The sequence below is a fragment of the Oncorhynchus nerka genome, linkage group LG14 (assembly GCF_034236695.1).
Source record: "Oncorhynchus nerka isolate Pitt River linkage group LG14, Oner_Uvic_2.0, whole genome shotgun sequence".
Classification (NCBI taxonomy): domain Eukaryota; kingdom Metazoa; phylum Chordata; class Actinopteri; order Salmoniformes; family Salmonidae; genus Oncorhynchus; species Oncorhynchus nerka.
The window spans coordinates 59,822,098-59,943,993 of record NC_088409.1 but is presented as its reverse complement, the minus strand read 5'-3'; the positions used below and the strand labels follow the sequence as shown (position 1 = coordinate 59,943,993).

The following is a 121,896-nucleotide window of genomic DNA, read 5'->3' as shown; positions in this document are numbered from 1 at the left end:
CCCCCATAGAGACTGCCGGAGGTCCTGACAACAGGCCCTCCGATTTGACACACTGATCTCTATCTGAGAAGTAGTTAGTGAACCAGGCGAGGCAGTCATTAGAGAAACCAAGGCTCTTGAGTCTGCCGATAAGAATACGGTGATTGACAGAGTCGAAATAATTGGCCTGGTCGATGAAGACGGCTGCACAGGTCTTTTATCGATGACGGTTATGATATCGTTTAGGAGCGTGGCTGAGGACCAACAGTGACCAGCTCGGAAACCAGATTGCATAGCGGAGAAGGTATGGTGGGATTCGAAATGGTCGGTGATCTGTTTGTTCACTTGGCTTTCGAAGACTTTGGAGAGGCAGGGCAGGATGGATGTAGGTCATATATAATCAAGATGGCGCCGATAGATAGAGCAGTCTTGCTTCTAGCTCCTAAGCATCTTTGCAGTTTTTTGTTTTTATGTGTTATTGGATAATAAAGTTGACGAGCTCAGGTGAGTATCTCCTTCCAGAGACACATCAGGGATTGTAACATACTCTGTTTCACGGAAACATGGCTCTCTCGGGATATACTGTCTGAGTACATACAGCCAGTTGGGTTCTCAGTTCATAGCGCAGAATTGAATAAAGATTTCTCTGGGAAGAAGAAGGGCGGGGGTGTATGTTTCATGATTAACTACTCAGTGTGATTGTGATAACATACAGAAACTCATGTCCTTTTGTAAACCCATCTAGAAGAAAAAGAAACGCACACCTATTAAGACGAGGTGCTGGCTAGCGGAGTAGAAACTTGAAAATAAAAGAGAGCCGCACACTCTTGGAGCTCAGATGCAAAAATGTAATACCAACGTTTCGACAGCCAAGCTGTCTTCATCAGGGTATAATCACAAACACTGCGGGATGACTCGTTTATATAGTGTCAAAAGACACAGGTGTCTGTAATCATGGCCATGAGTGGCCTAATATCATTGGTTAATAATCAAATATTAAAATGTCATACAAAGAACAGCATTCACACAAATGGATAGCATACGATCATAGATTAATTTGACTATACAAGTTTACACACAATTACAATGGCAAAGTCACAATAATCACAAGAATGGCTTCAGATCAAAGTCTACGTTGAGACCGAAGGGCGCAAGGGTCTTTAAATTAAAGATCCAGGCAGCCTCTCGTTTTAACAATAAATTATCAAGGTCACCCCCTCTCCTAGGGAGGGTGACATGTTCGATGCCAATATAACGCAGAGACGAAATCCAGTGGCCTGCCTCCAAGAAGTGGGCCGCAACTGGATAAGTAAAGTTTTTACACCTAATGGTACTACGATGCTCTGAGATACGTACTTTTAATTCGCGCTTTGTTTTACCTACATAATTTTTACCACAAGGACAAGTTATACGATAAATAACTGCCTTAGTGGAGCACGTAATAACACCTTTTATTGGGATCGATTTCCCTGTTTGTGGGTGTTTGAAGGATCTACATTTATAAGTGCCATTGCATTGAGCACAGCCATTACATTTGTAATTTCCATCCAGTAGGGGCGCAAATAGACGTTGTTCAGGAATATCTTGGGGTGGTAAATCAGAGTTTACCAATTGGTCTCTGAGATTTCTGCCCCGCGAGAATACGACCAAGGGAAGGTCCGAAAACACATTACCGAGACTATCATCGGATTTTAGAATGTGCCAATGTTTGTGAACAATTCCCTTAATTTGTTCAGAGCACTTTGAATAGCGGGTAGTTAGAACGCAAGAATGCGAGGCTGACCTTGAAAAAGGTCATGTCTGGTTTTGTTTTGAATTTTCTCAATGGCAATATTAATCTGATCATTCTTGTAGCCCCTCTCCTCGAACTTTCTTTGCATCTCAGCCATATTTCTGTCGAAATCGGACTGTGTTTTGCAAATTCTTTTGATTCGACAGAATTGGCTGTAGGGCAAACTATTTTTTAAGGGAAGTGGGTGACAACTATCAGCCCTCAACAAACTGTTACGATCAGTAGGTTTCCTGTAAAGGTCAGTGTATAGAACATTATCTTCACACAAGATCAGAAGATCAAGAAAACTGATTAGACGTGTATCAAGATTGCATGGTAAATGTCAGATGCTCAGAACAGGAGTTAAGAAAAGCATGGAACGCCTGGAGCTGTTTTGCATCACCCCTCCATAGAACAAAAATATCATCAATATACCGTTTCCAAATAATGATGTGAGGCAAGAAAACATTTTTGAGAGGATTGAAAATAGACTGTTTCTCCATGTAACCCACATACAAATTAGCATAGTTAGGAGTCATGGGGATCCCATAGCAGTCCCTTTTGTAAACCCAATCTAGAATACCTCATAATCAAATGCTGACCGTATTACCTCCCAAGAGAATTCTCTTCCGTTATAGTCACAACCGTGTATATTCCCCCTCAAGCCGATACTACGACAGCCCTCAAATAACTCCACTGGACTCTATGCAAACTGAAAACCACATATCCTGAAGCAGCATTTATTGTTGCCGAGGATTTTAACTTGCTAAACTAATCTGAGGAAAACACTACCAAAGTTCTACCAACACATTGATTGTAGCAAATCTGATCGTGACTCCATTTTCTCCTCCCTTCCTATATGCAGAAACTCAAACAGGAAGTACCCGTGCTATGGACTATTCAATGCTGGTCTGACCAATCGGAATCCATGCCTCAAGATTGTTTTGATCACGCGGACTGGGATATGTTCCAGGTAGCCTCTGAGAATAATATAGGTGAACACATAGATACGGTGACTGAGTTTATCAGGAAATGTATAGGAGATGTTGTACCCACTGTGACTATTAAAACCTACCCAAACCAGAAACCGTGGCTAGATAGCAGCAAACGCGCAAAACTGAAAGCGTGAACCACCACATTTAACCATGGCAAGGTAACTGGGAATATGGCAGAATATAGACAATGTAGCTATTCCCTCCTTAAAGGTAATCAAAAAGGGAAAACCTCAGTACAGAGACAAAGTGGAATCGCAATTCAATGGCTCAGACACGAGACGTATGTGGCAGGGTCTACAGACAATCACGGACTACAAAGGGAAAACCAGCCACCGCAGACAGTGACCTCTTTCTTTCGGATAAGCTAAACACCTTTTTCGCCCTCTTTGTTGATAACACAGTGCCACCAACATAGCCAGCTACCACAGACTGTGGGCTCTCCTTCTCCGTGGTCGATGTGAGTAAGACATTTAAGCGTGTTAACCCTCGCAAGGCTGCTGGCCCAGATGACATCCCTAGCCATGTCCTCAAGGTATGCACATACCAGCTGGCTGGAGTGTTTAGAGACATATTCAATCTATCTCAGTCTGCGCTCCCCACATGCTTCAAGATGTCCACCATTGTTCCTGTCTCCAAGAAAGCATAGGTAACTGAACTAAATGACTATCGCCCCGTAGCACTCACTTCTGTCATCATAAAGTGCTTTGAGAGACCAGTCAAGAATCATATGACCTCTACCTTGCCTGACACCATAGACCCACTTCAATTTGACCCAATAGATCCACAGACGATGCTATCGCCATCGCACTGCACAATGCCGTATTCCATCTGGACAAGAGGAATACCTATGTAAGAATGCTGTTCATTAACTATAGCACAGCATTCAACACCATAGTACCCTCCAAGCTCATCATTAAGCTCGGGGCCCTGGGTCTGAACCCTGCCCTGTGCAACTGGGTACTGGACTTCCTGACGGGCTGCCCCCAGGTGGTGAAGGTAGGAAACAACACCTCCACTTCGCTGATCTTCAATGTGCATGCTCAGCCCCCTGGTCTACTCCCCGTTCACCCATGACTACGTGGCCACGCACGCCTCCAATTCAATCATCAAGTTTTCTGACAACACAACAGTAGTAAGCCAACAATGACGAGACAGCCTACAGGGAGGAGGAGAGGGCCCTGGGAGTGTGGTGCTTCAGGAAACTGCAGAGAGAGCACCCCCCTATCCACATCGACGGGACCGCAGTGGAGAAGGTGGAAAGTTTCATGTTCCTCTGAGCACACATCACTGACAAACTGAAATGGTCCACCCACACAGAGAGTGTGGTGAAGAAGGTGCAACAGCGCTTCTTCAACCTCAGGAGGCTGAATAAATTTGGCTTGGCACCTAAAACCCTCACAAAAGTTTTACAGATGCACAATTGGGAACATCCTGTCGGACTGTATCACTTCCTGGTACGGCAACTGCACCACCCGTAACCACAGGGGTCTCCAGAGGGTAGTGCGGTCTGCCCAACCCATCACCGGGGGTAAACTACCTGCCCTCCAGGACACCTACAGCACCCAATGTCACAGGAAGGCCAAAAATAGATAATCAAGGACAACAATCACCCCAGCCACTACCTGTTCACCCCGCTATCATCCAGGAAGCGAGGTCAGTACAGGTGCATCAAAGCTTGGAACCAGACAGAAAAACAGCTTCTATCTGTAGTCCATCAGACTGTTAAATAGCACCTTAGAGGCTCCTGCCCTCTATATATATATATAGACTTGAAATCCCCGGCCACTTTAAAAATGGAACACTTGTCACTTTAATCATGTTTACATATTTTGCATTACTCACCTCATATGTATATACTGTATTCTATTCTACTGTATTTAGTCTATGCCGCTCCGACATTGTTCGTCCAAATATTTATATATTCTTAATTCCATTCTTTTACTTTAGATTTGTGTGTATTGTTTGTATTTGTCACGCCCTGACCTTAGAGATCCTTTTTATGTCTCTATTTTGGTTTGGTCAGGGCGTGAGTTGGGGTGGGCATTCTATGTTTTGTGTTTCTATGATTTTCTATTTCTATGTTTTGGACGGGTATGGTTCTCAATCAGGGACAGCTGTCTGAGTTTTTATCTGTATTTTTCGTAGCTGTTTACATACCACCACAGTCAGAGGCTGGTACAAAGACAGCATTGAATGAGCTATATTCCGCCATAAGCAATCAAGAAAACAGCGCTCCTCATAGCCAGGGACTTTAATGCAGGGAAACTTAAATCCGTTTGACCAAATTTATATCAGCATGTTAAATGTGCAACCAGAGTAAAAACAAACTCTGGACCAACTTCACTCCACACACAGAGACGTATACAAAGCTCTCCCTCGTCCTCCATTTGGCAAATCTGACCACAATTCTATCCTGATTCCTGCTTACAAGCAAAAATTTAAGCAGGAAGCACCAGTGACTAGATCAATAAAAAAGTGGTCAGATAAACAAATGCTAAGCTACAGGACTGTTTTGCTACCACAGACTGGAATATGTTCCAGGATTCTTCCGAAGGCATTTAGGAGTACACCACATCAGTCATTGGCTTCATCAATAAGTTCATCGATGACGTCGTCCCCACAGTGACAGTACGTACATACCCCAACCAGAAACCATGGATTACAGGCAACATCCGCACTGAGCTAAAGGCTAGAGATAACACTTTCAAGGAGTGGGACTCTAACCAGGAAGCTTATAAGAAATCCCGCTATGCCCTCCGACGAACCATCAAACAGGCAAAGTGTCAATACAGGACTAAGATCGAATCGTACTACACCAGCGCTGACGCACGTCAAATGTGGCAGGGCTTGCAAACCATTACAGACTACAAAGGGAAGCACACCCGAGAGCTACAGAGTGACACGAGCCTACCAGATGATCTAAACTACTTCTATGCTCGCTTCGAGGTAAATAACACTGAAACATGCATGAGAGCACCAGCTGTTCCGGAAGACTGTGTGATCACACTCTCCGCAGCCGATGTGAGTTAGACCTTTAAACAGGTCAACATTCACGAGGCCACAGGACCAGACAGATTACCAGGATGTGTACTGCGAGCATGCGCTGGCCAACTGGCAAGTGTCTTCACTGACATTTTCAACCTCTCCCTGTCCGAGTCTGTAACACCAACATGTTTTAAGCAGACCACCATAGTGCATGTGCCCAAGAACAACACCAAGGTAACCTGCCTAAATGACTACCGACCCGTAGCACTCACGTCTGTAGCCATGAAGTGCTTTGAAAGAATGGCCATGGCTCACATCAACACCATTATCCCAGAAACCCTAGACCAACAATTTGCATACCGCCCCAACAGAGCCACAGATGATGCAATCTCTATTTCCCTCGACATGGCCCTTTCCCACCTGGACAAAAGGAACACCTATGTGAGAATGCTATTCATTGACTACAGCTTAGAGTTCAACACCATAGTGCCCTCAAAGCTCATCAATAAGCGAAGGACCCTGGGACTAAACACCTCCATCTGCAACTGGATCCTGGACTTCCTAACGGGCCGCCTCCAGGTGGTAAGGGTAGGTAACAACACATCCACCATGCCGATCCTCAACACAGAGGCCCCTCAGGGGTGCATGCTCAGTCCCCTCCTGTACTCCCTATTCACTCATGACTGCATGGCCAGGCACAACTCCAACACCATCATTAAGTTTGCAGATGGCACAGCAGTGGTAGGCCTGATCACCGACAACAACGAGACAGCCTATAGGGGGGGATTTAGAGACCTGGCTGTATGGTGCCAGGACAACAACCTCTCCCTCCACGTGATCAAGACAAAGCAGATGATTGTGGACTACAGGAAAAATAGGACCGAGCACGCTTCCATTCTCATCGACGGGGCTGTAGTGGAGCAGGTTGAGAGCTTCAAGTTCCTTGGTGTCCACATCACCAACAAACTAACATGGTCCAAGCACACCAAGACAGTCGTGAAGAGGGCACAACAAAACATATTCCCTCCAAGGGGACTGAAAAGATTTGGCATGGGTTCTCAGATCCTCAAAACAGCTGCACCATCAAGAGCATCCTAACTGGGTGCATCACTGCCTGGTATGACAACTGCTCGGCCTCCGACCACAAGGCACTTCAGAGGGTAGTGTGAACGGCCCAGTACATCACTGGGGCCAAGCTTCCTACCATCCAGGACCTCTATACCAGGCCGAGTCAGAGGAAGGCCCAAAGACTCCAGCCACACTTGTCATAGACTGTTCTCTCTGCTACCGCACGGCAAATGGTACTGGAGTGCCAATTCTAGGTCCAAGAGGCTTCTAAACAGCTTCTATCCCCAAGCCATAAGACTCCTGAACACCTAATCAAATGGCTATCCAGACTATTTGCATTGCCCCCCCCCCTCTTTTACACTGCTGCTACTCTCTGTTGTTATCATCTATCCATAGTCACTTGAATAACTCTACCTTCATGTGCACATTACCTCAACTAACCGGCTCTGTACAGGTTCCCCCCCTATATGTAGTTGTGCAATTGTTATTTTACTGCTGCTCTTCAATTACTGGTTTCTTTTATGTATTTTTCTTATCCAATTTTCTTTACTGCATTGTTGGTTAGGGGCTCCTAAGTAAGCATTTCACTGTCAGGCCTACACCTGTTGTATTCGGTGCATGTGACTAATAAAATGTGTTTTAATTTGAATACAATTTGATTTGATTTGTTTATAACATTATTGTTGGCGTACTGCCAATTGCTTGCTAGTGATAATGTGGATGTATGAATCATTTCAAATTTCTTACCAGACGACACAATTTTGTTATCATATGTTTGTTTTTTTACGGCTAGCCAGGGGCGCATTCCAACGCTCAGATATTATTTCCATACAAAGCTTTTGTGTTTAGCGAGTCCACCAGATCAGAGGCAGTAGAGATGACCAGGGATGTTCAATTGATAAGTGCGTGAATTGGACCATTTTCCTTTGCTGCTAAGCATAAAAAATGTAACAAGTACTTTTGGATGTAAGGGAAAAAATATGGAGTAAAAAGTACATTTTTTCTTCAGGAATGTAAGTACTTCACATCACTGATGAAGAATAATGATGGAAGTTTGGCTGTTTTTACTGAGCCGGATCGTTTCGACTCGTTCAGTCAAAAGAACGAATCTTCGACTAATTTCATTCATTTGAGTCAGTATTGACAAGAGCACGAATGAACACTTATCTTTCGCGAACAGTAGCACCCCAAACGATTCGTTTTCGAATTTGTTAATCAGAGGTTCTGGAGGCCTATGTTTTGTTTCTTTTTCTTCTCTATGACCTAATTTGCCTGCGCGCATATATGACAGACAGTTGTTGGTCTGGGCACGTCTCCAGAGTCACCGGAGATGCCCGTTTTAATCCTGATCAATCAGACAAATGAATCATGACTCTCGATTCAGTAAGAGTTGTTCAAAAATAACAAATCGTCCGCAAACTGCACATCTCTAATAAATAATTGAGGTTGTGATTGCTCTGAACATGTGACATTTCAGAATTTTGTTGCGGCAGCAACAAATATTATACATTTTTGCTAAACACATTGAACTTCAACTGTGGAGTTTAAAAAGTGTTCTACGTCTGCTTCTTAACGGAATTACTTTTGTTTTCACTTTGTACCTACCTACGATGCAAACTTCAAAAGTCGCTCAAGCTGATTTACCATGCCATGGGTAAGTTTTTGCTATGTGTATTAACCAATAGCCTACTGTAATAGAGAATCATTTTGTATTTCTTGAGAGTACCTACCCCAAATGCCCCTGAAAAAATGAACTATCTTCTTTGCATAAATCACTCTGTGACTCAGTTTTACAGTAGACTAGGCTGTATGAGATTATCATTTCCCATACAGTAGCATTCATGAATCATGTGGTGTTTAGGATCAGCTACCTGTTGCGCACTGCTTTAAATTGAATGTTCGAAGTGCAGTAATGACCAATAAATTGCACGGATGGCAATTGCTTACATATCTATCCTATTGGATTCTAAGATATTGGGTGATCTCAGAAAATCGATGTTCTTCTATTCTACCATTTAGGAACGATTTTCTTGATTTTAGGCTCAAAAGAAGTGCGAAATCCTCTCCCATGGTAGTGTCCACTTTATATTCCGCTGTGTTTTGTATGTTTGTTTATTTTCCCTGTTTTTATTTGTTACATTTATTTCCCTTTATAGTTTATTCGCCTAAGCATGACCTTCAACCACATACCATATTTTTCTCCGAACGTTGCTTTTTTGTGTCACCAATTAGACATAGCTCTTGCTGACACCGGTCAACAGGGGTTGTGCGTTCGTAAATTCATCAGTTATTCTGCGCTCTGGCACACTCAGACGAAAGTGCGCTGAACTCGGAGTAGATACCCAGAGTGAATTTACGAACGCACCCTAGATAAAAACACGGGTCCGGCTATGGCCAGACACTTCTTTCCCAGTCCGCAGAAGGAAAAGAGCCACTAGGACGGTGAGGTACAAGTGGAGAGATAACAGGAGAAGACCATAGGTCCTTTACTAACCATCAGCTAACTACCCTCACTAACCATCATTTGGGCTGCAAAGCTCACTGGGCAAAAGTGTTATAAATTAAAAAAAGAGTTTAAAAAAAACTAACTTTGACGACTAGATGGATATTTGTTTATTTTCTAAGCTGACATATGGAGTTGTTTTAAGATGGTAATACTATGGTCCATTTAGCTATTTGATTTGGTGTTTTAGGACCCTTTTAGGTATAAAAAAATAAATACATATTTGATCAAATATTGAATTTGGTCTTTACTACTATAGCCCAGAGAAACACATTGAATAACACATTCATAAATGTAAAAAAAGACAGTCAAAAAATGATTCATAAGAAACAAGGATTTGAAGAGATATAAGAAAAGCTCATGGGCAGGTTTTCATCAAGGATCTCTCTGTCCTTTGCTCAGTTAATCTTTTCCTTGATCCTGACTAGTCTCCCTGTCCCTGCCGCTGAAAAACATCCCCACTGTAATGACCGACGCTGGAGATGTGAAGCATGTACAAGGAGTCAAACATTTAATCAGGAACAGACAGGTAACAAAACAGGAACAGCGTCAGCACACTGGTAAACAACAAACGACAATTAATACTGAAGCAGGGAACAAACCGGGGAACCAGACATATATAGGGAAGGTAATTGACAGAGCAGATTGAGTCCAGGTGAGTCCAATAATCACTGATGCGCGTGACGGGGGGAAGGCAGGTGTGCGTAATGATGGTGGCAGGAGTGCGTAATGCTGGGGAGCCTGGCACCTTCGAGCGACAGGGCGGGGGAGCAGGAGCAGGCGTGACACCCACAGCACAGTGCTGGAACCACCACGCTTCACCGTAGGGATGGTGCCAGGTTTCCTCCAGACGTGACGCTTAGCATTCAGGCCAAGTAATTCTAACTTTGTATCATCAGACCAGAGAATCTTGTTTCTCATGTTCTGAGAGTCTTTAGTTCCTTTTGGCAAACTCCAAACGGGCTGTCATGTGCCTTTTACTGAGGAGTGGCTTCCGTCTGGCCACTCTACAATAAAGGCCTGATTGGTGGAGTTTGTCGTGGAATATTGACTCAGAAATATACCACTCTTACTAGAACTTGTGAATTCAATATAGACTTTATTACAGACGTAACATAGCCAAGCCCTTCCATGGAAGGACCCTATTACACACGTAACAGAGCCGAGCCCTTCCATGAAAAATACTAAATTCTCATATTACAGAGTCCTGCCTTTATAGGATTCTGTCTTTACATAAGGTATGGAGTCCCCTCCCTCTATATATATATAGCTTTCCTTGACCTTTCTCCATTATTATCTTTCCATCTCAGTTCTTGCTTGTTAAGGTTTTAATGGTAGCAGGGCCCTGGTCATATATGTTCCATTCCTTTATATGGCTATTCTGTCTCTGCTCTTCAAAGTGGACAGCCTAAATGCTGCTAATAATGGAAATGTAATCATAGTCATGAGTTTTGCTCCCACAAGTGCTGCAGAGATGGTTGTCCTTCTGGAAAGTTCTCCCATCTCCACAGAGAAGCTCTGTCAGAGTGACCATCGGGTTCTTGGTCACCTCCCTGACCAATGCCCTTCTCCCCCGATTGCTCAGTTCAGTCGGGCGGCCAGCTGTAGGAAGAGTCTTGGTGGTTCCAAACTTCTTCCATTTTAAAATGATGGAGGCCCCTGTGTTCTTGGGGACCTTCAATGATGAAGACATTTTTTGGTACCCTTCCCCAGATTTGTGTTTTGACACAATTCTGTCTCGGAGCTCTACGGACAATTCCTTCGACCTCATGGCTTGGCTTTTGCTCTGACATGCACTGTCAACTGTGGGACCTTATATAGAGAGGTGTGTGCCTTTCCAAATCATGTCCAATCAATTGAATTTACCACAGGTGGACTCTAAGTTGTAGAAACATCTCAAGGATGATCAATGGAAACAGGATACACCTGAGCTCAATTTCGAGTCTCATAGCAAAGGGTCTGAATACTTATGTAAATAAGGATTACCTGTTTTCTATTTTTAATAAATATGCAAATATTTCTAAAAACCTGTTTTCGCTTTGTCATTATGGGCTAAATATATATATATTTTGTTCACATATTTAACCCCTTTTTCTGGCTAGGCACAAAACTACCTTCATACTTCCATTAATTTTTTCCCCCTGGTACCGGTTAACTTCAGATGAGCCCCCTGACACTTGTGGGGGTCGTAGAGCCGTGTTTCGTTAGAGTTTCCCCTATCCATAGAGTGGTCATAGTTTGTTGGCTAGACGTTTTCGTGAGAAGACCGGTTTTCGGGATGTCTCATGGTCTGACAAACATTGTTGTAGCTCGGCCACCTTTCACCACAGATGCAGAAGTGCGACATCGGCAGATGCAGTGGTTTGAAGTAGCCTATATAATGAGTCTAATAAGCACTAGGGCTAAAACATAGGCAACAAATGTGAGTTGGTAGACACAATGGAGAGGTGGAAATTACTACACTTCCACGGTTGGATGTGGTCGCATCCGTGCGAGATACAAATTCTAGCTGGTCCTTCACTCAACTTTCTAGTTTTGGGGGCAGCTAAAACCATCATTTGGTCAGTGGAGTCTTGATTCCTGCATTAAAGTGTTTGCCCTGTCCCCGTTTCTCCCTGTGCACTCCGAGTATACGGAGAGAACATTTCACAAATACAGTAGGCTACAGTTGTCGTTTTGGTTTCAAGTTTCCCTTTCCTCAGTGATTAGCCACAAGTGAATTAGCCTCTGCGACAGCCTATTGGTACACAAAATATGTAAGTATATTAATCTCTGTTGAACAAAATAAATGTGCAATTCTGGAGCCCTATTTTGACAGCAACAAATGCATGCCAATCACTGGTTTAGCTATTGCACAACAAAATATCTGTATCGTGCATTCCTGCTTGGACATGTTAGATGAAGTGTTTTTAGATGAATACGTTTTCTTTAAATATATGGATAACATGGGTTGATGGTAGGCCGACACTGAATTGTATAGTCCTATTCCAGTCTCCTTTTCACCTCATTTAAGACCTGATTTACTTAACCAAAGTGATATCTCAATAGGTGGTCCAGGTCAGACGTCATGGCACAAGTGGGGGGGATGGATGTGCCTTTGCTCTATTCTTTCTCAAGCAAGGGGGAGGCTAATGACATCACATTTGACCATCAGACCAAATCCTTGAATGCTCTACACCTTGAAGCTTGCAGTTGTGTAAAAAAAAAAAAACATATTTCTTTACACTTTAGTGTATGTACTTTATCGTATTTTATACTTGGGCCATTGCTTTTCAATAGGAAAAGTAAAAAGAATCAGGATTATGTTCCATGATCCCAAGGGAAATAAGCCTATGGGAGTTTTTGAAATTCTCCTGAATTGAGAATATTGGTTTATCCAACAAGCAGCAAATCATCTCCAGACCTGCATAGATGAAATCGAGAAATGGTCCAACAAGTGGAGAACACACCTAAACCCCATAAAAACCCAATTTGTACTCTCAATGTGTCGGAAGTAACAACAAAATTAAAACATGTATGGACAAAACCAAGTTTCTGGGGGTGACATTCCGGCAAGATATGAAATATACAACACACATTCAAAACCTTGAAACGGGAGGAAAAAATATATAATTACACCCCCGCCCCCTCCACACTGTGTGGGAGGAGTGCCGGAGCAGTGCCAACTAGGCTACAGTTCTGAAAGTGTACAAGAGCTACAAATCAAATCACATTTTATTTGTCACGTGCGCCGAATACAACAGGTAGACCTTACAGTGAAGTGCTTACTTACAAGCCCTTAACTGCATTGTTGGTTTAGATTTTTTTTTTTTATATTACAAATAATTACGGAGCAACAATAAAATAACAGTAGCGAGGCTATATACAGGGCTTCCGGTACAGAGTCAGTGTGCGGGGGAACCAGTTAGTTGAGGTAATATGTCCATGTGGGTAGAGGTAAAGTGACTATGCATGGATAATAAACAGAGAGTAGCAGCAGTGTAGAAATGGGGTGTGGGGTGGGGACAATGCAAATTGTCCGGGTAGCCATTTAATTAACTGTTCAAGAGTCTTATGGCTTGGGGGTAGAAGCTATTAAGAAGCTTTTTTGACCTAGACTTGGCGATCCGGTGCCACCTGCCGTGCGGTATCAGAGAGAACAGTCTATGACTAGAATGGCTGGAGTCTTTGACAATTTTTTGGGCCTTCCTCTGACCCTGCCTGGTATAGAGGTCCGGGATGGCAGGAAGCTTGGCCCCAGTGATGTACTGGGCCGTTCGCACTACCCTCTGAAGTGCCTTGTGGTTGGAGGCCGAGCAGTTGCCATACCAGGCGGTGATGCAACCAGTCAGGATGCTCTCAATATAATTTTTTGAGGATCTGAGAACCCATGCCAAATCTTTTCAGTCTCCTGAGGGGAAATAGGCATTGTCGTGCCCTCTTCACGACTGTCTTGGTGTGTTTGGACCATGATAGTTTGTTGGTGATGTGGACACCAAGGAACTTGAAGCTCTCAACCTGCTCCACTACAGCCTCGTTGATGAGAATGGGGGCGTGCTCAGTCCTCCTTTTTCTGTAGTCCACAATCTCCATTATCTTGATCACATTGAGAGAGAGGTTGTTATCTTGGCACAACACTGCCAGGGTTGGCACAACACTACCAGGGCTCTGACGTCCTCCCTATAGACTGTCTCATAGTTGTCAGTGATCAGGCCCACCATTGTTGTGTCGTCGGCAAACTTAATGATGGTGTTGGAGTCGTGCTTGGCCATGCAGTCATGTGTGAACAGGGAGTACAGGAGGGGACTGAGCACGCACCCCTGAGGGGCCCCTGTGTTGAGGATCAGCATGGCAGATATGTTGTTACCTACCCATACCAACTGGGGTGGCCTGTCAGGATTTCCAGGATCCAGTTGCAGAGGGAGGTGTTTAGTCCCAGGGTCCTTAGCTTAGTGATAGTGTTGAACGCTGAGCTGTAATCAATGAATAGCATTCTCACGTAGGTGTTCCTTTTGTCCAGGTGGGAAAGGGCAGTGTGGAGTGCAATAGAGATTGCATCATCTGTGGATCTGTTGGGGTGGTGTGCAAATTGGAGTAGGTCTAGGGTTTCTGGGATAATGGTGTTGATGTGAGCCATGACCAGCCTTCATGGCTACATACATGAGTGCTACAGGTCGTTAGTCATTTAGGCAGGTTACCTTGGTGTTCTTGGGCAGAGGGACTATGGTGGTATGCTTGAAACATGTTGGTATTACAGACTCAATCAGGGACAGGTTGAAAATGTCAGTCAAGACACTTCTCAGTTGGTCAACCATTGCTCGGAGTACACATCCTGGTAATCCGTCTGGCCCTGCGGCCTTGTGAATGTTGACCTGTTTAACTCACATTGGCTTACTCACATCGTCTACGGAGAGCGTGATCACACAGTCGTCCGGCACAGCTGATGCTCTCATGCATGCTTCAGTGTTGCTTGCCTCAAAGCGAACATAGAAGTTATTTCGTTAGTCTGGTAGGCTCGTGTCACTGGGCAGCTCGCGTGTCTTCCAGGACTCCTCGCCTGGACTCAAAAACAAACTACCAGTCATACAGAACACAACAATAGAAGCAGTCTAGCTTCTCCCAAAATATATGTGGACACCCCTTCAAATTAGTGGATTCGGCAATTTCAGCCACACCCATTGTTGACAGGTGTATAAAATCGAGCACAGAGCCAAGCAATCTCTATAGACAAACATTGGCAATAGATTGGCCTTACAGAAGAGCTCAGTGACTTTCACCGAAACAGTCATAGGATGATGCCACCTTTCAAACAAGTTATTTAGTAATATTTCTGCCCTGCTAGAGCTGCCCCGGTCGGTCAACTGTAAGTGCTGTTATTGTGAAGTGAAGTGGTAGGCCACACAAGCTCACAGAACAGGAACACTGAGTTCTGAAGCATGTAGCACTTAAAAATGGACTGTCCTCCGTTGCAACACTCACTCCAAACTGTCTCTGGAAGCAAAGTCAGCACAAGAACTGTTCTCGGGAGCTTCATGAAATGGGTTTCGGCTGGAGTGGTGTAAAGCTCGCCTCCATTAGACTCTGGCGCAAGTTGAAACTTGTTCTCTGGAGTGATGAATCACTTCACCACCTGGCAGTCCGACGGACAAATCTGGGTTTGGCGGATGCCACAAGAATGCTACCTGCCGCAATGCATAGGGACAACTGTAAAGTTTGGTGGAGGAGGAATAATGGTCTGGGGCTGTTTTTCGTGGTTTGGGCTAGGCCACTTAGTTCCAGTGAAGGGCAATCTTAACACTACAGCATACAATGACGTTCTAGACGATTCTGTGCTTTCAACTGTAAGGTTCTGAACGAACAGAGTAAAACTCAGGACAACTAGTAAAGCTCAAACCAAGTTCACCCAATGGGTCAAACAGCTGAAAAGATGTTTCCACCAGCACAAGTATTTATACCCTCAATTTTGGTGGAGACAACTCCTTGCACATCTTGACAGCCAATACATCTCTGTTGCTAGGCGGGAACTTAAGCGGTGTGTGTAATAAAACTGTATCTGACCTGACCTCAGCCCAAGTTCCTCACTCATCCCTAATCCACGGCTATTCAACTTTATGAGTGACTGCAACCAAGTGTTTGCAGTTTTCCTCTCTCAGTAACTTTCCATATACCTAGTTCTTTTTCACTCTCCATATACATTCCTTGTACATGTAATCATTAACTTCTAGAATAGCAAGTATTTCAAGCTAGAATCAAACAACATTGTGGCAACAGTTTGGGGAAGGCCCTTTCCTGTTTCAGCAGGACAATGCCCCTTTGCACAAAGCGATGTCCATGCACAAATGGTTCGTCGAGATCGCTGTTGAAGAACTTGACTGGCCTGCACAGAGCCCTGACCTCAACCTCATCGAACACCTTTGGGATGAAATGGAACGCCGACCATGAGCCAGGCCTTATCGCCAAACATCAGTGCCCGACCTCACTAATGCTCTTGTGGCTGAATGGAAGCAAGTCCCAGCAGTTATGTTCCAACATCTAAAGGAAAGCCTTCCCAGAACAGTGGAGGCTGTTATAGCAGCGAAGGCGGGACCAACTCCATATTAATGTCCATGATTTTGGAATGAGATGTTCGACAAGCGAGTGTCCACATACTTTTAGACATGTCGTGTAGTTTCCAATATTTGCAAAAGTAGTGAATCCTAGGAGTCTATTCCTAACAGAATCGAAACTTGACACCCAGAAATGGGACTCCCCCCACTTATGCACAAGTTTGAAAATTATTTTAGAATGCCCTGTTTTTGTTTCGTCACACACAACTGCAAGCTAATTTTTTTAACCTCTTTTTCTCTCCAATTTCGTGGTATCCAATTGTTTTTAGCTACAACTCCCATACGGGCTCGGGAGAGACCAAGGTTGAAAGTCATGCGTCCTCCGATACACAACCCAACCAAGTTGAACTGCTTCTTAAGACAGCGTGCATCCAACCCGGAAGCCAGCCGCACCAATGTGTCGGAGGAAACACCGTGCACCTGGCAACCTTGGTTGGCGCGCACTGCGCCCGGCCCGCCACAGGAGTCGCTGGTGTGCGACGAGACAAGTATATCCCTATCGGTCAAACCCTCCCTAACCCAGACGACGCTAGGCCAATTGTGCGTCGCCCCACGGACTTCCCGGTCGCGGCCGGTTACGACAGAGCCTGGGCGCGAACCCAGAGTCTCTGGTGGCACAGCTGGCGCTGCAGTACAGCGCCCTTAACCACTGCGCCACCCGGGAGGCACCAGCAAGCTATTTTAGCTCACCATTAACTTGTAAATAATGATCTTGTTGTAAGTTTATTTTCATGTAATAATAATTAAAAAGTTGTCGTCAGCTATGATATGGTCATTATTTGAACTGGCTAGCTAGCTAACAAGCTAGAAAATAACTAAAACATTATTTAGATAGTTGCTTTTAGTTGCCTGGTTTGCTAGATTGACAAACTTAATTCATTTTTAAAAGTCCCATAGGGCGGCGCACAATTGGCCCAGCGTCGTCCGGGTTTGGCCGGGGAAGGTCGTCATTGTAAATAAGAATTTTATTTTTAATTGACTTGCCTAGTTAAATAATATATATTATAGCCTTATTATTAGAGAAGTATTACGCATAGTGAATAATGTTATTCATATAAAACAAACATTCAAATTTCCATGCCAGCCTTGTTCTCCTTTGAAATGTTTTTTTTTTCAAGTAGATAACATGGATAACAATGTAAATGTTGTTCCTTTTATAATCAGTGATAAATTATGTATGACATCTCTTTCATAAATGTCAGCAATATTCTCTTCATAAGCATTGTTCACTTAAACAGTTACTCTCTCTCTCTATCAACAGTGAGGAGTCTAGCCAAGAAAAAGGAGGCAGATGCTGAAGACGTGCCTAATTTATTCTGCTGCTTTCCAGGACACACCAGAAAGAGGCTGCATAGTAAGTCACCAGGAAGATAGAACGTTTTACCCTTCTTCCAAAAGTGTGGAGTCTACTGGCTAAGAAAGGAGGCACATAGCTGGAGTCTTGACTCATCTCCACTTCTGCTTCCCAGGACACACAGGGGATATACTGTGTCACAAAGAAGGCTGCAGATGACATGGACAAGAGGCTGAACCCCAAAACAATGGAGGATTTTAAACTAATTCTCCTAATTTAAGCTATTTTCCCACTGATCTGAAGCTCCTGCGACAGAGTGGGCCCATGCCATGTTGAGGAGACAGAGAACTGGCTCTCTTCTGAACGCTTTGCTGTGGTTTCTCTTCTTCGTTGCCATGACAATGAAACAGGCTTATGGACAATCCATTAGCAGTTCAGAAATTCACCAAATTGTGCAAACATTTATTAAGGAGGAAGTTCACAAGATGGTATCAAGATGTTTTCAGTATATAAAAAAAAATCATATTAACTCATGAAATATACGCTGAGTGTACGAAATATTAGGAACACCTTCCTAATCTTGAGTGGGGCCATTTTCTGCCCTCAGAACAGCCTCAATTTGTCTGTGCATGGACTCTACAAGGTGTCGAAAGTGTTCCACAGGGATGCTGGCCCATGTTGACTCCAATGCTTCCCACAGTTGTGTCAAGTTGGCTGGATGTCCTTTGGGTGGTGGACCATTCTTGATACACGTGGGAAACTGTTGAGCGTGAAAAACCCGACCTCGTTGCAAGTTGACACACTCAAACCGGTGCGGCTGGAGCCTACTACACTGATTGAAGTGTATTTAACAAGTGACATCAATAAGGGATCATAGCTTTCACCTGGATTCACAGAGTCATGGAAAGAGCAGGTGTTCCTAATGTTATGTACACTCAGTGTATGATGGAATACATTGAAGTGACTGTACAATCAACAGCTATCTGTTACAGCACTCATTTTCAATACTTTTTGACTGTTTGTTTTTATGTTTACATTATCTGTGTTGTAGCCTGTTATTTTCTGTCATACCAGGAATCATTTGATTGCAGACTGTACACCCCAACTTTAGCTGATTATAAGGTATGTGGTTTCTTTTCATGTGTTATTTCTGCATACCTAATAGTCGCTAGTGAAAGCCTTACACACCCCTTGCACAGTCTTCACATTTTTTTTTCTTAAGGTATTCAACTGGCTTTTTTTCCTACAGATTTACACAACCTACTCCACATTTTCAAAGTGTAAGAAAATTATAGAAAATTTCCCAAATGAATTAATCATTTAAAAAAAATGTTTTATTGATTGCATATGTCTTCACATCCCAGAGTTAATAATTGGTGGAAGCACCATTGGCAGCCATTACAGCATTGAATAATTTTGAATAAAATTCAACTAACCATGCACAACTCTTAGGGCAACATATCTCCATTGTTTTTGTCCAAATAACTCAAGATAATATAAATACATTTGGTTGGGAATTGTTGACGGACAGCTGTACTCAAACCTTTTCTCAGATTTTCAAGAAAATTTAAGCCAGGTCTGAGACTAAACCAATCATAAACACTCAACACCTATTGGCGTGTCTTTGGTATAAACAATCATGCCCATACCACGATGCTGCCACCACAATACTTCAAAATACAGAGGATCAACAATATTGCATTCACTTAACATTACTGGCCTGTATGATACACTGAAAAGGAGGAAGCCTGTGTTAAAAAATACACTCAAAATCATCCATTCTGGTTTGCAACAAGGTCGTTAGGTAACACTGCAAGACAACTGTCGTGGAAATTCCATACAGAGAGAGACTTGGTCATTTCTTCAAACAATCATCTTTATTTAATATTGATTCATTATTGCAGTAATGACGCCGTCAATCCAACAGTCTTGACTGTCAGACTGAGTGCTTAACTTTTACAGAAATGCAGAGTTGTATATATAGTAGACCTAAAAATGCATTCATGGCTTCACCGTTCCCATGCAGACTAAGGGCCATCATAAGCCACTCTGGGTTCATCTCCTGGTCATCTGACTCTGGTGTTATTATTAACCTCACCTTGTCTTAGTTTCCCAGATGCCAGGATAATTAGGAATACTGAGGCCTTTGTTCTGCTCCTCCAGGCTCTCTCTATCTCGGCTAAACATACACCATATCTTTTCTTAATCGGCTTAATCAGACCAGAGACATATGTCTCACATGCACCACTAATCCTAGAATGAAATGTAGCTGTTTGGTTTTATATCACAGAGACATCAATCAATTGTCAGCTTCAAGCTATCTCTAGTAAAACCCATGTCCTCGAGGACCAGACTAGCTGCAGGAAGCTAGAGTGGACACCATAAAACTCAGCTTTAGCAGGCCAGTCTTTACTATTAGTTAAACATATAATTGTTAGCTATTAATATCAAACAAAATCAGGTAAGTATGTAATTGTTCTATCCCACAACACAGAAAATAACTTTTGGGCCTGAGTTAAAAATGATAGTTTTGGGTCAAATCCAATACAACACAACAAAGAGTGAACCCTATGTATTGTAGTGGCATCATCATGTTATTGGTATGCTTATCACCGGCAAGGACTGGGGAGTTTGTCAGGATCAAAATAAATATGAATGAATCAAAGACCAGGTAAAAAGTTCAAGGAAAAGCCCGCCGCAGATGTCTGAATACCTAACCCTGGGATAGTTTCATTTTTCAGTGGGTCAATTACTCAAATTGTCAGCATCAAGTAATTGTCTCTGGCCCCTTTAGGGGGAGTGATGAGCTCTACAGCAGAGTCTCACAACTCAATCTCTGGTTGAAAACAGTTTTCTGCCCCTCCCGAAAGATAGAATTTGTAGATAAGTGGCCCTCTTCCTGGTCTGCTGATGAGTGACGGACTCCATCCTAGCTGGAGGGGTGCTCTCATCTTATCTATCAACATAGACAGGGCTCTAAGCTTAGTGGAGTCAGCCACTAGCACAGTCAGTGTAGTCAGCTCAGTTATCTCCTTTGAGACTGTCTGTGCCTCGATCTAGGTTGAGCAAAATTAAACATAGCGGTGTTTGCTTTAGCAAACTCACTGGAATAAAGACCTCCTTCATTCCTGTCATTATTAAAAGAGATTGTTTTTATTTTATTTATTTAATGATGTAGGCTAGTTGAGAACAAGTTCTCATTTACAAATGCGACCTGGTCAAGATAAAGCAAATCAGTTCGACACATACAACAACAGAGTTAAACATGGAATAAACAAACATACAGTCAATAATACAGTAGAAAATTATATATACAGTGTGTGCAAATGAGGTAGGATAAGGAAGGTAAAGGCAATAAATAGGCCATGGTGGCGAAGTAATTACAATATAGCAATTAAACACTGGAATGGTAGATGTGCAGAAGATGAGCATGCAAGTAGAGATACTGGGGTGCAAAGGAGCAAGATAAATACATAAATACAGTATGAGGATGAGGTAGTTGGATGGGCTATTTACAGATGGGCTATGTACAGGTGCAGTGATCTGTGAGCTGCTCTGACAGCTGGTGCTTAAAGCTTGCGAGGGAGATATGAGTCTCCAGCTTCAGTGATTTTTGCAGTTCATTCCAGTCAGTGGCAGCAGAGAACTGGAAGGAAAGGCGGCCAAAGGAAGAATTGGCTTTGGGGGTGACCAGTGAGATATACCTGCTGGAGCGCATGCTACGGGTGGGGGCTGCTATGTGACCAGTGAGCTGAGATAAGGCGGGGCTTTACCTAGCAGAGACTTGTAGATGACCTGGAGCCAGTGGGTTAGGCAGCGAGTATGAACGGAGGGCCAGCCAACGAGAGCATACAGGTCGCAGTGGTGGGTAGTATATGGGTCTTTGGTGACAAACTGATGGCACTGTGATAGCCTGCATCCAAATTGTTGAGTAGAGTGTTGGAGGCTATTTTGTAAATGACATCGCCGAAGTTGAGGATGGGTAGGATGGTCAGTTTTACGAGGGTATGTTTGGCAGCATGAGTGAAGGATGCTTTGTTGTGAAATAGGAAGCCAATTCTAGATTTAATTTTGGATTGGAGATGCTTAATGTGAGTCTGGAAGGAGAGTTTACAGTCTAACCAGACATTTAGGTATTTGTAGAGTAGTGATGCTGGATGGCGGGCAGGTGCGGGCAGCGATCGGTTGAAGCATGCATTTAGTTTTACTTGCAATTAAGAGCAATTGGAGGCCACGGAATGAGAGTTGTATGGCATTGAAGCTTGTCTGGAGGTTAGTTAATAACACAGTGTCCAAAGAAGGGCCAGAGGTATACAGAATGGTGTCATCTGCGTAGAGGTGGATCAGAGAATCAACAGCAGCAAGAACGACATCATTGATGTATACAGAGAAGAGAGTCGGCCCGACAATTGGACCCTGTGGTACCCCCATAGAGACTGCCAGAGGTCCGGAACACAGGCCCGCCGATTTGACACACTGATCTTTATCAGAGAAGTAGTTGGTGAACCAGGCGAGGCAATCGTTTGAGAAACCAAGGCTGTTGAGTCTGCCGATAAGAATGTGGTGATTGACAGAGTCGAAAGCCTTGGCTAGGTTGATGAATACGACTGCACAGTAATGTCTCTTATCGATGGCGGTTATGATATCATTTAGGACCTTGAGTGTGGCTGAGGTGCACCCATGACCAGCTCCGAAATCAGATTGCATAGGTACGGTGGATTCAAAATGGTCGGTAATCTGTTTGTTAACTTGGCTTTCGAAGACCTTAGAAAGGCAGGGTAGGATAGATATAGGTCTGTCAGTTTGGGTCTAGACTGTCTCCCCCTTTGAAGAGGGGATGAGCATGGCAGCTTTCCAATCTTTGGGAATCTCAGACCATATGAAAGAGAGGTTGAACAGGCTAGAAATAGGGGTTGCAACAATTTCGGCAGATAATTTTAGAAAGAGAGGGTCCAGATTGTCTAGCCCGGCTGATTTGTAGGGGTCCAGATTTTGCCACTCTTTCAGAACATCAGCTATCTGGGTTTGGGTGAAGGAGAAATGGGGGAGACTTGGGAGAGTTGCTGTGAGGGGTGTAGGGCTGTTGATCGGGGTAGGAGTAGCCAGGTGGAAAGCATGGCCAGCCGTAGAAAAACGCTTATTGAAATTCTCAATTATAGTGAATTTAAATTGGTGGTGACAGTGTTTCCTAGCCTCAGTGCAGTTGGCAGCTGGGAGGAGGTCCTCTTACTCTCCATGGACTTTACAGTGTCCCAGAACGTTTTGAGGTTGTGCTACAGGATGCACATTTCTGCTTGAAAAAAGCTAGCATTAACTTCCTAACTGCCTGTGTATATTGGTTCCTTATGTCCCTGAAAAGTTGCATATCACAGGGGCTAATCGATGCTAATGCAGAACGCCACAGGGTTTTTTTGTGCTGGTCAAGGGCAGTCAGGTCTGGAGAGAACCAAGGGCTATATCTGTTCCTGGTTCTACATTTTTTGAATGGGGCATGCTTATTTAAGCTGGTGAGGAAGGCACTTTTAAAGAATAACCAGGCATCCTCTACTGACGGGATGAGGTCAATATCATTCCTGGATACCCGGACCAGGTCGATTAGAAAGGCCTGCTCGCTGAAGTGTTTTAGGGAGCGTTTGACAGTGATGGGGGTGGTCGTTTGACCACAGACCCATTACGGATGCAGGCAATGAGGCAGTGATTGCTGAGATCTTGGTTGAAAACAGCATAGCTGTATTTGGAGGGCAAGTTGGTTCGGATGATATCTATGGCGCCTGTGTTTACGAATTTGGGGTTGTAACTGGTGGGTTCATTGATAATTTGTGTGAGATTGAGGGCATCAAGCTTAGATTGTAGGATGGCCAGGGTGTTAAGCATGTCCTAGTTTAGGTCACCTAGCAGCACAAGCTCTGAAGATTGATGGGGGGCAATCAATTCACATATGGTGTCCAGGGCACAGTTGGGGACAGACGGTGGTCTATAGCAAGCGCCAAAGGTGAGAGACTTGTTTCTGGAAAGGTGGATTTTTCAAAGTAGAAGCTCGAATTGTTTGGGTACAGACCTGGATAGTAAGCCTGCAGAGTTCTGTCTATCTCTGCAGTAGATTGCAACACCGCCCCCTTTGGCAGTTCTATCTTGTCGGAAAATGTTATAGTTAGGGATGGAAATTTCAGGGTGGTCTTTTGGTGGTCTTCCTAAGCCAGGATTCAAATACGGCTAGGACATCCGGGTTGGCAGAGTGTGCTAAAGCAGTGAATAAAACAAACTTAGGGCGGAGGCTTCTAATGTTAACATGCATGAAACCATTGTGATATCTCACATCTCAAAATAGGGCTACTTAATGTTTAGACACCTCACGTACAAGGCAGTCTTAGTCAATGAACTAATCACTGATCATAATCTTGATGTGATTGGTCTGACTGAAACGTGGCTCAAGCCAGATTAATTTACTGTGTTAAATGAGGCCTCTCCAGGTTATACTAGTGACCATATCCCCCTGTGCATCCCGCAAAGGTAGAGGTGTTGCTAACATTTACGACAGCAAATTGCAATAATAAAAAAAGACTGCATTTTCATCTTTTGAGCTTTTATGCACCCTACTCAATTATTTTTTATATCTACTGTTTACAGGCCTCCTGGGCCTTATACAGTGTTCCTCACTGAGTTCCTATCAGACCTGGTAGTCATGGCAGATAATATTCACATTTTAGATGACTTTAATATTCACATGGAAAAGTCCACAGACCCACTCCAAAAGGCTTTCGGAGACATCATCAACTTAGTGGGTCTCCGGACCTACTCATTGCCACAGTCATACCCTGGATCTAGTTTTGTCCCATGAAATAAATATTTTAGATCTAAATGTTTTTCCTCATAATCCTGGACTATCAGACCGCCATCTTATTACGTTTGCAATCGCAGCAAATAATCTGCTCAAACCCCAACTAAGTATCATCAAAAGCCGTGCTATAAATTCTTGGAAAACTCAAAGATTCATTGATGACATTCCAGACTCCCTCCACCTACCCAAGGACATTGGAGTACAAAAACCACCTAACTGAGGATCTAAATCTAACCTTGCGTGATACCCTAAATGCAGTCACAACCCTATAAACAAAAAATATTTGTCACAAGAAATGTTATCCCTGGTATACAGAAAACATCCGAGCCCTAAAGCAAGCTTCCAGAAAATTGGAACGGAAATGGAGCTCCACCAAACTGGAAGTCTTCCGATTAGCTTGGAAAGACAGTACCGTGCAATATCAAAGAGCCCTCACTTGTGCTTGATCATCCTATTTTTCCAACCTACTTGAGGAGAATAAGAACAATCCCACATTTATTTTTGATACTGTCGCAAAGCTAACTAAAAAGCAGCATTCCCCAAGAGAGGATGGCTTTCACTTCAGCAGTGATGAATTAATTAACTTCTTCGAAGAAAAGATCATGATCATTAGAAAGCAAATTACGGACTCCTTTTTTAATTTGCATATTTCTCCAAAACTCACTAAAAGTGGCAGTCATAAAGCCTCTCTTGAAAAAGCCAAACCTTGACCCGGAAAATGTAAAAAACAATCGGCCTATATCGAATCTCCTATTCCTCTCAAACATTTTAGAAGAAAATTTGCATAGCAACTCACTGCATTCCTGAAGACAAATAATGTATACGAGACGCTTCAGTCTGGTTTTAGACCCCAACATAGCACTGAGACTGCACTCGTGAAGGTGATAAATTACCTTTTTAATGGCATCAGACCAAGGCTCTACATCTGTCCCCGTGCTCCTGGACCTTCTTTCTTCAGGAAAGATTGGAAACCCTAATCTTGCCTGGTTTAGATCTTATCTGTCGGGAAAGATATCAGTTCGTCTCTGTAGAGGGTTTGTCCTCTGACAAATCAATTGCATGTTTCGGCATATCTCAAGGTTCCGTTTTAGGACCACTATTGTTTTCACAATATATTCTACCTCTTGGTGACGTCATTTGGAAACACAATGTCAACTTTCACTGCTGTGCGGACAACACACATTTAGATGAAACATGGTGAAGCTCCAAAATGGCCTACCCTGGAAGCCTGTTTCAGACCACCAAATGTGCAAGTTCTCCCACTTAAAAAGATGAGTGGCCTCCCTGGTGGCGCAGTGGTTAAGGGCGCTGTACTGCAGCGCCAGCTGTGCCATCAGAGACTCTGGGTTCATGCCCAGGCTTTGTCGTAACCGGTCACGACCAGGAGGTCCGTGGGGTGACGCACAATTGGCCTAGCGTCGTCCGGGTTAGGGAGGGCTTGGCCGGTAGGGATGTCCTTGTCTCATCGCACACCAGCGACTCCTGTGGCGGGCCGGGCGCAGTGCGCGCTAACCAAGGTTGCCAGGTGCACTGTGTTTCCTCCGACACATTGGTGCGACTGGCATCCGGGTTGGATGCGCGCTGTGTAAAGAAGCAGTGCGGCTTGGTTGGGTTGTGTATCGGAGGACGCATGACTTTCAACTTTCGTCTCTCCCGAGCCCGTACAGGAGTTGTAGCGATGAGACAAGAAAGTAGCTACTAAAAAAAATTGGGGAGAAAAAGGGGTAAAAAATAATAATAAAGATGAGAGAGGCCTGTAATTTTCATCATAGGTATACTTCAACTATGACAGACAAAATTAGGATTTTTAATGAATTTATTTGCAAATTATGGTGGAAAATAAGTATTTGGTCAATAACAAAAGTTTATCTCAATACTTTGTTTTCTACCCTTTGTTGGCAATGACAGAGGTCAAACGTTTTCTGTAAGTCTTCACAAGGTTTTCACAAACTGTTGCTGGTATTTTGGCCCATTCCTCCATGCATATCTCCTCTAGAGCAGTGATGTTTTACATTTACATTTAAGTCATTTGGGGCTGTTGCTGGGCAACACGGACTTTCAACTCCCTCCAAAGATTTTCTATGGGGTTGAGATCTAGAGACTGGCTAGGCCACTCCAGGACCTTGAAATGCTTCTTACGAAGCCATTCCTTCGTTGCCCGGGTGGTGTGTTTGGGATCATTGTCATGCTGAAAGATCCAGCCACGTTTCATCTTCAATGCCCTTGCTGATGGAAGGAGGTTTTCACTCAACATATCACGATACATGGCCCCATTCATTCTTTCCTTGACGCGGATCAGTCGTCCTGGTCCCTTTGCAGAAAAACAGACCCAAAGCATGATGTTTCCACCCCCATGCTTCACAGTAGGTATGGTGTTTTATGGATGCAACTCAGCATTCTTTGTCCTCCAAACACGATGAGTTGAGTTTTTACCAAAAAGTTATATTTTGGTTTCATCTGACCATATGACATTCTCCCAATCTTCTTCTGGATCATCCAAATGCTCTCTAGCAACCTTCAGACGGGCCTGGACATGTACTGGCTTAAGCAGGGGGACACGTCTGGCACTGCAGGATATGAGTCCCTGGCGGCGTAGTGTGTTACTGATGGTAGGCTTTGTTACTTTGGTCCCAGCTCTCTGCAGGTCATTTACTAGGTCCCCCAGTGTGGTTCTGGGATTTTTGCTCACCGTTCTTGTGATCATTTTGATCATTTTGACCCCACGATCGAGGGAGATTATCAGTGTTCTTGAATGTCTTCCATTTCCTAATAATTGCTCCCACAGTTGATTTCTTCAAACCAAGCTGCTTACCTATTGCAGATTCACTCTTCCCAGCCTGGTGCAGGTCTACAATTTTGTTTCTGGTGTCCTTTGACTGCTCTTTGGTCTTGGCCATAGTGGAGTTTGGAGTGTGACTGTTTGAGGGTGTGTCTTTTATACTGATAACAAGTTCAAACAGGTGCCATTAATACAGGTAACGAGTGGAGGACAGAGGAGCCTCTTAAAGAATAAGTTACAGGTCTGTGAGAGCCAGAAATCTTGCTTGTTTGTAGGTGACCAAATACTTATTTTCCATCATAATTTGCAAATAAATTCATAAAAATGTGATTTTCTGGATTTTTTTTCTGATTTTGTCTGTCATAGTTGAAGTGTACCTATGATGAAAATTACAGGCCTCGCATCTTTTTAAGTGGGAGAACTTGCACAATTGGTGGCTGACTAAATACTTTTTTGCCCCACTGTAAAGAAGTGTGTGTATACTGTATTTTATGCCATCTATTGCATCTTGCCTGTGCCGCTCTGTCATTGCCCATCCATACAGTCATGCAATAAAATGCAAATTAATTACTTAAAAATCATCCAATGTGATTTTCTAGATTTTTGTTTTAGATTCCGTCTCTCACAGTTGAAGTGTACCTATGATAAAATAATTACAGACCTCTACATGCTTTGTAAGTTGGAAAACCTGCAAAATCGGCAGTGTATCGAATACTTGTTCTCCCCACTGTATATATTCTTATTCCATTCCTTTATTAGATTTGTGTGTATTAGGTAGTTGTCGTGGAATTATTAGATTACATGTTAGATATTGCTGCTCTTTCGGAACTAGAAGCATTTCGCTACACTCGCAACATCTGCTAACGATGTGTACGTGACCAATACAATTTGATTTGGAATGCAGGCTCCATCAGACCTGAGACATACAGTTGAAGTTGGAAAAAATTCCCTGTCTTAGGTCAGTTAGGATGTCAGAATAATAGAGAGAATTATTTATTTCAGCTTTTATTTCTTTCATCACATTCCCAGTGAGTCAGAAGTTTACATACACTCAATTAGTATTTGGTAGCATTGCCTTTAAATTGTTTAACTTGGGTCAAATGTTTTGGGTAGCCTTCCACAAGATTCCCACAATAAGTTGGGTGAATTTTGGCCCATTCCTCCTGGCAGAGCAGGTGTAACTAAAATCAGGTTTGTAGGCCTCCTTGCTCGCACATGCTTTTTCAGTTCCGCCCACAAATGTTCTATAGGATTGAGGTCAGGGCTTTGTGATGGCCACTCCAATACCTTGACTTTGTTGTCGGGGGGTTGAATATTTACCTAATCAAGATATGTTTTATTTTTCATATTTCTTTACAAATGTTACAATTTCTCTTCCACTTTGACATTAGAGTATTTTGTGTAGATTGTTGACAAAAAAAAGACAAATCCATTTGAATCCCACTTTGTAACACAACAAAATGTGGAGAAGGTCACGAGGTGTGTCACGTTGGTATAAAGGGATCGGGAGACAGGCGCAGGGTTTTCATTTCTCTAAGTTACAGAGTGCCATGTAAAGGCACGGGGATGAACACCAAACAAACATGTATACAAAACACAGGGTTGAGCCCCAAACAAAAGAGCGAGGAGTACCTTGAATAAATACACAAGCGCAAAATAATACCACACGGGAAGAGACCTGCAATCATCTGCCGCAATACACGTGGCACAAAAGCCAAGCCAAAACAACACAGCACAGGTACTCACATGACCAACAGACATTGGAACAATAATCGACAGCCCAATGGAGAAGCAAAGGGCACGTTTATACAAACACAATCAGTGAGGAATTGAAACCAGGTGTGCATAATGACACAGTTCAGTGCAGGCTAGAAGGCCGGCCACCGGTGGTGAACAGAATGAGCAGCAGTGCCAGTCCATGACAGGGTGTGAATACTTTCTGAAGGCACTGTATGTTGCCCCATCAGCTGTACAAAGCTGGTAGAATCTTATTCAGAATTATTCACGGCTGTAGTGGCTGCCAAAGTTGCTTCCACCAAGTATTAACTCTGGGGTGTAAAAGACATACACAATCAAGACATCTTCGTTTAAAAAAAATGATGAATTAATTTGGGAAATGTTCTATAATTTTCTTTCACTTTGAAAATGTGGAGTAGTTTGTGTAAATCTGTAGGGGAAAAATCCAGTTGAATTTTAAGGCAGCACAATGTGAAGACTGTGCAAGGGGTGTGAAGGCTTTCACAATGGCACTGTATAGGACAAAGTCATGGAGATATGATACTCACTGCGCTGAAGGTTAGACAGTTAGACACAATATTGAATTATAATTGTTGGAATCTATCATCCTGGGTTAGTTAACTGAACTGTTTTGTCCATGCACATACCTAATTATTTTCTTTCATTTTACATAATGGGCTTATAACTCAAAGCGTTTTACATTACATGAAGGTAACTCTCGTCTCTCACCACCAAAGAAAGATACATATTTGGATCTGTTAAATCTCATCTGGATTCTTTCAGATGTTTTACATCCATTGTTTGAGTTTCATGTTATCTCCCCATCTCCTCAGCAGAAATGTCCCAGGTCCACACTCACATGCTTTACGACAGAAGTAAAAGTCCTGATGTTAGAATATGGGAAACGTTCTTCATCCTTACACCAGAAAAGACTCACCAAACGACTGACTAAATTGATGTCCTTGATAAAACAGGTGAGCCAATCAGTGTGAGGGAGACACAGGCCAGCTGCATTTGAGGTGCATTGGGATGTTTTTGATTCTACCTTTGGCTGTCCGAGTATAGTTTAATTCCAGCTACAGAGCATATTGTCGTCTAGGTGAAAATGATGGAGAGAGTCTGAATAGCTGATTTGTTACTGTTTGCTTATACTACTGTTATTCTCAGACAGTTCTCACACATTTGTTTAACATTTTCCACCTGTGTTTATAAGAGCAACATAAGCCTCATGTCACCATTGACTAATAGCATGGTTATTTTAAAATAAAAAACTATATCAATGGAATAGTTTAGAAATTCCAGCGCTAATAAGGCTGCGTTTACACAGGCAGCCCAATTCTGATCTTTTTCCCATTATTGGCAAAATAGCTGGTCGGATTGTTCAAAAGACCAATTAGCACTGGGATTCGAACCGACAAGCCTCCGGTTGTAGGCCCCTTTCTCTAATAAATATACTAATCAACTGAAATTCCAAACTTTGAACAAGCATACAGTGCATTCGGAAAGTATAAAGACCCATTGACTTTTTCCATATTTTTGTTACATTACAGCCTTATTCTAAAATGGATTAAAGAAAAGTTTTTCTATGCCCCGTAATGACAAAGCGAAAACAGATTATTTTTTAAATGTATGCCAATTTATTAAAGGTAAAATGTGTATTTTTATACATAAGTATTCAGACCCTTTTCTATGAGACTCAAAATTGAGCTCAGATGCATTCTGTTTCCATTTATCATCATTGATCATGTTTCTACAACTTTAATGGGGTCCACCTGTGGTAAATTTAATTGATTTGACAGTGCATGGCAGGGCAAAAACTAAGCCATGAGGTCAAATGAATTGTCCATAGAGCTTCGAGATAGGATTGTGTCGAGGCACACATCTGGGGAACGATACCAAAACATTTCTGCAGCATTGAAGGTCCCGAAGAACACAATGGACTCCATCATTCTTAAATGGAAGAAGTTTGGAACCTCCAAGAGTCTTCCTACAGCTGGCCGCCCGGCCAAACTGAGCAATTGGGAGAATGGCCTTGGTCAGGGAGGTGACCAAGAACCCGATGGTCACTCTGACAGAGCTCCACAGTTCGTCTGTGGAGATGGGAGAACCTTCCAGAAGGACAACCATCTTTGCAGCACTCCAGCAATCAGGCCTTTATGGTAGAGTGGCCAGACGGAAGCCACTCCTCAGTAAAAGGCTTATGACAGCCCGCTTGGAGTTTGCCAAAAGGCACCTAAAGGCTCACAGACCATGAGAAACAAGAAGAATCGAGGCTTTAGTCGCTGCCAAAGGTTCTTCAACAAAGTACTGAGTAAAGGGTCTGAATACATGTACATTTGACTATTCACTTTTGTATTTTATATAAATGTGCACATACACATACTGTTTTTGCTTTGTCATTTACGTATTGTGTTTAGATTGATGAGGAGAAACAAAACAATTTAATAAATTTTAGAATAAGGCTGTAACGTAACAAAATGTGGAAAAAGTCAAGGGGTCTGAACACTTTCCGAATGCACTGTATACCCTGTCCCGTTTGATCTACTGTCATGGCATTTTAATTTTGTACATATATGCAGCCCCTCATGAGCAACAAGTTTCCCACGGGGACCTATGCCTATGAAATTTTCCACAAATTATACTTTTTGTCCCACATCAAACTTTGAACAAGCATATCTCCTGCCCGTTTGATCTGCAGCCCATGTAATTTTGTATATACAGTACCAGTCAAAAGTTTGGACACACCTAATCATTCCAGGGTTTTTATTTATTTGTACAATTTTTTTACATTGTAGAATTTTTTTATTTTTTAAATCTTTTTTTTAACCTTTATTTAACCAGGCAAGTCAGTTAAGAACAAATTCTTATTTTCAATGACGGGCTAGGAACAGTGGGTTAACTGCCTGTTCAGTGGCAGAACGACAGATTTGTACCTTGCCAGCTCGGGGGTTTGAACTTGCAACCTTCCGGTTACTAGTCCAACGCTCTAACCACTAGAGTACCCTGCCGCCCCAGTGGAGACATCAAAACTATGAAATAACACATATGGAATCATATAATCATATAGTAATATGGAATCCATGTAGCAACCCTTTGCCTTGATGACAGCTTTGCACACTCTTGGCATTCTCTCAACCAGCTTCTCCTGGAATGCTTTTCTTGAAGGAGTTCCCACATATGCTAAGTACTTGTTGGCTGCTTTTGCTTTGAAAAATCTAAAATATATTTTAATATTTAATATATTTGTTTAACACTTTTTTGGTTACTACATGATTCCATATGTGTTATTTCATAGTTTTGATATCTTCACTATTATTCTACAATGTATAAAGTTGAACAAATAAAGAAGAACCCTTGAATGAGTAGGTGTGTCCAAACTTTTGACTGGTACTGTACCTGGATGTTTGTTTCCCATATTTGTTACCAGAAATGCCTATTAGACTCTGCCTATTAGATTTTCCGCAAATTATACTTTTTTTTCAATACAATACAATTTTTGTCATAAAATGCTGCTGCTCTTCCTTCCTATATGATTTGATGACACTACATAACCGTCTGATCTTTTGTCACCAAACTTTGCGCAATGATTGACCACATGGCGGCTTAAATGTGGCTATGGTGTTCTTGACCCATGGAATTGCTGCTTGTAGCTATATTTTTTCATAACTGATATTCAGATTTAGACCAAAAAAGTTAAGCATAACACCACTTCACAAAAAGCTTTGATGACATATCTGCCTGTTCAATAAACTAAGTTCAAATAGTACTTAAAATAGTAGCATTATTGCATTATTATAATATTAAAATAAGGATTTCTCTGTCTTTCTGTCTTTCTCTCACTTGCTGTATCATAGAGCCTCTCTTTTTTTGACTATGTATACCTATGTTGTGAGTGTTTTCCTCTTTGTATTGCAGAAGGATGGTGCCAACTGTCCACACTGTGAGGTCCACAGAGAACAGGCAGCAAATGATTTCTTAACAACATTACTAGGGATTCTGGAGTGGATGAACAATCAGGGGTCTCAGTTGCCAGACAGCCACTGAGATGTACACACCCATAGCCAGGGACATCCAAGGACTCACATAAGAGCAGAAAGCTACTTGAACATTTTCTAGATGTAGCAAAATACTATATACACTACCAAGTTTGGGGTCACTTAGAAATATCCTTGTTTTTGAAAGAAAAACACTTTTTTTTGTCCATTAAAATAACATCAAATTGGTCAGAAATACAGTGTAGACATTGTTAATGTTAATGTGCATATTTGTAAACAACAGCTGGTGCACGAAATCTAAGGAAGTCTCTAGATTTTACTTGCCTGAAGTAGAGTATCTTATGATAAACTGCAGACCACACTATTTGCCAAGAGAGTTTTCATCTTTACTTGTCGTGGTTGTTTATTTACCACCACAGATGGATGCTGGCACGAAGACTGCACTCAGTCAGCTGTATCAGGAAATAAGCAAACAGGAAACCGCTCACCCAGAGGTGGCACTCCTAGTGGCCGGAACCTTTATTGCAGGGAAACTTAAATCAGTTCTACCTCATTTCTGTCAGCATGTTAAATGTGCAACCAGAGGGAAAGAAATTCTAGTTCACCTGTACTCCACAGACAGAGTCGCGTACAAAGCTCTCCCTCGCCATCCATTTGGTAAATCTGGCCACAATTCTATCCTCCTGATTCCTGCTTACAAGAAAAAATTAAAGCAGGAAGCACCAGTGACTCAGTCTATAAAAGAAGTGGTCAGATGAATAATATGCTAAACTACAGGACTGTTTTGCTATCGCAGACTGGAACATGTTCCTGGGATTACAGCTCAGCGTTCAACACCATAGTACCCTCAAAGCTCATCACTGAGCTAAGGATCCTGGGACTAAACACCTCCCTCTGCAACTGGATCCTGGACTTCCTGACAGGCCGCCCCCAGGTGGTGAGGGTAGGTAGCAACACATCTGCCACGCAGATCCTCAACACAGAAGCGAGAGGGGTGCGTTCTCAGTCCCCTCCTGTACTCCTGTTCATCCGCGACTGCGTGGCCAGTCACGACTCCAACACCATCATGAAGTTTGCAGACGACAGAACAGTGGACAGACAGAACACCAACAACGACGAGACAGCCTATAGGGAGAAGGTCAGATACCTGGCCGGGTGGTGCCAGAATAACAACCTATCCCTCAATGTCACCAAGACTAAGGAGATGATTGTGGACTACAGGAAATGGAGGACTGAGCACACCCCCATTCTCATCGACGGGGCTGTAGTGGAGCAGGTTGAGAGCTTCAAGTTCCTTGGTGTCCACATCACCAACAAACTAGAATGGTCCAAACACACCAAGACAGTCGTGAAGAGGGCACGACAAAGCATATTCCCCCTCAGGAAACTAAAAAGATTTGTCATGGGTCCTCAAATCCTCAAAATGTTCTACAGCTGCGACATTGAGAGCATCCTGACTGGTTGCATCACTGCCTGGTACGGCAACTGCTCGGCCTCCGACCGCAAGGCACTACAGAGGGTAGTGCATATGGCCCAGTACATCACTGGGGCTAAGCTGCCTGACTAAAAATGGTCAAAAACCCCAGCCACCCCTGTGGTCTCTGGTCTCTCTGCTACCAAATCAAATCCAATCAAATCAAAGTTATTTATATAGCCCTTCGTACATCAGCTGATATCTCAAAGTGCTGTACAGAAACCCAGCCTAAAACCCCAAACAGCAAGCAATGCAGGTGTAGAAGCACGGTGGCTAGGAAAAACTCCCTAGAAAGGCCAAAACCTAGGAAGAAACCTAGAGAGGAACCAGGCTATGTGGGGTGGCCAGTCCTCTTCTGGCTGTGCCGGGTGGAGATTATAACAGAACATGGCCAAGATGTTCAAATGTTCATAAATGACCAGCATGGTCCAATAACAATAAGGCAGAATAGTTGAAACTGGAGCAGCAGCACGGCCATGTGGACTGGGGACAGCAAGGAGTCATCATGTCAGGTAGTCCTGAGGCATGGTCCTAGGGCTCCGAGAGAGAGAAAGAAAGAGAGAAAGAGAGAATTAGAGAGAGCACACTTAAATTCACACAGGACACCGAATAGGACAGGAGAAGTACTCCAGATATAACAAACTGACCCTAGCCCCCCGACACATAAACTACTGCAGCATAAATACTGGAGGCTGAGACAGGAGGGGTCAGGAGACACTGTGGCCCCATCCGCGGACACCCCTGTTCAGGGCCAAACAGGAAGGATATAACCCCACCCACTTTGCCAAAGCACTTTGCCATGCTACCGTATGGCAAGCGGTACCGGAGAACCAAGTCTAGGATCAAAAGGCTTCTCGACAGTTTTTATCCCCAAGCCATAAGACTCCTGAACAGGTAATCACAAATGGCTACTCGGACCATTTGCTTTGTGTGCCCCACACCCCAAACCCCTCTTTTATGCTACTGCTACTCTCTGTTTATCATATATGCATACTCACTTTAACCATTCCTACATGTACATACTACCTCTATCAGCCCGACTAACCGGTGCCTGTATATAGCCTCGCTACTGTATATAGCCTCGCTACTGTTATTTTTCACTGTCTTTTTACTGTTGTTTTTATTTCTTTACTTATCTATTGCTCACCTAATACCTTTTTTTTACATACTATTTGCACTGTTGGTTAGAGCCTGTAAGTAAGCAGTTCACTGTAAGGTCTACACCTGTTGTATTCGGCTCACGTGACAAATAAACTTTCATTTGATTTGAGTTTGCACTGTTTTGTAACGAGTAGTACACAGCGTTGTACGAGATCTTCAGTTTCTTGGCAATTTCTCGCATGGAATATCCTTCATTTCCCAGAAGAAGAATAGACTGACGCGTTTCAGAAGAAAGTTCTTTGTTTCTAGCCATTTTGAACCTGTAATCGAAGCCACAAATGCTTATTCTCTAGAGTCTAGATACTCAACTAGTCTAAAGACAGACAGTTTTATTGCTTCTTTAATCAGATACAACAGTTTTCAGCTGTGCTAAAATAATTGCAAAAGGGTTTTCGAATGATCAATTAGCCTTTTAAAATGATAAACTTGGATTAGGTAACACAACTTGCCATTGGAACACAGGAGTGATGGTTGCTGATAATGGGCCTCTGTACGCCTATGTAGATATTCCATTTAAAAAATCAGCCATTTCCAGCTACAATGGTCATTTACAACATTAACAATGTCTACACTGTATTTCTGATCAATTTGATGTTATTTTAATGGACGACAAATGTGCTTTTCCTTAAAAAACAAGGACATTTCTAACCGACCCCAAACTTTTGAACGGTAGTGTATGAATTGTAATGTACCAGATCACCGATACCTTTCTTTCGGGGTAGCTGATGATCGGCTGGGGACAGAAGGTGCAGTCCTTGGAATTGGCAGAGGATGGCATCATCTCCTTCACTTAATAGTCTGTCTGATACATTTTGTACATTGATGCACAAGGTACACACCAGTGTTTAAATACAGTGTATCACATGTTGTGTATATTGCTCGAGACAAAGGTCTTTATTTGTATATTTTTATTTGATTTTGAATTTTAGAACCCTTTAATAAAAACCCAGAATTGAATAACACGTTCATAAATGGCAAAAGAAATACAGGTTTAGAATTGTTTATCTTATATCTACACATATGTAAGCCCTTACTCTTGTTGGCACAGAACTATCTCTATACTTCCATTCATTTGTATGGGTTACCTTCAGACGAGTCCCGTGAGACTTGTGAGGGAGGTAGAGCAAAACAGAGAGCCCCATCGTGTTCGTGAGAGTCTCCCCTTTTCATAGAGTGGTCATAGTTGGTAGGCAAAACTGTTCAGACGCTACAGACGTTTTCCTGAGAAGACCGATTTTCTGGATGTCTCATGGTCTGACAAACACTGTTGTAGCTAGGCCACCTTCCACCACTGATGCGGAAGGCTGACATAGGCGGATACGGTGCTGCTGCATAAATTATGTAATATGCCAGGGAGATATGTATACTGTAGCTAAGAAAGTAATACTAAGTGTATGTTGTGTAGTAAGCTGTTAGTAGCCCATGTGCCTCACCCTAATAATTTGTCTTCTTTCTCCCTCATAACTTAACCTACTGTTCTGACTTGGGGGTGCACATGTAGCCTATAGCCCGTTTTAGAGAAATGTAATCATAGAATATTGTAAGAGCTTTTATTGTCTGCTTATATACCCCCTGTATTTATCCTATGGTTCTGACTTGGTGTACAGGGAAAATAATGTCTTAATCAAAATGATGGATTGCCTCTTATCTGCTCTTCGTCCCCGAATGCCATAGTTTGTACATCTCAATTGAGAGTAGAAACCACATTTGTTTAAGCAAGTCAGCCATATCAGCTACGTTTTTTTAAGGCAGTAAATGAGGCTGAATGAACTGTTTTGCTGCCAGACAAGGCTCCGCTGATAGCCAGGTGCAGCGGTGGTAAGGATTCTGTCACGACTCCCGCCGAAGTTGGCTCCCCCGCCTGTTCGGGTGGTGCTCGGTGGTCGTCGTCACCGGCCTACTAGCTGCCACCGATCCCTTATTCTTTTCGGTTAGTTTTGTCTCATTTGTTACACCTGTTCCTATTTTGTGTGTGCTTGATTTTCTTCCCTATTTAGCGTTTGGAACCCGCCCCTTTGTTGTGCGGGATTATTTTGATGTTCACGTTGTATTCGTTGGTGTTGTTTGTGCTCTGGACCTTGTTACCCGTTATTTTGGGATGGTCAGTGTTTGCGCCCTGTGTGTTGGGCATTTCATTTTGGTGCCGTATTAAAGTGTACTTTTCCCCTTGACCTCTCTGCTCTCTGTGCCTGATTCCTCGCAACACACCTAGCCAGCCGTGACAGATTCACTCCATGGTGCTGAAAAGAAAACTTTGCTGTTGGGACAGCTTTATGTATGGCCAAACAGTTTGTGGGCACCGTTTGTCACCGTTATAGTGCAATTAATGTATTGTTTGTTTAGTGTTATGTTGTGTTCTGTAGTGGCTTTGCTGGCTTGCATCAACCCCCAAAAATTGGGAGTTTGCCTCACCAATATTTACATGCAAAAATCACCACTGATGATATGTATTGCGATTCTCACAATTCTATATGTATTGCGATTCAATACTGAGATAGTATTGCAATTTGATGTTCCAAACATATTGCTAACAATATGTTTGCTGTATTATTTGAAAAATGTCAATAGAACCCCGAAAAGCCTTTATGCACCATATTGCTATAATAACCATCATATTGAAGTAAACTTGGGATTCGCACATGATATGTTGTGTGGTCCTTTCACTATGACCTTTGAAAGTATGCAGTTTATTAGGTTACAGATGAAAGAGGCCCTATGTTATGGTGAACTTCACAGGGGTGGTGAAAGTGCATTGTGTTCCTTTCCAGTAGATATCGAGGGTATTATTCTGGTGACATGATGATCGATGCTTGACTGCCATTTGACAAATAAAAACGATCTCGCTCACTCACCACGTTTCCATCCACAGTTTTTATGCTTGAGTTAAGTCATACTGTATGAAAATAAAATCTTGACACCTGTGATGGAAACAGGGATTTAAGGAACACTTTTATAAATGCCTTTGTTCGTTTGACATGGAGGGATATTTTTGTTTATTAGGCTATAATAAGTTATAAGTTATGATGAACTTCACAGGGTGGTGAATATCGAGGGTCTTATTCTGGTGAAATGATGATCGATGCTTTACTGCCGCTTGACAAATACACATAGTTTTGCTCTTATCTATAATAATCTCATCATGTTGACAATTTTTATTTTTTTTGTCTCTTATCCATAATAGTCTAATCATGTAGATTTGTATAGCCTACCAACAGAGCCTAACCACACTGTATCTGTGAGTTGTTGCTATGGTGCATGTCCCAAGACCAGAGTAGGCACATTTGCTATTTAATTGCAACTGTTGAAAATGTGATGGAAACACATTGAAGCGAAAAAGTACATTTTGTGTGCACTATATCATCACTCAGTGATTTATCTACATGTTTTTCTCTGCAACAAGTCCTGGTGGAAACACCACTGGTGGGGAAAATGCGTATATTTTCTTTATGCACATTTTTGAATATTTGCATGTAAATCTGTCAACAATTGGAAGGAAACTAGCTAGTCATGGAAATAAAAGTGCTGAAATCATGTTGGTTCACTATTTAAAAAGAAGATGGAGAACAAGCTATAGGACTAAAAATACCAGAGTTTGGGTGCAGGTACAGGCGACTAGTGCTAGTTAAAGCTACCTAGCAAGAATTTAAAATAAATAAAACATTGTAATATCGATTTTTTTCCCCCATCACTACTAGTAGGCCTAGGCTACCTAATGTTTGGTGTACCTCTTTTTATATAGTATAACTAGGCTATGTGGAAAAAAGGAAAAGAACAACATAATGATAACCACAAAAACGTTTTTTTAAACAGTTGGTAAGCATAGAGTCAAATACTAGTATCTCAAGTCGCTATGGTGCATAAAGATGGAGGCATTCTGATATGATTTATTTGAGCACTATCTATCCACATACTTTTAGAACTATGGTTCAATGTTGCAGCAATTTGAAAAAAACTAAAAAGTAGATTGTGCTGATTTATAGGCACATTGAACCATATTTTTAAAAGTATGTAGATAGATAGTGCTCAAATAAATCATATCGGAATTCCTCCATCTTTATGCACCATAGCGACTTGAGATACTAGTATTTGACTCTATGCTTACCAACTGTTTAAAAAACGTTTTTGTGGTATTATTATGTTGTTCTTTTCCTTTTTTCCACATAGCCTAGTTATACTATATAAAAAGAGGTACACCAAACATTAGGTAGCCTAGGCCTACTTGGGATCAGGTGAATTATAATGACAATATACAAAAAAAAAGTTAAGGAGAGCACTGTACAAATGGCGAATTTAGCAAATTAGGCGTTTGTGGTAAGTACATGGGGGCCGCCATCTTCATGCACCTTCGCCATTATTATTACAGCCAGAAACCAGGTGTGCTGTTATGAACATGGGTTGGGATATGGAGACCACAGATATAAACATATTTAATGAGACTGCACCACTTTAACAAGTATTTCAAACCATCGCGAGAATGTGGTTTGTTGCCTTCCTATTTTCGTTATTCTGTGTATCGAAGGAAGTGGAAGTGACAAAAAAAATATCTAACCATTTCTTTCTTCTTTTAGTTAAGTCCAAACCAAGACACCTGTTTTAGAAAGGTAATACCGTTAGCTATGCTTGGAATGTATTTATCAAAATATTATTGTAAATTTGGATTGTTTGCTAGCTTAACGTTAGCTTCCTAGCTGGCTCGCGTGATCCTGAGGCTACTAACTTACTATACTTGGGCTTGCTTTCGCTTTTAGCTATCAACATTGTACATTCTCTGTGTTGTTTCGGTCGTTACATTATCGTAATAAGCTAACTGACTATGTACATTGTTAGAGAATAACGTAGCTCAGCGTATTACCCTGAAACACATTTTCTCCAGCTTTTTGGGTAGCTACTGTAGCTAGTAATACAGTCAGTGTTAGATAGCATTTAATGTTCAGTCTCACCCAAGCAAGGACTGTCTGAACTAAGTTAACGTTAGCTAGAAAACTAAAATCACTGTGCTTTTCAACTCAGTCTCTTTGGGGGAGACCCCGGCTCCACGAATGTCGGACAGTGAAGACAGCGACTTCTCTGACAACCAGAGTGAACAAAGTAGCGAAGCCGAGGAGGTGGATAAAAATGAGGCAGAGGTAAGCTAGCTAGCTACCTAACACTGCCTTGCGCTGTGTGAATGGGTAGGTGGTGGAACAGATGTACCAGTGCATGCATTGCCCTCAATTTGCTACTGTATCAGAATTGATGCTAACAAACCTAGACTGGCTCCAAATTGACATTGCACGTTTTACTGCATTGACATAACTTGGGAGTGGTTTGAATGTTTTCCCCTATACAGGAAGATGGGCAGGCAAGTTTATCTGGCAGTGACAAGGCAGCAGAAGAGGAAGGGGAAGACTTGGCAGATGAGTATGACGAAGAGGAGGAAGAGGATGATGATGACCGTCCCAGAAAGAAACCCAGGCATGGAGGTTTCATCTTAGATGAAGCCGGTAAGACAAATCTAGACTCGAATAATACCATTGCCGTGTAGAATAGTTGTCAACATGTTCTTGCTCACCAAAACGTTTTAGTTTTAATGTATCTGAATGAAACTTTACTTATCCCTCTGGTTTTGTTTAGATGTGGATGATGAGTATGAAGATGAAGACCCGTGGGAGGAAGGTGCTGAGGATATTTTAGAGAAAGGTAAGGTCACACATGGGGCCATGTTTGAGGATATCTAATACCTGAGAGGGAGTTCTATATGAGCAATGTTGGGGCAGTTGTCTGTTGATGAGGACTGAGTTCATGAACTTTGTTGAATTTTAAATTATTCGAAAATTACTTTCCTATGGGTGGTGTGCAGATGCTTAGGCATGATGGATTTGTCTGTAGTATTGTTTGGATTCAGGAAGGGACGGGCAGCATTACAAATACAATCAACAAATCTATGCCAAAATGCGTATATGTGAGTGTTGACTGTGTTCTTCCTGTGCTAATAATTCCTTTTCTTGTGCATGCCTCCTTCAGTTAACGGTAAATCAATTCCAGATTTTCTGCTCTCTGTTTTCCTTGCATCTAATTAAATGGATTGGTTATCTCTCATTCAATAAGTCACATTCTGTTATAACTCCACCCACATTTTCGTACTGCTGCACTTCTAATCTAAAGGAGCACTGATGGCAAATACATTATTGGGGTCTCCCATAATAACCGAGGCTACCTGTATGAGGTAATACATTAGTATATTGTATTTGACAGCTGTGACCTATTTACTAGTCAGGAAAATATTGTAGAAATGTTGTTGGATGGTATGTTAACCTGACACCGGCAGAGTTATGACTTATCAGTAGGGATGCAAAGGGTCGGATATTTTCCATGGGAAGTTAAGCCTGGGATTTTTGCTTAAATTCCTCAAAAAAGTAATCTTATAACAGTGACTGTTTTTTTTTTTGTGGGATACACATAAGGCAATTCTAGTTCTTGTGGCATATCTTGGTTTAACTATCCCCAATTCAATGGAATTGCAACCCTCTGTATGCACAGTGCATTCTTCCATCACATGTGCAGCTCATTCTCAAGATCTTGCACACTAATGAGATGCTATTGAGCCCACACTACTACACTGTCTGAGCCAAGGACCACATGCTTTCTGGTAAGTTTTGATCAATTACAATACTGGGTGGGATGAATAAATTTATATTACATTTATTTATTTTTTACTAGTAAATAAACTCAGCAAAAAAGTTAACGGCCCTTTTTCAAGACCCTGTCTTTCAAAGATCATTTGTAAAAATCCAAATAACTTCGCAGATCTTCATTGTAAAGGGTTTAAACACTGTTTCCCGTGCTTGTTCAATGAACCATAAACAATTAATGAACACTCACCTGTGGAACGGCCGTTAAGACACTAACAACTTCGAGACGGTAGGCAATTAAGGTCACAGTTATGAGAACTTGGGACACTAAAGAGGCCATTCTACTGACTCTGGAAAAACACCAAAAGAAAGCTGCTCAGGGTCCCTGCTCATCTGCGTAAACGTGCCTTAGGCATACTGCAAGGAGGCATGAGTACTGCAGATGTGGCCAGGGCAATAAACTTCAATACATGTACTGTGAGACGCCTAAGACAGAGCTACAGGGTGACAGGACGGACAGCTGATCATCCTCGCAGTGGCAGACCACGTGTAACAACACCTGGACAAGATCAGTATATCCGAACATCACACCTGCGGGACAGGTACAGGATGGCAACAACTGCCCGAGTTACACCAGGAACACACTATCCCTCCGTCAGTGCTCAGACTGTCCGCAATAGGCTGAGAGAGGCTGGACTGGGGGCTTGTAGGCCTGTTGTAAGGCAGGTCCTCACCAAACATCACAGGCAACAGTGTTGCCTATGGGCACAAACCCACCGTCGCTGGACTAGACAGGACTGGCAAAAAGTGCTCTTCACTGACGAGTCGCGGTTTTGTCTCACCAGGGGTGATTGTCGGCTTCGCATTTATCGTCGAAGGAATGAGCGTTATACTGAGGCCTGTACTCTGGAGCGGGATCGATTTGGAGGTGGAGGGTCCGTCATGGTCTGGGGCGGTGTGTCACAGCATCATCGGACTGAGCTTAATGTCATTGCTGGAAATCTCAACGCTGTGCGTTACAGGGAAGACATCCTCCTCCCTCATGTGGTACCCTTCCTGCAGGCTCATCCTGACATGACTCTACAGCATGACAATGCCACCAGCCATACTGCTCGTTCTGTGTGTGATTTCCTGCAAGACATGAATGTCAGTGTTCTGCCATGGCCAGCGACGAGCCCGACTCTCAATCCCATTGAGCACATCTGGGACCTGTTGGATCGGAGGGTGAGGGCTAGGGCCATTCTCCCCCAGAAATGTCCGGGAACTTGCAGGTGCCTTGGTGGAAGAGTGGGGTAACATCTCACAGCAAGAACTGGCAAATCTGGTGCAGTCGATGAGGAGAAGATGCACTGCAGTACTTAATGCAGCTAGTGGCCACACCCGATACTGACTGTTACTTTTGATTTTGACCACCTTTGTTCAGGGACACATTATTTAATTTCTGTTAGTCACATGCCTGTGGAACTTGTTCAGTTTATGTCTCAGTTGTTGAATCTTATGTTCAGACAAGTATTTACACATGTTAAGTTAGCTGAAAATAAACACAGTTGACAGTGAGAGGATGTTTCTTTTTTTGCTGAGTTTAGTAGCCTTCAGCAGTGTTTAAATAATTTCTAACTTGTTAACAATTTCTGCTTGATAGTTTTTGCTACCATGTGGGTTTTGGCTTGCTTGAGCCTGCTAACTGAGTGTTAATTCAACTGTTTCCATACATGTTTCATTTTAAAACATGTATCTTACAAAGGAGTCGTTTAATTTAACTGCTTAACTATTTATTTATCTGTACATGGTTGTATTTATTTTATTTATTTATTTTCTAATCTTTACAGGAAAATGCCACGGGCACTATCTGATGTGTGAAGACTTTTCACTGCAGCTAATGTAGAAGGAAATGTGTACATTTGCAAATACTGTGCCAAATCAAATGTGAAGAATACAACAAAGATGTGCATGAAGTTCCCTCAGTGCTCACAACAAGCAACCTCTGAGACAAGTCCCTCTACTTCTAATCGAGGTGAAAATGATGAATCAGACACCATATCGATAGCATCAGCTCATGGTCCTCCTTTTTTGACTCAATGGAGGAATGTAGTCAGAGAAATGTTGATGAATGTCTTGCTCGAGCTGTGTATGCAACTGGTTCACCTCTGCTCACAGGCAATGTGTATTGCAATAGATTTCAGATTTTTTTTTCGCCCAGCATACACCCGTTTAACTAGACATGCTTTATCTACAACAGACACACCTGTCTCTACATTACGGATGAGCTGAAGGCAGTCATCAATGACCTTGGACCACAGAAGGTATTTGCACTGATGACAGACATGCATTGAATCTGCTTCTCAAGGACATCATGGCACCGAAAACAATGTATACACTCAACAAGAGAGCAAAGGAAATTGTTAGGTATGTGAAGGGTCAACAAGTTATAGCAGCAATCTACCTCACCAAGCAAAGTGAGAAGAATAAGAGCATCGCATTGAAGCTGCCCAGCAACACCCGTTGGGGTGGGGTTGTCGTCGTGTTTGACAGTCTTCTGGAGGGGAAGGAGTCTCCAGGAAATGGCCATATCACAGTCTGCCGATATGGACAGCCCCATCAAGAGGATCCTCCTGGATGATGTATTTTGGGTTCTTGGCAGTCTGGCAAAGTACACGTCCAAGCAAGGGCTTTGGGAAGGAGGTGCAATATGGCCGTTGTGCCAACATATCTCATCAGCACCTGGTGGAAGGGACTTTGTGGATCTGAGACTCTTTCCCCTATTGTCTCCATCATCCTCCAAATCCCACCAACATCAGCCGCCTGGTTCTTGTTTGGGAACACACACACACCAAAGCACGCAGCAGGTTGACCAATATAAGGGTTTAAAAATTGGTGGCAATCTGGGGACATTTGAGGCTTTTTGAGCCTGACAACGAGCCATCCTCAACAGGGTTGGAAAGTGACAGTGAAGATGAGGCCTCAGAGGCTGATGTTCAAGAGGTGGACTTTGAGGAGGTCCAGGGAGAAGACATGGAAGCCTGAGAGGAAGACAACCAAAGCTTTAGTCTAGAAACTATAATTTTACAGAGATGCGATGGATCATTCAATATTCTCTTTCTTTTGTTCTTCAGTGAAATCGCCTCATGTGATGAGTCAACTCATTTAATTAAAGTTCAATTCATAACTAAATTGTTTTTATTTCTATTGGAAGTTTTTTTTGCAATTGTCTACTTATGATAAGGTAAAAGTTTTGTTCCTGTCTCCATATGGTAAATATATCCAATGCAAAAAAACATCTACATTTAAATTGAATTAATATTCATTTTCATATATTCCCGTTAATTCCCATGGAAAGTTTCCACCTTTTGAGTATTCCCCGAAATATACAACCTTATTTGTAGTAAATAATCAGACCATGGGGTTCTAGGCACTTACGTGAACCAAGTGTGACCATTTGCCTGAAATGCTACCTGCTAGAAGAAAGCTAATATGTGTGATTTAGCTAAATTATATTGTTTTAAGCTTTTTTGGGCATGTCAATCAGCCATATCACAAAGACTCATAAGCATCCACATTACAATTACCCACATTACAATCATCCTTGGTCTCATGAGCCATTTGGTCTTTTACCATCGTTAATGTAAAAAAAAAAAATCCTTTCATTTGTTCCTGTCTGTGCCCCTGCCACTCTTTGCTTTGTGTGTATGACAATCTCATTTGGCTCTTAATGTGTTTTCCTCCCTCTACCTTAACCTGCCTGGCGCGGAGCAGAGGAAGCTGAGGGTAAGTGTTTTTCTTCTTCCAATATGAAAAAGACCTACCTACCACTTGGGGCTAGACATAGGTATACACAGATAGGTTCTTTAAAGGACCACTTGTTTGAACGGAGAACTTCTACATTCAATCTTATACATTAAATCGTTTTTTTGTGTGACTGTAATGGGCTCACTGAGTCTGCTTTACTCTTCAGTGTCCAACATTGACCATGTGGTCCTGGATGAGGACAACTCTGGCTCCCGCAGGTTGCAGAACCTCTGGAGGTAATGTGTTCTTATGGGCTACGAGTGGCTAGGCTTCTTTCCATTAATATTCCAGTTGTTACTATGCGAAGCTGTGTTCTTGAAGTCTGACATTTGAATTTTTGGACATTTCAGAGATTCCAGAGAAGAGGCCTTGGGTGAATATTACATGAGGAAATATGCCAAGCAATCGGGAAATGAGTGTGTATTTTCACAGTAGTAATCTGTTAATTCTGTTTCAACATTGATTTTACCGGTTATCCCTTTGACTGAAATTTCGGTTTTTGATTCCCTCTAGTTTTCCTGGGGGTTCTGAGGAACTGTCTGATGACATCACCCAGCAGCAGCTGCTCCCTGGCGTCAAGTATGTATCACCTTCACCAAGATGGGGAATGTATTTTTAGTGCATTACAACAATCCAATCTATATACATATTCTCAATGTTCTTGGTATTGTATATTCTTTTTCAAAGGGATCCTAATCTTTGGACGGTCAAGTGTAAGGTATGCAGCTTATATTTTTGTGTAGACATCCTAAAGTTCAGCACACAATAAAAACAGTTTTTAATTAAAAATAATAATAATAATACTTTTGCCTCTGTCATGTATTTTGTCATTACAGATTGGAGAAGAGAGAGCAACCGCCATCGCATTGATGAGGAAATTCATTGCCTATCAATTCACAGACACGGTATGTCCCCACCCTAATTGAATGCATTCACAGCTTCTATAGCTTTTCTCTCTTATTCTAATCTGTATTTTTTGAAACTGAACTGTTGGTTATGGGCTCGTAAGTATGTATGGTTGTATTCGGTGCATGTGACCTAATAAGATTTGATTTGAAATGTTCTTTGTAATAAGATGCTAATGTTTGCATTTTAGTGCTTTATATGATGGATCTCTTGATAGCCTGTATATCTCTTGGCGATTTATATATAAATAAAAGGGGGGAAAAGGGCACTTTGACAACCTGTGAAATGTTTTCTTATACACCATTCTACACAGCCCCTCCAAATCAAGTCGGTAGTGGCTCCCGAACATGTCAAAGGTTACATCTATGTGGAGTCGTACAAGCAGACTCACGTCAAGGCTGCAATTGATGGAATAGGCAACCTGAGGATGGGCTTCTGGAACCAGCAGATGGTTCCCATCAAGGAGATGACAGACGTCCTCAAGGTGGTCAAAGAGGTGACTAACCTCAAGCCCAAGTCCTGGGTCCGCCTCAAGAGAGGCCTCTACAAAGATGACATTGCCCAGGTATGCTTGAAACACATTGTGGAAGTCGACACTTGTGAAGACTGATGAAAATGTATTTTGAAGACAAAGGTAAATATCCTTACCATATTCTTGGAACATACATGTATTCTCCTCCTTTAGGTGGACTATGTGGAGCCCAGTCAGAACACGATATCACTGAAGATGATTCCCAGGATAGATTTGGACAGAATTAAGGCCCGTATGAGCATGGTAAGCAACGGCAGCACTCTGTTGTCATGGGCTACTCACCACCCTCAACTTTGATATCCCATGACACTTCCTGTTGTGTCTCCCAGAAAGACTGGTTTGCAAAGCGGAAGAAGTTCAAGAGACCAGCCCAGAGACTCTTCGATGCGGAAAAGATCAGGTACAATGAAACATGTCCTGAAGACTATCATTATTGGGGATTTGATTACACTGTCCCAAATAGATAAGATCGCAGCCTCGATTACTTCCTGATGGTGTTTTCTTGCAGGTCACTTGGTGGGGATGTCAGCCACGATGGAGACTTCATGATATTTGAAGCTAACCGCTACAGCCGTAAAGGGTTCCTCTTCAAGAGCTTTGCCATGTCTGCTGTGGTAAGATGACCACGTTGCCTCAATACCACTGTTTTATTGGCCATTTGTTGAAAGCCCTATAGTGAAAAACGGGGCTGAAAAGTGTTCTTAGTTATCTGTACCCATGGCTCAGTCTCTTTATTGTGATCTATAGATCACTGAAGGAGTGAAACCCACTCTGTCAGAGCTGGAGAAGTTTGAGGATCAGCCAGAAGGCATTGATCTGGAGGTGGTGACTGAAACCGCAGGTAACAGCAACTTCTACAGCATACTCAGGATATATGAGATTTGGTATTTTACTTTCTGGTTTTCATTTACGTGTATCTGCTTTTGTAAGAGGCATGTTTTGTTGTGTGACCACAGGTAAAGAGCGTGAGCACAACCTCCAGGCTGGGGACAACGTGGAGGTGTGTGAAGGGGAGCTGATCAACTTGCAGGGCAAGATCCTGAGTGTGGATGGCAACAAGATCACCATCATGCCCAAGCATGAGGACCTGAAGGTAATGACAAGCACCAAGCAGACAATGACATTGGGAGGACATTTCAGATTTGTCCTACTAGAGTTGGGCCTAAAGTCAAATTGTGTGGAAACAGGTTCACATTGGTTAGAATTGTCAAAACGGTACATAATGTTCTGCTAGTTTTCGGTAGAATTTTGTTCAGATATTCTCAGGCCCTAAAGTAAGATATTCAGTCTACTTGTTGTTAAAAACAAGCCAAAGACATTGACCCTGGTTCAAGCCGTTACGAACCAGATTCTTGTTTGCATTGGAATGACGTTTTGTTATTTATTTGTCTAGCCAAACAAATTGGAATTTCAATGAGAACTACCAGTAAACCAGGGGTGGGCAATCAACATAGTGATGATTTTTTTTTTGTGTTTTTTGACTGATATTTATCGAAATCGCTGCATCAATTTGCGTGCCAGAAAGGGGCAGTTATTTACATTGTTTCTGTTTTTTCTGCATACTTTCTATCTGGTTTTAGACATTCAGATAATAAGAGATAATACAGATAATAAGAACATATGTGAAATTACTAATATAGGAAAGGTGTGCGTTTTTATTTGCATCACAAAGTGACTGAAAAGCATCAAAGATTTTGTAAATTTCAGGAAAACATTATGGAAGCTCATCAGGTAATAACTGTGTATAAAAAGGTAATCTGCATTGCTTTCAATTGCAGTTTTGTCACAGTCCCTTCTAAAATGTCCTGCGCGGCTTGTGTCGTAGAGGAAAACCGAATGCATGTCTTCCTGAGTTCCTCCAACCTTTCAAAAGCAAGAGCCAAAATCTGCTAATAGCGGACATCGGATGTTACTTGTGTAACTGCAGTTCTATGTGTGCATTCAGTTGACTATAGACAAGCTCTTTTTTTATTTTTTACTAAATCCATCGCAGGCTGCATTTAATTGGCTAGCAAGCCAGATTCTGGTTCAGCCAAGTCAAATAGCCTGCAAAGGGAACACGATTCATCACAGCATGAAGAAAGCATCGGGCTGTGTGTAGTCATGAATAGACTACTTAATCATGCTTCCCAAAAATGTGGGAGTGGTAGAATATGACCCGGGGTCAAGCGATCACAAACCAGATTCTTGTTTGCGTAGGGATAATGTGGTTAGTTATTAGTCAAGCCGCAAAAACTGGGATTGCGAGAACTAACTCCCATTACAGCATGATGAAGAAATTGGGCTTCCCAAAAATGTGGGACGGATAGAATTACGGGATCAAAACGTTCACGTGAGGCGGCCAGACATTCCCACTGTGTTCCGTTCATTCTATTGGCACTGATACAAAATAATGGTTTGTTATTGATGTCTGGTCTGTGTGCAGGATCCGCTGGAGTTCCCGGCCCATGAATTGAGGAAGTACTTCCGTATGGGTGACCACGTCAAGGTGATAGCAGGCCGCTACGAGGGCGACACCGGCCTCATCGTACGCGTGGAGGAGAACTTTGTCATCCTCTTCTCTGACCTCACCATGCACGAGGTAAGCAACGTCACATTATTGAACTGGGACATCAATAAAATAAAATAAATAATCATATTTTGCATAATTCCTACGTAACTTCAGTGAACCATTATCGATTTTACGTGGGTGTGTGTGCTTTGCAGTTGAAGGTCCTGCCCCGGGACTTACAGCTGTGCTCTGAGACGGCGTCAGGGGTAGATGCCGGGGGCCAGCACGAATGGGGAGAGCTGGTCCAACTGGACCCCCAGACCGTGGGAGTTATTGTCAGGCTGGAGAGAGAGACATTCCAGGTTGGTACTAATTTTACTCTTCTGCAAAATACATTTCCACTTAAATGATCAGGTTCAGATCAGGACAAAATAAATGTTATTTTATAAGAGATTGTGTGTGTGGGCTTGGAGTCGTGGTTGTGTGCCTGCTGGAGAGATGTTTTGTCCACCATCTGTTCTTGAAATGGGAACTTGAGTGATTTTGCTCAATTTTAAAATTGGCACATAGTGTAATGTCTATTAAATTGTGGCAGTCAGCCTAAATCCCTGAGCATTCCTATAGTGCTCACACATGTATTCCTCTTCTTCTCCCCAGGTCCTCAACATGGACGGCAAGGTGCTGACTGTGCGTCACCAGGCAGTGAATCGGCGGAAAGACAACCGCTTTGCTGTGGCGCTGGACTCTGAGCAGAACAACATTCACGTCAAAGACATCGTCAAGGTCATCGACGGGCCACACTCGGTAAGATTCACCACAGTTCTGCTTTCTATAGGTCTAAGCTCATAAATATATTTCTCAACTCCAGCTTTAATAGGGCCCTATAAAATCTGTGACGTGGACAGGAATCACGGAATTAAACTATATTCAAAAATGTATTACATTTAATCGGAAATCAACTAAATGTACTGAACTTATTAGGTAATTTATTCATTTGCCTAAGATGATCATAATCAAGAACAAAATGCATAAGTGATTCTTAGTTTCTGAAGAGATGATGTGGAATTGCCTCGGGCTTGTGTGCGCGTTTGTCTACCACTTCGTGTAACCGTTAGCGAAGATGCTAATGATAACTATCTTCTGGTAGATGGAAAGGCTTTCCCAAAAACCTTGTCAATTTAAATGTTAACTACAAAGTAGCCTACCTAGCAGATTAATCATGATTGTATGCATAAATCCAGTGGAGATTTGTTTAGCAAACTCTGCAATCACATTTGCGCTATAGAAACACTGTTAACCGAACAAGTCTCTTGCTGGTGTACACTTAAATTTGAAGGGGATCTACACCCAAAAATGAAAATTCCTTAGATTTTTCCCAGACCTCAAACGTGGTCTCCTGATTTCGTTTAAGCCTTGTTGTGAACTTAGAACATTACAATGTTGTTTTTAAAGGGATTTTGAGAAAAAAATGACATCTGAAACCAGGAAAAACAAAACGTTGAATGGAAAAGTAAATGGAATTAGGCAACAAAAAATATTGTCTAGGGCTCTGCTATAGGCCTCCATCCAGGTTTGGTGACTACTTTCAAAGCCAGTGTCTGGACTCGAGTCCTCATTGACAAAATTGGTAAGTCAGCTTGAAGAGCTTTGACGTACAGCACCAGTCAAAAACTTTGGGCACACCTACTCATTCCAGGTTTTTTGGGGGGGAGGGGTTGCGAGAATGCCAAGTGTGTGCAAAGCTGTCAAGGCAAAGGGTGGCTACTTTGAAGTATCTCAAATATAACATATATTAGGGATGCACGATATAGCTGTGAACATATCGGAATCGGCCGACATTCGCTAAAAATGCCAACATCGCTATCGGCTAGTTTAACGCCGGTGCATCACTAAAATATATTTTAATTTAACACTTTTGGTTACTACATGATTCCATATTAGTTATTTCATAGTTTTGATGTCTTCACTATTATTCTACAATGTAGAAAATAGTTTAAAAAAATAAAGACCCTTGAATGTGTAAGTAGGTCCAAACTTTGGACTGGTACTTTATTTTCATGCACAAAATGGGACAGTATGTTGAGTTTCAGGCCATATTGCTTATCTCTAGCTGTTTTTCAGTTTGCCAAAGGTGCGATTAGCATGTATAGGTTGTTAGGATATAAGTGGTGTGGTTTGTTTGCCAGGGGCGTGAGGGAGAGATCCGCCACATTTTCCGAGGCTTTGCCTTCCTGCACTGTAAAAAGCTGGTGGAGAACGGGGGCATGTTCGTCTGCAAGACACGCCACGTGGTGCTGGCCGGGGGCTCCAAGGTCAGTCTCCCATTTAGCTCTCACCGCATCACTTGCAAGTCTTCCATCTATGCCATCACCTCTTAACATTCTCCAGTGGGAACCATCAGAGCTGTTGTTGACATTTTGATTCTTCCATTCTTTAGCCCAGAGACGTCACCAACTTCACCGTGGGAGGTTTCGCTCCGAGGAGTCCAAGTATCAGCAGCCCCATGCATCCAGGTGGTGGTGGTGGTGGTGAGTGGAGTACAGCTCACAGAGAGCATGTGGTCACTCTCACCATAAACTGTGGATTACACTGCCCTTTGTTGATTTGTAGAAATTAGCAAACAGTTGCTTAGTGCAGGATACAACACAAAATAACAATTATCAGACCACAGGCATTACACAACTCCTGTCCTTTCCTTCAGGTCAGCAGCAGAGGGGTGGTGGAGGAGGTGGACAGATGGGGCGTGGCCGGGGCAGGAGGGACAACGACCTGATTGGACAGACCGTCCGCATCTCCCAGGGACCATACAAGGGTAATGCTGCGTTCATAACAACTTAGAAATGTGTAAATATCAGCATATGGCTGGGAGAAAATGACTTGAATGCTCCTCCAGCTGGTAATTACTAGTGGGAAACTGATATGTCATCTCCAAGCTCTGACTTCTCCCACATGCTAAAATCTGATGTCGCATACTATTGAAATTACCTCAATAACAGCATTTTTGACACTTAAATGCAACAGCAAAACATTATTTACAAAAAACATCTGTTTTTGAACACTATAATTTTTTTGCAACTTTAATAGCTGTACTTTTAGTTTATTTTTAACCCAGCTTGTTTGCCATTAGCCAATCTGCGTTCTCAATGAGTTCAAGGCATGAGTTTCCCACTTGCTATGAATGCAGAAAAAGGACCAAACGCGGTCACATGTGAACCAGATGGGGTTGTCCTCTGCCATAGAATGGACAATAAACACATTAAGCAGAAATGCTGTTGCACCATGGGTGTTGAAGTTTCAACACTTGGATCATTCTCAATAGGGAATCTTTTGACCTAACCCTTGCCATTATTTCCCAGGGTACATTGGAGTGGTGAAGGATGCCACTGAGTCGACAGCCAGAGTGGAGCTGCACTCAACATGCCAGACCATCTCTGTGGACCGACAGCGTCTCACCACAATGTTCGTTCACATCATCAGGGATCTATTACAATGATATATTGTGAACACAGTGATATTAACGCAATAGTTCACCTTTTTAGAGTGTTAATTAATGTTGACTTGTTTTTGTTACATTCAGGGGAGCCAAGAGGCATGGAGGAATGACTTCCACCCACGGACGCACTCCCATGTACGGTCCCCAGACCCCCATGTACGGGACAGGCTCCCGTACCCCCATGTATAGCTCTCAGACCCCCTTACACGATGGTGAGCGAGACACCCCACCAAGGAAATACCTCTATGGCCCTCAATCAGAATATATATATATCTATGACCTGCAATATAACTATTCTCATTGTGGTGATCCTTGTTCCCCCACAGGGAGCCGTACACCGCACTACGGCTCGCAGACCCCGCTGCATGATGGGAGCAGAACGCCGGGGCAGAGCGGAGCGTGGGACCCCAACAACCCCAACACACCGTCCAGGTAGGCTACATGTGGGGAAAAAACTAAATGTGGGAAATAGCCTCAGCATTCTATGGTTGATAAGGGTTTCTTCATCTTTGCCTGGTCAAGAGTTGTCAAAGTTAATACAGCTATTTTTCTGTACTTTCTACAGATCCTGAAAATATGTTTCCCTAATAGGATAACTTTTTGGAAACAGCCTTTAACCTGTTCCTCTTGTTTCAGGGACGATGACTTTGAGTTTGGTTATGATGACGAGCCCTCGCCGTCCCCTCAGGGCTACGGGGGCACGCCTAACCCCCAGACCCCTGGCTACCCAGAGGTGCCCTCACCCCAGGTCAATCCCCAGTACAACCCCCAGACCCCAGGCACCCCAGCCATGTGAGTCTCACACACATAGGGTTTTCCATTGTCTGTTTGCTGTCTTTTTCAATGTCTCTAGGCCCCGTTTACAGTGACGACCAACTGCTCAAGGTGAGTTTGGTTCTCTCCGTCCTAGCCAAGTCCACTGACTGTGTGTGTTCCTCAGGTACAACACGGAACAGTACTCGCCGTACACTGCCCCCTCCCCACAGGGCTCGTACCAGCCCAGCCCCAGTCCCCAGAGCTACCATCAGGTGGCCCCCAGCCCAGTGGGCTACCAGAACACACACTCACCAGCCAGCTACCACCCCACACCCTCACCCATGGCATACCAGGTAAGACGCTTGACATACATTTTTTTTTTTGCCACTTAGTAGGACTGATGTTGATTTAAAAATTGTACTTGTCTGAAAGCTCAAGTCACTTATCCCCCCAAAAAAGAAAAATGGTCTGTAACACCATTTCTACATCATTGTATGATGCCCGGAACTACTTAAAAAAATCAAAAATACATTACTATCTTTTTACCATAGAGAAAACATGTAGGCTACACTCTGCCCATAGGCTTGAATATGCAAAGTAGCCGGTCTCAAAATACAACACTGCCCCCTTTAAGGGTCTCCTGGAGGATGGTGGGCCACCCTTGGTAGCCTATAAAAATATTGAAACAATTACAACCAAATACTTTCTATATAAAATTCATACAACTACTGAACATTAAAAAAAATGTTAAAGCAATGAGGCTGACGCAACTGATCAGACAATTAAGCTTAAAATATTGATAGAAATGTTCATGTTTACATGACTGTAGGCTACACACGAATGTTCCAAATTGCAATTAGCGTCAAAACACCGTTCTCAAAAGCATACCGCACTCCGAAGCACTTTCATGTGACCGAGGAAAATATCTGTTAGAAATGAAGATGGGCGATCTAAAGATGCATCAACTAGCATGGGTTACTAATATCACCAGAATTGTGCCTTTGGCTGCTAGACAATAAAACAAGTTAAATTGGAAACGGGTATTCCCAAACTGGGGTACGCAATGCCGTCATGGGTAAGCCAAATACAAATGTGATTCACATTTAAATAATACTAATATATATATATATTATGTTCTAACAGTCCATTTATATATCTAGTGTTCAGCGAAATAACAACACCATGTCAAATAATTAACATCCAATCACATTAACCGCTACTCTCTTGCGGGGAATTCCACTAATGGACCGTTAGCTGCTGCTCATTCCGTTTGCTCGAAAATTGATAAATGGTCCTAAACAGTAAGCGACACATACCAGCTCTACTGGTAGTACTACTACTACTACCAGCAGTAGTAGCACTACACTTTGCAACCACATACCTATGTGAGAGTGGATTCTCGGCCCTCACTAGCATGAACACTAAATACAGGCACAGACTGTGTGGGAAATTATTTAAGACTGAGACTCTCCAATACAACCCAACATTGCAGAGTTATGTGCATCCTTTCAAGCACACCCATCTTATTAACCTGTGGCGAGTTATTCACAATTTTCAATGAACACAAAAGGTTTTATATGTAAGATGGTTAAATAAAGAGCGAAATGATTGATTTATTATATTATTTGTACTCTGTTCCTATGAGCTCTTTGTCCCGGCTCGAGGGAAGAAACAAACTCTCACTCAAACTTGCAACTCAATATTAGGAAGGTGTTCCTAATGTTGGGTATACTTAGTGTATATTCTTGTCCATTTTATTTATACAAATTTTCAGAGTTAATAACCCACAGACACTAGAGAAGCGTTAACCAAGTTTATTCTTCCCAAAGGTTCTGTACAGCTGAAAACGGACAGCTAAACATTTCAGACATCACAGTTTATATGCATCCTACTTAGGACACTCCTCTTTACAGTTTATGGCTCCACGGGAAAGAAGGTAACCAAATACCAACCCGGATTACTCCCTTAACTTCTCTGGGATATGGTCCCACCTCGCCAACAGCCAGTGAAATTGCAGGGCGGCAAATTCAAAACAACAGAAATCTCATAATTTAAATTCCTCAAACATACAAGTATTATACACCATTTTAAAGAGAAACTTCTCGTTAATCCAACCACAGTATCTTGACACCTTGTGATTATGTTAGGTCAGCACCTAGCCACAGAAAAACATACAGCCATTTTCCAAAGAAGGAGAGGTGTCACAAAAGTCGGAAATAGCGTTATAAATATTCACTTACCTTTGATCTTCATCGGAATGCACTCCCAGGAATAATTTTTGTTCGCGCGTTTAGCCCAGTAATCCAAATGCACAATGTGCGATCACTTAGTTCAGACAAAAAGTTTTTAAAAAGTTATTACAGTTCATAGAAACATGTCAAACGATGTATAGAATCAATCTTTATGATGTTTTTATCATAAATCTTCAATAATGTTTCAACCGGACAATTCCTTTGTCTTTAGAAATTAAAAGGAACGCAGCTCGCTCTCACGACCTCTTAGTCAAACAGCTCTTATTCGCTCCCCCTTCACAGTAGAAGCATGAAACAAGGTTCTAAAGACGGTTGACATCTAGTGGAATCCTTAGGAAGTGCAATATGACTCCATAGGCACTGTATATTGGATTGGCAAAGACTTGAAAACCAACAAACCTCAGATTTCCCACTTCCTGGTTGGATTTTTTTTTCAGGTTTTTGCCTGCCATATGAGTTCTGTTATAATCAGACATCATTCAAACAGTTTTAAAACGTTTTTTCTACCAAAATCTACTAATTTATATGCATATTCTAGCTTTTGGGCCTGAGTAGTAGGCAGTTTACTCTGGGCACCTTATTCATCCAAGCTACTCAATACTGCCCCCCCAGTTCCAAAGAAGTTAAAGGGAACTGACCTCACCCCTCACCTCATGATCCACAGATATCCATCTGTCTTCTCTATATCAACACATCGCTCTCCTACATCAAACACATTCTAAAGCCTTCTGGCTTTTTACAAACTTTTTATTCAAGACTTTGCCTCTATCATTTATTTAATATCTCCAATGTTCAAAGTTTAGCCGATTCTAACAGCACCTTATACTCAGTTCTCCGCTAAACATAGAATCAAGATTTGTATGTCTTTTTGAACTCCCAGGACGAAGTTGACTACAAATACAAAGTTGCCAATGCCTTTGCAAATGTTTCAAACAAGTGAAAGTTAGAAAAAGCTGTTTAAAATGCAAACTGGGATGACTGTATTAAATGATAAATACAGTAGGCTGCCTAGGCCTATATTTTGAAATCAATTTCATGTTCAATCGAGTTCTACTTTTAGGCTACTGTAGCCTAGGCTTATGTAATTATTGTGTCAATATACAGGACATTTGGAATGTGTTCAGATCCCTTCCCTTTTTCACATTTCATTACATTGACAGTGCATGTCAGAGCAAAAACCAAGCCATGAGGTTGAAGGAATTGTCTGTAGAGCTCATTTCTGCAGCATTGAAGAACCCCAAGAACACAGTGGCCTTCGTCATTCTTAAATGGAAGAAGTTTAGAACCACCAAGACTCTTCCTAGAACTGGCTGCCCGGCCAAACTGAGCAATCGGGAGAAGGGCCTTGGTCAAGGAGGTGAGCAAGAACCCGATGGTCACTGACTGCTCCAGAGTTCCTATATGGAAATGGTTGTCTTTCTGGAAGGTTCTCTCATCACTGTAGCACTTCACCAATCAGGCCTTTATGGTAGAGTGGCCAGACGGAATCCACACCTCAGTTAAAGGCACATGACAGCCTGCTTGGAGTTTGCCAGAAGGCACCTAAAGACTCTGACCATGAAAAGCAAGATTATCTGATGAAACCAAGATTGAACTCTTCGGCCTGAATGACAAGCACCGCATCTGGAGGAAACCTGGCACCATCCCTACGGTGAAGCATGGTGGAAGCATCATGCTGTCGGGATGTTTTTCAGCGGCATGGACTGGGAGACTAGTCAGGGTCAAGGGAAAGATGAACGGAGTACAAAGATGTCTTCGAAGAAAACCTGCTCCAGAGCGTTAAGGGCCTCAGACTGGGGTGACGGTTCACCTTTCAACAGGACAATGACCCTAAGCACACAGCCAAGACAATGCAGGCGTGGCTTCAGGACAAGTCTCTGAATGTCCTTGAGGGGCCCGGACTTGAACCCGATCGAACAGGTGCAGCAACATTCCCCATCCAACCTGACAGAGCTTGGTAGGATCTGCAAAGACGAATGGGAGAAGCTCCCCAAATACAGGTGTGCCAAGCTTGTAGCGTCATGCCCAAGAACATTTAAGTCATTTAGCAGACGCTCTTATCCAGAGCGACTTACAAATTGGAGACTCGAGGCTGTAATCACTGCCGAATGTGCTTCAACAAAGTACTGCGTAAAGGGTCTGAATACTTAAGTAAATGTGATATTTCCAGAGGAAGGGTTTATTTTATACATTTGCAAACGTTTCTAAACCTACTATGTCATTATGGGGTATCTTTGATTGATGAGGGGGGAAAAAATATTTAATCCATTTCAGAATAAGGCTGTAACGTAACAAAATGTGGAAAAAGTCAAAGGGTCTGAATACTTTCCGAATGCACTGTATATGTGTAACAACGTGCACAATGATATACCAAATATGTGGTTTAGTGCTTTGTTGTAGAACAAGCCGCCTCAAATTGGCCTGTTAGCATCTATCTATAGGTGATCATATAATTATGTTAGATTAAAAGGAAAAGTCGTCACTGTTTTAACATTGCGTCATTCCAACATCAGCTGAAGATGTAGCGCGTTTCTTAAAACACCATGCAGAAAGAACATTCGCTTGCATGCATTTTGCATCATCATAATGATGTGACACTTTGCTTCTTGAAAACTTGACTACTGGCATGCAAAAGATTTTGGGACTGTATTAACAGTGGACTAATGAAAAATACACCTTTTTTTGTTTGTTTTCCTTTTAAGGTAAGGTGTCTAAAGTAAGATTTGAAAAGAGAGTGAGTGCTGTTGATCAGAGAGCAGAGTTGCCTTTCTTTTGGTCCCATTGGTATGTACACGTGCTTCAACAACTAAGCGAACTAAGCTGTTGTCGGAACGATGCATCGTTGAAACGCTTTCAAATCTAAGTTCCATCGCCCTGATCTTTGTTTCCTCCTGTCGTCCCAACCCAGGCCAGTCCGAGCCCCAGCCCGGTAGGCTACAGCCCCATGACCCCCGGCGCCCCCTCCCTGGCGGCTACAACCCCCACACCCCCGGCTCCAACATCGACCAGACCTCCTGCGACTGGGTCACCACCGACATCCTAGTGCGCGTTAAGGACACCTTCCTGGACAGCCAGGTGGTTAACCAGACGGGCGTCATCCGCAGTGTCACGGTGAGTAGCAAAGACCACACCACTCCTCCACGATCCTAGATGGTACAGGGGTGAAGAAAGGCTCACACATTTGATTCTACTTCATTACCCAAGTTTCCTGTCTGGATTGAAATGGAGGGAACATTACTTTGGCTTTTAGGGAAAAAGAGTTGTATAGAAATATTAATTTCTGGGATTTGTCTTCCATAACCAAAATGGCATGTAGTCATTTGATTTATTTGAGTAGAAATGAACTCCGGATTCCTGACATTAACGGCTCCGTTTTGGCCTGTTGATGGAAGAAAGGAGACACTGCCAAGATGGAGCAACACTTTTTGTCATGTGTCTTATCTTTGGTAGATTGAGGGGAACAAAAACAATTTAATCAATTTTAGAATAAGGCTGTAACATAGCAATGTGGAGAAAGTCAAGGGGTCTGAATACTTTCTGAATGCACTGTGTATGTGTAACGTCCGTGACCAATGATATACCAAATATAGGGTATATGCTGTATCATCCCTCATATTTGGCTCCCATTGCCTTTTGATGTAACCGATACAAACTCTACAGAATGGGTTTTATGCCTTATGGGCCTAATGGTAAAGACATACATTATTACCGTTAAAATACATTACCTTTTTTTAATGTGACGTGAACACAACCTGTCATGTTTTCATCTGACTGTCAAACAAATCACTTCAAAATGTAGGCTACTTGCACACGTTCATCCATTCCAAAATAATTCCAGTATCCAAACAGTGCACCAAACGTTTAATGAAAAGAAAGAAAAATATGTTACAAAACATCAGTGTAATGACACACTCTTGTAACTTGCATTAATTGACTTTTTTTGTTTTTTTTGTCAAAGCCGACACCTGAAAAGAGGCTGAAATACAGCCATCTGTGTCTCCTGAGTTTGCTAGCAAAAGCTCAAGACCCAATAGAGGCAGAGTAAAGAGATTACTGCGACTGACACAACCTGAAACAGTCACTGGTTTAAACCATGACGGAGAGGTGGGGAAGTTCGCTTCATTCTGAATAAGCTTATTTTCATATATTTACCGCTTTAGCAGGACAAAATAGCATTTTATGGCACAGTTGGTAGAGCATGGCGCTTGCACCACGACGAGTTGTGGGTTCGATTCCCAGGGACACCCATTCGTAAAATGTATGTATGCATTAAGTATCTTTGGATAAAAGATTTTGCTAAATTGCTTACTATTTTTATTATGCTAGAAACCAATAGAATGGTTAAATTTGAGTTTTGTTGCATTTAGGGGATATTGTCTTATTCCCCCCTTTTACTATTCTTACCTATGTGTTACGTTAACAACATGAACGTGCTGAACCAAGTACTCCCATCATTGACCTGATGCGTCTTCTCCTTCCTCAGGGTGGCATGTGCTCAGTCTTCCTCCAGGACACAGAGAAGGTGGTGAGCATCTCCAGTGAACACCTAGAGCCTGTCACCCCAACTAAGAACAACAAGGTAAGGCTGCTTCTCAACACAACACCTTTCTACTGGACTCAAGAGTTCTGTGGACAGGAGCATGGTTCTTTTGGGTTCATAAGGCTCTGGCTGCTCTTGGTGTGTCATCTGTTGTCTGTGGTGCCTCTCTCCAGGTGAAGGTGATTTTAGGGGAGGACCGCGAGGCCACGGGGATCCTACTGAGTATTGATGGGGACGACGGCATCGTCAGGATGGAGCTGGATGACCAGCTGAAGATTCTCAACCTCCGCTTCCTGGGCAAGCTGGAGCTCTGAGCCAATCACACCCCAACTTCACAACACGCCCTCACTGCAAAGCAACGTCACTCAAAACGAGCAGAATTATGTGCCCCCGTGTTCACTATCAAAGATTAAAATTGCCTGTGTAATTTTTCAGCCAAACTTGTGCTCTTAGTGAACTCGCATTGGTTTTTAGTGCTCTGTGGTTGTAAATTCTGTCTGTTCTTTACTTTTTTTGTTATAGAAACTACCTTTTGGTTATGCGTGTACAATGTCAATTAAATGTTAACTGTTGCACTGTGTGGTGTCTTATATAAACATTTTGTATAAACACAACAATAAGGTGCTTTAAAATACTTGTTTATTTTGCCAAAAAAATGTAGCTTTGGACTCACCAAAAGCCTGTTTGCAAAACAAAAATACTTAAAGGACATAAAGTGCCTGCGTATTACATGAGTGCCTTAAGATGTGAGCCCTGCAATTCAAGAACTTGCTTATCATTAGGTTAAGCCAGTAGGCATGGCAGCCCCGTCTGTGGTGAGGACAGACGTAACACTAGTCACATGGCTGGTGTGGGTGGTCGTGGTTTATAGGGAAGTAGAAGACAGGGGAGTCCTGTGGACAGGGGTGCCCAGGAAAGGTGTGCCAGAGCTGGGGAGGTACTGGTTCAGCTCCCTGGTCCTCTTTGTGATGACATCCAAGGGTGAGGTTTTGAGACAGAGGGATCTTCACCTGGACCAATACTTCTCGTCCCTGAGGGAAGTGATGGGGGATTCCATTTACATGCCCACAAATAAACTGTTTCTCTACATCTGCAAAATCTTGGAAGCATCAGTGCCACTGCCAGATTACACCAAAGGCGAACCGAGAACTCTCAAGTGGTGATAATGTGTGGTTTGGTACAATACTACAGTGACTAGCTTGGTCACAGATTTGTTTTTGCACTTGCCTACCCCAGTTTGGCATGACACTAAGTGACAAGGAACTGGCATGATGGAGCAGACAGACAGGCACTCAGGCTAGGGATTCTTACCTAGCTGTTAGCTTACCTTTTCATCATTTATACACTGAATCTGGACATCGGGGTCATCTCCAATGACAGGGGCCAGAGCATGGTTGACTTTATCGTACTGAACAGATGGCAGAACAATGCAGTAACTGAATTCAAGTTTCATCCTACTTCCCCCATGTAAACTTAAGTTCAATGTTAATTGCCTTTTTTGTCATAAATAGGAATTATTTGTCATGTTCTCAGGGTTTCTGTTTCTGATCTCAACCAAATATGTTCACTTAAGTGGTTCTATTTTATAAGATCCTACTGAAACCCATGCTGCAAAAAGACTAGATAATTTAATTATATCCTTCAGATCCTTATTTGGATGCAGTGTCTCAGTCTACATTCAAATAAAATAATGGTACATGAAAAGCATTGTAATTTAGTTTCTGTAAACCCCACAATGCATGCCTATAGCTGTCTCTTAACCCTTCCACAAGGTGATAGTGACTACCTACTGGATAAGACTGGTTACAAGAGGGCTTTATTCCTGCGTCCTCCAAGGCTCTGAATAACGGGTGAAGAACAGGTAGCTTAGCCAGGATAAAAGCCATCAACAGAGGTTTGACTATGTGTAATGGTGAAACAGGCAGGTTAGGTATGTGAATGTGAACAGTGGGGCTGACCGGTCAATATCGAAGCGCCCGCGTAGTTTCAGACATATCTGGAAGTAACGCAAGGGAGAGTTCATGCCCTCCACACAAGCAGCACAAGAGCCATGTTTGATCCATTCATCTTTCCTGTTGGAGAAACACAGGGACATTCAGCTCTGCTATGCAGCTGTAACACAATTTTATTCTGTGAACCGGAATACAGTAAGAACTTTTATTCTGTGGGGACCTCTGAACCTTTCCAGTCAATATAACAGAGAAAATAATGTTGTACAGTCCATTCGGAAAGTATTCAGACCCCTTGACTTTTTCCACATTTTGTTACTTTACAGCCTCATTCTAAAATGGATCAAATTATTTCCCCCTCTTCAATCAACTCACAATACCCGATAATGACAAAGCGAAAACATGATTTTAAGCCATTTTTAAATGTAAAAAAAGAAAAATACCTTATTTAGATAAGTATTCAGACCTTTTGCTATGAGACTCGAAATTGAGCTGAGGTTCATCCTTGAGATGTTTCAACAACTTGATTGGAGTCCACGTGTGGTAAATTCAATTGATTGGACATGATTTGGAAAGACACACACCTGTCTATATAAGGTCCCACAGTTGACAGTGCATGTCAGAGCAAAAACCAAGCCATGAGGTCGAAGGAATTGTCCGTAGAGCTCCGAGACAGGATTGTGTCAAGGCACAGATCTGGGCAAGGGTACCAAAACATTTCTGCAGCATTGAAGGTCCCCAAGAACACAGTAGCCTCCATCATTCTTAAATTGAAGAAGTTTGGAACCACCAAGACTCTTCCTAGAGCTGGCCGCCCGGCCAAACTAATCAATCGAGTGAAAAGGGTCTTGGTCAAGGAGGTGACCAAGAACCCGATGGTCACTCTGACAGGGCTCCAGAGTTCCTCTGTGGAGATGGGAGAACTTTCCAGAAGGCCAACCATCTCTGCAGCACTCCACCAATCAGGTCTTTATGGTAGGTAGAGTGGTCAGACAAGCCACTAAAGGACTCAGACCACGATAAACAAGATTCTCTGATGATGAAACCAAGATAGAATTCTTTGGCCTGAATGCCAAGCATCACATCTGGAGGAAACCTGGCACCATCCCTACTGTGAAGCATGGTGATGGCAGTATCATGCTGTGTGGATGTTTTTCAGGGACTGGGAGACTAGTCAGAATTGAGGGAAAGATGAACAGAGCAAAGTACAGAGAGATCCTTGATGAAAACCTGCTCCAGAGTGCTCAGGACCTCAGACTGGGGTGAAGGTTCACCTTCCAACAGGACAATGACCCTGAGCACACAGCCAAGACAACGCAGGAGTGGCATTGGGACAAGTCTCTGAATGTCCTTGAGTGGCCCAGACAGTGCCTGGACCTGAACCGATTCAATATCTCTGCAGAGACCTGAAAATAGCTGTGCAGCGACACTCCCCATCCAACCTGACAGAAACTCCCCAAATACAGGTGTGCCAAGCCTGTAATGTCATATCTAAGAAGTCTCGAATCTCTCATCGCTGCCAAAGGTGCTTCAGCCAAGTACTGAGTAAAGCGTCTGAATACTTATGCAAATGTACCCCCCAAAAAATGTTTTAACACATTTGAAAAAATGTATAAATACCTGTTAGTGCTTTGTCATTATGGGATATTGTGTATAGATTGATGAGGGGGAAAAAACAATTTAATCAATTTTAGAATAAGGGTGTAACGTAACAAAATGTGGAAAAAGTGAAGGGTCTGAATCATTTCTGAATGCACTGTATATTAGAGATGGTGGAACAGGTAGTGTAAAGGTTGAAGAAACGAATTTGGTATGTAGACCTTTTTCCTGGGTTGGGGTCAATTCGAATTGAAGCCAGTCATTTCAGGAAGGAAAGTGACATTCCAATTCAATCATTTAAAAAAAGGCCAACTCTTTTTAACGACTGCTCGATAAACTGAAAAGGAGAAGCTTTTTACGTGAAAAATGTACTTCCATTGGAAATTGACCCCCATCCTGCCTCTTACCAGAAGAGAAAACTGGATTGAGTCTTGAGTAGGGATGGCCAAAGTTGAGAGAGTTCAGGGTCCAGCTCCTGAAAGAAAGAGGAATGTCTTCTGAACACACAGATTCTTCATTGTCCTTCGATGGTGACTGTAACCAGAGACGAGTTTTACCTTGAGGTCAGAGTGGAATATTGGCCAGCAGCTACAACATGTATGAGCTTTCGAAGGCCTAGATCAAAAATCGAAAAATTATCAGATATGAATTGTCATTCTCATTCAGTTTATTAAGGTCAGTCAAAAGGTTTTATTCTGATGGGGAATGACAAACATTAATGGGTAAATATAATTAATTTAAAACTCCAAAACGTTTTTTTTTTTTACCATAGTCCATGGATCGTCCATGTCTGGATGTTTGGAGGTATTCTACACTGGGATGAATTCTTTAGACCCTGTGCAGAGTTTTAATAGATTGAGTTAGAATAACAAGAATGGGTGATTGATGAGGATGAGGAAGTGCTATGGAGAAGTGGTTGAACTCACCAAACAGAAGCTCCCAGGCCACTGCAGAGTAAACTTCAAACACTGCCATGTACAGAACCTGGGAGAGATGGAAGGATTCTGTATCCTCACGCCCAAGACTATTTCATATTTCAACATAACAGTACATCACACTCACGATAGAGGCACATTTAGACTGGGTTTCTGTACAGCACTTTGCGACATCAACTGATGTAAGAAGGGCTTTATAAATTGATTTGATTGACATGCAACTATGCTTGTCCCAAAAGATAGTATTATAGTCAAAAAATAAACAATGTACTATAGAAGTTGAAAATAGCTAGACTTGAATGGAAAAGTCCAACTTCTGCACTTGATCGATCTACATTTCACTGTTGGATTGAGGTATTTACAACGCAAGATCCCAATCTTACTTTTCCTGCTGGTCTGCTGTCCAGTGGTCAGACTCCATGGTGACGGTAAGGACAGTCAGCAAGGCCACCATGAGCAGCACTGGTGAAAGCATATTGATGCTAGTCTAGGAGTGTGTGACATAAATACATTGGCTACAATTGCATGTGAAAAAAAAAAGTGTGAAGCATGTTGTTCTCATAAACATGGAAAGAAACTGCAACCTCGTCAGTGCACAGAAATGTCATAACAAATGATGCGCTCACATCTTGTGTTAGACGCCAGTTGAAGAGGTATCGTACATTTCACAGGTGCATGCCTTACTGTTGAGTCAGGGCTTGTCTACACTTTTGCTAAATCGTACTATCTTTGTTTACATCTCTAACGACAAACAAGTACAGCTAGAGCCATACACGTATGCCTATAAACACCAACAACATGTGCACAAACCCTGTAGAACGACTGTAACAAATGTGTTTTGAGACTTACCAGAGAGAGTGACTGATCATGTGTGACTGATCTATAATGACAGTTCCCTGCTAATGAAAAATGCTAAACCAAAACTCTCTGTTTGCCTGATCTCATGATCACAGCTGGGGAGAGGTGAGACAACAGACTCGGTTCCTCTTTCTGAGGACCTCAACACAGAAATGAAACTAAGAGTGTCTAGTTTTGAGACTCTTTTAGAATATTATTCACGCAACTGGAAGATGGACGGTGTGCACTGAAAGCAATACATTAGAATGATGCAAATACAAGAATGAGATCACCTAAGTACAAACTGTCAATGAGCAGCATACATTTTCTCCATGAAGAATTTCATTTGAATTCAAATAAACATATGTATATTTACATTTACATTTAAGTCATTTAGCAGACGCTCTTATCCAGAGCGACTTACAAATTGGTGCGTTCACCTTAAGACATCCAGTGGAACAGCCACTTTACAATAGTGCATCTAAATCTTTTAAGGGGGGTGAGAAGGATTACTTTATCCTATCCTAGGTATTCCTGAAAGAGGTGGGGTTTCAGGTGTCTCCGGAAGGTGGTGATTGACTCCGCTGTCCTGGCGTCGTGAGGGAGTTTGTTCCACCATTGGGGGGCCAGAGCAGCGAACAGTTTTGACTGGGCTGCGCGGGAACTGTACTTCCTCAGTGGTAGGGAGGCGAGCAGGCCAGAGGTGGATGAACGCAGTGCCCTTGTTTGGGTGTAGGGCCTGATCAGAGCCTGGAGGTACTGAGGTGCCGTTCCCCTCACAGCTCCGTAGGCAAGCACCATGGTCTTGTAGCGGATGCGAGCTTCAACTGGAAGCCAGTGGAGAGAGCGGAGGAGCGGGGTGACGTGAGAGAACTTGGGAAGGTTGAACACCAGACGGGCTGCGGCGTTCTGGATGAGTTGTAGGGGTTTAATGGCACAGGCAGGGAGCCCAGCCAACAGCGAGTTGCAGTAATCCAGACGGGAGATGACAAGTGCCTGGATTAGGACCTGCGCCGCTTCCTGTGTGAGGGAGGGTCATACTCTGCGGATGTTGTAGAGCATGAACCTACAGGAACGGGCCACCGCCTTGATGTTAGTTGAGAACGACAGGGTGTTGTCCAGGATCACGCCAAGGTTCTTAGCGCTCTGGGAGGAGGACACAATGGAGTTGTCAACCGTGATGGCGAGATCATGGAACGGGCAGTCCTTCCCCGGGAGGAAGAGCAGCTCCGTCTTGCCGAGGTTCAGCTTGAGGTGGTGATCCGTCATCCACACTGATATGTCTGCCAGACATGCAGAGATGCGATTCACCACCTGGTCATCAGAAGGGGGAAAGGAGAAGATTAATTGTGTGTCGTCTGCATAGCAATGATAGGAGAGACCATGTGAGGTTATGACAGAGCCAAGTGACTTGGTGTATAGCGAGAATAGGAGAGGGCCTAGAACAGAGCCCTGGGGGACGCCAGTGGTGAGAGCGCGTGGTGAGGAGACAGATTCTCGCCACGCCACCTGGTAGGAGCGACCTGTCAGGTAGGACGCAATCCAAGCGTGGGCCACGCCGGAGATGCCCAACTCGGAGAGGGTGGAAGGAGGATCTGATGGTTCACAGTATCGAAGGCAGCCGATAGGTCTAGAAGGATGAGAGCAGAGGAGAGAGAGTTAGCTTTAGCAGTGCGGAGCGCCTCCGTGATACAGAGAAGAGCAGTCTCAGTTGAATGACTAGTCTTGAAACCTGACTGATTTGGATCAAGAAGGTCATTCTGAGAGAGATAGCGGGAGAGCTGGCCAAGGACGGCACGTTCAAGAGTTTTGGAGAGAAAAGAAAGAAGGGATACTGGTCTGTAGTTGTTGACATCGGAGGGATCGAGTGTAGGTTTTTTCAGAAGGGGTGCAACTCTCGCTCTCTTGAAGACGGAAGGGACGTAGCCAGCGGTCAGGGATGAGTTGATGAGCGAGGTGAGGTAAGGGAGAAGGTCTCCGGAAATGGTCTGGAGAAGAGAGGAGGGGATAGGGTCAAGCGGGCAGGTTGTTGGGCGGCCGGCCGTCACAAGACGCGAGATTTCATCTGGAGAGAGAGGGGAGAAAGAGGTCAGAGCACAGGGTAGGGCAGTGTGAGCAGAACCAGCGGTGTCGTTTGACTTAGCAAAGTCATCTGTCATCTGCAGAGAGGGAGGAGGGGGGGGGGGAGGATTCAGGAGGGAGGAGAAGGTGGCAAAGAGCTTCCTAGGGTTAGAGGCAGATGCTTGGAATTTAGAGTGGTAGAAAGTGGCTTTAGCAGCAGAGACAGAAGAGGAAAATGTAGAGAGGAGGGAGTGAAAGGATGCCAGGTCCGCAGGGAGGCGAGTTTTCCTCCATTTCCGCTCGGCTGCCCGGAGCCCTGTTCGGGCAGCCGAGCGGGTCCTATCTCACACACACACACATTTCCACGCCCATGAGGGTCCTATCTCACACACACACATTTCCACGCCCATGAGGGTCCTATCTCACACACACACACACACACACACACACTTCCACGCCCATGAGGGTCCTATCTCATACACACACACACACACACATTTCCACGCCCATGAGGGTCCTATCTCACACACACACACACACATTTCCACGCCCATGAGGGTCCTATCTCACACACACACACACACATTTCCACGCCCATGAGGGTCCTATCTCACACACACACACACACATTTCCACGCCCATGAGGGTCCTATCTCACACACACACACACACACAAATTTCCACGCCCATGAGGGCCCTATCTCACAAGAAGGTAAAGACAACAATACATCACGCAAAGCAGCCACAACTGTCAGGAAGAGGGTCCGTGATTGAGTCTTAGAATGAAGAGATGGAGATAAAACGTTTTTTTTCTCCAGTTTTTGCAGCTTGTTCCAGTCGCTGCAACTATAAGAGAAGCGACCCAGGGATGTGTGTACTTTGGGGACCTTTAACAGAATGTGACTGGCAGAAAGGGTGTTGTATGTGGAGGATGAGGGCTGCAGTAGATATCTCAGATAGGGGGGAGTGAGGCCTAAGGGTTTTTTATAAATAAGCATCAACCAGTGGGTCTTGCGACGGGTATACAGAGATGACCAGTTTACAGAGGAGTATAGAGTGCAGTGATGTGTCCAATAAGGAGCATTGGTGGCAAATCTGATGGCCCGAATGGTAAAGAACATCTAGCCACTCAAGAGCACCCTTACCTGCCGATCTATAAATTAAGTCTCCCTAATCTAGCATGGGTAGGATGGTCATCTGAATCCGAGTTAGTTTGGCAGCTGTGGTGAACGAGTAGCGATTACGATAGAGGAAACCAAGTCTAGATTTAACTTTAGCCTGCAGCTTTGATATGTCCTGAGAGAAGGACAGTGTACCGTCTAGCCATACTCCCAAGTACTTGAATGAGGTGACTACCTCAAGCTCTAAACCCTCAGAGGTATGAATCACACGGGTGGGGAGAAATGCATTCTTCTTATCAAACCACAATGTTTTGGAGATGTTCAGAACAAGGTTAAGGGCAGAGAAAGCTTGTTGGACTCTAAAGCTTCAAAAACACAGACGCCAGAATTGGTACACTAGAATGACATTCATTTCCAATGAAACGCTGTGTTTTTGCCTTGCAGCATAGTGTTGCAGAGGCAGTTGCAGTGTGTTCTGTGTGGTGCAGACAGTACGTTGGTGAATGTTGGTGAATGTCAATGTTGAACTTTTGTTGCACACATCCAGATGATGCTGTGTACTATTTTGCGCAATGACGCTGTCAGTGTGTTCGAAGCATAAGAAAGCTTTGTTGTAGAGCGTTTAACACAAAATCCGGGGCTGTTTATAAGACTGTATCATCTGCATATAAATGGATGAGAGCTTCTTACTGCCTGAGGTATGTTGTTTTTAAAAATACATTTTAAAGAGGTGGATCAGCTTAATATTGCGGAAAGATTGTTGCTTCCATCAATGTAATTGTCTGCATCATTTCCAATCTCCCATATCTTTTTTTTTGGTATATATATATATCTCCATATACATACACTTACATACACATATGCATACATATACACATACCTATATAGATATACATACTTTTTAATGATGTGTGAGAGCAGAAATCAATGTGAACAACGGCTACCAAAGAAGCAATTGTAGACCATTGGAGGGAAGGCTTGAGCAGAGTTTGGTCTCTCCTGGTGACCATAGTTTGGCTCGGATTCAGAAATGCTGCAATATGTGACTGCGCCCTTGAACAGGCCGCGGCTAGACAAGCAGCAAGAGGCTTCACACCGAGTACAACCTCCACCATGAATCGCCTACTGGTAAAAAAATATTTGTTTTCTCTCCAAATGTTTCTGTTTTATCTGCTGCCAGTAGTAATCTGAATAATATAAAGAGTTAAAATATTATTAATAGATTATTGATCTTTATTTGTAAAGAGAAGTACAGTTGGACTGACCTTTGTACCACCTTTTATTAAATTTGCAGTGATATCTGTCTTCCTGATTACTTGTTGCTAAGTATCAAATAAATAAATACATTCCAGTATGTGTGGGGGATAAGTTAGACGGGCTATGGCCTCAAATAACCTGTTGCGGGCCTCGTCTCTGCCCCGGTGGTCGACTGAGAGTTAGGCCAGCATATACGCCACTTTAGATAGTAAAACAAGAAGGGTGGTCCCAGGAGATTCTGACATCATTCTAGAGAAATGCAGTTAACAGAGACATATTACTATCTGTCTAGATGATCTCTCTGTGAGGTCGTATTGGACTCATATTGTCATTCAGATGAAAATGTAATACAAAACTGGGTCTTATTGATCTTTTAAAATATGTAGTCCAATTTTTAAGTCGCTCTGGATAAGAGCGTCTGCTAAATGACTTAAATGTAAATGTAAATGTAGTTTACAAGCTCCGACTGAGAGGTCATATCGTTTCAATTACGCCCCTCTCACTTCTCGGTGAGGTGGAAAAATGCGATGGTATATTATACTTGTATATTGTTATTGATTCACATTTCCTCTATCGGTCCTTTATGATTTCTCTAAGCGAACTGTGCCGTGTCCACAAATAGCTTCCACATATGTACGCACACACGTATACACACACACACATGGAATTCAGTCCAAGGAGAAGGGTTCCTCTCTCCCTCCAAAATATGTAATCTAATTGGTTGAGGTCACAGGTTGAGTGGCAGTCATTGGCTGGCGGCAATGCCAGTTCTCGCCCCCTGGTTCAGGCCTCCAATTTGACCTTGGTAGATATTACACGGTGGAACCTGTTCTCTTAAAGGGACAGAACCCAAGTCAACACAAGTATACGAAATGGTCTTCAATGAAATGAAAAGGTTTTGCCTGTGATAGGAAAAAGTAGTAAGAGATTGACCTCACAGAGAATGTTGATGTGATACAAAGACCAATAGATTAAACACTTCAAAAGAGGCCCCCCTGGTGGCGCAGTGGTCGAAGGCACTGCATCGCAGTGTTAGCTGTGCCACCAGACACTCTGGATTTGAGCCCAGGCTCGAAATAGTCCTGTTATAAGGAATGAACATAATGGGTCAGAACAAATGGTATGGGTTGACCCTGATTTTCAACTGTTTATCTAATTGACAATCATGGTTAAATACCGGTTTGCACTCGACAGTGTCCTTTTACAGAATATCGGTCTGATTTCATATTTCATTAGGAGTGACAGATTATCCGTCAAAGGAAGTTGAATCTCTGCCTGGTTTAATCTCTGCCTGAGGAGGCTTTTGGTTGGTTTTTATATCTTGGAGGATGTTGATTTAATCTAGCATATTTGATGTGACAACCCAGCTGTCTTTGATACTAGCATCACTTCGGATGGAAAGCGTATCTACGATTGCCAAAATTGTATATTCACTCAGAAGGTCTAAAACATAGTGAAGAAGGTGATACACACTTCAAAGTCTGTGTAATTTCCCCCCTGCATGCCGTTGAAAGAAAAAGGAACGTTTGCGACTGTCAATTTTTGGGGTGTATGCAAACCACTCAAAATGTCTACAACAGTTAGGGGGTACTTCCTCTCATAACCAAGACTGTATACAATAGCAGTTGTTGTCATGACGAACACTATTTCAACGGACAGGGAAGTAAGAGTAACCCAAAGAGTATTCCATAGCTCTTTCCTCATACAAGAAACAACAGGCTAGTATCACATCCCTCTAAAAGTGAAATAGAAAAACAGGTGTTGAATCGAAAAGGTAAATGCCACACTATGTTATCTTATTATCAAATGATTTAATCTACTGGAAACCCTATGAAAACAGCACCTAGCCTCAGCCGCTCAGTCAGCATGTCCCATCAAGAATCCAACCAATTTATTTTGCAAATTTGGCCGTAAGGGATGTAAAGGTATGTTTTGGTATAAACCCTGTATTTTCAATCTAGCTTTCACATCCTTTGCTGGCACAGAGGTGATTTTGTGACTGTGGGATCCTTTCAGAAGCTGCCCCGGCTGGCTACCAGCGCCTTCAGCACAACAACCAAACAGATGAAGAACAAGGTGCCAGATCATCAGAAGCTATTCCAGGTGAGCATGACATCATTAGGACACATGGATGAGAAACAATCCCAAACTAAGAAAACAAGAGGCGTCTTAACAACAGTGGATTTTAGATGTTTATTGGCAGTCAACAATGTCAACAAGATGTGATTTTGGCAGCAGACAAAAGTCATCTTTATCACAACGTTCATCAATGTATGCAGAACATGTTTAATCAAGTACTTTAGAGCAACATTGACCTGATTGGGATCTACTGTATGTGTCATGTTGCAAGATTGATGAATTGCCACCATTGTTGGGTGGCACCTCAGAGGGGATAGTTGTTCTGTTCTTCAGATTAATGGTCTGGAATGCAATTCAGTCTGGTTTTATCATCACATATCACAAAGTCATTTTTGGCTTACAATAAAAGCCTCCAATGATTCATGATCATGAATAGGTATTTAAACCCTGACTTCGGTTGTAGGCAGACAACGGCTTGCCAGTCCACATCAAGGGAGGGACCACTGATGTCCTTCTCTACCGTCTAACAATGTCCATCACCCTCGCAGGTACCTGTTACATGCCTCCATAAACGCACTCTGTACATTTGGAGTATTGTGGTGCTGGTTTTCTATGCCGTATCACATGTTCTAATCATTGTGTCTTTCTGTTCTATTTAGGCACCGGATACTGCTTATTCTGGATTCTATGTGCCTGTCAGCCTAAGGGCAAATGAGGAAGCCCTGCTAATGCATGTGTTTATTGTTTAAATCAATTCCACTTTATGAACTTCTTCTAATGTCATGGTACAATTTCTGTACAGAATAAATCTCTCCATTATGCCTCTGTCTCATGGCAAGCCTGAATGTCAGTGTGTAAATGTAAACCACTTCAGAAATATTTCCCTCTATCGTCCATGTGTTAATTCACTTAACCTCAGTGAGAATATCGATTCCTGCCACTCTGTGTTCAATCAGAGGAATTAAGGAACATTTCACACGGAACAAGCTTTGGAAATATCCCTGTGTTATTTGGCCGTAGATAGCAACAAGCGGTGTGGCTATTTGAATCAGTAACATCAAAAAGCTAAATGTACTGATACTTGAAATATGAAAATCGGTTGCAAAACAATACTCCACACAAATACCAACAGGGTTATTTAATTAAGATTCCATGTTTCTGACAAAAAAAAAGCATAGATTTGAGAAATACATTTGGCACACATTAGTTCAATGCTATCCAGTAAGTCACAAAACACACCCTTTCTTTACTCTGGCTCAAAATGTAGACGTTCGATTTGTTGTACTGTCATTCTCTCTAAATCAAATCTATTGAATCACAATTATAGCCAAGCTTGAGCTTTCATGGGCTTTTCTCCCCATGAGCAACTCAATAAATGAATGATATCATTTACACAAATATTTATTTGTAGAAATATTGTATCACTTTCATAGTTCTCATGTTCCGTGTAATTAGACAACGGCTGCTACATCTAGAGACTTATTGCAGTCAAGTCTTACTTACAAGGAAAAGTGAACTTCAAGTATCGGCTTCCCTTCATAAAAGCTTGTTTGCCCTTGTAAAAACGAACCCAATTGAAAATGTAGGTTCTGCGACAACTACAAAAAAAATATTAAATTACATTTGACTGTATTATATAAAAGCAGTTACTACGTCATTATACATTAGTCCTATGCAGTTATACGTTGGAACATGATCCCCATACGCCAGTATACAGTAAACATATGAAGTCACAGCATATTCGTCAGTCATTTAATGTATTTAGTGTTAATCGTCCAGTTAAAAGAATCAGTAATGTCGTCATATTTCCCTGCAGAAGCCTTGTTTTTACCACGGAGGGATGAGTAGACACAAAGTGGCCTACATCTCTGGGAACGGTCACTTGACCCAGTGCAACCAGCTAGCGCAGGAAGCGAATGCTCATCTTGTGGTCAATGTTTACCTTCTCCAGGGACTGTAGGGAAAAAGAAAAGCCAAAGTTAGACCGACGAATAGTGGAATTGGTATATTACAACACAATCAAATACAGCACATGCAGCCACTGAATATGAGAGGATAAGGCAAAAATACTGTCATCGTACAATGTACAGTATGCTGTTTGACTACAGCAATGGCCAACATCATTTTCTATGTGGTTGACTTAGTATTCTGGGTGCACTGTGCTGCAATGGGCCCATGTTGATATGTCAGTCTTCGAGCTCTACCCAGTGGTACCTTGCGGAACTCCTCAAAAGAGATGGCATCGTCCTTGTCCAGGTCAGCCTCCTGGATGGTGCGGTCGGCGATGCTCTCGAGCTGCTCCTCCGTCACCTGCATCTCCAGCATGGACCGCAGCACCTGTCAATCACCCTCAGCTGTCAATCACATCCCAAACCCATTGGAGAATGGGCTTCATTCTATAGGGCCCTCAAATTCAAATCCCGACCTTGAAGCCAGTTCCACTTCTTGTTTTGTTGTTCCCCTCTAATCAGGGACTGATTTAGACCTGGAACACCAGGTGGGTGCAATTAATTATCAGGTAGAACAGAAAACCAGCAGGCTCCGGACCTCGTAGGGTAAGATTTGAATAACTCTGGTATAGGGTATAGGCATTCTAGCCATCAATTGCAGGGGCATACCAGACCTGGTTTGGTATGAGAAACAATTTGCATCACTAACTTATTGGCGGTATATTGTGTTGTCAGTAACGCCAACAGTTATTACAGACCTGTAGAAGCTCTGCTCTGGAGATTTTGCCATCCTTGTCCTGGTCATACAGTTGGAAAGCAACTGAAAGGAAAGAGATAAATCAGGGCAGAACTGACTGAGTTGAATTTGACTGCTAAAATCTATTTTGAGGTAACCACGAAAAAATATATATTTGCCAGAGGACTCACACTTGAGTTTACTGGTCCTACTGTTGACAGGTTCAGGCATACTGGGATCTTTGGGATGTTTTTTGTCCGCAGGCCGGAAGTGGGCCAGGATCCTCACAAAGGAGTGGAAGTCCACCGTTTCCTGTCTGAGAGATATTCTTTTAATACCAGAACCTGCTTACATTCCAAAAGTACAGGGTACATGGACAGTTTATAAAAAATAAAATAGAAATTGGTGCACAGAATCAACTGAACTTGAATAAATATTTAATCTTGTTGATTGTGCTCTCTGTTGTTTTAAGGAGACCAAGAAAAAGAATGGACTTTTTTATTACCGCGAAAATTAACATTAACCTTTACCTTACCATTTCATTGGTGAGGTTATCAAGTCAGTAACGTTACTCAAACATGTAAGAAATGTTGTTCTGTACCCTGGAGAGAAGAAAGCCCCAATGATCCGATCCCCAATGGGGTTCATCGCCAACCTATTAATGGCTCCAAAATCCTGTGGGCTTCACAGTAATGGGGATAAAACAAAGACAATACATCCAGACATAAGTTATTCTGAAATGCACTGTTTTAGTCAACTCCATAAAACTGACATGATCCCACCACTTACCGGAGATGACCGGTCTTCTCCTTGTCCAATGCTTCGAAACGGTCATAAAGTCGAACAATGTGTGCAGGGGTGACTATGATAAAGAGAAAACAAGAGAACCATAGATTCATGCTATTGGTAATGGGGCAGGACAGTGGCACACCAAATAATTTAATCAATATATGCAATAACCATAGAGGCCAGTTCATTGCTCTGGATACCACTCAAGCAAACACTCCATGAATTATTCAAGCATTTATAAAAGTAGCCTAAAGGCCAAATTATTAATTTACCCACAACTTCTCAAAGCCACATGTATATGTCAATATAACTCTCTGTTCAAAACTTAGACATCCAATACTGTATTTGGTTGGGTAAGACGCATGCGTATTTTGATCAGCCAAAGTTGCGCGCGCAATTTGCGCACCTGTCAAACATCAATCTTATGGTTGCAAAAGCGATTATTAATTTGCACACATTTCAACATATCTGCGCTTTAAAACTTTGATGAAAAAATATAACAAAGGCAAAAGAAAAGCTGGGCTCCATACAGCTGTCACAATAACATCTATAATGACATCCGTTATACGCCTACTCAAAGATTTGTCTTCGAATTTGGCATAAACTATGAAGTCATTGTATAATCATGACAATCTCAATACAATTTTTATAGTAGCCTAAATTACAGTCCTGCCCGCCGGAGAACTTACAACCCGTTTCTTGCATTAATTCTTCGACGTTTGGAATTTTTGACAGGGTGGAGTTTGTCGAGCCCATTTCCACAGGAAAAAAACAATAACATCTGTTTCACTCGATAAATAAACGTCAGGTCCGGGAACTTCAGAATTTCCCATTAACTTCCCATTGCCTGTTGTTTAGAAATGATAAACGAATGTAGCTATGAAACAAACTTTAGTATCCTCGGCAAGGGTTTATTGAACGTCAAGTCAGGCAGTTCAGGGCTAATGACAGACATATCTACCCAACGGCAGTTAAACCAAGGGGTCCAAATGACCAATGGGGTCGTGACTTATATGTTTTCAAGAACACACATTCAAAGTCTGTTCCTACAACAGATCTCCAAGAATGATATGGAATTTTATCAATAGCCTGGATTTACTATCCAACATGGATAGCAATTATATATTGCAAAGTGTATCTTTGATTAATATATTTGCATTATAGCTATGTATTTTAAACATAACTTTTATTTAACTAGGCAAATCAGTTAAGAACAAATCCTTTGTTCTTGGCCAATTGTGGCCAACTGTGCACCACCCTATGGGACTCCCAATCATAGCCATATGATACAGCCTGGATTAAAACTAGGGAGTGCAGTGAAGCCTCCACTGCGATGCAGCACATTAGACAGCTGCGCCACTCGGGAGTCCTTAAATCATCCCTAATAGCTTGCTACCTACACTAATCCATTACATAATGGAATCTTAAACCTGATGATTATAACAGGCTACTAGCCTGTATGCTCCTGAGTAGCCTGACCATCACTATACTGTCCAATACAATGTATTACATGCAAATCAAACATGCTTTGCGGACGTTGTTATAGTGGTCCTTTGACACTAGATGGCACCATCCCTTTCAGATAGCAAGGAAACAGAGGCTACTACTTAGGTGGACAATGTGTGCATTGTGAGTAGTCTAGTTATAGTATGGGTCAGCTCTGACCGTTATCAGCTATCAGTTGGAAAGCTGGTTTGTGTATCATGAGTCAGTGAACTGCTCTGTATTTCCTGCATGCTATTTTTCCAAAACCGTTATTAGATAATAGTCCATGGGACTCAAAAACTGTTCCTTCTGAATGAACCTGGTGTTATAAAATCCCGATCTATAATGGGGTTCAGAATTATTCATATTTATATAACTTCTAGGCAACAGGTTTCCACGTGAACAAAATGAAGGGTCTTTCTCTTCATCAACAAAAACATACCATTTGTGCATCATGGATCCTTGCTCCCGAGTGGCGCAGCAGTCTAAGGCACTGCATCTCAGTGCTAGAGGTGTCACTACAGACCCTGGCTTGATTCCAGGCTGTATCCCAACCGGCCGTGATTGGGAGTCTCATAGGGCGGCGCACAATTGGCCCAGCGTCGTCTTGCCTAGTTCAATAAAGGGTCAATAAAAATAGCTGATCATTTGTTAGCAACGGTTTGAATTTGTTTACATTACTGGCAGCTGTGATGCTTGCCTTGCTCATGTATTTAAATAGCCCAAGACTTGAATCATTCTCTTTGCTGACCTTTACATTTGAACCATTAAAAGCATTTGTGGGCTAGAAAGATTGCTGCCAACAACAAGAACATTTCAGTAGGCCTACTCACACCAAATGTCAAGACTAATAACAAAACAAACAAATCAATGTCTTTTTTCTGTCCACAAACATCTATCACAAATAAACCTTTGTAGCCGAATCATGTTTCTCTGGAAAAGAAAGGCATTTATAGGGCTGGATATGCAATGTGATGTGTCTCACATGAAATAGACATCAAATCCGTCCACTCCACTGCTGCTGTCATGCCCCAAAAATAGTTTGGTATAATAATTCAGGTCATTCAACCATATAGTAGAGTAATAACACATGTAAATATGAGAGACCAGGAGACCAGGACGACTGACAAGTTGTGATTGTCAAGCCCAGGGCTCCATGCCAAGGCAGCCAGACAGAAAATACCTCAGCCCTCATGATCACACTCCCAAGTGCCAAAGAGAGACATTAGCAAGCTGCTCCCCATGTCTTGTTCTATCGTTAGTTGTTAACATAGACCATATGTGGCGAGTCACAGCACTAAGACACACTGGATGGAGCTGGACATTCCTTCCATGTTGGAATGTACAGAGAGTTAGGAAGTAAGAGTGACAGAGTGGTCCAATCAGTGCTCTCCGCTCAGCGAGAGTGAGACAGCTAGTGTTTTTCTTCTCCTTTGTTCAATTCCTCATTGGTGGCAGAGGTGAACATGCAGGGTGGATCACTAGATGTTAACACGTCTGTCTCCTCCAGACTAGACACACACACACACGCACGCACGCACATACGCACACACATACGCACAAAGAAGAAGTCAGACTCAAATTTAGCACAGTGTATAACATGTAACATATTTAACACATATAACACGCCTCAGATTGAGTCCTGGGCTTATAAAAATGCTTATTATTATTGTTACACAAGTAAGCAGCTTCTACATATGGCAGGCTCTTCATTTTTAAGAGCTGGAATTCTTCCCAGATAACATCTCCTTTTTCACCACTTACAGTTTGTTTATCTTAATGGAGACCAGTAAGTCAGAGCCCCCATTACTTTTTTTCTCTCCCTATCAGATGTTGAAGTAAGCACAGTAATAAATCAAGAGTATTTCAAACGGCCAAAGGAGTGAGTTGCCTTCAGTATAACTTTGCAGAATCAAGAAAAGTAGTATTGACCTAGCTGTAGTACAGTAAACTGAGCAGTCTGTACTCTTGACAGGCATGCGTTGTTCTGTGCCGATAGTCGTTCACCACCATATATAAAGTATTTATAGACTCTTTCACAATGTCTATTCTATGATAGGAGATGATTCCATGTTTGTCTTTCATTTCTGTTCTATATTTCTTCTTTCCTATAATCCACACCTTTTGAATCTCACTTTCTGATACCAGCCAGCGAAGTGAAACTATCTCGGCTCTTAGGTTCCGTTTCATGACATGTGCCACGGGTCACTGACAAGGTGACACATTAACAAAAAGATTCAAATGTATTCCAGCCGACTATAAGTCACCCATGGGGAACTTTGTTTGGCCATTTGTTGTGTTTAACTTTCAAATTAATTAAGATGAATGGCTCTTTAATGGGCAAGGAATAATCGGCTTTGACTGGAACTTCTAACTGCAGATTAACAGAAGAAGAGAGCATGACCGTGAAAAAAATTAAAAGATAAAAGAAGAGTGAGGAAAGCCCACCTCTCTCTTTTTGAGTAATTTCCACAAACGTTCTATCGGGGTGGTTTTGTCCTTGGTGCCACAAACAATGAAAGTGAAAGCATGTCAGAGACTTGGTTGGGCAGTGTGCCAATTGGGTGAGAATGAAGCTTTGCTGGCTATTTGAACTTTGACCCCTGCTCTGCCATGGATGATAAAATACTTGTAAACACCATCCCCAGTCTGAGTGAATGGGAAGGTCAACTGTGTTCCATTCATCTCAAACTAAAGGCACCACAGGCAGAGAGCCCTCTCAGTCTGTCTGAACTGGAAAACTACAACATTTTCAATTGTCCTGTATGTCATGGCAGGTTAAGCATAGAAATGATGTTATGTTACTTTTAAAAAACAGGAAGCGCAGTTCAACGTTTAGTGTCATTCCAGGTTGTCTGCCAGTTGTCTTCTTCACACACCCTGTATTTCCTGAGAATTCAATAACAATGAGAAAAATACCTCACAGTTAAAAATCAATATGTCTAAATGATAGGCCACCCTTTGATTAGCCAAAATCAATGGCCAAAATTAATATGGGTAAATAATAATGCATCATGCAAGAGGATGGCACTCCACCAGGGTGCTCCACATCCTTTCCCTCTGTTGGTGGTCCTCGCTGGCGCCCTCACACATCTAGGCGCCATCCTTGGCCAACTCCCGCCATGCAACTTGAGCAGGGGACACCCGCTACGTCTCAAGTATGCTCAGCCGCAAACTGGGTCAATTAACCTTGGCTGGAGAGGGAGTCTGTTGGCCTGTCTGTCTCCCCCCTCATCTGTGCGGCTGAGACTGGGGCTGCGTGGGGGAGTGACTTGGAGCTGAGGAAGGGGTGTCCTGCTGGGCTGGGGCAGGCTGATAATGAAGGGAGAACATTCCGGGCCAGTGGAGTGCAGGAGAGACCAGACTCAATGCGACAGACACAGGAAATAACAGTGAGCGGGTGCCGCTCTGCTACAACTACCTATCTCCAAAACCTCACCTCAGACACATCAATGCCTTGTCTAAACAAGATCCCCTTTTACTTTCTTTACTTGAGGCCACACTCCAAGGTCACCAGGATACAGAGCACACTCCAAGGCCACCAGGACATAGACCACACTCCAGGGCCACCAGGATACGGAGCACACTCCAGGGCCACCAGGATACGGAGCACATTCCAGGGCCACCAGGATACGGAGCACACTCCAGGGCCACCAGGATACGGAGCACACTCCAGGGCCACCAGGATACAGAGCACACTCCAGGGCCACCAGGATACGGAGCACACTCCAGGGCCACCAGGATACGGAGCACACTCCAGGGCCACCAGGATACGGAGCACACTCCAGGGCCACCAGGATACGGAGCACACTCCAAGGCCACCAGGACATAGACCACACTCCAGGGCCACCAGGATACGGAGCACACTCCAGGGCCACCAGGATACGGAGCACACTCCAAGGCCACCAGGACATAGACCACACTCCAGGGCCACCAGGATACGGAGCACACTCCAGGGCCACCAGGATACGGAGCACACTCCAGGGCCACCAGGATACGGAGCACACTCCAGGGCCACCAGGACATAGACCACACTCCAGGGCCACCAGGATACGGAGCACACTTCAAAACCACAACCATAACACACCATAACGATCCACCAGCTTGTCTTGGGACAGCATGTCTAAACTACAATTTACAAAAAACTAAATCCAAAACCCCATCCACTATCCTGAGGCCCATCAGACACCACCCTGTCCCCACAATGCACTGAGCAGTTCTGGCTAATTAATATTGCCATCCAGATGAAAGGGCAGCCATGGGAGGCACAAGTTGAGGCCAGGGGGATCCTGGGGCTTGTAAGGAGACAACCCCCCCCCGCCCCACCTCCCCCGGCTAATGATTAAGTTTTCATATAACAGAAGGGAGCTAAATGGAATGGTAGAGGGGCACTGAGGCCACCAGGTGGGAGGTGGCTCTCCAGAACTCAGGACGGAGACCCTGGGTGTTGAACACTGTGGAAGCCCTTTTAATCAAGACATGCCCTGGAGCATGGCCCATCTGTGACAGACAGGGCCCTCACTGAGGGGAGAGAGGAAGAGAGGAGAGGGAAGGAGAGGAGGAGAGAAGAGAGGAGGAGAAAAGGAAGAGAGAAAGGGGAGATGAGGAAAGGAGAAGAAAGGTGAGAGGAGAGGAGGCAAGGAGGAGAGGAGGAAAGTCCTTGAAGTGGTTGTGAGAGAGGCGCTGCTGGGGAGGGGGTTGGGCAGGGAAGGAGGAGTCGTTTTATAATCCATCGTTTGGCACAGGGGAGAGAAACTTCTTCAAACTGGGAAATTAGTATAAACAGTCCCAGTTTGAAGAAGTTTCTCTCCCCTGTGCCAAACGATGGATTATAAAACGACTCCTCCTTCCTCAACACAAACGCACCTCAAAGTCAAAGTGCTTAACATAACTGTGATGGGTCCAAACCCAGCTACCCCCTCTCTGAGGGGACGGTTCAGTGCCAGGCTGAGATTCCTCTTCTCATTTGGAAGTTGGCGCTTAAAAAGTGTTAAAGAAACTGATGCATAATAGAGCTGAGGAGAGAACAATACGAAGCGGGCTCCTTGCTTGCCACGCTGACAGATGGCGGGGGAGAAGAACGTTTCTTGGAATAGGACCAGCTCTTAATTACTGAGCGTCTGAATGGAAGGCGCTCGGCTCATTAGCGAGGAGCAGGCTGACATGGACTCTCCCCGCGCTGCACTGGGGGCTGACAGCCCTGCCCTGACCCTAATTGCGCAAATTGCTGGAGCACTGTCACTGCCAACCCACCTCCCTTCCACCACACTGGCCTACTGCAGAACGGGAGGTGTGTGTTGGAAGATGGGTGGGTTTGGGGGTGATGGTGGTGGTGGTGGAGATGGAGGGGGGGTTGGAGTTATGCCCTTGTTTCCCCACAGGAATTTGGGTTCCAAATTAGTTACGTTTGGAACCCAATGGGAGAGACAGCAAAAGCTGTGTTGCTCCTATAGTTTTGGTTCAGTCTGTTTAAACCAATTATTTATGCGCACATCATTGGTTTTACCACTAGCTAGCTTTCTGTGGCATGGGTTGTTCTCCACTAAAGGGAAAACTAGCGTGCAAAGCCCGTTTCCTTCTGATTTTCTAATCACTTAATTGTTGTTGTGTGAATAATGTATTAGGCAGGAATGAAACAATCCTCAAAGAGAAGAAAGGCCACTGATCAGCATTGCATCACTGTAAAACGGCCTCAGACTTCCAGTGATCTATTTCATTCCAGAAATTTCCGGTCTGATTAGGCCCTTTTCCAAGTAAGCCCTCTACCATGGGCCAGATTGAATTACTAAGCTAATGATCTACTCATCCGTAACCACTATATATCTGAGTAAATAGCAACAGTTCTTCATCCAATACACGGACATTCCTTGCACTCCGGATCATTTCCCATGTCTGGGTAGCACCAAGTCAGCACAGTACTGATATTCATGTTTGTTGCTCTCATTTGGATTTCTCAACATTTCTGTAAATGTTTCGACACATTCTCAAAGACAGGTCCCCAATGTGGCCGAAGAAGCCCCTACAATCCCGTCCACATCATTGGGTATTTGTGCACTTAGCATGTGGCTGACGTGAGTTTAGATCTGATGTTGAGCAAAGGTATTTGTCCCTTGATCACAGTGCTGGGAAACCACAATGTTCCTTTGTAATGAGTCACACTGTGTATCTATCGTAAACTACACAGGTTTTTCCTGTTTGGGACTTTTGGACACAATTAACATTGCTTCACGTAATTTCAATGAATTTATGTTCAACCGATGTGGAACAGACGTTGGATTCACGTCTGTGCCCTGTGGGTGGTCACTGTATGTCAACAACTTGGTCATGTATGTGACTTTTTCTATTTTTCTATGTGAAAAAGGCATTTACAGTCACAACTTTTACCATCAATTCTGGAAAAACCTATACTTCGTTTCCAGCAAATATGTAAGCATCGACCAAGTAAACAGCGGAGTTAATGGCTTACATATGGATGACAAAGGGGAAGTGTAGGTAGGCTTGCATGTACTAGGGTCTGGTTTCAATCCGTAGCACTGAAGAGCTGCTTTACAGGGTGATAAAAGTTCAAGACAATGTTCCCGCGTGAGCGGAGACCAGCATTCACGGGTAAACGCTGCATGTGTCGGCTCAAATCTAAAAAGGAACTTTTACATCTCAATAGGGCGCGAGCGCTGAACATCAGCGACACGGGTTGAACCCAGCCGTAGGTCTTGATATTTTCTTGAGTTAGTGTATGTGAGTTTCTTATGATTAGGCATCTGACTTGAAGAGGTATACAGTCAGCCACGTCTAACAGTGGGAGGCTACCGAAGCCAGAAAAACGTACTTCAATAAAGAGGCATGAAAACATCTCTTCCTTTATCATCTACACATCAACCTATTTTTAAAAAAAACAACCCACCTTTAAGAGAGGGATTTTCCAAGTCCCTTCAGATGAAACTGGTTTCTTTCTGTAAACGCGCTCCAATCAGAGCTGTGGCTTACAATAAGTAGTAATTACGGGATACAGTTAGGAACCAAAAAACAAATGTGTTTGCAATGTCTCAGAAGACTAAACAATAACTTCCGGTTTAACTTCCTCTATGACTCCGTCAGCATTGACTCACCAGACTCTTTCCAGTCTAACAGTGGATGGGGGAAAGGAAGAAAGCCCAGGGCAACGGGTGTTAAAATATTGCTAAAGTGGTGTTGTTGAGGGATGGTTGTCCTGAAGGAACATGTAACAGGGCTGAAACTGAGACTCTCAGATTTCCTGCCAAGACTTCCTTCTCCTAGGAGAACTCAGATTGCTAAGATATTCTCGTAACAAGTTGCTGAAGGAAACATACTTAACCTAGGCCTAATGAATACATTTGGCCACATTAATAAGTAGTGTTGTTCCACGTCTGTTTAGTTATGCCATACTATCGTTACCTATGGCACTGTGTAACTATTCAAGCATACCATAGGGATTTCATTGGACATTTAGTCCTACTAAAACAGGTATACAGTTGAAGTCGGAAGTTTACATACACTTAGGTTGGAGTCATTAAAACTTGTTTTTCAACCACTCCACAAATGTCTTGTTAACAAATTATCGTTTTGGCAAGTCGGTTAGAACATCTACTTTGTGCATGACACCATAACTTTTTCCAACAATTGTTTACAGACATATTATTTCAGGTGTAATTTGCTGTATCACAATTCCAGTGAGTCAGAGGTTTACATACACTAAGTTGACTGTGCCTTTAAAAAGCTTGGAAAATTCCAGAAAATTAAGTCATGGCTATAGAAGCTTCTGATCGGCTAATTGACATAATTTGAGTCAATTGGAGGTGTACCTGTGGATGTATTTCAAGGCCTACCTTCAAACGCAGTGCCTCTTTGCTTGACATCATGGGAAAATCAAAAAAAAAAAAAATGTAGACCTCCACAAGTCTGGTTCATCCTTGGGAGCAATTTCCAAACGCCTGAAGGTACCACGTTCATCTGTACAAAAAATAGCACGCAAGTATAAACACCATGGGACCACGCAGCCATCATACCGCTCAGGAAGGAGACACATTCTATCTCCTAGAGATCAACATACTTTGGTGCGAAAAGTGCAAACCAATCCCAGAACAACAGCAAAGGACCTTGTGAAGATGCTGGAGGAAACAGGTACAAGGTATCTATATCCACAGTAAAACGAGTCCTATATCGACATAATCTGAAAGGCCGCTCAGCAAGGAAGAAGCCACTGCTCCAAAACCACCATAAAAAAGCCAGACTACGGTATGCAACTGCACATGGGGACAAAGATTGTACTTTTTGGAGAAATGTCCTTAGGTCTGATGAAACAAAAATAGAACTGTTTGGCCATAATGACCATCGTTATGTTTGGAGGAAAAAGGGGGAGGCTTGCATCCCGAAGAACACCATCCCGACCGAGAAGCACAAGGGTGGCAGCATCATGTGGGGGTGCTTTGCTGCAGGAGGGACTGGTGCACTTCACAAAATAGATGGCAACATGAGGAGGGAAATGATGTGGATATATTGAAGCAACATCTCAAGACATCAGTCAGGAAGTTAAAGCTTGGTCACAAATGAGTCTTCCAAATGGACAATGACCCCAAGCATACTTCCAAAGTTGTGGCAAAATGGCTTAAGGACAACAAAGTCAAGGTATTAGAGTGGCCATCACAAAGCCCTGACCAAAATCCTATAGAAAATGTGTGTGCAGAACTAAAAAAGCATGTGCGAGCAAAGAGGCCTAAAACCTGACTCAGTTACCCCAGCTCTGTCAGGAGGAATGGGCCAAAATTCACCCAACTTATCGTGGGAAGTTTATGGAAGGCTACCTGAAACGTTTGACCAAAGTTAAACAATTTAAAGGCAATGCTACCAAATACTAATTGAGTGTATGTAAACTTCTGACCCACTGGGAATGTGATGAAAGAAATAAAAGCTGAAATAAATCATTCTCTCTACTATTATTCTGACATTTCTCATTCTTAACATAAAGTGGTGATCCTAACTGACCTAAGACAGGGACTTTTTTACTAGGATTGAATGTCAGGAATTGTGAAAAACTGAGTTTGTATGTATTTGTCTAAGGTGTATATAAACTTCCGACTTCTACTATGCAAGACAGACTTTATTCTAAGCTATAATCCTCTGCATCTCAGTTTCACTATGAGGCTGAATGTTTTCAGTGTGGCACGGTATTTAACCTTTAATGTTTATGTCATGTCATGTTTAATGGATATTTACAAGCACAGGGATACAGTGTCTTTGTCTCACATAAACGATTTCTGGATTTTGACCAAGTTATGAGTCAGCAACACATTACTTCCTGTTTTCTACGATAAGTTACAAATTTGCATTGTGATAAGATCCCCCCCTCCCTTCCCTTTTCTGGGAAGACCCTTACAAGTATTGGATTTTCCAGCCACAATGTCAACATACATGCCCTGCAAGCCGTCACAGTCATTAAACCACTATTAAAGTTATGTGGTGAACCAGATAGCTTTGAGGAAGCTTTGAGGAATATTTGAGGAATATTACAGTATGTTATATCTATTAATGATGTTTAACCATTAATAGATGTAAAATACCTGTTTTCGCAACCTTTATGCTGTTTATTGACACGTAATATAATCAACCTTTCCCGACACAGAAAATAAATGTGGGTGTGCACACCTTTATGCATATCTCAGTATCTACCTGCATAGAAAAAGGGAGCAGCGCTTTGGTGTGCAATTTCTTCACTGTGACACCATGGTAAATAGAGAATAGCGGAAAGTTAGTAGTACAGTCAGAGAGAAAACTGAGATATCCAGGAGCTCGGTGACAACACTTCGCCTGTGGGCGATGTCTTTCTGTAACGGCTTTCTTGTGGTGAAGGAGAGTCGGACCAAAATGCAGCGTGATGATGATTCATGATATTTTAATGAAGGAAAAAAACTATACATGAAGAAACTACAAAATAATGAAATGTGAAAACCGAAACAGCCCTATCTGGTGCAAAAACAAAGACAGGAACAATCACCCACAAAACACTCAAAGAATATGGCTGCCTAAATATGGTTCCCAATCAGAGACAACGATACACACCTGCCTCTGATTGAGAACCACTCCAGACAGCCATAGACTTTGCTAGATAACCCCACTAAACCACACACCCAACACCCCACAAAACCCCAAGACAAAACACACCACAATAAACCCATGTCACACCCTGGCCTGACCAAATAAAGGAAGACAAACACAATATATTACGACCAGGGCGTGACACTTTCCAAGGAACAATCTCACTTATGGATGCACTCTGACCTCTATCTCTCCATCTGGTTGCATATTGCAGAGGTGTGCTTCTAAAACTCAGGGCTATGTGTGAGCTAGCTGAGAACAGGCGAAGACAGGTGAGGAGATGATGAACGATTCTTTGACTGGCCATTGGAACAGAAAGGATACTAGGACTTAGATTGAATGATCATACTAGGTTACATTTCATAACATGCAAGAGGCCATTACGGTACATGGTTTGTTTTGGTTGGCTATGTCCTCAGTTCTGAAACACACTCCGAACGCCTAAATAGATGATTCCCCTCAGTGGCCATCTATTTCATGACGGCATTTTGTGGGAGAAAATCACCAAAGTGTTTGTTTATGCCAAGCCTATCTGTAATTTCTCGATCTTGAAAGTAGAGGCAAGGCGTAGAACAATCAGGGTAATTACAAGGAACTTTACGCTGCTTGATATCAACTCGTAGTGCTTCACTGTTCTCCAAGACCAAAGAGTGAACCACACAACTTATCACGTCACATCTGACTGTAGCCTATCTAGTCTTATCTAAATATATGCTGTTGTTGTTGTTGTTGTTTTGATAAGAACCACTAATTGCAAAAACTGTGTAATTTAGATGATTCCCACATTGTCAGAGTTCTACTGGTTGAACTATATTTAGAAATATTGTCCTGAGAATCATGATCCACATGGCGATTAGGTATTTAGTTCATTTTTAAACTCTTGTCATGCCCCATATGCACAAGTTAAAGATAATTTCATTGCATTAGGCTACTTATATGAATTACCTGGTTTATGTTAGATATCTAATTTATACAGTTGTTATTAACTCAAAAGTTACTTTACTGCTTGCATACTGTAGGCTTAATTGGCAGAGTAGGTTATTTGCCCAAGTTTACGGCCGTGGTTATGCCTTAAAGAACTGTTGAGACCAAGGCCACAGGAAAACCCAATCCCAAGATCTAGAACATGGAATGTTTTTTAAATATATTGCCCTACTCTACACTTTGTTTCAGATGATTACTGACAGGTGTTATCTTCGGTATGAAGATCTCTTCAACAGAAGTGGTAAATTCGCCTTGGCTACTCCAACACAGCTACACCTCAGACCCCTCCAAAACATCAGCTATGCGCATTATTCTACCGAACCACATGTCCTTTGTTTTAGAGGTGTTCAGAACAGGGTTTAAGGGCAGAAAAAGCTTGTTGAACATTAAAAAAACTTTGTTGTAGAGCATTTAACACATCATCCGGGAAGTGGCCAGCAGAGTATAAGTGTCACGTTAGCTAGGAGTGGTAGGTGTGGAGTCAGGCGCAGAGAGCAGAGGTTCCAGAAAGGATATAATTTATTCCAAAAATGGTCAAGCCAAAAACAACAGGCACAAATTACCACAAAATGGGACACGAAACAATCCGTAATGGAACAAAACACAAACCTCCACTGACAGAAAAGAAAATAGGCCCGCACAAAAGGAGGCGGGCCTGAAGGCTTAACTAGCCCCGAATTAACCACAAACAAGGTACAGGTGAAAACAATAAAGGCAAAACCAACAGAAAAGGGAAAAGTAATCGGTGACAGCTAGTAGACCGGTGACGACGACCACCGAGCGCCGCCCGAACAGGGAGAGGAGTCGTGACAGTACCCCCCCCCCCGAAGCGCGGCTCCCGCAGCGTGCCGACACGGCCTCAAGGGCGACCCGAAGGGCGAGACGCAGGGCTATCTGGATGGAGGCGGTGGAAATCCCTCAGCAGTGATGGATCCAAGATGTTCTCCATCGGTACCCAGCACCTCTCCTCCGGAAAGTACCCTCCCAATCCACGAGGTACTACAGGCCCCTCACCCGGCATCTAGAGTCCAGAATGGAACGTACCATGTACGACGGGGACCCCTCGATGTCGAGAGGGGGCGGAGGGACCTCCGGCACCTCACCTTCCTGCAGGGGACAAGCTACCACCGGTCTGAGGAGAGACACATGAAACAAGGGGTTAATGCGATAGTAAGAAGGGAGCTGTAACCTATAACACACCTTGTTTAACCTCCTCGGGACTTTAAATGGCCCCACACACCGCGGCCCCAGCTTCCGGCAGAGCAGGCGGAGTGGCAGGTTTCGGGTCGAGAGCCAGACCCAGTCCCCCGGTGCGAACACGGGGGCCTCACGGCGGTGGCGGTCAGCGCTCCTCTTCTACCGCCCACCAGCCTGTTTGAGAGATTCCTGGACGGCTCTCCAGGTCTCCTTTGAGCGCTGCACCCACTCCTCCACCGCAGGAGCCTCGGTCTGGTTCTGATGCCACGGTGCCAGGACCGGCTGGTAGCCCAACACGCACTGGAAAGGCGACATGTTCGTGGAGGTGTGGCGGAGTGAGCTTTGAGCCACCTCCGCCCATGGGACCTACCTCGCCCATTCTCCTGGCCGGTCCTGGCAATACACCCGCAGAAACCTACCCACATCCTGGTTCACTCTCTCCACCTGCGCATTGCTCTCAGGGTGAAAACCCGAGGTCAGGCTGATCAAGACCCCGATGCTCCATGAACGCCCTCCAAACTCGGGACGTGAACTGGGGACCCAGATCAGAAACGATGTCTTCAGGCAACCCGTAGTGCCGGAAGACGTGGGTAAACAGGGCCTCCGCAGTGAGAAAATGAGAAAATCCACCGACAGATGTGACCAAGGCCATTGTGGAATGGGGAGCGGCTGTAACTTCCCTCTAGGCAGGTGTCTAGGAGCCTTACTCTGAGCGCACACCGAACAGGAGGAGACATAAAACCTCACGTCCTTCGCTAAAGTGGGCCACCAGTACCCCCCCCCCCCTAAGACCCCGCACTGTCTTCCCAATTCCTGGATGATCCGAAGAGGGTAGTGTATGGGCCCACCGAATCAATTTGTCATGAACACCAAGCGGCACGTACTGAAGATCCGCTGGACACTGTGGGGGCGCTGGTTCCAACCGTAACGCCCGCTCGATGTCCGCGTCCACCTCCAATACCACCGGTGCCACCAGACATGAAGCTGGAAGTATGGGAGTAGGATCGATGGACCGCTCCTCTGTGTCATAGAGACGGGACAGCGCGCTGGCCTTAGTGTTAAGGGAACCTGGTCTATAGGAGATGGTGAACCTAAATCTGGTGAAAAACATGGCCCACCTTACCTGACGAGGATTAAGTCTCCTCGCTGCCCGGATGTACTACAGATTACGGTGGTCAGTTCAGATGAGAAAAGGGTGTTTAGCCCCCTCAAGCCAATGTCTCCACACCTTCAGAGCTTTTACCACAGCCAACTGCTCTCGGTCCCCCACGTCATAGTTTCTCTCCACCGGACCAAGCTTCCTCTAAAAAATCAATAAGGAAGAGACTAATCCGCTCCCTATGACCCCCCTGCATTACCATGTCCAGTGGAACCGTGGCCTCCCTGACCAGCCCTGACCCTAACGGTCAGCTATCTAGGGAGTGCACGGGGAAGGGTTCGCCTATCGGCATCAGAAGAATCCCTAAACTAAGAGCGAGTCCGCGATCCATAAAGTTCCCAGCTGCACCTGAATCGACTAGCGCCTTATGCTGGAAAGAGGGGGAAAACTCAGGAAAATAGATTAGTATGAACATGTGACCAACAGGGAGCTCTGGGTGAGTCTGGTGCTGACTCACCTGGGGTATCTGAGAAGTGCTCTGCCTGCCCTCTCGACTCCCAGACGAGCTCCTCCAGCACCGATCTGCACTCGTTCCTCTGGTGGGTGGTCGAACACGGCCCGGAACCGGCGGGGGAACTCAGGATAGTGGTCCCTTGCGGAGTCTGGACTCTCCCAGACTGCGTTGGCCCACTCCAGGGCTCTGCCCATCAGACAGGAGACAAGGACGCTCACACTCTCCTCTCCAGAAGAAGTCGGGCGAACGGTAGCCAGGTACAGCTCTAGCTGGAGCAAGAATCCCTTGCACCCGGCAGCCGTTCCATCGTACTCCCTCGGGGGCGTGAGCAGAAGAGCGCTGGGTCCGGACGCAGCCGGAGAAGTAGGTAGAGCAGGCGGAGGAGGAGCTAGAGATGAGGTAGGAAGGCCACTCCTCTCCCATCGGTCCATTCTCTCCATCATCTGGTCCATCGCCATCCCTATTCAGTATAGGATGGCCGTGTGATGGAGGACACGCTCTTCCATAGATGGGAGGGGGGGTGCAGCTGATCCTGCTGACTCCAGCTTTTGGTGCGGGCTTCTGTCACGTTAGCTAGGGTATAGTAGGTGTGGAGTCAGGCGCAGAGAGCAGAGGTTCCAGAAAGGATGTAATGTATTCCAAAAATGGTCAAGCCAAAAACAACAGGCACAAATGACCACAAAACGGGACACCAAACAATCCGTAATGGAACAAAACACAAACCTCCACTGACAGAAAAGAAAATAAGCCCGCACAAAAGCAGGCGGGCCTGAAGGCTTAAATAGCCCAGAATTAACCACAAACAAGGTACAGGTGAAAACAATAAAGACAAAACCAACAGAAAAGGGAAAAGTAATCGGTGGCAGCTAGTAGACCGGTGACGACGACTGCCCGAGCGTTGCCCGAACAGGGAACGGAGCCACCTTCGGTGGAAGACGTGACAATAAGACTGTAACATCTGCATATAAATGGATGAGAGAGCTTGTTGTTGATGTAAATTGAGAAGAGTGTGGGGCCTATGTTTGAGCCTTGGGGTACTCCTTTGGTGACAGGCAGTGGCTGAGACAGCAGATGTTCTGACTACACACTGCAGTCTTTGGGAAAGGTAGTTTATAAATCATGCCAAAGACCCCTCAGAGACACCAATATTCCTTACCCGACTCACAAGAATGGAATGGTCTACCGTATCAAAAGCTTTGCCAAGTTAATAAAAATAGCAGCACGACATTGCTTAGAATCAAGGGCAATGGTGACATCATTCAGGACCTTTAAGGTTGCAGTGATACAGCCAGAACCGGAGAGGAAACCAGATTGCATACCAGAGATTACTATAGACATCCAAGAAAGCCAGTCAATTGATTTTCCAACACTTTTGATAAACAGGGCAAGATATAAATTGGTATGTAACAGTTAGGATCCGCTTGATCTCGCCCTTTAAATAAAGGACGCACCATCCGGATAGTCCATCTTCAGACCATCCAAATAAAGTGTGACCATGCGCATTCCTCTACTAACTGTTAGTAAAGGAACGTGCACTAACGCCCTGGACCAGAGCTATGGTCCATCCAGACCATACCAAGGAGAGGGCCTGTGTGCTACACCTGCGGCAGCTTCCCTGCATCTAGGAATGTTTGTTGGAATTGTTTAACAATCACAAAAGCATACATGAGAGTTTAGGAGACTATTGAAACACCAAGCAAAGACTGCTCTACATACAAGATTTGACCGAAAAGTATCTGGTTGTGTTCCCCAGAAGTCACAGTCTGTCGTAGTTAGAATGGATACTTCAGAGAACCATCTGGAATTGTCCTTAGAATCAGATGTGTTTACCAGACTAAAAGATTTAAACAGCTGCAGTCTGAATAATTATTCTTTAGTTTGTTGATTTCTTCGCCATTTCAACGTGGGAATGATCTCCACGTTCTCTGGTCTTGTCCTTTGGAGGAGTTGTAGTTCTTAACCATTTCAACATGGAGCGTTAGCTCCATACTTTTCTGGTCTTGTAGTTTTAAACCATGTGTCAGCCGTGTAGCCACCACCTCACGCTGTCTGGTCTTAGAAATTCAACTATTTGCAACCTTAGCTTACACCGGGGTTTGCGTGGTCTGGTGTGAATTGCGTCACGGGGGCTTTTATACTTGGGTAGAAAAGGGGCCGTCTCATCATGTTTGTGCACACCTGGGTGTGGCTACTGACTGTGCATAAGTTACCATAAAACAACCAATTCTCATTTAAAAGACTAAATCACATTGTTATCTTTTCAAAAGTATTCTTATATTTATTCATTCATCTTATACAACATTCAGATGTAAACCTGACTGCTGGGAAATGTCCACTTTAAGAGATACAGCTGTGTGTGTTTCCTGTCCTTCATGAGATCACCAAATGAAGCACACTCGACATGACTGTCCCTTAAGTGTCCACGGACCATTCCCACATTCTCAAAAATAGAAATATTGTTTAATTTTCCCATTTTGGTGATTAAGCAAGAGAAGCTCTTTGTTCATCCAGAGTTTTCTTTCCCCCCATATTCCATGGCAGAAAAGAGAGTTTCTACCAGGAATTTATGACTGTTGTAACACCTGAGGTGGAAGAGCCACGATATACACCCAAAAGGGCCAAGTCATGACATCTGTGTTCAGAGGGTTCATAAAGACCGAGAAGCTAAAAATGATTGGTGCAATAATAATTGAATAGTTCAATAAAATCTGTTACACCATTTCATGTGTTAGGCCTTGTTTGAAAAATAAAATCTTATCAAATCAACAGACCTGTATGTCACGAGTCCGACCGAGGGTGGCTTCCCTTCCCAGTCGGGTGGTGCTCGGCGGTCGTCGTCACCGGCCTATTAGCTGCCACTGATTGTCTTTCCTCCCCCTCCTTGTATGTTTATTGGTAGCACCTGTTTGTGTTGATTAGTTGGGCTTCTTTAAACAGCCTGTTTGTTGTGTGGGATTATTCATTGTAACCTTCGGCTCTGTAGTAGAGGAACGTGTTAGTTCCTGGTCGTGCATTTTTCAGTAGTCATTTTTCATTCCCTGTGTTTTGGGGCTGTTATTATTGTGAGCACCCTGTGGTGCGTTGGTGCAATTAAAGAGCACAGAATTGCACTCTCTGTCTCCTGCGTTTGACTCCACACCCACGACACCCGGAGCATTACACTGTAGATACAAAGTTTGCAAACAACATTCCCACACATAGAGGCTCTCATGGCTGCATGCGAACACGACTGAGATATTTAAACAAAACCCCGGGTTACACCTTCGATAGCAGTGCCATTGCAAGAAGAGATTGCTTGGAGTACGGAATGACCAAACAAAGCAGCGATAAGGAATGTTGCTGTATAAACAATCGTGTGTAATTGTTTCTTTAAAGAGCGCATGCAGGTTAAATTCAGTGTTCCTCAATACAGACCGCTATTTTTCTAGAATCCAATGCTTTTTGGATTAATGGGATTTCAACAGCAGCAAACACATACATTGCTATGATTGACACGCGGTACATATTTCATCTGACCTTTCCTTTTAGCCTTTTATCTCATTAGATTAGGTCAATATTGATAATGATAGGGTTCATAAGGATATAATGTGGTTCAATAAATACTTAACAAGTTTGAACAGGTAATCAATTAACAAGCAACACCATCACCCTCTTCCTAGACCTGTAAAGGAAAAATAAAAGCATGGGTACCTGGCAATGTACACTGAGTGTACAAAACATAAGGGACATCTATTAACATTGAGTTGCAACCCCTTTTGCCCTCAGAACAGCCTCAATTCGTCGAGGCATGGACAAGGTGTCACAAGCGTTCCACAAGGATGCTGGCCCATGTTGACTCCAATGCTTTGCACAGTTGTGTCAAGTTGGCTGGATGTCCTTTGGGCGGTGGACCATTCTTCATACACACGGGAAACTGTTGAGGCGTGAAAAGCACAGCACCGTTGCAGTTCTTGACACACACAAACCGGTGCGCCTGGCACGTACTACCCCGTACAACGGCACTTAAATCTTTTGTCCTACACATTGACCCTCTGAATGGCACTCATACACAATCCATGTGTCAATTGTCTCAAGGCTTACAAATCCTTCTTTAACCTGTCTCCTCCCCTTCGTATACCATGATTGAAGTGGATTTACAAGTGACGTCAAGAGGGATCATAGCTTTCACCTGGATTCACCTAGTCAGTTTATGTCATGGAAAGAGCAGGTGTTCCTAATGTTTTGTACACTCAGTGTATAAGTAGGCCACAGAAAGGGGCAGTGCAGTATAATGTTCCAATGGCTCAGACCTGAAAGCTTCTACCGACAGGAGTTGCATCAATGAGTGATACCTGGAGATGATCACCTAGTGTTGTATGTCATTGTCTACATACTGTGCCCACTCAAGACCAACATCAGTATGTGGCTCTACAGACTGCTTCTGTGAGAACGGAGGTTGTCCTTAGCTGGGATCCTAACTAAAGCTCTGGACACATGGCCACTGTTGCAAATCCCTTGTGTTCAATTAAAACAATCAGATTAGGGACCCTGGGTGGCAGTTCTCCCTCCGTCCGCTGTCACTCATCCTGTTCACTGGTTCCCAGACTTAAGGCACGTGGAAATATGGAGATGTCAGATTGGTGCCAACTGAGGAGCAGTGGAGCAGTAATCCACTTACGGAACATATCCACCCTGCGAGCTACGAGGGAATGATTTACTGTACATAGCGGTTACTATACCTGCTTGTGATTTCCTTTGTTCTCAAGAACCAGTATAATAAATTAACTGTATGGTCATTTTATTGTTAACAGACGGAAACCGGGAGCCACACAGTGACGCAGGGTTAATAATTGTTCATCTTTTGGCCTTTATTCAGAAGAACCACTTTCACTTTGACACTTTGCCCATTTTGTAACGGTCTGAGTGTAGTGGGTGAGGAGTCAGGCGCAGGAAGCAGAGAGTTCAGGGGAGTGCTATTTTAATGCACTGAGAAACGGCAAACATAAACAGACGGTCACAATAATTAATCCCGCACAAGGAACCCTGCGGGCCGGCTGACTAATAAAGCCTTACTACTAACTACCTAACTCAAAACAGGTGCACTCAATAAACACATAAGGAGGGGGAGGAAATAATCAGTGGCAGCTAGTAGGCCACGTCCCTAGCCAAGGTAGGCCACCAATACCTCCCCCGAAGGCTCCCCACTGTCCTCCTCACCCCAGGGTGACCCGAGGAGGGTAGGACGTGAGCCCACCGAATCAGTTGGTCCCGAACACCAAGCGGCACGTACCTCCGCCCCACCGGACACTGAGGAGGCGCGGGTTCAGCCCGTAACGCCCGCTCGATGTCCGAGTCCACCTCCCAGCTTTGAGGCCGGAAGGATGGGAGTAGGTTCGGTGGACCTATCCTCCGTGTCGTAAAGGCGGGACAGTGCGTCCGCCTTCACGTTCTGGGAGCCCGGTCTATATGATAAAGTGAACCGGAATCGAGTGAAAAACATGGCCCACCTTGCCTGCCGCGGGTTCAGTCTCCTAGCTGCCCGAATATACTCCACATTTTGGTGGTCGGTCCAGAGCGCTGTGATAGCACGGCACCCACCCCAGCCTCGGACGCGTCCACCTCCACTATGAATGCTAGAGAGGGGTCCGGATGCGCCAACACGGGTGCATCCGTGAACAGCGCCTTCAACCTGTTGAAAGCTCTGTCCGCCTCTGCTGACCACCGCAACCGCACCGGGCCCCCCTTTAGCAGTGAGGTAATTGGAGCCGCTACCTGGCCAAAACCCCGGATAAACCTCCGGTAGTAGTTGGCAAAACCCAAAAACCGCTGCACCTCTTTTAGCGTGGTTGGAGTCGGCCAATTACACACGGCCTTACTGCGGTCACCCTCCATCTCCACCCCCGAGGTGGAAATGCGATAACACACACTTCTCAGCCTTGACTATAGGTCATGCTCCAGCAGTCTACCAAGCACCTTGCGTACCAGAGATACATGCACGGCGTGAGTGGCTGAGTAGATCAGAATGTCATCGATATAAACAACCACTCCGTGCAGGTCCCTGAGAATATCGTCTACAAAGGCTTGAAAAATGGCTGGAGCATTTTTTAACCCATACGGCATGACGCAGTACTCATAGTGGCCCGATGTGGTACTAAATGCGGTTTTCCACTCGTCCCCCTTCCGAATACGCACCAGGCTATACGTGCTCCTGAGATCTAATTTTGTGAAGAACTGCGCTCCCTGAAAGGATTCCACTGCCGTAGCAATGAGGGGTAGTGGGTAGCTGAACCCCACTGTGATGGCATTTAGACCTCTATAATCAATACAGGGACGCAATCCTCCCTCCTTTTTCTTCACAAAAAAGAAACTCGAGGAGACGGGTGAAATGGAGGACCGAAAGTACCCCTGTCCCAGAGACTCCGTGATATATGTCTCCATAGCCAACGTCTCCTCTTGGGACAATGGGTACACGTGACTCTTGGGAAGCGCAGCGTTTACCTGGAGATCTATCGCACAATCCTTTCCCGGACAATGTGGTGGTAATTTAGTCGCCTTCTTTCTACTAAAAGCGATTGCCAAATCGGCATACTCGGGGGGGAATGCACACTGTGGGACCCTGGTCTGGACTTTCCACCGAGGTGGCACCGACGGAAACTCCCAGACACCTTCCAGAACACTCCTCTGACCACCCCTGGAGAACCCCCTGTCTCCACAAAATGTTAGGATTGTGCCGGGCCAGCCAGGGAATCCCTAACACCACTGGAAACGCAGGCGAATCAATAATATAGAGACTGATACGCTCCCTATGATTCCCCTGCATTACCATGTCCAGTGGGATCGTGGTCTCCCTGACCACCCCTGACCCTAATGGCCGGCTATCTAGGGAGTGCACGGGAAAGGGAGAATCTATCGGCACAAGCGGAACACCTAATTTAATAGCGAGTCCGTGATCCATAAAGTTCCCAGCTGCGCCTGAATCGACTAGCACCCTATGCTGGGAAGAGGGGAAAAAATTAAGAAAAAAAATCAAGACAAACATGTGACCAACAGGGGGTTCTGGGTGAGTTTGGTGCTGACTCACCTGGGGTGATCGAGAAATGTTCCGCCTGCCATCTCGACTCCCAGACGGACCCCCCCAGCACCGATCGGCCGTGTGTCCTCTCCGACCACAGTTGGTGCAGAGGGAACCTCCTCCTCCGGTACCCCTCGGCAAAGCCCCTCCCAACTCCATCAGAACAGGAATGGAGGTGCTGGGTGGTGGAACACACAGGACCCTCTCCAAACGCCCGCGGGCAGCCAGCAGATTGTCCAGTCGGATGGACATGTCAATTAGCTCATCCAAGGAAAGAGCGGTGTCCCGACACGCTAGCTCCCTGCGGACGTCCTCCCGGAGACTACACCTGTAGTGGTCGATAAGGGCCCTGTCGTTCCACCCGGATCCTGCTGCCAAGGTACGGAACTCCAACGCGTCATCCTGGGCGCTCCTTTTCTCCTGCCGGAGGATGGTCAAACACGGCGCGGAAGCGGCGAGAAAACTCGGGGTAGTGCTCCTTAGCGGAGTCTGTGCCATTCCAAACTGCGTTTGCCCACTCCAGAGCACGACCCGTGAGGCAGGAGATGAGGACATTCACCCTCTCCGCTCCCAAGGGAGTAGGTCTGACGGTGGCCAGGTACAGTTCTAGCTGGAGTAAGAACCCCTGGCACCCTGCTGCCGCTCCATCATAGACCCTCGGGAGCGTAAGACGGAGGGTGCTGGAGTCGGGAGATGGGGAGTCCTGAGGAGGGGGGGGGCGAAGGTGGAGAGAGGAGACCGCTTCTCTCCCATCGGTCCATTCTCTCCATCACCAGATCCATCGCCGTTCCGATCCGATCCGATGGAGAACCCTCTCTTCCATCGATGGGAGGGGAGTGGCTGTTGCTCCTGCTGACTCCATTCCAGTGGGTGCGGGATTCTGTAACGGTCTGAGTCTAGTGGGTGAGGAGTCAGGCGCAGGAAGCAGAGAGTTCAGGGGAGTGCTATTTTAATGCACAGAGAAACAGCAAACATAAGCCAACCCTCACGAAAACACAGGGCCTAATGAACAAACAAATGCCCCAAACAGGGGGACTTAAACTGTCCAGAAAAAAAACACAAAATGGGAAAACACAAAACCCATAGACGTGCACACACGTACACCAAACAGACGGTCACAATAATTAATCCCGCACAAGAAACCCTGCGGGCCGGCTGACTAATAAAGCCTTACTACTAACTACCTAACTCAAAACAGGTGCACTCAATAAACACATAAGGAGGGGGAGGAAATAATCAGTGGCAGCTAGTAGGCCAGCGACGACGGGAAGGGGAGTGTCCTTCGGTCGGAGTCGTGACACATTTAAACTGTTACCAAGGACATAGTGGCAAAGTAGAACAGAAATATGCAAGGCTTGGATTTTCAGCATAGGTATCTGTATTGTGGCAATGCAAAATAATTCCACTTAAATCATTTGCTGTCACAGGCTGATCGTTGATGTCCATCGATTTCCAACACAGCAGGGTGATACATGATGTCTTGGGACCTACCGTTCATGTCATAAGATGACCACACAAAAGAGGACATGGGGGATGTAGTGTGATGTCATAGGCCCAATACTGATGTCAAAGGATGTTGTACTAAGTCACAGGATGGCCCATGATCATCTGCCATGTCTGTGGGTCTATAGGGTCAGAGTAGATGGCTGGGCTGGTGCAGGGTACCGAGTTGCCCTCTATCACTGACAGGAAACGAGTCAACAGGAAGAGACCGCTTCCCAGTTTTTCTTCCAATCCTATTTTAGGCCCCCTCTGCAGTGACAGGATAGAGACAGGTAAAAACTATTTCCTGTAGTCCCCCTCCTAGAGAGAGCAAGTCTCCAGCTTCCTTTTTCAGACTGTTTTTATTTTAATTTATTTAACTAGGAAAGTCAGTTAAGAACAACTTCATATTGACAATGATAGGCTACACAGGCCAAACCATAATCCAGGCAAAGCTGGGCCAATCGTGTGCCGCCCTATGGGACTCCCAATAACAGCTGGTTGTGATACAGCCTGGAATTGAACCAGGGTCTGTAGTGACGCCTCTAGCATTGAGATGCAGTGCCTTGGAGCACGGCACCACTCGGGAGCGGGTTGTTTCAGCAGAGGTGGAAAAGAAAGTGAGCCCCTTTGGTGGAGGAGAAAAGGACGAGAGGAGATAGGAGACAAAGAAAATGACACTTCCTATTGGCATGGGAGTGAAAACAAATAGTGTCGCATTCTTCTGTGTTCTACCGTAGAGATATAGTGAAGCAAGTTACTGCATTGAGCTGCATAGCCATGTTTAATTATCGCCACAATAGCATTAAAAAAAATATATATGAGAGTTCTCAAAACTGAGTGGATATCCTTATAAATCTCTCAGATATGTACCCACCTTATGTCTGGAACAAGTAGCAAAGTATCTCAGTGGATCAGAGAACAAACGCCTACTCGGTCCCTTGTTTCCACCCTTGAACGTCACATTCACGTGGTATATTTATTTCTGAAATACAGCAGGAACATGGCTATTGGAAATGTAGTAACTCATCCCACATAACGATCAGTGTGAGAGATGAATATGCAAAGGAAGTCAAAAAGGATTCGATATCCTTGTTCAGTGATGAAATCGCATCAAATCTATTGTAGGATACCTCCTTCCCATGGCATACCATCTCAGGGCATTCCAACCAAGTAGCTGAAATCATAGAAATTGTATTACTCTAATGGATATCCACTTTCAAGTCAACATTTCACGATGGGTGGGTTGGCGACCATATTGAGTGTACCACCCATGACGATGTAGTCAAATTTCCATGGTTCTAATGGTTCTATTTCTAAGGAAACCCACTCAACAGCAGTGTCATTAACTCCTATCCATTCGTACGGACCACTTCCCACTTCCCGGACCACTTTTCTGTCCTCCAGCCTCCACTGCCTCTTGTTATTTTTCAACATGCATCCTGTTTTGCCTGCGTGCGCCGAGGCTTTTCACATTCATGCAGGAAGCTGTCGGATTGGGGCTCTTTTCTCCCGTCTTGCTGGTGGTCTTCAGTTGCGTCTGGGGAGATGGCCAGTGGTCAACACAGCAGCCGCCGGAGCCTTTGCTCCACGAGCACATTCTCTGAATTCCTGTCTTGTTTGTGCTGAAATGACTGAAGGTCAAGGCCAAGTGGGGCTGCTGCTACACTACAGGTGGGGACAGGGACCGTTACTGTAGCAATAGCAAGGGCATGATGATTGTGAGGCTTCAACAGCTTCATAATAGTCGGCTTAGGAGGGCGGCAGGGTAGCCTAGTGGTTAGAGCGTTGGACTAGTAACCGGAAGGTTGCAAGCTCAAATCCTCTGAGCTGACAAGGTACTATTCTGCCCTGAACAGGCAGTTAACCCACTGTTCCTAGGCTGTCATTGAAAATAAGAATTTGTTCTTAACTGACTTGCCTAGTTAAATAAATAACAATAATACTGTACAGTGTGTCCTACCTTATCCATTTTGGAAGAGAGAGGCTACTTAACCTTTCACTGCAGTGGGCTAAATCAGGGTCACACAAAGTGTTTCTTAGTAGTCTACAACAAATCTACTTTGAAATAAAAGTATACACCTCACACACATGGTTATGGGCTTAAATCATATAAAATACCTGTACCAGATATAGAGTTGAAATGTATTCAATTTGGAGTTTGCATCCCAATATAATACTTTATACATCACAGAAGACTGAAATATAACAAAATAGAAGCATTGGATTTTCGGAGTTTAAAAAAAAACATGTTTTTTTAATTCTCAAATTCTGAAAAATATGAACGACATTCCACCCCTGAGGACACTAGGTCATTTGAAAGGGCTAGTAGTCAAACGTTCTGTGTGTATTCAAGGTAAACTGGCACCATAAGTGCCAAAAACATCCCAAATATGGAGAACTCACTGTCTGCTTTCCCAACATGTGCTTCTCAAGCAGTGAAACACTGATTGCTGGTAAATTTCCCGTTTATTTTCAAAGAGAAATACGTGTTGCCTAATCCGCTGTGCAGAGGCTCCTTGAGATAAACCGTGTGTTTTGTCAAAGATCACTTAGACGTTGGGACAGTCCTTGTGGTGTGTGTGTGTGCACCTTCGCTACGTGGGTGCGTACTGTATGTTTCTGTGCATGCTATGGACAAGCTGAGAAACGCACTGGGAGACGATTTTAATCAGAGTTGCCATCTCTGCAAGCCCGTGGAATTTTATATTCTATCCCAACGGAAATATGTGACACTCATATCAGACGTGACGAACAATGGCTTCCTGTGTTCTGATATCTATGCACCTGTCAAAGACGAGGGGGATTGCCAGCAGCCAAACCAGTTTAAAAGAGTTCATAATCAAAGGCAGGCAAGGTTACTGTAGGATATACTGTATGTCTAAATGTCATTTCAATTCTAATCGGGGTAGAGGGCAGATGTGGTTCCTTCCGTGTGTCACCATACAAGCCCAACTGTATGGAAGTTGAATTCCCACTTGGACCTAACAAAGTCACTTTCTTTCACCTACACCCATTCACTTCAAACCTGTTGATCGTGAACTCACTTTTGTTTTGACATTGAGGCTTATAATGTGCTTGTATGACCATTTCCTGTTCATTTCCTAAGGTCATTGTCCTATCATGTTAGTTTCGTATTGAGTCTAAAGAATACTGGCTTTAAATAATGGGTGTCGTAACGCCCAAAAACAAGCCCATTATGTTGAAATCCCCCTTTATGTTATGTTTACTCTGGAAACTGAAGATGGAGTCCCCTTTCTCACCTTTCTCTTTCTAGCTGCTGTGTGTGCAGGATCTTGATCCCCAGGAGGATAAATCGCTTCCTCTGACTCCTGACGAAAGTTGGCAGCTTAGCACCCTGGAGAGAGGTCAGAGGTCACAGGACTCTCTGTATGGTCCGTGACTGGCCAATCACAGCGCAGTGAGAGAGAAGCAGCTGTCAGGACTCCCGTTAGATTTTTACTGAGCGAGAACGGCCTGTTTCGGGCCTGAACCCCCCAGCAGTGGTGGAAATGACCCCTGCTTTTCCTGTTATTAATCTCACAGATAAGAGACTAGGCTGCCTGGTTCTGTACTGGAGAGAGAGAGTCCACCTAAACTCTGTTGCTGCACTAACACTATGAGCCACCAAACAGGCCTGACTTATCAGAACTTAGCCATGTCCTGAGTATCATAGACTGTAAAAGATGATCTGGCCAAGTTCTGCTACCAAAGTCATGGCCATACAGCAAATCAAGTGTCATGACTGACATCTCCTCCACTCTCACTGTAATGGTGAACAAAGGAGTGAATGTTGTATTTCGTATTGAATTACTGTAATATAATTACGTTTCTTATACTTGAACACCTTCTTGGGTAATTTGCATGATGTCAAATAGCTGTCAGTGTGATTTCCTCTTCCAGTTTCACAAGCAGCTAGAGACTGAACCAACCTGCGATTTGAACCAGACAGGTTACCATCATACTGCTGCTGGAGGAGATGATGTCATCACTACCTCCTGTGAGGTACAGGAAGGGTTCAGAGGAGTGGATTATGGGAGGAGGCTCCATAGCACCGGGTCAGTGTCTACACCCCCTAATGGCTTAGACAGAGACTGGGGAAATAGGAGCCTTTCCGTTTCCAACAAGCCCTAAATACAAAGGATAACTTACGTTTGATAGGTTAGAGACCACAGGATTAGATTTCTGTGATCTAGGTGGCAGATAGCCTAGCGGTTAAGAACAGGTTGATGAGTTCGAATCCCTAAACAGACTAGGTGAAAAATCTATTGATGCGTCCTTGAGCAAGGTACTTAACCCTAATTGCTCCTATAAGTCGCTGTGGATAAGAAGATCTACTAAATCAGTGGTTCCCAAAATGTGGGGTGCACCCCCTAGGGAGGGGTTGATGGGGGGGAGTGGATAATCGTGTCTGCTAAATGACTAATATGTTTTTTTTAAATGGGTCGGGGATGAGAATGGGAATTCTGAAGCATGGTTTTACATAAAAAAAGGTTTAATTCAATTTTAGTCATTTAGCAGACGCTCCTATCCAGAGTGACTTAAAGGAGCAATTAGGGTAAAGTGCCTTGCTAAGGGAACATCGACCGATTTATCACCTGGTCAGCTTGGGGATTTGAACCAGCAACCTTTTGGTTACTGGCCCAATGCTCTTAACTGTCATTGATTAGTGGCACCAGAGACCAGACATCATTTTCACGTACAGTACCAGTCAAAAGTTTGGACACGCCTACTCATTCAAGGGTTTTTTCTTATGTTTACTATTTTCTACATTCTAGAATAATAGTGAAGACATCAAAACTATGAAATAACACATATGGAATCATGTAGTAACCAAAAAAAGTGTTAAACAAATCAAAATATATTTTAGATTTTAAATTCTTCATAGTAGTCACCCTTTGCCATGATGACATATTTGCACACGCTTGACATTCTCTCAAAGTTTCACCTGGAAGGCTTTTCGAACAGTCTTGAAGGAGTTCCCACATATGCTGAGCACTTGTTGGTTGCTTTTTCTTCATTCTGCGGTCCAACTCATCCCAAACCATCTCAATTGGGTTGAGGTTGGATGATTGTGGAGGCCAGGTCATCTGATGCAGCACTCCATCACTCTCCTTCTTGGTCAAATAGCCCTTACACAGCCTGGGGGTGTGTTGGGTCATTGTCCTGTTGTAAAATAAATGATAGACCCACTAAGTGCAAACCAGATGGGATGGCATATCACTGCAGAATTCTGTGGTAGCTATGCTGGTCAAGTGCGCCTTGAATTCTAAATAAATCACTGAGAGTGTCACCAGCAAGCACCCCATACCATCACATCTTCTCCTCCATGATTCACGGTGGGAACATACACATGTGGAGATCATCCGTTCACCTACTCTGAGATGTGTCTGTTTCTGAGGCTGGAAACTCTAATGAATGTATCCTATGCAGCAGAGGTAACTCAGTCTTCCATTCCCGTGGCAGGCTTCATGAGAGACAGTTTCATACTAGTGCTTGATGGTTTTTGCAATTGCACTTGAAGAAACTTTCAAAGTTCATGAAATTTTCCGGATTGACTGACCTTCATGTCTTAAAGTAAAGTTGGACTGTCATTTATCTTTGCTTATTTGTGCTGTTCTTGCCATTATATTAACTTGGTCTTTTACCAAATAGGGCTATCTTCTGTATACCACACTTACCTTGTCACAACACAACTGATTGGCTCGAACGCATTAAGAAGGAAAGATATTCCACAAATGAACTTTTAACAAGGCACACCTGTTAATTGAAATCCATTCCAGGTTACTACCTCATGAAGCTGGTTGAGAGAATGCCAAGCGTGTACAAAGCTGTCATCAAGGCAAAGCATGGCTACTTTGAAGAATCTCAAATATAAAATATATTTTGATTTGTTTAACACTCTTTTGGTTACTACATGATTCCATATGTGTTATTTCATAGTTGTGACGTCTTCACTCTTATTCTACAATGTAGAAAATAGTAAAAATAAAGAATGAGTAGGTGTGTCCAAACTTTTGACTTGTACTGTACATTGAGAGGAACACAATTGAAGCCGTGAGCATTGGGATTCTTTAACATTGTGGACTTGCCCTGTAATAATGTTTTATGGTACAGATTCCAGATGACACGGAACGTGTGGGTTCATAGCTGAAGTGCTTGGCTGTGCTTTCCTCCCATGAACAATGACCATAGCAGGATATCCTCTGGGAGCCCTGAACTTTCCCTAGCAACAGCTTGTTAAAAGAATTGAGGAGCCATATCACTCTGCAAAGTCCCTTCAATAAAAAATTATGTCTCTCTCTTTCTCTCTCTATATCGGTTTCTTCCTCTTTCTCATGGTCTAATATGTGTTGGGAATGTAGAACTGACAACCTCAATAATCCCTCTCTCTCTTCTTCTTTCTCCTTCGTTGATGGTATACAATCAAGTCCTTGCGGCAAGTGTTTCAATACTCGACATTTAGAGCCCAACCAAACCTTTGAACACAATCAGGTAGGCAAGAAAGGGAAAGGGTCTTAAATAGCAGCAGCAAAGGATGGGATTAGTTCGCATCTAAATTAACATCCATTACCATGACTTGTATGTGTTTTAAAAGACCCTCTTTGAATATCTTAGCTAAACTTCGCCATTACTTCTCATTTGAATAGCCTTTTGTATTTCTTCACACAGGCTCTGCTGCCTTTGAAGTTGCAGGTCTTACCTCCATAAAGGGGGTGTGTTGGCCTGGGAAACCAGTTGTGGCTAAAGCAGAATACTGGATGGAGCCCTTTGATGTGGACAAGAGGTGATTCGCCCCCCCCCCCTTTTCCCATCATCTATGAGACTCACTAACCCCTCCTCTTACTACCTCTTACCCCTGCCTCCCCTTACTCTATGCCCCTGTTACATAAAAGGAGCTCCTCAGTCCTCACCTTAGGACCGAGGCTTTTGGGCCTGGCTCAGGAGAGATCTGGCAGGAGTGTGTTGACAGCAGGCACACTTCATTATTTTCTTTAGGAATGTAGTGAAGTAGAAGTAAAAGTTGGCAAAAATATAAATAGTAAAGTACTTAAGTAGTACTTTAAAGTATTTTTACTGAAGTACTTCATTCCACTGCTCAGAAGCCCAGTTTCAATCACATTTCCTGTACAGAAAAGAGTAAATTAGTTTCTATTGGCCTTCTGGTAACCACTTTGTCAGTTGCATGTAAAACCTCAAATGATTGTATTGTCTGTCCCAAGACAGAAGGAAGCATGTCACTGAAAATGTGAAGTGTACTCTTACCAGCACAGACTGTGTTGATTCTGGTGAACAAATAACCACAGTTTGCTTCCTGTTAACCACAACTGGCAGGCTATTCTTTGTTGAAAAGTCAGCCAAATAAATGAAATAAAGAAAAAGTTTTAAACTCGCGCTCTTGTAGAAGGTGACTTGTCCTCTCACAAGAGGCCTTTCTGTTTGGGTATTGCCGTCTGGCTGGCCTCCAGAAGGAAGGACAGAGACACAGACTGGCACACTTTCACACAGTGCTGTTGATGACTGGCTGTGGCTAGCAGGAGGCCCCCAGACTCTGTGGTGGGGCCCTTTGAAGTTTCAGAAGGAGAGGAGGAGCGGTGGTGGCACACGTTGCTCAAACCTCTCCTTCCTCAGGCTCAGAGCCAAGAGGTAGCCTACCTCCTCTGTGATGTGTGAGTGTGGGACTGGGGACAGACAGGCCGATGGAGAACAAGGGGCTGCCACTGTGGGAACTTCTCCACCACTTCCCCATCGGGCTGCTATACAGCCACGGGAACACACTCCCGTCTGACCGTAACCCGCCTGCTGGACAAAATGTCTATGAGTGATGGGCTGCTGTCCCCTTTCACCTACATACAGTAAAACCGAACTCCTCTGCCATAGCAGAGGAAGTGGGGTGCAGTGCTCCCTTACAGGCCAAATCTACAGTGTGGCCCCTGATGTTTACAGATTCACTGTCCAATCAGTGTCATGATATTATATGCCTTTCCTTTATTGGTCCAATTGCATAAGAAATTACATCATTTAAACTAATGCCTCATTACAAAATTACTTGACTATTTTTGTTGAAAGTTGTATTTTTTCCTACTGGTAAAACTCTATGGAGATAAGTTCGCCCCCATTGCCTGCCCATGTGAAACTCTGCCTTAACCAACTCTGCCTTAATCTGACCTGGGATTGACAGATGTTGTTGAACGCAACAACGAACATTGCGTTCATGGACATGATAAAATATGCTACCACCACACCTGTCATCCTCTCATGGACAGCAAAGAAAATGGTGGCCATCATCACACAGTGAGAGAGGCCGCATTCTCCTGTAGAGAATGGTCTGAGGCCGAGCTTGGCCTTGTACAGGAAGTGACCTCTCACCCTGGCGTGTGGGCTGTCAAGGGTGGCCTTCATAGACCAGCCTCTGGATGGATGGACGGATGGATAGAGAGAGAGAGAGAGAGAGAGAGAGAGAGAGAGAGAGAGAGAGAGAGAGAGAGAGAGAGAGAGAGAGAGAGAGAGAGAGAGAGAGAGAGGTCACCATTGAGTAACTGAATCCCCGAAGAGAGTATATATATATATATATATATATATATATGTTTCTGGTACAATAGCCATCAGATCTACTGAACATTGACGACTCAACATGCTGTTACACATTTCCTAATTGCTTGTGAATAGACTTGTTTCGATGTAGACTTAATAGAAACAAAACAAATGGCAAGAGTCTAATCAAACTAAAGAAATAAAAAATAACTTTCCCATGAAACGACAAGGTCGTCAGCACCTTAACTGAGGTGGAGCAGACCAACGAGGGGGTTGGCTATAAGTCACCCAGTTAAGAATTCCTGGGTTGGTTCCTGGTTCCTGAGCCCTGGTCTGGTCTGATGTGATGTGAGGGAGGTCAGTCCTCCCTGTCCCACTGTGCGTTTCCCCCTGGGAAAAGCCTCCTGCCCCTTTCTGCAGATCTTTATCACCACCCTCTCCCAGCGCGAATGAAACCAACTTCCTTCCTCTTCCTCCTTTCCCACACTTTGGCTCCTATTGTGCTGCGAGACGGAGCTGTCCATCATCGAACCGACTGCCCGTCGACAAAATGTATCAAAGGTCGGGCGGTCAGTCCGCTAGTCTACTCGACCAGCAGGATACGGTCAGCAGAGGTAGATGTGGAGCAGGTCAGACTCACTACCGCCATCTCTGACTGGGGCAGCCTGGCTGGTACACGGGGTTGTCACATGGGAGTACAATAAAATTATTTACATGACAAACTCCAGAGCTGGTTTCAAAGAGCTGATACTAAAACGGCCAATGAAATATTGGAACAGTCGGTCTGTGAGTGGTGTGTGGAAATGGCGAGTGCCATTGAATGCTCTGTTGTTGGAGTGTCACCGAGTATCCTGTACATAAAGCAGCTGGACCCATTGCAGCAGGCAATTCCATCGCCACCACAAGCAGCATTCTCCTAGCACTCTTACAGAATATTATAAACACTGTTTATTCATCGTGACTCAATGAAATGTTGAAATTCATAATGGATCAAAATGGAGGAATTGCTTGAGAATCAACTCTATCTGTTGGAAGTCATTTTCCAAGCAAATAAGACTCATAACAGTACAGATACAATATATGATGTCATGTCAAGTAGATTAACAATGGCTGGTAGTTTAATCAGCTGTGGATGGGTGCTCTCTATATAGGCCCTAAACTAAAGCAATGTTACCCAATACTCCTATGTGATTTCTTGCTTGTCCGGGTTTGCCCTGAGCCTTGTCTGCACATCTCTAAACCCCTGTGACCAGCTAAAAATGGGCACTCACAATTTCCCAGGGCATATGATTGATTACCCACAACAAATCCACCTTGTCATCTCCTGTTCCTATCAGGGGTGTCAGGTTTCACCAGTGAAGCTTCTGTAAGAGAGATGGGTGGGAGACAGGAGGCAATGGGGACTGTGTGGGTCTTTACCCCAGCAGTAGCCCATCCTCTGCCCATCCCGCCCTCCCCCTCCTTGGGAAGCCTCAGTGAGAAGAGTCCTGTTCGAGCAGGGGGTGGGGACAGGTGTGGGGCAGGTCTGCTAGAGTCATCTGCACTAATGCCCAATGGTCACGCAGGTTCTCTCCTCGCACCCTTTCCCACGCTGCCTAGGGTCAAAGGGGAGTGCTTAGCCGGATGTGGGGTTCCCAGACTAAAGCCCCCAAACACCAGACACTGGCCTCTACAGTCAAACTCACCTCCGTATAGGGAACTTTCTGAGCCCCCACCACATGAACCACTACGTAATATGTCATGTCAGTCCACTTAGACCAGGGATCATCAACTAGATTGAGATGCGGGGACCATTTTGTCTTGAGTGGATTATCAGGGCCCGGAACATAATATAGAAATAATTTATAGACTGCAAATTGACCAAGGTAGCCCAAACAGATATAATCTCTGACTAAAACTGAATCATTTCAAACCTTGCTTACTTTGTATACGATCAGGTATCTCTTAATTATGTGTGGGGGTACTTGGAAACAGATTTACAAAATGTTTGTCACTTGGAGCTGATCTCCTTGTGTTTTTACAGTCTTTTATGTCCAACAGCAACATTTCCACAAAATTGTATTTTTATTTTTTGGGGGGGTTTTGCGCAAATAAAACCACGGATCGCAGGTTGGGGAACGTGGCTTAGACCATCTCTTATGGATGTTTTCAAGTCTCCAAATGTACTTCACTCATATTTGCTTCCTGTCTCATAAACCAGTGAGGACATTCTACACAGTGTGTTGTGGGTGTGCGTGGTGGTGTGGGATTGAAACAGTCATTTAAAACAGTTAGAGAGCACATCTTGCTGCTGTTGTGTTGCTCTGCTTTGGCCTTAGGTAAGTGTTCAGTGGCACATATCAATGTATGCCCCTTTCTTTCGCAGTGAAAGTGCGTCTCTAAGGTTAGGGCTGGGTTGAAGGGGGGCTGCTACGGTGTTATCCTGCTGTTTAGGTTTTGTTTTGTGTGTGTGAGCAGTTCATGCTGCTATTGTTTTTCTAGGGAGAGCGAAGGAGGAGAGCCCTGGAGACAAGAATCTCCCATCTGTTACACAGGGGAAGGAGGAGAAGTGTTTATTTTCCAGCTACGTGACTTGAGAAACCCCCATTAGTCCAAACACAAACCTATCATGTTCTCTATGATTGATGGAAGTGCTGGGAGATGATTTTTCATACAGCCCCAACAATAGGCTGAGGCCTATGAACATGCCTTTATGGTTAAGGGGATTCATCAATGCATCCTACTTAGCACCAAGTAGAAACTCAACATGGTGAACAAGCAGGTTACATGCTAACGATGCAGCCACCACTCGTTCTTTTCAAATATGCAAACCACTTGGCAAACGCCACTAGGTTGAATGGCGTTCTTCTTTATGTGTGGTCTCTCATGTGGCATATACCACCAGGCTTTGATACATTTTCCACAAACATAACAGTATGTGTTAGAAGCAGATACTCTATTTTTGGGCTCCATAACCACACAGACAGAAATAAAGAAATTCACATGGACATGCACAAAAACAAAAGCACGTAAACGTGGAGGCTACATACCTCACACGCACACACAGAGACAAATGTTCAGCCGTGCATACAATAGTAGTCTACAGGCTGTTTTGTTTTCATTTCTTCCGTCGATTTCACGAGACAAACAGTCTGGAAAGCCCAGGGATCTCAGCTCCGTACAAAAGAATGCAATCAGAGAGGAGAGGGGGAGGAGAGGGGGAGGAGGAGAGAAGATGCTCCGATTAGCTTGTTTTCCCTCTAATTGATTTTTGCTGGTTAGTTTTTTTGTGTTTTTTTTGCTGCTGTTTTGTTGTTGCAACTGCCTTGTCTCCTTCATAGCCTTCGCTTGAAAAACTCCCACCGGTTACATCCACATTGAGAATCACCCCTGTCTGTTATATCTATATTTGTGTTGGTCACTTCCTATTTGTCTTGACCTTTGACCTACCGGTCCTCAGCAGTTGAGGGGCAGAGGGTGGTGTCATGGCCTGACCTCTTAAATAGCTTGGAAGGAGAGAGAGAGAGAGAGAGAGAGAGAGAGAGAGAGAGAGTGTGAGTGAGTGTGAGTGAGTGAGTGAGTGAGTTGGTGGGGCCCCGGCTCTACGCATTGCCCCACCAACCTACCACCCAGACGACAAGAAGCACCCTTGGAAACGTGCTGTTTATTATGAAATGTTGTTTATCACAATGATGATGCTGTATGAAGGAATTTCAGCACATGTATATTACATACCAGTGATAAGTCAAAAGGATATGGAACATCTTCCTGCCTGGCCACACACACACGCAAACCTATGCACACAAAACTTTGTGTGTGTGTGTGGCCAGGAAGACGTTCCATTTCCTTTTGACTTGAAAATAAAGAATAGAGGCTGAGGAGTGACGCGTGTGTCAGAACCGGGTTCACTTCCCTTCCCATGTCAGGGCCTATAAATACAGGGAAAACAGGAAGCTAACCGGGATGAAATAGTGGGCCAACTTCAATCCTAGTAGATACCTTTACCTCAACACTAACACCTAACATTCACATCATACAAATACAGATATACACCCAATGCCCCTATCAAACAACAAAACGAAAACACATGCAGGCTCCTAACACAACTAACCGACCTCCAACCAACTGAAGCATTCTAAAACATACACACTCTATCCTCAGCCATTTCAGTTGCAAAAATGTTTTTACTTCAGAGTATTTCTCATTGTAAGGTCGTATCTAACATGAAAGTAAACTGGTCTGATATCTGCATTGGATGGCCTGTGACAGATCCCTCCTATTCATGGCAGTAGGCAGCAGGAGAGGTGTACTTGTCAGATACCCATCAGATTTAGGACCAGAGGAACAGGTGGCGTCTCATGCCTCTTTCCACTTGTCTTTAAGTCCAAAGTAAAGCCAATGCCCCAACAGAGGGCCCGCAGGGCACGAGGATGACCACAGAGGTACTTAGAGTGAGTGTGTCAAAATATTAAGCTACTTCACCAGTGTTATGTGCAGGGCTCTTGGTAAATACAAATAATTGTAAGTAGCGCTGCAGGATATGGCCCCAAAAATGTAACGATTATTCTAAATTCTATGATTGTAATTTGGCAAGATAAGAAATTAAAAAGCCAGGTAGGAATGATGAATTATGAGTAGGAACCAAAGTTTTGGTCAGTGTTTAACAGGGGCCTTAAATCGCCTCGTTATCGTGAGATGAACGCACTAGTTGTGGGTCGCTCTGGATGGGAACATCTGCTAAATGACTCAATTGTGATGCAAATGTAGTGCTATGTATATTATACACACTATAAATAAGAAAGTATGTGGACACCACTTCAAATTAGTGGCTTTGGCTTTTTCAGCCACAAATTGAAATGGAAACATCTAGGAGCAACAACGGCTCAACCACGAAGTGGTAGGCCACACAAGCTCACAGAACGGGAATGCTGAGTGCTGAGGCACGTAAAAATTGTCTGTCCTCGGTTGTAACACTCACTACCGAGTTCCAAACTGCCTCTGGAAGCAACATCAGCACAAAAACTGTTCATCGGGAGCTTCGTGAAATATGGTTTCCATAGCTAAGCAGCCACACACAAGCCTAAGATCACCATGCGCAATGCCAAGCATCGGCTGGAGGGGTGTAAAGCTCGCCACCAATGGACTCTGGAGCAGCGGAAATGCGTTCTCTGGAGTGATGAATCACTCTTCCCCATCTGGCAGGCCTACGGACAAATCTGGGTTTGGCGGATGCCAGGAGAACGCTACCTGCCCCAATGCATTGTGCCAATTGTAAAGTTGGAATAATGGTCTGGGGCTGTTTTTCATTGTTCGGGCTAGGCCGCTTAGTTCAGTGGAGGGAAATCTTAACGCTACAGGATACAATGACATTCTAGACGATTCTGTGCTTCCAACTTTGTGGCAACAGTTTGGGTTAGGCTTTTTCCTGTTTCAGCATGACAATGCCCCAATGCACCTCCCAGAAGAGTGGAGGTTGTTATAGCAACAAACGCGGGACCAACTCCATATTAATGCCCATGATTTTGAAATGAGATGTTCAACGAGCAGGTGCCCACATACTTTTTGTCATGATGTGTATTCTATGTATTTTATTTGTTGTGTTTAGTTTCCTGTTTGGGCCCCAGGAAGAGTAGCCACTGCCTCTGCAGCAGCTAATTAGGGATACTAATCAATACTACTACTAAAAATCAAATGTGAATTGATGTTTTAATGGATTTTCTTTTAGTTGCACTGGTTCTCCCAAAATAAAACTCCAGGTCGCATAGCAAAATATTTCATTGCATATGTGACCAAATTGGTCACACTTCAGAGACCTGGTTGTCACACGTTTAGAAGATGTGGGCTGTGTCATGGCTTACCTGAATAAGGAACATCTAAACCTAGCCCTATCTATGGAAACACCACAGGACTGTTCGTCGGGAGCTTCATGAAGGTCCGGGAATCGCTAAAGACTCCAACCACCCGAGCCATAGAATGTTCTCTCTTCTTCCGCACAGCAAGCAATACAGGTGGATGAAGTCTGACCCCAACAGGCTTCTGAATAGCTTCTATCACCATGCCATAGACTGCTAAATAGCTAACTAAATAGCTAACAAAATGGCTACACAGACTATCTGTGCTGACCTTTGTATTTTAGTCTATGCACACTCACAGGGCCCTACAAACTGATACTCCAACACACATACGAACACTCACTCCATCATCTGCTCACACACAGAATATGCACATACAGTGGCAAGAAAAAGTACGTGAACCCTTTGGAATTACCTGGATTTCTGCATAAATTGGTCATCAAATTTAATCTGATCTTCATCTAAGTCACAACAATAGACAAACACAGTGTGCTTTAACTAATAACACACAAATAACTGTATTTTTCTTGTCTACATTGAATACATAATTTAAACATTCACATTGTAGGTTGGAAAAAGTATGTGAACCCCTAGACTATTGTCAGGAGTTACCTAACCTGGAGTCCAATCAATGAGTCGAGATTTTAGTTGTTGGTTTGAGCTGCCCTGCCCGATAAAAAACACTCACAAAATTTGAGTTTGCTATTCACAAGAAGCATTGCCTGATGTGAACCATGACTCGAACAAAAGAGATCTCAGAAGAACTGTTGACTTGCATAAAGCTGGAAAGGGTTACACAAGTATCTCTAAAAGCCTTGATGTTCATCAGTCCACGGTAAGACAAATGGTCTATAAATGGAGAAAGTTCAGCACTGTTGCTACTCTCTAGGAGTGGCCGTCCTGCAAATATGACTGCAAGAGCACAGAGCAGAATGCTCAATGAGGTTAAGAAGAATCTTAGAGTGTCAGCTAAAGACTTACAGAAATCTCTGGAAATTCTAACATCTCTGTTGACGAGTCTGCGATACGTAAAACACTAAACAAGATTGGTTTTCATGGGAGGACACCACGGAAGAAGCCACTACTGTCCAAAAAAAGCATTGCTGCACGTCAGAAGTTCGCGAAAGAGCACCTGGAAGTTCCACAGCACTACTGGCAATATATTCTGTGGACAGATGAAACTACAGTTGAGTTGTTTGGAAGGAACACACAACACTATGTGTGGAGAAAAAAAGACACAGCACACCAACATCAAAATCTCATCCCAACTGTAAAGTATGGTGGAGGGAGCATCATGGTTTAGGGTTGATTTGCTGCCTCAGGGCCTGGACAGCTTGCTATCGTCGACGGAAAAATGAATTCTCAAGTGTATCAAGACATTTTGCAGGAGAATGTAAGGCTTTCTGTCTGCCAATTGAAGCTCAATAGAAGTTGGGTGATCCAACAGGACAACGACCCAAAACACAGAAGTAAATCAACAAAAGAATGGCTTCAACAGAAGAAAATATGCCTTCTGGAGTGGCCCAGTCAGAGTCCTGACCTCAACCCGATTTGAGATGTTGTGGCATGACCTTGAGAGTGGTTCACACCAGACATCCCAAGAATATTGCAGAACTGAAACAGTTTTGTAAAGAAGAATTGTCCAAAATTCCTCCTGACCATTGTGCAGGTCTGATCCGCAACTACAGAAAACGTTTGGTCGAGGTTATTGCTGCCAACGGAGAGTCAACCAGTTATAAATCCAAGGGTTCACATACTTTTCCCACCCTGCACTGTGAATGTTTACAAGGTGTGTTCAATAAAGACATGAAAACGTATAACTGTTTGTGTGTTCTTAGTTTAAGCAGACTGTGTTTGACTATTGTGACTTGAAGATGAAGATGTATGCACTCACTGTATATAGACTTTTTTTCCCCCTACTGTATTATTGACTGTATGTTTTGTTTAATCCATGTGTAACTCTGTGTTGTTGTACGTGTTGAACTGCTATGCTTTATCTTGGCCAGGTCGCAGTTGCAAATGAGAACTTGTTCTCAACTAGCCTACCTGGTTAAATAAAAGTGAAATACAATTTTTTTTAAAGTTATGACCAATTTATGGAGAAATCCAGGTAATTCCAAAGGGTTCAGATACTTTTTCTTGCCATTGTACATGTATACTGACTATACACACACCCACTCACATACAATCACTATATACGCTGCTGGCTATACATACAGTGCATTCGGGAAAGTATTCAGACTCTTCATTTTTCCACATTTTGTTACGTTACAGCCTTATCCTAAAATGTATTAAATAAAACATTTTCCTCAATCTACACACAATACCCCATAATGACAAAGCGAAAACAGGTTTTTAGAAATTTTTGCAATTTTATTACAAATAAAAAACATTTGCATAAGTATTCAGACCCGTTGCTATGAGACTCAATTTAGCTCAGGTGCATCCTGTTTCCATTGATCATCCTTGAGATGTTTCTACAACTTGATTGGAGTCCACCTGTGGTAAATTCAATTGATTGGACAGGATTTGGAAAGGCACACACCGGTCTATATAATGGTCCCACAGTTGACAGTGTATGTCAGAGCAAAAACCAAGCCATGAGGTTGAAGGAATTGTCCATAGAGCTCCGAGACAGGATTGTGTCAAGGCACAGATCTGGGAAAATGTACCAAAAAATATCTGCTTCATTGACGGTCCCCAAGAACACAGTGGCCTCCATCACTCTTAAATGGAAGAAGTTTGGAACCACCAAGACTCTTCCTAGAGCTGGCCGACCGGCCAAACTGAGCAATCAGAGGAGAAGGGCCCTGATCAGGGAGGTGACCAAGAACCTGATGGTCACTCTGACAGAGCTTCAGAGTTCCTCTATGGAGATGGGAGAACTTTCCAGAAGGACAACCATCTCTGCAGCACTCCATCAATCAGGCCATTATGGTAGGGTGGCCAGACGGAAGCCACTCCTCAGTAAAGGGCACATGACAACCCGCTTAGAGTTTGCCAAAAGGCACCTAAAGGACTCTCAGACCATGAGAAACAAGATTCTCTGGTCTAATGAAACCAAGATTGAAATCTCTGGCATGAAAGCCAAGCATCACGTCTGGAGGAAATCTGGCACCATCCCTACAGTGAAGCGTGGTGTGCCAAGCTTGTAGCGTCATACCCAAGAACACCCGCAGCTGTAATTGCTGCCAAAGGTGCTTCAACAAAGTACTGAGTAAAGGGTCGGAATACTTATGTAAATGTGATATTTCAGTCGCAGGTCTGTGGAGATTGCTATAATAATCTGCACAGAATCTTGCATTTGAGTAATTTAGCAAAGTGGTTCCCAAACGTTTTCACTCAGTCTCTTTCCGCATTGGGGAACATCCGCACCCTACGTCTACTTCTCCGGGCACAGGTACTATTTATGACAAACTGGCAGGGACTGGGAGACTAGTCAGGATTGAGGGAAAGGTGAACGGAGCAAGTACAGAGAGATCCTTGATGAAAACCTGCTCCAGAGCGCTCACGACCTCAGACTGGTGCAAAGGTTAACCTTCCAACAGGACAACGACCCTAAGCACACAGCCAAGACAATGCAGGAGTGGCTCCGAGACAAGTCTGAGTGTCCTCGAGTGGTCAAGCCAAAGCCCGGACTTGAACCATATCCAACATCTCTGAAGAGACCTGAAAATAGCTGTGCAGCGACGCTCCCCATCCAACCTGACAGAGCCTGAGAGGATCTGCAGAGAAAAATGGGAGAAACTCCCCAAATACAGGTGTGCTAAGCTTTTTTATTTTTTATTTTATTTTATTTCACCTTTATTTAACCAGGTAGGCTAGTTGAGAACAGGTTCTCATTTGCAACTGCGACCTGGCCAAGATAAAGCATAGCAGAGTGAACAGACAACACAGAGTTACACATGGAGTAAACAATTAACAAGTCAATAACACAGTAGAGAAAGAAAAGGGGAGTCTATATACAATGTGTGCAAAAGGCATGAGGAGGTAGGCGAATAATTACAATATTGCAGATTAACACTGGAGTGATAAATGATCAGATGATCATGTACAGGTAGAGATATTTGTGTGCAAAAGAGCAGAAAGGTAAATAAATAAAAACTGTGGGGATGAGGTAGGTGAAAATGGGTGGGCTATTTACCAATAGATTATGTACAGCTGCAGCGATCGGTTAGCTGCTCAGATAGCTGATGTTTGAAGTTGGTGAGGGAGATAAAAGTCTCCAACTTCAGCGATTTTTGCAAATCGTTCCAGTCACAGGCAGCAGAGTACTGGAATGAGGTGTTGGCTTTGGGGATGCTCAATGAGATACACCTGCTGGAGCGCGTGCTACGGATGGGTGTTGCCATCGTGACCAGTGAGCTGAGATAAGGCGGAGCTTTGCCTAGCATGTCCTTGTAGATGACCTGGAGCCAGTGGGTCTGGCGACGAATATGTAGCGAGGGCCAGCCGACTAGAGCATACAAGTCGCAGTGGTGGGTAGTATAAGGTGCTTTAGTGACAAAACGGATGGCACTGTGATAAACTGCATCCAGTTTGCTGAGAAGAGTGTTGGAAGCCATTTTGTAGATGACATCGCCGAAGTCGAGGATCGGTAGGATAGTCAGTTTTACTAGGGTAAGCTTGGCAGCGTGAGTGAAGGAGGCTTTGTTGCGGAATAGAAAGCCGACTCTTGATTTGATTTTCGATTGGAGATGTTTGATATGGGTCTGGAAGGAGAGTTTGCAGTCTAGCCAGACACCTAGGTACTTATAGGTGTCCACATATTCAAGGTCGGAACCATCCAGTGTGGTGATGCTAGTCGGGCAAGCGGGTGCAGGCAGCGATCGGTTGAAAAGCATGCATTTGGTTTTACTAGCATTTAAGAGCAGTTGGAGGCCACGGAAGGAGTGTTGTATGGCATTGAAGCTCGATTGGAGGTTAGATAGCACAGTGTCCAATGACGGGCCGAAAGTGTATAGAATGGTGTCGTCTGCGTAGAGGTGGATCAGGGAATCGCCCGCAGCAAGAGCAACATCATTGATATACACAGAGAAAAGAGTCGGCCCGAGAATTGAACCCTGTGGCACCCCCATAGAGACTGCCAGAGGACCGGACAACATGCCCTCCGATTTGACACACTGAACTCTGTCTGCAAAGTAATTGGTGAACCAGGCAAGGCAGTCATCCGAAAAGCCGAGGCTACTGAGTCTGCCGATAAGAATATGGTGATTGACAGAGTCGAAAGCCTTGGCAAGGTCGATGAAGACGGCTGCACAGTACTGTCTTTTATCAATGGCGGTTATGATGTCGTTTAGTACCTTGAGTGTGGCTGAGGTGCACCCGTGACCGGCTCGGAAACCAGATTGCATAGCGGAGAAGGTACGGTGGGATTCGAGATGGTCAGTGACCTGTTTGTTGACTTGGCTTTCGAAGACCTTAGATAGGCAGGGCAGAATGGATATAGGTCTGTAACAGTTTGGGTCCAGGGTGTCTCCCCTTTGAAGAGGGGGATGACTGCGGCAGCTTTCAATCCTTGGGGATCTCAGACGATATGAAAGAGAGGTTGAACAGGCTGGTAATAGGGGTTGCGACAATGGCGGCGGATAGTTTCAGAAATAGAGGGTCCAGATTGTCAAGCCCAGCTGATTTATACGGGTCCAGGTTTTGCAGCTCTTTCAGAACATCTGCTATCTGGATTTGGGTAAAGGAGAACCTGGAGAGGCTTGGGCGAGGAGCTGCGGGGGGGGGGCGGAGCTGTTGGCCGAGGTAGGAGTAGCCAGGCGGAAGGCACGGCCAGCCGTTGAGAAATGCTTGTTGAAGTTTTCGATAATCATGGATTTGTCGGTGGTGACCGTGTTCCCTAGCCTCAGTGCAGTGGGCAGCTGGGAGGAGGTGCTCTTGTTCTCCATGGACTTCACAGTGTCCCAGAACTTTTTGGAGTTGGAGCTATAGGATGCAAACTTCTGCCTGAAGAAGCTGGCCTTAGCTTTCCTGACTGACTGCGTGTATTGGTTCCTGACTTCCCTGAACAGTTGCATATCGCGGGGACTGTTCGATGCTATTGCAGTCCGCCACAGGATGTTTTTGTGCTGGTCGAGGGCAGTCAGGTCTGGAGTGAACCAAGGGCTGTATCTGTTCTTAGTTCTGCATTTTTTGAACGGAGCATGCTTATCTAATATGGTGAGGAAGTTACTCTTAAAGAATGACCAGGCATCCTCAACTGACGGGATGAGGTCAATGTCCTTCCAGGATACCCGGGCCAGGTCGATTAGAAAGGCCTGCTCACAGAAGTGTTTTAGGGAGCGTTTGACAGTGATGAGGGGTGGTCGTTTGACTGCGGCACCGTAGCGGATACAGGCAATGAGGCAGTGGTCGCTGAGATCCTGGTTGAAGACAGCGGAGGTGTATTTGGAGGGCCAGTTGGTCAGGATGACATCTATGAGGGTGCCCTTGCTTACAGAGTTAGGGTTGTACCTGGTGGGTTCCTTGATGATTTGTGTGAGATTGAGGGCATCTAGCTTAGATTGTAGGACTGCCGGGGTGTTAAGCATATCCCAGTTTAGGTCACCTAACAGAACAAACTCAGAAGCTAGATGGGGGCAATCAATTCACAAATGGTGTCCAGGCACAGCTGGGAGCTGAGGGGGGTCGGTAGCAGGCGGCAACAGTGAGAGACTTATTTCTGGAGAGAGTAATTTTCAGAATTAGTAGTTCAAACTGTTTGGGTATGGACCTGGAAAGTATGACATTACTTTGCAGGCTATCTCTGCAGTAGACTGCGACTCCTCCCCCTTTGGCAGTTCTATCTTGACGGAAGATGTTATAGTTGGGTATGGAAATCTCTGAATTTTTGGTGGCCTTCCTGAGCCAGGATTCAGACACGGCAAGGACATCAGGGTTAGCAGAGTGTGCTAAGGCAGTGAGTAAAACAAACTTAGGGAAGAGGCTTCTAATGTTGACATGCATGAAACCAAGGCTTTTTCGATCACAGAAATCAACAAATGAGGGTGCCTGGGGACATGCAGGGCCCGGGTTTGCCTCCACATCACCCGCGGAACAGAGAAGGAGTAGTATGAGGGTGCGGCTAAGGGCTATCAAAACTGGTCGCCTAGAGCGTTGGGGACAGAGAATAAGAGGAGCAGGTTTCTGGGCATGGTAGAATATATTCAGGGCATAATGCACAGACAGGGGTATGGTGGGGTGCGGGTACTGCGGAGGTAAGCCCAGGCACTGGGTGATGATGAGAGAGGTTTTATCTCTGGACATGCTGGTTGTAATGG

The 121,896-nt window shown here is 43.8% G+C and overlaps 5 protein-coding genes across 6 annotated transcripts; 3 read left to right on the top strand and 2 right to left on the bottom strand.

Moving 5' to 3' along the window:
• Positions 1-7,893: 7,893 nt before the first annotated feature.
• il15l (interleukin 15, like) lies at positions 7,894-37,835 on the top strand. Its single transcript, XM_065000213.1, has 5 exons — positions 7,894-8,452; positions 17,648-18,168; positions 18,755-18,802; positions 29,871-30,008; positions 32,950-37,835. Exons 2-5 carry the CDS (start codon positions 18,010-18,012, stop codon positions 33,076-33,078), a joined length of 474 nt encoding a protein of 157 aa, XP_064856285.1. The 5' UTR covers positions 7,894-8,452; positions 17,648-18,009; the 3' UTR covers positions 33,079-37,835.
• A 2,322-nt stretch (positions 37,836-40,157) lies between these two features.
• LOC115141573 (transcription elongation factor SPT5-like) lies at positions 40,158-61,603 on the top strand. Its single transcript, XM_029680569.2, is given in 31 exon segments — positions 40,158-40,265; positions 40,675-40,790; positions 40,994-41,147; positions 41,278-41,343; positions 46,029-46,040; positions 46,228-46,297; positions 46,412-46,477; positions 46,575-46,640; positions 46,749-46,779; positions 46,898-46,966; positions 47,281-47,532; positions 47,653-47,742; positions 47,829-47,899; positions 48,008-48,113; positions 48,247-48,340; positions 48,456-48,592; positions 49,925-50,080; positions 50,206-50,352; positions 50,648-50,794; positions 52,177-52,302; positions 52,428-52,518; positions 52,692-52,802; positions 53,347-53,449; positions 53,568-53,695; positions 53,810-53,915; positions 54,120-54,275; positions 54,424-54,592; positions 59,400-59,451; positions 59,454-59,602; positions 60,975-61,070; positions 61,205-61,603. Coding segments are annotated over 30 exon segments (3,249 nt in total). The 5' UTR covers positions 40,158-40,265; positions 40,675-40,703; the 3' UTR covers positions 61,346-61,603.
• A 50-nt stretch (positions 61,604-61,653) lies between these two features.
• Positions 61,654-66,469, bottom strand: rnaset2l (ribonuclease T2, like). 2 transcript variants are annotated; one of them, XM_029680572.2, is made up of 10 exons: positions 66,364-66,469; positions 65,898-66,001; positions 65,506-65,563; positions 65,347-65,414; positions 65,137-65,194; positions 64,987-65,054; positions 62,990-63,103; positions 62,822-62,870; positions 62,359-62,439; positions 61,654-62,062 (listed from the first exon to the last, which is right to left on the bottom strand). In XM_029680572.2, the coding sequence occupies exons 2-10, from the start codon at positions 65,987-65,989 to the stop codon at positions 61,865-61,867; spliced, it is 786 nt and encodes a 261-aa protein (XP_029536432.1). In that variant the 5' UTR covers positions 65,990-66,001; positions 66,364-66,469; the 3' UTR covers positions 61,654-61,864. The 2 variants fall into 2 exon arrangements, with proteins under 2 accessions (XP_029536432.1, XP_029536433.1); XM_029680573.2 differs by having other exon boundaries at positions 65,898-65,976; positions 66,364-66,459.
• A 4,083-nt stretch (positions 66,470-70,552) lies between these two features.
• On the top strand, positions 70,553-73,690 carry LOC115141572 (cytochrome c oxidase subunit 7A2, mitochondrial). The gene is made up of 4 exons (XM_029680567.2): positions 70,553-70,661; positions 72,807-72,893; positions 73,333-73,417; positions 73,529-73,690. Exons 1-4 carry the CDS (start codon positions 70,647-70,649, stop codon positions 73,582-73,584), a joined length of 243 nt encoding a protein of 80 aa, XP_029536427.1. The 5' UTR covers positions 70,553-70,646; the 3' UTR covers positions 73,585-73,690.
• Positions 73,691-73,992: 302 nt separating this feature from the next.
• On the bottom strand, positions 73,993-77,503 carry LOC115141571 (calcineurin B homologous protein 2-like). The gene is made up of 7 exons (XM_029680566.2): positions 77,033-77,503; positions 76,344-76,416; positions 76,156-76,236; positions 75,746-75,870; positions 75,577-75,638; positions 75,084-75,206; positions 73,993-74,823 (listed from the first exon to the last, which is right to left on the bottom strand). Exons 1-7 carry the CDS (start codon positions 77,097-77,099, stop codon positions 74,770-74,772), a joined length of 585 nt encoding a protein of 194 aa, XP_029536426.2. The 5' UTR covers positions 77,100-77,503; the 3' UTR covers positions 73,993-74,769.
• Between the last annotated feature and the right edge of the window lie 44,393 nt (positions 77,504-121,896).

Excerpts from the sequence above, each read along its gene's own strand:
- il15l (XM_065000213.1), top strand. The coding sequence starts at position 18,010 with ATGTTGAGGAGACAGAGAACTGGCTCTCTTCTGAACGCTTTGCTGTGG. Across the intron at positions 18,169-18,754 it reads AGGAGGAAGTTCACAAGATG|GAATCATTTGATTGCAGACT; the intron begins GTATCAAGATGT and ends CTGTCATACCAG. Across the intron at positions 18,803-29,870 it reads CAACTTTAGCTGATTATAAG|AAATGTCCCAGGTCCACACT; the intron begins GTATGTGGTTTC and ends TCTCCTCAGCAG.
- rnaset2l (XM_029680572.2), bottom strand. The coding sequence starts at position 65,989 with ATGCTTTCACCAGTGCTGCTCATGGTGGCCTTGCTGACTGTCCTTACC. Across the intron at positions 65,055-65,136 it reads TATTCCACTCTGACCTCAAG|GAGCTGGACCCTGAACTCTC; the intron begins GTAAAACTCGTC and ends TCTTTCTTTCAG. Across the intron at positions 62,440-62,821 it reads CTTGTAACCAGTCTTATCCA|TACGATAAAGTCAACCATGC; the intron begins GTAGGTAGTCAC and ends CCATCTGTTCAG.
- LOC115141572 (XM_029680567.2), top strand. Across the intron at positions 72,894-73,332 it reads ATCATCAGAAGCTATTCCAG|GCAGACAACGGCTTGCCAGT; the intron begins GTGAGCATGACA and ends CTTCGGTTGTAG. Across the intron at positions 73,418-73,528 it reads AATGTCCATCACCCTCGCAG|GCACCGGATACTGCTTATTC; the intron begins GTACCTGTTACA and ends TGTTCTATTTAG.
- LOC115141571 (XM_029680566.2), bottom strand. The coding sequence starts at position 77,099 with ATGGGCTCGACAAACTCCACCCTGTCAAAAATTCCAAACGTCGAAGAA. Across the intron at positions 76,417-77,032 it reads ATTAATGCAAGAAACGGGTT|TCACCCCTGCACACATTGTT; the intron begins GTAAGTTCTCCG and ends TCTTTATCATAG. Across the intron at positions 75,639-75,745 it reads TAGGACCAGTAAACTCAAGT|TTGCTTTCCAACTGTATGAC; the intron begins GTGAGTCCTCTG and ends CTTTCCTTTCAG.